At 44.5% G+C, this 143,360-nt stretch overlaps 8 protein-coding genes across 11 annotated transcripts; 2 read left to right on the top strand and 6 right to left on the bottom strand.

The window, feature by feature from the left end:
• Nucleotides 1–117: 117 nt before the first annotated feature.
• On the bottom strand, nt 118–10,350 carry LOC100195810 (branched chain aminotransferase 1, cytosolic). Of its 2 annotated transcripts, none has more exons than XM_045719460.2 (11): nt 10,244–10,350; nt 7,031–7,102; nt 6,341–6,541; nt 5,984–6,094; nt 5,779–5,898; nt 5,249–5,412; nt 4,591–4,733; nt 1,216–1,301; nt 897–1,037; nt 724–798; nt 118–557 (listed from the first exon to the last, which is right to left on the bottom strand). In XM_045719460.2, exons 1-11 carry the CDS (start codon nt 10,301–10,303, stop codon nt 516–518), a joined length of 1,215 nt encoding a protein of 404 aa, XP_045575416.2. In that variant the 5' UTR covers nt 10,304–10,350; the 3' UTR covers nt 118–515.
• Nucleotides 10,351–16,986: 6,636 nt separating this feature from the next.
• Nucleotides 16,987–25,193, bottom strand: LOC106606926 (L-fucose dehydrogenase). Its single transcript, XM_045720232.2, has 9 exons — nt 24,841–25,193; nt 24,701–24,739; nt 22,394–22,491; nt 19,686–19,752; nt 18,224–18,315; nt 17,960–18,064; nt 17,786–17,853; nt 17,523–17,619; nt 16,987–17,340 (listed from the first exon to the last, which is right to left on the bottom strand). The coding sequence occupies exons 1-9, from the start codon at nt 24,929–24,931 to the stop codon at nt 17,197–17,199; spliced, it is 801 nt and encodes a 266-aa protein (XP_045576188.1). The 5' UTR covers nt 24,932–25,193; the 3' UTR covers nt 16,987–17,196.
• A 2,454-nt stretch (nt 25,194–27,647) lies between these two features.
• LOC106593761 (potassium voltage-gated channel subfamily A member 1) lies at nt 27,648–35,000 on the top strand. Its single transcript, XM_045720231.2, has 3 exons — nt 27,648–28,015; nt 30,058–30,837; nt 33,787–35,000. Exons 2-3 carry the CDS (start codon nt 30,103–30,105, stop codon nt 34,693–34,695), a joined length of 1,644 nt encoding a protein of 547 aa, XP_045576187.1. The 5' UTR covers nt 27,648–28,015; nt 30,058–30,102; the 3' UTR covers nt 34,696–35,000.
• A 4,743-nt stretch (nt 35,001–39,743) lies between these two features.
• Nucleotides 39,744–66,449, bottom strand: LOC106593559 (excitatory amino acid transporter 2). 3 transcript variants are annotated; one of them, XM_045720226.2, is made up of 11 exons: nt 66,260–66,449; nt 57,967–58,146; nt 54,682–54,834; nt 53,905–54,161; nt 46,098–46,203; nt 45,749–45,875; nt 43,703–43,936; nt 42,659–42,853; nt 42,159–42,293; nt 41,401–41,839; nt 39,744–41,226 (listed from the first exon to the last, which is right to left on the bottom strand). In XM_045720226.2, exons 2-11 carry the CDS (start codon nt 58,139–58,141, stop codon nt 40,942–40,944), a joined length of 2,106 nt encoding a protein of 701 aa, XP_045576182.2. In that variant the 5' UTR covers nt 58,142–58,146; nt 66,260–66,449; the 3' UTR covers nt 39,744–40,941. The 3 variants fall into 3 exon arrangements, with proteins under 3 accessions (XP_045576182.2, XP_045576183.2, XP_045576179.2); XM_045720227.2 differs by lacking the exon at nt 66,260–66,449 and adding an exon at nt 59,190–59,562; XM_045720223.2 differs by lacking the exon at nt 66,260–66,449 and having other exon boundaries at nt 57,967–58,236.
• A 7,915-nt stretch (nt 66,450–74,364) lies between these two features.
• Nucleotides 74,365–86,833, top strand: LOC123723923 (uncharacterized). The gene is made up of 2 exons (XM_045720222.2): nt 74,365–74,938; nt 83,973–86,833. Exon 2 carries the CDS (start codon nt 83,992–83,994, stop codon nt 85,573–85,575), a length of 1,584 nt encoding a protein of 527 aa, XP_045576178.1. The 5' UTR covers nt 74,365–74,938; nt 83,973–83,991; the 3' UTR covers nt 85,576–86,833.
• Nucleotides 86,834–87,053: 220 nt separating this feature from the next.
• LOC106593156 (liprin-alpha-3) lies at nt 87,054–123,080 on the bottom strand. The gene is made up of 32 exons (XM_045720221.2): nt 122,864–123,080; nt 120,337–121,446; nt 111,907–112,008; nt 110,097–110,261; nt 109,687–109,761; nt 109,540–109,599; nt 109,248–109,382; nt 109,014–109,106; nt 108,337–108,389; nt 108,102–108,195; nt 107,764–107,898; nt 104,792–104,875; nt 104,261–104,392; nt 103,875–103,937; nt 103,707–103,789; nt 103,222–103,387; nt 102,800–102,996; nt 102,233–102,473; nt 101,407–101,540; nt 101,162–101,313; nt 100,917–101,013; nt 100,679–100,760; nt 100,363–100,563; nt 99,505–99,567; nt 95,464–95,490; nt 95,118–95,293; nt 94,542–94,639; nt 94,065–94,240; nt 90,620–90,688; nt 90,262–90,424; nt 89,120–89,183; nt 87,054–88,814 (listed from the first exon to the last, which is right to left on the bottom strand). The coding sequence occupies exons 2-31, from the start codon at nt 120,673–120,675 to the stop codon at nt 89,131–89,133; spliced, it is 3,708 nt and encodes a 1,235-aa protein (XP_045576177.1). The 5' UTR covers nt 120,676–121,446; nt 122,864–123,080; the 3' UTR covers nt 87,054–88,814; nt 89,120–89,130.
• A 4,664-nt stretch (nt 123,081–127,744) lies between these two features.
• Nucleotides 127,745–138,849, bottom strand: LOC100195382 (nucleobindin 1). The gene is made up of 13 exons (NM_001140411.1): nt 138,806–138,849; nt 138,165–138,297; nt 137,966–138,073; nt 136,691–136,823; nt 136,504–136,607; nt 131,022–131,207; nt 130,835–130,925; nt 130,696–130,754; nt 130,519–130,611; nt 129,813–129,902; nt 129,560–129,733; nt 129,316–129,430; nt 127,745–129,195 (listed from the first exon to the last, which is right to left on the bottom strand). The coding sequence occupies exons 2-13, from the start codon at nt 138,291–138,293 to the stop codon at nt 129,107–129,109; spliced, it is 1,371 nt and encodes a 456-aa protein (NP_001133883.1). The 5' UTR covers nt 138,294–138,297; nt 138,806–138,849; the 3' UTR covers nt 127,745–129,106.
• Nucleotides 138,850–139,795: 946 nt separating this feature from the next.
• Nucleotides 139,796–141,896, bottom strand: LOC106606904 (G1/S-specific cyclin-D2). The gene is made up of 4 exons (XM_014203366.3): nt 141,427–141,896; nt 141,096–141,311; nt 140,593–140,913; nt 139,796–140,332 (listed from the first exon to the last, which is right to left on the bottom strand). Exons 1-4 carry the CDS (start codon nt 141,661–141,663, stop codon nt 140,183–140,185), a joined length of 924 nt encoding a protein of 307 aa, XP_014058841.2. The 5' UTR covers nt 141,664–141,896; the 3' UTR covers nt 139,796–140,182.
• Nucleotides 141,897–143,360: the final 1,464 nt, after the last annotated feature.

The raw sequence follows: 143,360 nt of genomic DNA, 5'->3' as shown, positions 1-143,360 counted from the left end.
ATATTGCAAATGAGCAATATAACTTACCAGTAATCCCCTACAATAGTTGTGGGTATTACATATTTAAACTATTACAACAATACATCAGTTGTGCCTAATAGCATGGACAACCCTATAGACGATCTCATGTAGTGTTTATTAAAAAGCTTGGAGGACGATTTCTTCTGTCACCTGTGCTACAGCATGATAAAGGACTGAATAGGAAAAAGACTTTGTTCCTAATACAGACAAGACTAGGTTGGTTGAACCGAAGCTGCGGCCGTTTCGCAGCATTACTTATACAGTATTGTGTAACTGTCGGTATTCCATGCAAGTTGCAACATTTGAATGACAGACTAACCCTATCCCTTTACAAGTCCCCGCAGAATCACCAAGAGTAACAGACGTGACCTGTTCATCTCTGCCGGTCAGCCAGCCTATCAGAAGGAGTGCATTAAAGGTTGTGCTGAAGCTGCTGGTCTTGAAGATGGAGCGGGGGACTGGTCGCGATATGATTGGCATGTGCAAACTGCCAATTAAACGACCAGTGGTGCCCATTCACTCTGTTTCCGGCCATACTGAGGAGTGGATGGCGCCAGGAGAAGTGAAGAGTGGAAACAAAAAAAAGAGCATCATCTTTATTTTGTTGCTTAGAGCAGACAAAATGTATTTAGTTGAAATTAATATCGGAGGGAAGTACTCTGTTTAAAGGGTCAAAGCAAGCATTAGGGCAGACCTGCTTACCTGCATGTCTGTCAGCTCTTTGTGGAACCTCTTGGCCAGGTCTGGACCATTCTGCATTGTAGGAATTTGGTAGGTCTGAGGGAGGGGAGAGAGAATATAATCTGGAGCATTTTGTTTGAGGGCAAAACAAAAGGGTTTCAGAAAAATGTAAATACACCAAGACTTGTGGTTACCTTCCCTTTGTAGAGCAGGCTGCCGACGGGACAGACGACACAGGCCGTCCCAGCACCAAACACCTCCGTAATCTTGCCTGAGTCCAGAGCACCGAGCAGCTCCTTCATGCCCATTGTGCGCTCTGTCACTTTGAACTCTCCCTGAAGGAAACAAAACAAGTCCGTATGACTGTGCATCACTGTAATTCCAATAAAATAATTCTGCTAACCATCTCCTGTCTTCTATGTCAATGGATTACACTGGTCTTAAATTCTCTCTATCCGTTCTCAAATAACTGATCTTTTCCCATTATAGCCTCCCTCTTCCTCCCCTACTTACCCATTCTCTGGCCAGGTCCAGCAGAGACTGTCTGGTGACTCCTGGGAGAATGATGCCATCTAGAGGAGGAGTCAGCAACTCTCTCTCTGCATACAAACAGGTACTCTTACTCACATACATCATCTACAGTGGGGGGAAAAAGTATTTGATCCCCTGCTGATTTTGTACGTTTGCCCACTTACAAAGAAATGATCAGTCTATAATTTTAATGGTAGGTTTATTTGATCAGTGAGAGACAGAATAACAACCAAAAAATCCAGAAAAACGCATGTCAAAAATGTTATAAAATGATTTGCATTTTGATGAGGGAAATAAGTATTTGACCCCTCTGCAAACATGACTTTGTGATTGCCACCAAGTACTGAGGTCAGACGTTTCTTGTAGTTGGCCACCAGGTTTGCACACATCTCAGGAGGGATTTTGTCCCACTCCTCTTTACAGATCTTCTCCAAGTCATTAAGGTTTCGAGGCTGACGTTTGGCAACTCGAACCTTGAGCTCCCTCAACAGATTTTCTATGGGATTAAGGTCTGGAGACTGGCTAGGCCACTCCAGGACCTTAATGTGCTTCTTCTTGAGCCACTCCTTTGTTGCCTTGGCCGTGTGTTTTGGGTCATTGTCATGCTGGAATACCCATCCACGAGCCATTTTCAATGCCCTGGCTGAGGGAAGGAGGTTCTCACCCAAGATTTGACAGTACATGGCCCCGTCAAATGATGTGGTGAAGTTGTCCTGTCCCCTTAGCAGAAAAACACCCCCAAAGCATAATGTTTCCTCCTCCATGTTTGACGGTGGAGATGGTGTTCTTGGGGTCATAGGCAGCATTCCTCCTCCTCCAAACACGGCGAGTTGAGTTGATGCCAAAGAGCTCCATTTTGGTCTCATCTGACCACAACACTTTCTCCCAGTTGTCCTCTGAATCATTCAGATGTTCATTGGCAAACTTCAGACGGGCATGTATATGTATTCTTGAGCAGGGGGACCTTGCGGGCGCAGCAGGACTACAGTCCTTCACGGCGTAGTGTGTTACCAATTGTTTTCTTGGTGACTATGGTCCCAGCTGCCTTGAGATCATTGACAAGATCCTCCTGTGTAGTTCTGGGCTGATTCCTCACCGTTCTCATGATCATTGCAACCCCACGAGGTGAGATCTTGCATGGAGCCCCAGGCCGAGGGATATTGACAGTTCTTTTGTGTTTCTTCCATTTGCGAATAATCGCACCAACTGTTGTCACCTTCTCACCAAGCTGCTTGGCGATGGTCTTGTAGCCCATTCCAGCCTTGTGTAGGTCTACAGTCTTGTCCCTGACATCCTTGGAGAGCTCTTTGGTCTTGGCCATGGTGGAGAGTTTGGAATCTGATTGATTGATTGCTTCTGTGGACAGGTGTCTTTTTTATAGGTAACAAACTGAGATTAGGAGGACTCCCTTTAAGAGTGTGCTCCTAATCTCAGCTCGTTACCTGTATAAAAGACACCCGAGAGCCAGAAATCTTTCTGATTGAGAGGGGGTCAAATACTTATTTCCCTCATTAAAATGCAAATCAATTTATTACATTTTTGACATGCGTTTTTCTCTATTTTTGTTGTTATTCTGTCGCTCACTATTCAAATAAACCTACCATTAAAATTATAGACTGATCCATTCTTTATCAGTGGGCAAACGTACAAAATCAGCAGGGGATCAAATACTTTCCCCCCCCCCCACTGTATACACCGTTTGGGAGTTGAACAGAAACATTAACAACCAACAGGGGAAGCACTGACAGCCTATTTTGACAGTCCAGTCAGACACTAAGCAAACAAGCACAGACACACAGACTAGAGACAGTCAAACAGACATACGGTACCTTCAGAAAGTATTCCTACCCCTTGACCTAGTCTGCATTTTTTTGTGTTACAGCTTGAATTCAAAATTGATTAAATATTTTTGAAAAATCTCTCAATCTACACAATACCCCACAATGACAAAGTGAAAACCACATTTTTGCAAATTTATTGAAAATGAAATACAGAAATCTAATTTATGTGTACATACCCGAGTCATTACTTTGTCGAAGCACCTTTGGTAGTTATTACAGCTGTAAATGAGTCTTTCTGGGTCAGTCTCTATGAGCTTTCCCCACCTGGATTGTGCAACATTTGCCCATTATTCTTTTCAAAATTCTTCAAGCTCTGTCAAATTGGTTATTGATCATTGCTAGACAACCACTTTCAGGTCTTGCCATAGATTTTCAAGTAGATTTAAGTCAAAACTGTAACTCGGCTACTCAGAAACATTCACAGTCTTATTTTTAGGTAGAGTTGGCCTTGTGTTGTAGGTTATTGTCCTGCTAAAAGGTGAATTCATCTCCCAGTGTCTGGTGGAAAGCAGACAACCAGGTTTTCCTCTAGGATTTTGCCTGTGCTTAGCTCCATGTCTTTTTTATCCTGAAAACATCCCCAGTCCTTAACAATTACAAGCATACCCATAACATGATGCAGCCATCACTAAGCTTGAAAATATGGAGTGGTACTCAGTAATGTGTTGTATTTGCCCTAAACATAACTTTGTATTCACTTTTTAATTGCTTTGCCACATATTTTGCTGTATTACTTAAGTGCCTTGTTGCAAACAGGAATGTTTTAGAATATTTGTATTCGTACAGGCTTCCTTCTTTCCACTCTGTCATTTAGGTTAGTATTGTGGAGTAACTACATAGTTGTCGATTCATCCTCAGTTGTCTCCTAATTACAGACATTAAACTCTAACTGTTTTAAAGTCACCATTGGCCTCGTGTTGAAATCCCGGAGCGGTTTCCTTCCTCTCCGGCAACTGAGTTAGGAGGGGCGCCTGCATCTTTGTTTGACTGAGTGTATTGATACACCATCCAAAGTGTAATTACTAACTTCACCATGCGCAAAGGGATATTCAATGTCTGCTTTTTAAATTTTTACACATCTACCAATAGGTGCCCTTCTTTGCGAGGCATTGGAAAACCTCCCTTGTCTTTGTGGTTGAATCTGTGTTTGAAATTCACTGCTCAACTGAAGGACCTTACAGATAATTGTATGTGTGGGGTACAGAGATGAGGTAGTCATTAATAAATCATGTTGATTACTATTATTGCACACAGAGTGAGTCCATGCAACTTATGTGACTTGAACTTATGTAGGCTTGCCAGGGATTGAATACTTATTGACTCAAGACATTTCAGATTTTAATTTGTAATTCATTTTACTTTGACATTATCACTGGCCTATTGTGTGTAGGCCAGTGATAAAATCTCAATGTAATCCATTTTAAATTCAGGCTGTAACACAACAAAATATGGAAAAAGTGAAGGGCTGTGAATACTTTCTGAAGGCACTGTACAGACTATAGACAGTGAAACAGACCTCCTCCCTCATTCGTCCAGTAGATGAAGAGGTTCATAGTGCCGACCTCTGTGATCTCCTCCTGCTCTCCATACAGCCACAGGACCTGCTGACAGCCCTGCTTTATAGCCTCATTCTGCACTGATATAGTCGGCCCATAGTTACTGACAGACAGAGGGAGAGAGACAAAGTATAAGAGTGAAAGGGAGGAATAGACATGGGAGAGAGGAGGGATGGTGGAATATTTAATTTCAGCAGGCAGCTCCCTTGGAAACACACAACCCTCATAAACAGCTCCTCCTGCTGGGGGGGGGCTGACCTTGTGAGAGAGGTCAAAGCAACATGGCTACCAGAGGACATACAGGACATTAAGTTCATGTTCAGCTAACATGCAGCCAACATTTTGTAATCTAGAGGAATGTGCATGGTTAAAATAGCTAAACAATTACATTATAAGCCTCAAGCTGTCTCCATTCAGAAGTAAACTTGGGGCCCCAGAGTCAGACCATATCTTGATAATTCCATGACGTTAAACAAGAGTTGTTATATAGCTAATAAGCTATTAAGAAACCACCATCTCGTTTTTTTGAAATTCCAACGCAACAAAGCAACCCATTGTTGCTTTCGCAAATTGAGTCACTTCTACTTGGAAGTGTGTGTGTTAAAGTGTGATACTCACCCCCCCATCTTGTAGGCTCCGACCCCCCCTCTACAGGCCCTGACATAGCTTGGGTCTGCCAGCAGAGAGACTGGGCTGAAGGCCCCTGTGGTAAAGTAGGGCCCTACAGGACCCACGATGCAAAATAGTAGGGCTTGGCTGGCCCTCGACACACCCAGGGAAGGCTAAGGCCAGGAGGGGGAGAGGGGAGGAAGGAGAGGGGTGTTACTGGAGGAAACAGTGACAGCGCTATGTCACTACCTAGGGCTAAGTGTAGATGGTTAAAAAATAGATATGATCATTTTTTTATTTAACTAGGCAAGTCAGTTAAGAACCAGTTGTTATTTACAATGACTGCCGAGGAACAGTGGGTTAACTGCCTTGTTCAGGGGCAGAACAACAGATTTTTACCTTGTCAGCTCAGGGATTTGATCTAGCAACGTTTTGGTTACTGGCCCAAAGCTCTAACCACTAGGCTACCTGCCCCCCTCACCAAATGTGAAATCATGGAGACTGTCTCCTGTGTCTGTGAGAGGGGGAGCAGTGCTCACCTCAATCCCAATGTAGGTGGGTCTGATGTAGAGGCTGGCATCTAGGGAGTAGGGGACCCACTCCTGGTCCACCTCCACCAGCTTCCTGATGCACTCCAACAGCTCCACCTTATCAAACAACTACACAGAGACGGGAGGGACAGAGGACCTGTAACTACTTGGTTCAGTTGAGTGGGTTCTTCAGGACCAGGTCTGAGAGACTCACAGGGAGACAGCTGCGGTCAGCTGTGCGGTGCATCCTCTCCATGTTCAGGTTGGGTCTGAACAGACGGATGTGGTTGTCCACCCCTCTGAACGCCTTCATGCCCTCAAACAGCTGAGAGAGACAGACATACTGTTCATACATCTGGCAGAATGAACCATCTCTGAAAGAATAAGCTAGGTGACTTGTATCAAGGACAGACGTCTCAGTAAGACAGTGTTAGCCTCGTCAGACAAATTGACCGCTGCGCTCACATTTTGTTTTTGAAACAGAATGTGAACTATTGCGACGTCTGTCTGGTTTTACGAGGCTAACATAGCCAAATGTCTCCTATGTCTGCACTATGGCTCCTTCTCTCACCTCTATGGAGTAGTGCAGGGCAGAGGTGGCAGGGTGCAGCGACAGGTTCTGAAAGGGCTTGATCTGGGGAACCTTCCAGCCCTCTTTCTCTGACCAATAGATGGTCAGCATGTGGTCTGAAAACTGCTTGCCAAACACCAGGGAGGCGGGGTCTGGCTTGGGCTTCCCCGCAGTGTTGCGCTCGATAGTGAGGTCTGCGGCCTGAGAGAGGAAGACGGGCGGAGCAGAAGAGACAGACGGACAGACAGACAGACGAGGAGGGGAAAGGAACAGAGCGAGGGCCGAACACAATGATTTTCTTTATTGTAATGAAAGGGCATGCTTGGAGTGGAAATTAATGGTGGTCTTGGGAGCCAATTAAGCACTTCAATTAAACTGAATTAAATAATCAAAGCACAAGGAAGTGAGAGAAGGGAAGAAAGGGTACAGAGTCACGTGGTGGACTAAGAAAAAGTTAGATCAAAAGACCCCTGGGCTGACAGGTAGGCTACTGGACTGGTGCCAAATGACACTTCTGCCTGTAAACAAGCTTCAGCAGGCCTCTGTTAAACAGCCATGCCTTAGAGTCATGCCAAGCTCCTAAAAACCTCCTGTGTTGGGGGGTTGTGATGACTCAGACAAGAGAGAGTAATACAATGACTCAGGAAACTGGCTCAGGTGTCTGGTCATTACTTCTCCTTTTTATATTACCTTGAATGAGCTGGCAAACCGCAACGACCCCACAGAGTAGGGGATGGCTTGAATGAACCGTCCATGAAGTGCCTAATAAACAAGAGAAAATATTACATTTAATAATCCCGGTAAAGTTAAAAGAATATAGGCTACCAGAATTCACATTATGACAAATAACCTACTAAGAGCCTTGTAATACAATCTACTCCCACATTGGAAACTTGCCTTCTCAACCAAGGTGACAATGTTGTCCCTCTTCTAGATAGATGTAAAGCACCACACGTGTCTGGCGTGACGAGATATATATATAAGTGTATGCAGGTACTGAACAGTGTGTGTGTGTGTGTGTGTGTGTGTGTGTGTGTGTGTGTGTGTGTGTGTGTGTGTATATAAAATACACAAAAAAAGTATGTGGACATCCCTTCAAAACTAGTGGATTTGGCTATTTCAGCCACACCCGTTGCTGACAGGTGTATAAAATCGAGCACACAGCCATGCAACCTCCATACACAAACATTGGTAGTAGAATGGCCTTACAGAAGGGCTCAGTGACTTTCAACGTGGCTCCGTCATAGGACGCCACCTTTCCAACAAGTCAGTTCATCAAATTCCTGCCCTGCTAGAGCTTCCCCGGTCAACTGTAAGTGCTCTTATTGTAAAGTAGAAACATCTAGGAGCAACAACGGCTCAGCCGCGAAGTGGGAGACCTCACAAGCTCACAGAACGGGACCGCCGAGTGCTGAAGCGTGTAAAAATCGTCTGTCCTCGGTTGGAAAACTCACTACCGAGGTCCAACCTGCCACTGGAAGTAACGACAGCACAAGAACTGTTCGTCAGGAGCTTCATGAAATGGGTTTCCATGGCTGTGCAGCCACACACAAGCCTAAGATTACCATGCGCAATGCCAAGCGTCGGCTGGAGTGGTGTAAAGCTTGCCGCCATTGGACTCTGGATCAGTGGAAACGCGTTCTCTGGTGTGATGAATCACACTTCACCAGCAGTCCGACGGACAAATCTGTGTTTGGCCAATTCCAGGAGAACACTACCTGCCCCAATGCATAATGCCAACTTTAAAGTACAGCGGAGGAGGAATAATGGTCTGGGGCTGTTTTTCATGGTTCGGGCTAGGCCTCTTAGTTCCAGGGAAGGGAAATCTTAATGCTACAGCATACAATGACATTGTAGACGATTATGTGCTTCCAACTTTGTGGCAACAGTTTGGGGAAGGCCCTTTCCTGTTTCAGCATGACAAAGTGTGGTCCATACAGAACTGGTTTGTTGAGATCGGTGTGGAAGAACTTGACTGGCCTGCACAGAGCCCTGACCTCAACCCCATCGAACAACTTTGGGATGAATTGGAAGCCCTTACACAAGCTGGAGGTTTGTTTTGGGTTATTTCCTGTTGAAAAACAAATGATAGTGGGACTAAGCCCAAACCAGATGGGATGGCGTATCGCTGCAGAATGCTGTGGTAGCCATGCTGGTTAAGTGCGCCTTGAATTCTAAATAAATCACTGACAGTGTCACCAGCAAAGCACCCCCACACCATCACATCTCCTACATGCTTCACGGTGGGAACCACACATGCGGCAATCATCTGTTCACCTACTCTGCGTCTCACAAAGACACGGCGGTCGTAACCAAAAATCTCAAATTTGGTCTCATCAAGTCTCTTCTTATTATTGATGTCCTTTAGTAGTTGGTTCATTGCAGCAATTCCACCACGAAGGCCTGATTCATGCAGTCTCTGAACAGTTGATGTTGAGATGTGTCTGTTTCTTGAACTGTGAAGCATTTATTTGGGCTGCAATCGGAGGTGCAGTTAACTCTAATGAACTTATCCTCTGCAGCAGAGGTAACACTGGGTCTTCCTTTCCTGTGGCGGTCCTCATGAGTACCAGTTTCATAATAGCACTTGATGGTTTTTGCGACTGCACTTGAAGAAACTTTCAAAGTTCTTGAAATTTTCCAGATTGACTGACCTTCATGTCCTAAAGTAATGATGGACTGTTGTTTCTCTTTGCTTATTTGAGCTGTTCTTGCCATAATATGGATTTGGTCTTTTACCAAATATGGCTATCTTCTGTTTACCACCCCTACCTTATCACAACACAACTGATTGGCTTAAACGCCTTAAGAAGGAAAGAAATTACACAAATTCACTTTTAACAAGGCACACCTGTTAATTGAAATGTATTCCAGGTGACTACCTCATGAAACTGGTTGAGAGAATGCCAAGAATGTGCAAAGCTGTCATTATGGCAAAGAGAGGCTACTTTGAAGAATCTCAAATATATTTATCTGTTTAACACTTTTTAGGTTACTACATGATTCCATAATGTGTGTTATTTCATAGTTGATGTCTTCACTATTAATCTATAATGTAGAAAATCTACAATAGTAAAAATAAATGTAAACCTTTGAATGAGTAGGTGTCCAAACTTTTGACTGGTACTGTATGTTTTGGCCTGTCTGGTTATCGTAAAAAACACCCTTCACATTTTAAAGCTTACATCTGTAGTTTCTGACTGGCTAAAGATTCGGAATAATGTAATCCACCCTAAATATTCATTGCTGCATTGTTATTTTGCATAACAATGAAAATCTGTGAAAGATCGTATTTTTACGCCACACATTTATTTATCACCCCCGCTCCGAATACTGGCGCAAAGACACCCCTGAGCCTATTAATCTGTGACTGCAGGCTTTATGTCGACACTGCCAACATGAATAACGTCACCAAAAGCAGTAACTGCTAGCTAACATTACATTACTTGGCTAGCTGCGCCTGTGCAGCTGATAGACTTAAGGTAAAGCAGCGCGGGGCTAGTAGCACATCAGTTAAACAAGTAAATAGTGGAGGTCCATTAACTCGTACTTGTTCAACACATTAGCCCCGCATTGTTAACTATTTACAGAGACGATCGAGATAAACAGACAATAGCGATATAAGAGAGTGATCTTTGGACTCACCGTCCTCAGAGCTGCCATCGCCGCTACGTAGCTAATGAATGGTAAATGTGTCCGTGTGGGAGCAAATTCTATACGCAGTGGTCATTTGCGTTCCGTATTGGACCTTGGCATAATGACAACAATGTTCTTGAGATTAAAATAATAAAACACCAACCATGTCCAAATTCGTATCTGATATATATTTCTTATATATTTTATTTGTAAATTGTGCAAGAAGAGGTTTGCAAATTCCATTTAATTTCAAGTAGGCTATTTTACCTTTACACGAAATAATAAAGACGTCATCTGAAGACATGCTGGTATGAATACTGAATTCATTGTTAATAAAATATACAGCAAATTATAATGGAAGATGATAATAGTCGGCACAGCAGTGTGTTGTTGAAGATGACATAGGCGTGACGAATCTCTGCCATCTGGTTGGACAAAACAGACAGGGTTAGATGAGTTCGAATAAACAGGTTAATCAAGTTCAAACGACCAAGAGTGGAGATGGCCACGATTGGTCTAAGAACGGGGAGTTGTAGCAATCTTGTTATTTGATTGGACGTCGTGCTTTCGGTGGGATGGGCATTTAAATACTACAACGTAACCATCGTTTGGAAGTGTATTTGTTATATAATGCATCATTTCTCCTGTAATATTGTTTAAATCTTTGTAATAATAATATGTTGAACCCTATCGTTTTCTTTACATGCCAATGTTGTCCATCAGCATTCAGCACACTTGCATTGTCCAATACCGTGTCCACAAAGATTGTCTATTATATTGACAAGATAGTCAAGTGGCAGCTCTAAGAATAGAAATGCATGTTCTCAAAGATGGAAGATAGGCGGGAGGAGGCGAGATCAGGTGGGACCATTTTAGCCAATGAGGAAAAGGAGGGCCGAACAGGCCCCCACTAACATCGACAGGACTGAAGTGGAGCGGGTCAAGAGTTTCAAGTTCCTTGGTGTCCACAGCACTAGCAAACTATCATAGTTCAAACACACCAAAACAATTGTGATGAGGGCACGACAACACCTTTTCCCCCTCAGAAGAATGAAAAGATTTGTCATGGGTCCCCAGATCCTCAAAAAGTTCTACAGCTGCACCATTGAGAGCATCCTGACCGGTTGCATCCCCTCCTGGTATGGCAACTGCTCGACATCTGACCGTAAAGCGCTACAGAGGGTAATGCGTACGGCCCAGTACATCACTGGAGCCAAGCTTCCTTCCATCCAGGAACTATATACTCAGGGCTCCTGAGTGCCGCGAGGTCTAAAACACTGCATCCCTGTGCAAGAGGCATCACTGCAGTACCTGGTTCAAATCCAGGCTGCGTCACATCTGGCTGTGATTGGGAGTCTGATAGGGTGGTGCAAAATTGGCCCGGGGTAGGCCATCATTGTAAATAAGAATTTGTTCTAGTTAAATAAAAATACTAACTAGGTGTTGTCAGAGGAAGGCCCACCCCCCACTGCTGTTTATTATCTATGCATAGTCACATTACAAATTATTCCGACTAACCTGTATCCCCGCACATTGACTTGGTACGTACCCCCTGTTTATAGCCTCATTATTGTTATGTATATTTCTTGTGTACCTTTTAATAGATTTAATATTATTAGTATTTTTTTACTTTAGTTTATTTAGTCAATCTTTTATTAACTCTATTTCTTGAACTGCATTGTTAATTAAGGGCTTGTAAGTAAGCATGTGATAAATACAATTTTATTTCATTTGATTTAAAAGGGCAGATATGCATGTGAAAAACAGGCAATAGAGATAGATAGAGGACTCATCTTTGTATCTGTGCCATTATTGCGTCTGTGACAGCATGGGCAGCACAATTGAGGCTATCTCCATTTCAAAGTAGTCAATTTTGGCTGATTGCTCCCAACTCAAAGGAATCCCCACTCCTCAATGGCAATGCCCATGCCAAAACGAGTTAGATCCCTAATGAGTCCTCTATCCATCTCTATGACAACAGGCATACCTCAGATATTGAGGCAATTTTTTTCAAAGTTGCCGAAATGCCACCTGCGTCCAATTATATCAGTGCATTCATAACAACCTAACCATTACGAAACTTCTATTCCATAAAAAAAAGCCTCTTGTAGCAAATTAGCAATTACCTTTTTTATTGACCAAATTCTACACTCTCTCATTGACCTCCATACAAAAACTCCTCACTTCGTGGGTTTATTTTTGTTGACAGATTTTGGGTACTTCACATCTTGCTTCACATGTTCCTCTCTGGTGTGCATATAGAAAGCTGATGCAACTCTCGGGAAGCATTTCCCAGTTGCACACTTTTTATGATCTTTGGGATTCACAACTTCCTCTAGTGCAGCACTGAGATATACAGTATATTAAATACTAGGCACTCTGGCTATCACACTCACATAACTTATGTAGCCAAGAATACTGACTGAAAATAATGAATTTACCTTACATGCAAGTGGATGCTATCCTATTGGAGGGTTGCAAAATATTTTGTCTGATATATGTATAATTGTTACTAATCAAATGTATTTTACTGTATTCAAAATGTGTGTATTGTAAATAAAAAATATTGGCATAAGTGAGGTAGTGCAATCTATTCCAAGTAACCTTAGTTTAATCAATGTGGGCGTCTGTGTTTTGTGGAGCCTGAATCACCTGTCGGTCTAGTTTCATTTAATGTTGAATTAGGCCTACTCTGGGGATTTCTCCTGGGGATTTCTTCTACCCTGTAGCAAAACAAATGACAAATCCATGTCACTGAGATTTGTGCTCTGGAGTTTGGAGCATTGTGAAAAACATTGAAATCATTCAAAATACTTCACCAGAAAGCATGACTTAGCCACAGAGGATCATTAGCTTATTTAAAAAAATAGTGGTGGATTGTTTCAAATCACAAGCATGTAGGCCTATATGCCTAGTTGGGAAGCATCTCAATTTGGGCAGCGCATGTAGCAATAGGCCTAGCTAATTATTGAGATGCAGCTGTCAGTGAAAAGCAATGCATCTAAAATATGTGTGAAGATAATGTGTCTTGACTATCATTTGACAAGAAGAAGGGGAGGGGTATTTGGCGATATTGGTGCATCTCTCTCCAGAATGAGCTCAGCTCTCCAGAATGTGATGAGCTGTCTCCCGCCAATTCTTGCGCATTCCTTGTTTGTATTAATTGTTTGACTGTTGAGTGTTCTTTTCTATAAATTCACCATTACATATGTCACCAGTAGTACATTTACCATTAATCTGCATCATTTGGTTACATTCAATTCGGTTAATGCATGGATAAAAGGACAATTCCACCCAAAAACGATCTTTTGGTATTTGTTTAATTAGTCCATTGATTACATAATCCCAAAATGTTTTGCTTGTCAGCACTCAAGTTTTCAAGATATGTAATTTTCAAAATACAGAGATCATCCCCATATGAGGCATTTTATAGCAAAATGCATCGTGTGGGGATGATTTCTGTATTGTGAAAGTAACATATCTTCAAAACCTGAGTGCTGACAAGCAAAACATTTTTTTTTAATTTCACCTTTATTTAACCAGGTAGGCCAGTTGAGAACAAGTTCTCATTTACAACTGCGACCTGGCCAAGATAAAGCAAATCAGTGCGACACAAACAACACAGAGTTACACATGGGATAAACAAACGTACAGTCAATAACACTTCCAGAAACAGGAAAAAGAAACAGGAAAAAGCCACCAGTTTGAATGACGGACGGACTCATAAAGGGGCACTTATTTTGTGAAGAAAGACTGTATTGAATGAAAGCCCTATACTCAGCCGTTTTCTTACAGTATCTTTCATTCAGATCAAACTGCCTGCCCTATCTTCAGAAGTGTATGAATGCGTTTTCACTTGGTCTCAAACTATTAGTCGTGATGGATTGGCGGGGCTCCGTGTTGACAATAAAGGGTCCAGGCCAATTGGCAAAGAAGGTATTGTAGCCCTAGAATTAGCTGGTATATGGGCCTAGCTCGAGGCTAGCTCAAGGCTAGCTGGTGCTTTCTTCGGGACAGAGGTGTTAGCTAACAGTAGCCACTCGTTTGCAGCTAGCTAGCTGCGATGGTCGGTGTAATGATCCAGAGCGGCGGGAATCCGGTGATGTGGTAGAGAGAAGCAGTCCGATATGCTCTACGTTGATATCGTGCTGTGCAGACTGGCAGGTATTGTCCGAGCTAAGGCTGGCTGGTGGCCGAGAAAAAGGTGAAGACCGCTAGCCGTGGCTAACAAAGACTAGTAGCTAGTTAGCTGCCTAGTAGCTAGTTCCAGTTATCAGGAATAAAAATAGAAGATCCGTACCACAATGGGTGAGGCGGGTTGCAGGAAAGTATATTTAGTTTGTAGATAGAAAGTGAGATTAAGATATATACGAAAAAGACCGGCTATTTACACGGGATAAGACAAAGACAAACACACACGTCTTACTGCTACACCATCTTGGGTCAGACACTTTGGGACTATGTCATCAATGGACTAATGTGTCTGGTTGCCTATTTTGGGATGTCTGGTTTTTCTGATTGTCTTAACTCACCACATTTAATAAACTGAGTTTCTCAGCAATTTTTTCTTCAGCAAGTCAATTAATTATATATATATTTGTTTTACATCCATTGTGAATGATAATAGTTCCTCACAGTATTTGAAAAATCTTTCCAACACTCTCCCCCTAGATAATCACCAGGCCTTGGTGTGAACGAGCAAAATGTCATGCTCTGAGCATCCCATATACCCAGTGGAAACACCATAAAATACCTGAAGACCTTTCCCTTTGCCAAAAACAACTGTGTCTGTCCCGAGCTCACTGGAGCTGAAACTGTGAAGGCCCAGAAAAGGCTAGTTGATTCAATGTAGCCAGTGACAGCTTTGGGCCAGACCTTCATTGGGACAGACCCAGTTTATTGATTTGATGCAATATTGGCTTCGCTAGTGATAGCTCAAATCAAGACAGATAGAAAGGGAGGCAGACAGGCGGTGGGAAGATAGATGGAATTGAAAGAACCTGCATTTTCATCAGGACATTTTCAGTTTTTATTTGTCAGCTTTATGTATTTTTCTTAGTTGACAGTGTAAAATATAGTCCTACTGCTACATTGGCCTATAGGCTATCTCATAGTTCCATGTGCTCATTTATTTAGCCGCCAATGGCTCATGGTGAATCAGTGTGTTGTTCATATGGCAGAGGCTGGTGCTCTCCCATTAGTGGGATTTTAACTTTTGGGTTTTTTATAATTTTAATCCCGATTTGTATTATCAGCCACGTGACAATGATGTTGAGAAACAAAAACGTTATTGAAATTAAACTGTTCCACGAAAATGTGCATATGATAATCATAACTGGTATGAAGATCGGTAGAAATGGTAGGATAAATTGTAAGCTTCTCCAAACTTGAATTTCACAAACTTGAAACTCACGCGCCGCCTAAGAATAGACGGTTGTGAACAGCGCGCACATTGTTTGTAGCCTACTGCATAATTACGAGGGGTGTGTGTGTGTATGTGTGTGTTAAACCCTCCTGTTGTGTTCGTTTAGTGTTAATTAATTCTGTGTTCCCGGTACAAAATTACCACCCCATTATAGCTGATCATAAATCCATAATAATCCATATATTATCACCTAATGTTGTGTTAGATCTTTTTATCAACTGAAGTTATTGTGAACATTACACGTTTTGAACTTCTATTTGCTATTTATGGCCTGTAGGCCTCATTTACCTGAGCTCATACAACTCGTTTTTGAGAAGAAAAAAAAAAGCATAATGTATGGATTATTTTGACTATAACAAATACTCAGATGAAACATATTGTGCTATTTATCACAGACTATTTTGTGTCAAAGTTTAACAAGGACTCTCTCCTCACTAGTGTCATGATCAAATATATGATCAAGAGCCTCACATACAGTATATCGTTTGGTCATTGTGCTGCCACAGAATGAATTGTGAGCAAGGCCTCAAAAAAGCTTTATATACCAGAGCTGCGAGAAAAGTTATATATATTATTGAAACAATGTTGCGATTTTTTGTGAGACTGCCAACAGGTGTGGTTCCAGTGGAGGAAAGATTCTATTGGGGAAAGGTTCCCGTGGAAGCCAAGAAGGGGAGTGAGGTGTGTGTGTGTGTGTGTGTGTGTATGTGTGTTCATACACACATGCATGTGCAAGTTTAGAATTGTATACACTAATTGTAGTCTGACCCATTCATTTCTAATGACCGGTCATTTTTTACCGGAAACACTACAGGTGTACAACGGTTAAATAAAACACCCAAAATGTAAATAAAATCATCAAAATGTATTTTGTGTGTTCAGGTGCCCTGTGTGGACAAAGTCATGGAACCTTATGACAATCAGATTAAATGAACTACATTTTTCTGAAAAAACTTGTAAATCGGTCCAATTCGACCGGAATACAGGAGGGTTAAGAGAAATAGAACTAGAGGGCCGTTGTAACTAAGATTGTGCCAATTAAAACTGAGCACAAAAGGACAGCTATGCGATCCATCGCGGAGAAAATTGCTCACCACGATCCAGCACCAGCGGGTGGAAAGCGTCACTTCACTGTGTTGCTTGCTAGACTAGTTGACTAGTACGGCTACGTATTTGACATGGGCAGCAGCAGACCTGCGAGCCAAGTGCGAGAGAACGCAATTTGATTTTGTTCCCATTCCCTTTACGCCAAGTTTAGAATTGTAAACTAATAGAAAATGTATGTGGAAAACTATTGCGAAAACGTCTCCAGATCACTTGATATCCACCACAAGGGGAAAATAATAGAATATGGAGAGTGGATAGGGTCAGACCCGAATGAACTTAAACGGTCTATCGTACAGCAGAGCGTGTCCAACTCCAAACCAACCACACTGAATAGATAGGAGCATTTCATGAGCGCACAGCTTACAAAACAGAGCTGAGAGCTCTCCATGCAAAATAGGGCCCATATATACATATCCCATGTTTTCTCTCTCCCCTACCCCAATCCCATTATCATTTATATCAACAATGCGACGGAAAAAACTGTTTAATCGTTTTTATTGCAACACAAATTATTGCAGCTTTACCATCTCACCACCAGGGGGTGCTGTACCATCTCCAGCACCTCTACATCCCGTGCCTATGGGTAAGACAGGGTGTTTGGTTCAATAATCTCAAGCAGTATGGCAATAGAACATAACAGGTCCTGTTATTGATCAGGTAGGCACAAGGCCCGGCGTGACAGGCCTGCTCATGGGACCTGGCTCTTGTAGCCATAGTTGAGTTCTGCCCCTCCACTAAGCAGCAGGTCTATCCCAGTGCAGAACGTCGCATCAGCAGCCAGGTACAGAGCAGCCAACCCACTCTCAGCTTCTGTCCCCATTCGACCAAGCAGCTGTTGGAGATTAGGAAGAATGTTAAAGATAAGGTATCAGGTTTATCAAGATGAGAGATGCAGGTGAAATTAGGAAGTCTCTACCAACCCTCCCTTCTCAATTCATTCTGAAATATGTCATTGTAACAGATCTTATATTTCATTGTTTATCTTGTATTGGCTCCTGTCCAGTGAGCACTTGCCTGAGCGTTCTCTCCCTCTTTAATGGTAGCTAAGGTATCTGCAGTCTGTCCAGCCAGCTCCTCCCACAGAGGTGTCATCACATTACCAGGGGAGATGCTACAAGATAATGCACATTTAGACTGCAGCAAACAGAGCTAGAGATAAGAGAAAGTGGGAAAATACAAAAGTATTTTAAAAACAGGACAGACGGAGGGGCAAGAGAAAAAAAGAAGTAGAAAATCCTAAAAGTTTGTAAATGGAGACAGATGCCAGTTCTACTCACCAGTTGACTCTCACTTGGTACCGACTCTCATCCACAGCCATGGCTTTTGTCATGGCAATGATCGCCCCCTTGTGGAGGAAAAGAGACGCATCACCCCTGTTAGGCCTACTTCTCCAAGCCTCAAACACTGGGATAAAGTACTGATGCATACTGTTATCTAGACTTTTAGTTCACCTTAGTGGCTACATATGGTGCTGCATTTTTCTGACCAATGGAGCCCACCAGACTGGACAAGTTAATGATGTTCCCCTGGCGCTGTCGCAGGTGGGGCAGGGCATACTGAGGAGGGGAGAGAGGTGGGGAGATCCGTGATGAAGTAAAACATATTATAAGCTATATAATAACCCATTATTAAGGCTCATACATGCTTATAACAAGTAATAAAGCATTGTACCTGAAGGGTTTCAGTAAAGTAAATATAATGAGTGAATTATTTACTTTAGAGGCCAGGAAGTAACTGATGAGGTTAAGATTCAAAAGATCTCTGAACTCATCTGCAGTAGTGTCATCTGTGGGTTTATGAGGTGGGTCTGAAAGGGGATGAAAGTGAGGGAACTCAATGAATACAGCATAAACACAAACCAAATGGCTACGGAGTATGTGAATTGTAGAAGAGGGGAAAAAAACATGCATTTCATATCCACAAAAATAAGTGTTAAGTGGTACAAAAACGTATGCAGATCTTAAAAACCCCCAATGAAAACCAGTATAGCATTAAAAATACATCTGCGTTGCGACTTGCACCTTTGTCAGGGTGTGACGATCAGGAGGTGATCGGTTTGATGGTGTAAGCTGCAAAGCGTATACACTAAGTACAAAACATTAGGAACACCTGCTCTTTCCACATCAGACAGACTGGGTGAATACAGGTGAAAGCTATGATCCCTTATTGATGTCACTTGTTAAATCCACTTCAATCAGTGTAGATGAAGGGGAGGAGACAGGTTAAATAAGCATTTTTAAGCCTTGAGACAATTGAGACATGGATTGTGTATGTGGGCCGTTCAGAGGGTGAATGGGAAGACAAAATATTTAACTGCCTTTTAACAGGGTATGGTAGTAGGTGCCAGGCACACCGGTTTGTGTCAAGAACTTCAACACTGCTGGGTTTTTCACCATAAATAGTTTCCTGTGTGTATCAAGAATGGTCCACCACCCAAATGACATCCAGCCAACTTTGGGAAGCATTAGAGTCAACATGGGCCAGCATCCCTGTGGAACACTTTCGACACCTTGTAGAGTCCAGGCTGTTCTGGGGGCAAAAGGGGGGTTGCAACTCAATATTAGGAAGGTGTTCTTAATGTTTTGTACACTCAGTGTATGTGTTTTTAATGCTTGAATATGCCTGTTGAAATAATGGCTTGCCAGGGCCTCCCAAGTAGCGCAGCGGTCTAAGGCACTGCCTCACAGTGTTAGCTGTGTTACTACAGATCCTGGATATATACAAAGCTGTGTCGCAGCCGGTCGCGCCTGGGAGACCCATGAGGCGACGCACAATCGGCCCAGCATCGTCCGGGTTACGGGAGAGTTTGGCCGGCCGGGATGTCCTTGTCACATCTCGCTCTAGCGACTCCTGTGGCGGGCCGGGTGCATGCACACAGACAGTTCAGTGTTTCCTCCGACACATTGGTGCGGCTGGCTTCCGGGTTAAGCGTGCATTTTGTCAAGACGCAGAACGGCTTGGCGGGGTTGTGTTTCGGGACAAGACTGTAACCACCAAATTGGATATGACGAAATTGGGGAGAAAAAGGTGGTAAAAAAAGTATATATATAATAATAAAAATAAGTGCCTGGATGTGGATTGGTATACCAACTATCAGCTGATTTGTGGATATATCATGTCCTTTCTTTCTTTCCTTAACAACATCAATTCTCATAGAAAATGATAACAGATACTCACGCCACCCAGCATTGTTGACCAGACAGTCTATTTGACCATAATGCTCCACTGTCACTGAAATCAACCTCTGCAGAGAGAATATCACACGTTGAGTTGACTGCTCTCTGTCATTGACCACCACACTGTGTAAGACGTTTATAACTGCCATCTCCAGGTATGTGGCCCTATGATCCCATTACCTATGTACCTATCTAACTTGCTACATAGAGCCTAAGCTGAAAAAACAGCTAGACACACCACTAAAATAACATAGAAACATACACACATCCCTCAGTCAAACACACAAAACAGGTTATAGCAATGTCACTATTGTTCACAAGCACCAGGGTCTGGACACTGATTGATGATTGGATGTGTAGAAAAAAAGGAAGTCGCTCTGGATAAGAACATCTGCTAAATGACCTAAATGTAAATGTAAAACATGATGGAAAGCTTCCGTCTTGCAGTGTTAGTTTGATCACTAATACATTTTAATTGTCTGATGAGGCTTCATCTATCTGTCCACTCCAATATATACATACACTTAGGTTGGAGTCATTAAAACTCATTTTTCAAATGTCTTGTTCACAAACTATAGTTTGGGCAAGTCGGTTAGGACAACTACTTTGTGCATGACACAAGTAATTTTAACAACAATTGTTTACAGACAGATTATTTCACTTATAATTCACTGTATCACAATTCCAGTGTGTCAGAAGTTTACATACACCAAGTTGACTGTGTCTTTAAACAGCTTGGAAAATTTCAGAAAATGTCATGGCTTTAGAAGCTTCTGATAGGTCAATTGACATCATTTGAGTCAATTGGAGGTGTACCTGTGGATGTATTTCAAGGCCTACCTTCAAATTCAGTGCCTCTTTGCTTGACATCATGGGAAAATCAAAATAAATCAGCCAAGACCTCAGAAAAAAATTGTAGACCTCCACAATTCTTGTTCATGCTTGGGAGCAATTTCCAAACGCCTGAAGGTACCACGTTCATCTGTACAAACAATAGTACGCAAGTATAAACACCATGGGACCACGCAGCCGTCATACCACTTAGGAAGGAGACGCGTTCTGTCTCCTAGAGATGAACGTACTTTGGTGTGAAACGTGCAAATCAATCCCAGAACAGCAAAGGCACTTGTGAAGATGCTGGAGGAAACAGGTACAAAAGTATTTATATCCACAGTAAAACGAGTCCTATATCGACATAACCTAAAAGGCCGCTCAGCAAGGAAGATGCCACTACTCCAAAACCGCCATAAAAAAGCCAAAATACGGTTTGCAACTGCACATGGGGACAAAGATCGTACTTTTTGGAGAAATGTCCTCTGGTCTGATGAAACAGAAATAGAACTCTTTGGCCATAATGACCATCATTATGTTTGGAAGAAAAAGGAGGATGCTCGCAAGCCAAAGAACACCATCCCAACCGTGAAGCACGGGGGTTGGAGCATCATGTTGTGGGGGTGCTTTGCTGCAGGAGGGACTGGTGCACTTCACAAAATAGATGGAACCATGAGGGAGGAAAATTATCTGGATATATTGAAGCAACATCTCAAAACATCAGTCAGGAAGTTAAAGCTTGGTCGCAAATGGGTCTTCCAAATGGACAATGACCCCATGCAAACTTCCAAAGTTGTGGCAAAATGGCTTAAGGACAACAAAGTCAAGGTATTAGAATGGCCATCACAAAGCCCTGACCTCAATCCTATAGAACATTTGTGGGCAGAACTTAAAAAGCGTGTTTGAGTAAGGAGGCCTACAAACCTGACTCAGTTACACCAGCTCTGTCAGTTGGAATGGGCCAAAATTCACCCAACTTATTGTGGGAAGCTTGTGGAAGGCTACCCGACACATCTGACCCAAGTTAAACAATTTAAAGGCAATGCTACCAAACACTCATTTAGTATATGTAAACGTCTGACCCACTGGGAATGTGATGAAAGAAATAAAAGCTGAAATAAATAGTTCTCTCTACTATTATTCTGACATTTCACATTCTTAAAATAAAGTGGTGATCCTAAACTGACCTAAGACAGGGGATTTTTACTAGGATTAAATGTCAGGAATTGTGAAAAACGGAGTTTAAATGTATTTGGCTAAGGTGTATGTAAACTTCCGACTTCAACTGTGTGTGTGTGTATGTATGTATGTATGTATGTATGTATGTGTATATATATATACATATACACACAGTTGAAGTCGGAAGTTTACACACACACACCACACACACACACACACACACACACACACACACACACATATATATATAATTTTTTAAACGAATTAATAAATGTATGTCAGCACAGACCTCAATGCCTGAGTGAACTCTCAGTCTGGGAGGCAAGCACAAAAAACAGGGGAAGAAAACAGGAAACCAGGGCACAGGAAACACAGAGAGCTTCAAATAATGACCGACTACGCCTTTAATAGTGATTTCTAAGCAGTTTATAAGCAGACATTCAAATGAGGAGCAAGGGGCTTGCTAGACCTATGAGTAAACTCAGTGGAGAAGAGTCCTTTCACAGGCAGGGAAAATCCAACAAAGACTAAAGATAGGTGGAGTGTAGATTACAATACAAAACGTAATAGTAAGCATTCTGATAAACCACAGGTCATGTGATCCACTAAGGAATGAGGATATAAACTCTGTTGAAATGTTGTGCATATGAGTGATCATTTGACTGACCTATAAGATAAGTCATTGCCCAGAAGCCCTACCTTGATGTCCTCCTCTTTGGAGATGTCACAAGGTACAAATTTGCATGACCCTGGCCCTGCTCTGTTCAGCTCGGCCTCTAGAGCCTGTCCTGCTGCCACTGTAAAAAAACAACAATATTATAGGCAATTAGCAAGACACTCCCAATAAAGGAGTGGTTCTGCAGATGGGGACCACAGACCACTTCTCAGTTCCTATGCTTCCTGGCTGATGTTTTGGTCACTTTTGAATGCTGGCGGTGCTTTCACTCTAGTGGTAGCATGAGACGGAGTCTACAACCCACACAAGTGGCTCAGGTAGTGCAGCTCATCCAGGATGGCACATCAATGCGAGCTGTGGCAAGAAGGTTTGCTGTGTCTGTCAGTGTAGTGTCCAGAGCATGGAGGCGCTACCAGGAGACAGGCCAGTACATCAGGAGACGTGGAGGAGGCCGTAGGAGGGCAACAACCCAGCAGCAGGACCGCTACCTCCGCCTTTGTGCAAGGAGGAGCAGGAGAAGTACTGCCAGAGCCCTGCAAAATGACCTCCAGCAGGCCACAAATGTGCATGTGTCTGCTCAAACGGTCAGAACCAGACTCCATGAGGGTGGTATGATGGCCCGACGTCCACAGGTGGGGGTTGTGCTTACAGCCCAACACCGTGCAGGACGTTTGGCATTTGCCAGAGAACACCAAGATTGGCAAATTCGCCACTGGCGCCCTGTGCTCTTCACAGATGAAAGCAGGTTCACACTGAGCACGTGACAGACGTGACAGAGTCTGGAGACGCCGTGGAGAACGTTCTGCTGCCTGCAACATCCTCCAGCATGACCAGTTTGGCGGTGGGTCAGTCATGATGTGGGGTGGCATTTCTTTGGGAGGCCGCACAGCCCTCCATGTGCTCGCCAGAGGTAGCCTGATTGCCATTAGGTACCGAGATGAGATCCTCAGACCCCTTGTGAGACCATATGCTGGTGCGGTTGGCCCTGGGTTCCAAGACAATACTAGACCTCATGTGGCTGGAGTGTCAGCAGTTCCTGCAAGAGGAAGGCATTGATGCTATGGACTGGCCCACCCGTTCCCCAGACCTGAATCCAATTGAGCACATCTGGGACATCATGTCTCGCTCCATCCACCAACGCCACGTTGCACCACAGACTGTCCAGGAGTTGGCGGATGCTTTAGTCCAGGTCTCGGAGGAGATCCCTCAGGAGACCATCCACCACCTCATCAGGAGCATGCCCAGGCATTGTAGGGAGGTCATACAGGCACGTGGAGGCCACACACACTACTGAGCCTCATTTTGACTTGTTTTAAGGACATTACATCAAAGTTGGATCAGCCTGTAGTGTGGTTTTCCACTTTAATTTTGAGTGTGACTCCAAATCCAGACCTCCATGGGTTGATAAATTGGATTTCCATTGATTATTTTTGTGTGATTTTGTTGTCAGCACATTCAACTATGTAAAGAAAAAAGTATTTAATAAGATTATTTATTTCATTCAGATCTAGGATGTGTTGTTTAAGTGTTCCCTTTATTTTTTTGAGCAGTATATATATATATATATATATATATATATATATATATATATATATATATATATATATATATATATATATATAATAAGAATACAGTAAGCTTATGAATATGCAATGTAAAGATGATGTAGAGAGGGATTTTTTTAACAATTCATAAAGTCTTCAACAATGGATTACTGATGAATGAAGATTCTGAGACACATTATTGATACCTGTGTGGTGATTCTGTTGGTTTCTTGTAACTGATGGCTTCTACGGTTGTGGCTAGATGGATAGGATAACTAATGCAGCAGGTTGGGAGAATTAATGCAGCAGGTTAGGAGAATTAAAGTGGCAGGTTTGGATAATTAACGTAGCAGGTTAAGAGAATTAAAGTAGCAGGTTAGGAGAATTAAAGTAGCAGGTTAGGAGAATTAAAGTAGGAGGTTAGGAGAATTAAAGTGGCAGGTTTGGATAATTAACGTAGCAGGTTAGGAAAATTAAAGTGGCATGTTAGGAGAATTAATGTAGCAGGTTAGGAGAATTAAAGTAGCAGGTTAGGAGAATTAAAGTAGCAGGTTAGGAGAATTAAAGTAGCAGGTTAGGAGAATTAAAGTAGTAGGTTAGGAGAAAAATGTTAAGGTTAGGCTTAGCTACAATCCTACGGTTGTCACCGACGCAACTCGAACATGCAACTTTTGATACGTAGCTGTACTCCATCTAGCTACAACCGTAGAAGCCACCAGTTCCACCACACCTGCAATGGTATACTTTAATCTGAGCAAAAAATCTAATAAACGTGCAGACACTCACCCCCCCTTGCACAGAAGACAACTTTGGCTCCATTCTCCACTGGAAAAAAAACAACAGAATAGCACATTATTGTTTCCCCAGTACCTCACTCTGCTCAAATCTCAACAAACTAACTTCAAATCAGCAACTTTGATTCTTACCGAATACTTTGACAATCCCTCTACCAATCCCTTTGGACCCGCCGGTCACAATGACAACTTTGTCTCCGTAACGCAATGTACTGCCTGACATGTTCACTAGAGCCAACCCGTCACGGGTGATGATTTCACTGATGATACGTTCACAAAGAATCGTCACTACCTGGTTGACTGTGTTGGTCGAATGCCGCAAACAAAGTTACTTGCCCTCTTTCCAAGCTACACTTTTTATTCTATTTCTTTACATGAAGCAAAATATATAATTGCATTCCTCCCGTTGTCTTTTACATTTCTACGTAAAATTTCTCTTCCCTTCTCCAAGTTCCTCAAAAATCATGGGGTTTGTTGTCGTCTGTGAAGACAGGTGAGCGGCTTTGTGGGACTTGTAGTTTAAGCTCCATGCAAGTTCTAACGCACATCCTGGTGCTACAACCTGCTGTGTCAACATGCATACCGGTATCTCAATCTATGCATGAGGCATATTCTGAAATGGAAAAAATAAGCCATTACATTCATCAATTAACCAAGAAGCCAATGGGATGGTTTTTACAATTGTTTAATGCATAATAAAAAAAATACCTTAATAAATGCTTTAATTCTCACTTTCCTGTAAAATCCACCTCATATCAGTGTTATATCTGTTATACATTTTACATGTTTTTTACCCCTTCCAACTGGTACACGTCTCTAAATAGTTAACTCAACCATCAATTCTTATTTTACATTTACATTTGAGTCATTTAGCTTACAATCTTATCCATAGCGATTTACCGGAGCAATTAGGGTTAAGTGCCTTGCTCAAGGGGACATCAACAGATTTTTTTACGTACTCGGCTCGGGATTCAAACCAGCAAACTTTCGGTTACTGGCCCAACGTTCTTAACTGCTAGGCTACGTGCCACCCCATGTACTCTTTTTCTAGCCCAGAAATAATGCTGTTGACATCTTACAGTGGTCACTATATGTCACTTACATTTTCGTTGACACAACACCTGTGAGTCATTACCTGTCTGACACGTGTGCACCATAACCTATACTATACCATACACTATACTATACCATACCCTATACTATACCATACACTATACTATACCATACCCTATACTATACCATACCATACACTATACTATACCATACCCTATACTATACCATACACTATACTATACCATACACTATACTATACCATAACCTATACTATACAATAACCTATACTATACCATACACTATACTATACCATAACCTATACTATACCATACACTATACTATACCATTCCTTAACCTATACTATACCATACACTATACTATACCATAACCTATACTATACCATACACTATACTATACCATACCCTATACTATACCATACCCTATACTATACCCTATACTATACCATACCCTATACTATACCATACCCTATACTATACCATAACCTATACTATACCATACCCTATACTATAGCATACACTATACTATACCATACCCTATACCATACACTATACTATACCATAACCTATACTATACCATACACTATACTATACCATACCATAACCTATACTATACCATACCCTATACTATACCATACACTATACTATACCATACCCTATACTATACCATACACTATACTATACCATACCCTATACTATACCATACACTATACTATACCATACACTATACTATACCATAACCTATACTATACCATACACTATACCATACCATAACCTATACTATACCATACCCTATACTATACCATACACTATACTATACCATACCCTATACTATACCATACCCTATACTATACCATACACTATACTATACCATACACTATACTATACCATACCCTATACTATACCATACCCTATACTATACCATACCCTATACTATACCATACCCTATACTATACCATACACTATACTATACCATACCCTATACTATACTATACCATACCCTATACTATACCATACCCTATACTATACCATACACTATACTATACCATACCCTATACTATACTATACCATACCCTATACTATACCATACACTATACTATACCATACACTAAGCCAACTGAATAAAGGCTTACGAAAGGATAATCAGAAAAGGAGTGTCATGGCTTTTTGTTGTAGGCTTTCAGTTTTACTGTTTGGTCTCATAACATGTATTAACATGTTTGTAAATGTGACTAGGGCCCTACATTTTTCCTGACCACACCTCACCAGGAAATGCATTGGCTCTGCTACATAACTCGTTTAGGGTCCTGAGTGTTTCCTGGTAAGGTGACATGGTCAGAAAAACACAGGGCCCTAGTCAGGAGCAATATAAATACTGAAGCCAGAATGGAACTCCAAAATATATTTTCACTGGGATTTTATGGGTGTTCATTTGGGTCTCGTGAGGACATCAGTACATGTGTTGAGGATGGTGTGTGTCTGTTTTTGTGTGTTTGTTTATGACAGGGAGAGAGGGAAAATTGAAGACTTTAAGAGGGGGCAGAGGGCTGTCATTAGGGGGTGGGGGTCTGAAGAGGACACCGTGCTGAGGCTGTAGAGAGAAGGCAGTGGATTGAATTTCGACCTGACAGCATTCTCCAGAGAAATAGTAGGCATGAGAGAGAGCAAAGGGGAGAGACTGAAGGCTGTGACCTACAAACAAGCTTAACTATCTTCACTTCACCCAGGGTGGGGTATCAGGAGACAGATTAACACTACCCCTGAAGGAGCCATGGTGCCCCCACATCCCCCCCCCCCCCCCCCCCGACCTGACACAGCTAGGGAGGTGGGAGATAGAGACTTACGGAGCAATCAAACAGAGGATAGACAGACAGAGAGACGGCCAGAGGGAGGGCCGGACAGACAGACAGACAGACAGACAGACAGACAGACAGACAGACAGACAGACAGACAGACAGACAGACAGACAGACAGACAGACAGACAGACAGACAGACAGACAGACAGACAGATGGCCAGAGGGTGGGCCAGCCAGACAGACAGACAGACAGACAGACAGACAGACAGACAGACAGACAGACAGACAGACAGACAGACAGACAGACAGACAGACAGACAGACAGACAGACAGACAGACAGACAGCCAGACAGATACCCTGTGGTGGAGATACAGTAGTGGAGGCACCGTGATTCTCTTGAGTAATTAGTCTCTATCAACAGTAGCTGACTGACAGAGGGGTGAGTGGAACAGTGCAGGCTGCTTCTTGTAAATAACACCAATAATATGGTTCTTACTTCACAGCAGCATGCTTGGGCATGGCTTGTAACTAGGATGTTTATGAGTAGGACTCTGTGTTATTGTAATAATGGCTGTGTTTACTGTAAAGACTAACTTTCTGATTAAATAAATAGTAATTCTGACCGAACATAAAGGTTAAAGCTTATGATTGAAATAACACCTGTCTAGTTCATGCTTTTATTTGTTATTCTGTACTGTAGTTGTAAAATGCGTCTTACATACTACCGGTCAAGAATTTTAGAACATCTACTCATTCAAGGGTTTTTCTTTATTTTAACTATTTTCTACATTGTAGAATAATAGTGAAGACATCACAATGATGAAATAACACATATGGAATCATGTATTAACCAAAAGTGCTAAACAAATCAAAATATATTTTGTATTTGAGATTCTTCAAATAGCCACCCTTTGCCTTGATGACAGCTTTGCAAACTATTGGCATTCTCTCACCAGCTTCACAAGGTAGTCACCTGGAATGCATTTCACTTAACAGGTGTGCCTTCTTAAAAGTTCATTTGTGGAATTTCTTTCTTTCTTAATGTGTGTGAGCCAATCAGTTGTGTTGTGACAAGGTAGGCGGGGTATACAGAAGATAGCCCTGTTTGGTAAAAGACCAAGTCCAAATTATGGCAAGATCAGCTCAAATAAGCAATGGGAAATGACAGTCCATCATTACTATAAGACATGAAGGCCACTCAATACGTAACATTTCAAGAACTTTGAAAGTTTCTTTAAGTGCAGTCGCAAAAACCATCAAGCGCTATGATGAAACTGGCTCTCATGAGGACCACCACAGGAATGGATGACCCAGAGTTACCTCTGCTGCAGAGGATAAGTTCATTAGAGTTACCAGCCTCAGAAATTGCAGCCCAAATAAATGCTTCACAGAGTTCAAGTAACAGACACATCTCAACATCAACTGTTCAGAGGAGACTGCGTGAATCAGGCCTTCATGGTCGAATTACTGCAAAGAAACCACTACTAAAGGACACCAATAAGAATAAGAGGATTGCTTGGGCCAAGAAACATGAGCAATGGACATTAGACCGGTGGAAATTTGTCCTTTGGTCTTGAGTCCAAATTGGCGATTTTTGGTTCCAACCGCCGTGTCTTTGTGAGACGCTGTGTGGGTGAACGGATGATCTCCGCATGTGTATTTCCCACCATAAAGCATGGAGGAGGAGATGTTATGGTGTGGGGGTGCTTTACTGGTGACACTGTCTGTGATTTATTTAGAATTCAAGGCACACTTAACCAGCATGGCTACCACAGCATTCTGTAGTGATACACCATCCCATCTGGTTTGGGCTTAGTGGGACTATCATTTGGTTTTTCAACAGGACATTTTTATTTTATTTTGTAAATGTAACCTTCATTTAACCAGGCAAGTCAGTTACAATGACCCAACACATCTCCAGGCTGTGTAAGGGCTATTTGACCAAGAAGGAGAGTGATGGAGTGCTGCATCAGATGACCTGGCCTCCACAATCCCCCGACCTCAACCAAATTGAGATGGTTTGGGATGAGTCAGACCGCAGAGTGAAGGAAAAGCAGCCAACAAGTGCTCAGCATATGTGGGAACTCCTTCAAGACTGTTAGAAAAGTATTCCATGTGAAGCTGGTTGAGAGAATGCCAAGAGTGTGCAAAGCTGTTATTCTACAATATAGAAAATAATAAAAATAAAGAAAAACCCCTGAATGAGTAGGTGTTCTAAAATTCTTGATCGGTAGTGTATTTGCAGGTGAATTGGCGTAAATGACTTAAAGCTTACATTTCTGTTAAATAATTATGAGTATTAAAATTGCCAATAATGTAAGTTGTTTCTCCTCCCACTACTTTATCTGCCTTTACCTGATATGTCTCTTCTTCTGCAGTACCTAATATGTCTCTTCTTCTGCAGTACCTGATATGTCTCTTCTTCTGCAGTACCTGATATGTTTCTTGATAACTTCAGCAGCGTTGTGCATTTCTCTCTAGAGTGAGGGGACAAACTGTCCTCACAAAGAACTAAATAGAAGTTGAATGACAGACCAAGGAATGGAGAACCATGACAAGGGTGGAGGTGAAGGAGGAGGAGAAGGAGACAAGAAACATCTCCCAGAGGAGGTGAGCGAGAGCGACAAGGAGACCAAGGACCAGCGCAACAAGGCGGAGAAGGGAGAGAAGGAGACAGAGAACAACGGCAGTGAAAAGGAGAGGGTTGAGGGGAAAAGGGAAAGCTGTCGTCGCTCAGGCTCCCTGTGGAGGGGGGGCTGGGCCCTGACGGAGCGGCTAGCCATCAACGTGTCGGGGATGCGCTACGAGACACAGCTCCGCACTCTGGCCCAGTTCCCTGACTCCCTCCTGGGGGACCCTAACCGCAGAATTCGCTACTTTGACCCTCTGCGCAATGAGCTGTTCCTGGACCGGAACCGGAACTGCTTCGACGCCATCCTCTACTTCTACCAGTCTGGCGGGCGGCTGCGGCGGCCTGCCAACGTGCCCCTGGATGTGTTCTTGGATGAGCTGCGCTTCTATGAGCTTGGTGAGGAGATCATGGAACGCTTCAAGGAGGATGAGGGCTTCCCCAAGGAGGAGGTGCCTGCCCTGCCTGAGAACGAGATGCAGAGGAAGGTTTGGATGCTTTTTGAGCACCCAGAATCCTCATCGGGCGCACGCATCATCGCCATCATAAGCGTCATGGTCATTGTGGTGTCCATCGCCATCTTCTGCCTGGAGACGCTGCCTGACTTCAGGAACGAGAAGGAGCTCCGAGAGGTGAGAGGGGGCCGTTGTGGGGCCAGGGGCCTGAGGGCCAAACAGAAATGACACACAGCAGAGAGAGAATGAGAGAGAAACAGAGAATGGTAGAAAAGGAAACAAACAAAGGGACCAGGAGAAAAGGGAGGCTGAGGGAGATGTGCATAAAGCACAGATAGAGGAATGAAGAGAGGATGAAAGAGTAAGGAATGCATCTCGACAGGGTGCTAAGAGAACAGAGGTTAGCACATTGGGAGACTGATGAGGAGGTGATCGTCAACAGTCACTGAAGGATGACAATTAATGAAGGATGACAGTTAAGGATGACAGTTAGTGGATGACAGTTGGTGAAAGTCAATGACAGATGTCACCCTGTGGAACATAAATACTACATGTGTGACCACACAGGCCCCTTACAGTGTTAAACACAACATGCGACACACACACACACACAGGACAGAGACATTTCTGAGATTATTTTAGTCATGTCGTTAAAATTGAGGGAAAGGAATGGGAGGAGTGGGGGGTGAGGAGAGGGGGAACGAAAGTGTGGTGGGACAACAAGAGAAATAGGTTGGAGGAGAGAGAGAATCACAGTTAGGGAACTGGAGAAAGAGGGAGGTTCAGGGAAGAGCGGGAGAGAAAAAGGGGTGGGACAGAGAGAGATGAGGGGCAGGAAGGGAGGGGTAAATATGGACTGCACAAAGAACATTATGCTTTATCGATGGTATCTCCAGATCACTGTCCATCTGTGTCTCACATTGACTGGTGCTCTAGGATCACTACCAAGACGACTCCGTACGGGAATAGATGGAGTTGATAGGAACATATAAACTGAGAGAGAGAGAGAGAGAGAGAGAGAGAGAGAGAGAGAGAGAGAGAGAGAGAGAGGGTAAGTGAAAGTGGAGTGCAAAAGAGGAGAGTGGAGAGGAGGGTGTCTCACGTTACTCCTTAGAGATCTAAAGGAGCTATATATAGCGTAAGGACAACCCTAAGAGCACATCAACACGTAAACGTTGGTTCCCATTAATAAACACACTGACTCATACCCACTGAAAGAGGCATGGAAAGAGTAGTACAGAACACCTATTTGATGACTCGCACAAAATGAAATGAACCCCACACGCCAAGTGGCTTACCGACAAGGTTGGCTTAGCTGCCTTTGGATTTTGAGGGATCATGCAAAAGCACAGAACACAAGGTATACGGTGGGTCTTACCGAAGCGCATATGCACACACCCGACCTCTCACACTCACTCAGTCACTCACACACACTCACTCACATGATCAGAACATCTGACATAAGACACACAGTGCTCTTTACAGACTCAAAATGGCAGCATAGGTGGCAGCAACTGAAAATAAATCCTTGTCTTTTACAAGACGATCACCTCCCATTGCAAAGGTACCTCTAGACACTGCATACAGTATTGAAAGACATGCTGTATGGTTCTGTGACCATTTGGATGAGAGGCTAGTTGTTATACCTTTCTTATTGGGTGACAAAGAGTGAGAATGTCTGTCGGGGCAGTGTGATCATGGCTTTTGAACCTCATAAAGGTGAGGAGAAACGGAACTAAAGTGGGTGACAAATGTGAGGGCAAATGTCACTGTCATTTCAGTTGGTAAAAGCATTCCAGGCCTCTACATAAAGACTAACATATGCAGTATATGCACAAACAAACAACTGCTGTATATGTACCTCACACAGGCACACTCATACAGGCACACGGACACGCACTAACACACAGAGTATCATAGACTTTTGCTTCACTATAATTTTATCATAGGCAATAAAAATTCTGAGCCATTTGATTCCAATCCGTCTTATGGCTGGACCATAAAACCTAAATTTGACTGCCTCACTTTGAACCCCAAGTCTGCTTCTTAGAAAACATTGTCAGGATGAAATGAAGTGTCAGATTCCTCAGTCAGTCCTGACGCTGTGCTGTAACATTAGCCTTTGTCACATGCAGTCATGCACTATAATGTTTTTCTTCTGTTTAAATATAGAGACGAAACACATTCGTATCAAAGTCTGCAGAAAGAAAGAGAGTGTGATTGCACAAGTGAAGTTATGTTAACACAGTTTTACAGTTATCACAGTCTTAATCAGACCGTGATGACAGATACATTTTCCACATGTGCTGAGGAAAGACTTTGCCACCTTTAAAATAATCACTTCTCCTCCCTATCTCCTCCTTCTCATGTTTACTGTAGTCATCATGGTTCTCCCCGACCTCTGTTTAACCTTCCCTCCTTACTATTTCTTATTCATTTATGTCCTTCATTTCCCTTGTAATGAACACGAGGGGAGACAGAGAGCTGGATTCAAGCGCAGTGCGCAGCAGGTGTTTATTGCAAAGGACCACAGGAGGAGGCAGGTAGCTGGGTCCAGGGGCAGGCAGAAGGTCATACACAGGAGGAGGCAGGTAGCTGGGTCCAGGGGCAGGCAGAAGGTCATACACAGGGGGTCCAAAGGCAACAGTACAGGCAGGGAAAAGGCTAGTAATGTAGTCCGGGAGATCAGGCAATAGGTAGATAACAGGAAATCCGATAGGCTAAAGTACAGGCAGGGAATAGGCAAAAGGCGTTGATTGGGAGAAAAAAAAATCTATCATACACGGGAGGAGTAAATCACGGGAAACCCAGCGCTCTGAAAGACGTGTCACAAAACAAACAATACCTCACAGTGATGGGATGCAAAGAACTGAACTAAATAGTGTGTGATAATGACATACAGGTGTGCGAACAGGTGATTAGAATTCAGGTGATTGGGATCTGGAGAGTGAGCTGCGTTCAGGGGATCAAGGTGTTTGAGGGTGTGAGTTGGAAGCAGACGTTACAACCCTGTTTGTTATCTCTTGTCTAAACCACGGTCATCCCCCCTTCACTGTTCTACCTCCCCTCAATCTCTCCTGCTTAATTTCTACCACTCACTTTTCCTCTCTCCTTCTCTCCCTCTAGAAATTCACCTACCAGCCCCATCCTACCCTCCCCAACATCACCATCCTGGTCCCTCCAACTGGCAGTGCTTTCCATGACCCCTTCTTCCAGGTGGAGACCATATGTATCTTCTGGTTCTCCTTTGAGCTCATTATGCGCTTAGCCAGCTCCCCCAGTAAGCTCCACTTCTTCAAAGACGTGATGAACACTATCGACTTCCTCGCCATCATTCCCTTCTTCGTCACTCTGGGCACAGAGCTGGCCAGGGACAAAACCTCCAACAAGGACCCGGGCATGTCTTTGGCCATCATCAGGGTCATTAGGTTGGTAAGGGTGTTCAGGATCTTCAAGCTGTCGCGTCACTCCAAGGGCCTGCAGATCCTGGGCCAGACTCTGAAGGCCAGCCTGAGAGAGCTGGCCCTGCTCATCTTCTTCCTCTTCATCGGAGTCATCCTCTTCTCCAGCGCTGTCTACTTCGCCGAGGCGGACAGCCCCGACACGGTGTTCACCAGCATCCCCGAGGCCTTCTGGTGGGCCGTGGTCTCCATGACGACAGTGGGCTACGGGGACATGTACCCTACGACTCTGGGGGGCAAGCTGGTGGGCTCCATGTGTGCCATCGCTGGCGTGCTCACCATCTCCCTGCCAGTCCCCGTCATTGTGTCCAACTTCAGCTACTTCTATCACCGAGAGACGGAGTGTCTCGAGAAAATCAGTGAGTACACCCACATCAGCACCTCTCTCTGGGAGGGTGAGGATGAGGAGGGAGACGAGGGGGAGGGAGATTACACTCCCCTGTATGTGGGCGACTGCAAGGGAATCTGTAACCCCCTCAATGGGACACTGCTGTCAGGACTGTGTGCGGGGCAGGACGGGTGGGAGAACAAAGGCAATGTGTACCTCAGGGAACCCCTGGTCACTCAGGTATGAGACAGGATGGATGGATAGACAGAGGATCTGCTGAATACAACCCTGGTACTCTGTCTCTAAGTTAAATAGATAAATAGAGAGAAAGATAAAGGAGGATGGCAAAGTAAAGGTGAAGAGATACAAAAAAATACTATTTTACTCAAGGACTTACTTGCACGCTTGCACCGTCAGTGGCTTACACCATTTACTACAGACAGAACTGATGAGACCATGGCAGAGATATTGTGACAGCTTGCTTTTTGCTAATGTCACTGAGAATCGAGTATGATGCCATCATATTGACAATAAAAACAGCTGAAACAGAATGTATATTTATTTATTATATATTTACCAGATTGTAATAACAATCTATATAGTACATACAACTCTAGCAATTGTAAATGTTGGTGTTTTTAAGACATGAGTGAATTGCAGTGCCATTTTATTTGTTATTGTGCTAGCTAGCTAAATGCACAGGGCCGTTTTGAATGTGTGTAGAGGGTTGACTAAGGGCGATTTTAAAATTTTTGTGAACCCAGGGCAGTTTGCACATTTTTTTGTGCGGCGTGAACACTCCCAAAGGAAGTCAGACCCCCTCAGAAGAGCCCCCTAAGCGAACCCAACTGAGATCATCTCGAGAGCTGGTCTGAGTTCGGTTCTCTTGAATTCTGAGGTTCGATTCCTTTTTTAGGGTAATGTGAACACAAAGCTCCCCAGGTTCACTTGTCATTATTTCCGCGCGACACACTAGACTACTGCAGCATTGTTTTCCTGCCGTAACCACTCACATTGGTGCCACAAAAGAGAGAAGTGGATGTGCAGGTTCATGGAAAAAAACATGATGTTTTTTTTATATTGATTAGCGATTGTCAAGAATCCACCGAAATGTTTCGTTTTTAGTTCAGATTATTTGTTTGCCATATGTGATCTATAGGCTAAGAGAGGTTCATAAACTGTTTATTTGATTGTGGGGTTTGAATAGTGTGAGAAGACAACAACATATTTGGTGAGAATCACAACGTAGGGTCCAAAATCAATTCTAGTTCTTAAAAGGGCGGTAGCCTACATTTGGTGTGCAATATTCAATTACAGTATTATTTAATCTGCAGTTATTCTTCTGCTATTTATTCTGTTACCAATAATATTTATATGTTAATAGTGTCTTCTGATTAAAATGATTATTTCTCCCCTTTCTTCACTAAATGCAATCTATTAGCTTTCTAAATGTAAGCAGGTGTATATAGCTGTCCGATAACACGTTTTGATGGAATGGCTTGTCCTGCACTGCACTTTGTAAAAACCTGGAGTGCATTGAGTGAATTTTGGAAAAAGATCTTGGTTCCTTTCTAAACATGGCAATGCCAATACAAGGAGGACTTGGACCACAAAATAGGTGAAGTGAACTGACAAAAGAGTTGAGTCCTCATTCAAAGATCAGTTCTTTTAAAAAGGACTATGTGTAAAAACACTCTGAATGTCCTGATGGGACTGGGCACCCGTCTCTGAAAGCTATGGCAGAAATGTTCTGCAGTGATATTGTGTTGACGTGGAACACAAAGAGATCAGCCTGGGGGCTGTAGTGCAAACAAAGAGCAGCCCTAAGTGTTGGTCCTGGGCCAGTGGAGAGTTTTCAGTGTGTAAGGGAGACAGCTAGGATGGGCGGCAGGGAAATCTGATCCTGGACCTGATGAATCATGCTGCTGTCAGGCTTCCAGCTGACCCTTCCTCCCAATGGCTGTGCAGGGCTAACACTAGTAGATACCACTGGCCTAAATCCATACTCACCACACCGGGTAGAAGTACTTTACTGGTCATCCAAAGACACATCCCTGCCCCTGTCCATGTTACCATGGTGCCTCAATTACCTTGCCTACTTAGAATGTGTCTTAACAAAATGCTTTGCACAGTGTTCAGTGTTTATACTGTGCTTTATAAATATGTTCTTATGATCAGAGATTGTGAGCTGCACAGATTGTTTAAGAGAGTGGGTTGTGTGTGTGTGTGTGTGTGTGTGTGTGTGTGTGTGTGTGTGTGTGTGTGTGTGTGTGTGTGTGTGTGTGTGTGTGTGTGTGTGTGTGTGTGTGTGTGTGTGTGTGTGTGTGTGTGTGTGTATGTGTGTATGTGTATATGTGTGTGTGTGGTTACCAGTATGTGTTCTATGACTGTGTTTGTGTGTGAATGTGTATATGTGTGTGTGTGTGTGTGTGTGTGTGTGTGTGGTTACCAGTATGTGTTCTATGACTGTGTGTGTGTGTGTGTGTGTGTGTGTGTGTGTGTGTGTGTGTGTGTGTGTGTGTGTGTGTGTGTGTGTGCGCGCGCGCGCGCGTGTGTGTGTGTGTGGTGTGTGTGTGTGTGTGTGTGTGTGTGTGTGTGTGTGTGTGTGTGTGTGTGTGTGTGTGTGTGTGTGTGTGTGTGTGTGTGTGTGGTTACCAGTATGTGTTCTATGACTGTGTGTTTGTGTGTGTGTGTGTGTGTGTGTGTGTGAGTGTTTGTGTGTGTCTGCGTGTGGTTACCAGTTTGTGTTCTATGACTGTGTGTGTGTGTGTGTGCGTGTGGTTACCAGTTTGTGTTCTATGACTGTGTGTGTGTGTGTGTGTGTGTGTGTGTGTGTGTGTGTGTGTGTGTGTGGTTACCAGTATGTGTTCTATGACTGTGTGTGTGTGTGTGTGTGTGTGTGTGTGTGTGTGTGTGTGTGTGTGTGTGTGTGTGTGTGTGTGTGTGTTGTGTGTGTGAGTGTTTGTGTGTGTCTGCGTGTGGTTACCAGTTTGTGTTCTATGACTGTGTGTGTGTGTGTGTGTGTGGTGTGTGTGTGTGTGTGTGTGTGTGTGTGTGTGTGTGTGTGTGTGTGTGTGTGTGTGTGTGTGTGTGTGTGTGTGTATGTGTGTGTGTGTGTGAGTGAGTGGTTGTGTGTGTCAGCGTGTGGTTACCAGTTTGTGTTCTATGACTGTGTGTGTGTGTGTGTGTGTGTGTGTGTGTGTGTGTGTGTGTGTGTGCGTGCGTGCGTGCGTGCATGCGTGCGTGCGTGAGTGTGTGTGTGCGTGTGTGTGTGTGTGTGTGTGTGTGTATGCACGTGTGTGTGGTTACCAGTACGTGTTCAATGACTGTGAGCCCTGTTTATATGTGTGTGTGCGTGTGTGTGTGTGTGTGTGCGTGCGTGTGTGCGTGCATGCATGCGTGCGTGAGTGCGTGTGTGTGGTTACCAGTATGTGTTCTATGACTGTGAACCCTGTTTATATATGTTGTATTTAATAAAGATGGTATTTTATCAGTTATCTAAATGAGTCCCTGTTTTGTTAACGGAGGGGAGATGAGTCAGCAGATGCCCACTTCACCACAAAACAATTATCTAAAAAACAACAACAAGTCTTTCAAAATGTTGACATAATATGTTAAATATGTTATTTTTGGTAGATTTAGATACCATCTGTTTAATTTGGTAAGAGAGCAGATTGGATCATTTGAGTTCCCACTTCACACGCGCCCAAAGGATTGAGTTGATTTCCCTCCTTGTAACTATCTCTTTAGTCTCTAGAGGTCAAAGCACTCAGTGCAAATCCTCCCAGTCATCCCAGCTCCGGGACATCATACTGAGGACTCTGTGGTTGCTTCTCCTGATCCATGAAGCCAGAAGATGCACGTACTGTGTATTTTGCAGATTGAAATAATTATGTAAACAATAACGAATTATACAAACAACATACATTTTATGGGACAAACATACAAAGAATTCCCATAATTCATGTCTGTAATGCATTTCTTTCTGGAACATTCTTCACCCTCCGCCCTACTGAAAAAGCCTAGTCGGCAGAAATGGTGAATTGTACAGGTGGGATTAAATAAACAAGCGATAAGTGTGACACTAATGTAATGATATCAGTAACCATCCTCTACATAGAAATAACATCAACCAGTTCCATGGCCTCTACTCTGCCAGGGACGACTGAGGAAACTCAGTGACTGTTGCTAAAAGAGAGAAGTAAACGCTTCTAAATAAAACTGGAGAAAAGCCAGACTGAAGTGAAGTTGAAATGAGTTGATGGGTTTTCAGCAACACTGACGGTTTGAGCAGATGAGTCTCTTCATACCCTCACTGCTTGATGACTGTCCCAGTGATTACATCCCCTGACCCCCCGTCTCCCCCCGGGCTGGCTGACATTCCGATGTCGTGTTGTGGGTTAGAGGTTTCTAGTGTAATATATGGACAACTCATTTTGTGGTTTTGAGTGATTTATGCTTGTTTTGGTTGCTATTCATTGAATTGACAAAAAATACAAGTGGCAATCTTGTTGTGTAAGGAATTGCTGTATGTGAGCCGAAAAGACTCAGTTCACTACATAGAAATAGAGAAATTAATCACAGTCTGTCTGTTTTGTTGAATACCTTCACCCAGAGAGTCGAGGCATGTCTGTCCCTGTTCACTGGGTTCACTAGGTGGTGGTGGCCTGTTGTGGCCTGAAGCTTTCCCTTATTATCTACCTGTTTCTCTCATCCTCTCCTCCTCTCTCCGTGACATGCAGGGTCCCAACACTAACGTCAGTTCTGTTTGCAATTACCCACAGTGCCCTATGCTGTCTGGAAGAATGAGTTGGATTGACGTCTTTCTGGCCATCTGCCGTTCTTCTATTCCTGTCCTCTCCCATCCCTCGCTCTCTCCTTCCTTCCCTCCCTCCCTCCCCTCTCCCCAACTCTTCTTTGAGAGGATTAAGTGTGTTGATATCTCTGTGTGTCTTTGTCTCATCAATGTGTAAATGTGATGCTGTGTGTGTGTGTGTGTGTGTGTGTGTGTGTGTGTGTGTGTGTGTGTGGTGTGTGTGTGTGTGTGTGTGTGTGTGTGTGTGCGTGTGTGCGCGCGCGCGGCGCGTGCGTGCGTGCGTGCGTGTGTGTGTGTGAGAGAGTGTTCGAGGTTTGGTGTGTCAGTTGCAACTTGAAAGTCCAGTAATATCCTTGTCCACTGGATTTCATCACTGCCTTTAGTCACAAAATGTTGACGTGTGTCCCCTTTTTGTAGTACTAATCTGTACACAGTTTTTACACAAGGTACAGAAATAACCAAATCTTTGTCATTGTAATTTAAATAAATCTCTAAGATTTTATTACATACAATATACACACAACCTGGATCTGCAAACCTGCCTTAAGACTGAAGGATTTGGGTAGGCAGTAATGACCTTCAACAAAAGGCATTTCAGAGGGACAGAGGAAAACAAATCAACATGACAGAACCAATGAGAATATCTCTTAATTAACCAATAAATAATTAAAGTACAAGAGTAATGGAACAACAAGTAAATTAATACATTAACCAAAATGAAAACAGACTGCTGTGCAACACAGACTGAAGACTGTTGTGCTGGAAATGTTTTATAAAAATACTAACAACCATCATTTCAGACACCAGACAATGACAAAAAATGACTAACAGTACATTAATACTGAGAAATAACAATATTAACAACAATAACCGTATTATGATTGTCATTTCAGGACAAGTTGAGGTACAAGTTGAGGTAAAGTCAAGTGAAGTGTTGAGTTTGTAGAGGACAAGGAGAGGAAGAGAAGAGGGAGAGAGGAGGTAGAATAGTATAAAAATAGTTTGACTACAGTGTGTTTGTTACCTTTAATTACATATAGTTGCTACACGCAAGTTTATCTCACATTTTAACTTACACATAAGTAGAATTAGTATTTATTTGTTGAATCGTTCTATACAGTACAGCTGGAGATGGATGACGTTCTACACATGACCTTTTGGAAGTTGAGAAGAGAACATTTCTGATTGTGCGTTAACTGACACTGAACACCAAGATCTCAGTACAGCATCTCTCTCAGCCACGCTAGAGGGTAGAGGATAAGGTTGAGGAACTGGCTAGCTGAAATGATTAGAACAAGACAGTGATTATCAGAGAATAGAGCTGGGTTGACAGAGGACACAACACTAAGTTAAAGCTCCATTCTGCAGCACACTGGAGCGCAAAAGTTAGGGCATACTTTAAAAGATTATTAAAGGGTGTTGCCATAGCAACATACATATCGTCATCGCTCAAAGCAAGCTTATTGATCCCTGATCATGTCAAACAGGACTCAAATCACACAAGAACACTCAAATCAGACAACTGCTAAATAGTAACCATTTGTAGAGCACTGCATCCACCAACCCAGACCTCTATCTAAAACACCACAGTGGTACTAGGTGGTAGCGTGCAGTAAATTGGGGGAAGTGTAGTAAAACTGTGGTAAAACAGAAGTGTTTTCATAGAGGCGTCCCAATCAGGGCAGGTCGCAGGGCAGGATGGTGTTCCTGCGGTCGTAAGCAGTGTCGTCACTCTCTTCTCCTTCACTCCCCTCATCCAGCACCCTATCCCTCTCCTCCTCTTCCTCTGTCTCGCTCTGATATCGGTCGCTGTCTCGCCCCCGCAGTCTCTCCCTCTCTCTTCCTTTATCTCTCTCTCTGTCTCTTTCCCTGTCTCTTTCCCTGTCTCTTTCCCTGTCTCTTTCCCTTCTGTCTCTATCCCCTCTGTCTCTCTCTCTGTGGGAGCGAGGGAGTGTGGGGATCTGGGAAGACAAAGAGAAATAGAGTCAGAGACAGGCCATCAAAGGATCATCCAACTCAAACGTTCACACAAATATTCCATTGATATCAATACATGATTAACAAGAAGTTAGGATTGAGCCCTAGGACTAGTGGTATCTGTAACCCTGCAGTAAGTCAATGGGAAGCCAGCCTACCTGGTTGTCGTGGCTTGGCAGGGCGCAGTAGCCAGGCTCTGTTCTGCGGAGGATGCGTGGGGAGTGGGTACGGAAGGCAGAGGGCCGTGGGGAGTGGGAGTGGGAACAGTTGGAGTGCGGGGAGGGAGAGCGGACAGAACGGGGGGACGGAGAGCGGACGGAGCGGGGAGAGTTGGTGATGGAGTAGATCTGTGACAGGTTGGAGTGGCCATGGTGGTTGAGTTTGGGCGGGCGGGGGGAGCGTGGGGGTAACTCGGGGGGTCTCTTGGGGTCCACCAGGTCTATCTCGGTGAGGACAGGGGGCGGGGGGATGAACTCCTCATCCTCAGGGGAGAGGAGCTCCGCGTCAATCTCAGCTAGCTCTGCCCTGGACAGGTGGTCCACAATCCCAGCACCAAACGAGTCGCCCACCACGTTGATTGAGGTACGCATTCTGTCACTGACCCAACAGACAGACAATGCTGGAGTCAGCCATGACTGATCACTGTGTTACAGGTACACTACAAGCTCTCATGGATGAGCTCTCATGAACGAGTAGATGCCAACAATAGCAATGCCATCTACAGCTAAGTACCACTCTACCCTTTACAGTTGACAATATGCGTTGCATTTTGACAGAGCTTGACGTACCCTACTTTTCATTCAGAGAGATAATCAGCAACATTGAATCATTGTAGTCTAACGTCATCATGTTGTTGAAAACAAAGACCAGAGTATCTGAAGTGTAACATCACAGTGATTGTGTGTATGTGACTCACAGCAGCCAGTCGACAGCGATGAGCAGGCTGATGTCCTGGGTGGGCAGGCCCACAGCTGTAAGGATCAACAGCATGGTCACCAGGCCTGCGCTGGGAATACTGGCCGCTCCCACGCTGGCCAGGGTGGCTGTCATACTGAGAGGAGAGGAGGGGAAGGAGTGAGGGAGAGGAAGGAGAAGAGGGAATTGACGTTACACACACGTTTCTCATTCCAAGACATTGTCACCACAGAATGCATTAGCATGTGTCATCAGCAACCATAACTGGTACATACAGTAAACCTACAGGTAGATGACTATTACAAGGTACAAAAACCCATGGAGGAAGTGACACAGCTTTCTCTTACATACATACAGAGCATGACAACCTTAAAACCATCACTAGACTTTAGTACTATACCTAAAAGCATAATATATTACACCCAGGTAACACACCTCAACACAAAAGTATCCTGAGAAACCCCCTGAGCCAGGGTTGTTAGTGGTGAAGAAGAGGCCTACCTGACGGTAACGATCTGTCCTGCATCCAGGTTGATGTCATTCATCTGAGCGATGAAGATGGCTGCCACCGCCTCGTACAGGGCTGTCCCGTCCATGTTGATGGTGGCTCCGATGGGCAGCACGAAACGCGTCACGCGCTTATCGATCTTCAGATTCTCCTCCAGACAGCGAAATGTGACTGGTAACGTTCCCGCACTGAGAGAAGGAGAGAGTGGGTAAGAAAGGGATATAGACCGGTAGAGAGAGATAAAGGGAAGAAAATAAAAATGGGGAGAGAGGGTATAAAGATGTTATAGAGAGAGAGAAGTATTGAGAAAGAAAATAATGACAGAAATTGTGAGGGAGCGTGAGGGAGGGTGAGAGTACAAAGTGAGAGTTAAAAAAGAGGGGAGGGGGACAGAGAGGGGGAGAGAAGGGGTGAAATCTAACAGCATTATCATAACAGCAAGTGTATTTTACAATCCAACATGTGAATTGCAGGAATTGAGCCTAAGCTAAGCCCAGGTCATAATATAATTAGATAAAGTTGATAGGATTACTCTTATTCTGTAAAGCCTCCCTAATGCGTCAAAATGACAGTTGGTTTGAGCAGCACGACAGATTCAGAAGCAGCAGAAACATGGCCAGTTTGGCCCATACAACCTTATCCAGAGCCCCAGACATTTACAACCCAGGGTCTGTCTGTCTGTCTGTCTGTCTGTCTGTCTGTCTGTCTGTCTGTCTGTCTGTCTGTCTGTCTGTCTGTCTGTCTGTCTGTCTGTCTGTCTGTCTGTCTGTCTGTCTGTGGGATCACCCAGATTCATGCACAGTTGGCTCTGCAGCTCTGGTTTGTCAGCCCTCTTATTCTGGGTTAACCTAAATAGCCCAGCAACCAATACACAGTGACATAACACCCCTCCATCACATTTACTACAGTACCTGATGCTATACAGTACCATGCAGTGCTATTAAGGAAAATACACGCCAGCGCAAATGATCTAAACATAGTATATACACACCCCCCTCCACACACACCCAATCCCCCCTAGAGTGTTCCTCCCCTACCTGCTGGCGGTGCCCAGGGCAGTGATCCAGGCCTGGAAGATCCCGGAGTAGAAGGTGAAGGGGCTCTTCCTTGTGATGGAGAAGAAGATGAGTGGCAGGATAATGCCCCCGTGGATCATTAGGCCCACTATGACTGTCACCATGTACATGCCCAGCTGTCTAGCCACCACCTCCAGGTCCCCGATGGCTGCTATCTTCCCTGAGATCAGAGAGGCGATACCAACTGGAGAGTACCTGGAGACACAACATTGCTAATGAGGAGGCTTCTTCCAGAATTTTCCAGGTGCAGGAAAATATATGGGGAGAGGAAGCCACTTTAGACTATTGAGAGGCAGTGGGACTAGGTGATAAGGAACCACCGCTGGGCAGGTCATAGGTCATAGGTCATAGGTCATAGCAACACAAGCTTAGCATCTGAGGTGTAAGGGATGTACTGTGTGTTGATCTGTGAGGAAGATGTCATTTAGCCAGAATTGTTTGGTAGAGTAGTTAGTATACTGTGTATTACCAGTGTGTTTAGTGTACGGTGTATGACATGTTATTTGTATATACATGCCGGTTTGTTTGGCCAGCTCTGTAGGCCTAGTAGTGAGTCATGTGTTTAGTGTGTAAAATGGGTGATTTACGTTGGGTTTGTGGTATGGAGAACACAGTTCCCTTGGAAAATGTGCTGCACATCAAGATGTCCCCTGAGTATGTGCTTCTTTTTGGTGGAGAGGGAGAGAGAGAGAGAAAGAGAAAGAAAGAGAGGGGAGAAAGAGAGAGAGGAGAGGAGAGAGAGAGAGAGAGAGAGAGAGGATGTGTGTTTTTCTCTCTCTCAGTGGTATTGGCCAGTGTCGTGTGAAGTCTCTCTGTCTCTCCCCCTTTCTCTCTCTTTTCCCTCACTCTTTCAGTGCTACTGGACTGTCTGCTACTGTCCTGCAAAGCATCAAGGCTTTCATCGCTCTCCAAGGACATGGATCTCACCACGTCCCTCTGTCCCGCCCTGCATCAGTCTGTCTGCGCTCTGATTTGTGCTGGCCTGCTGAGCAGCTAGTGGCTCCTTTCCTGTCTGTGGATTCATTACGTTCTGGACCTGTTTCACCCTCTCCCCCCTGGGAACCAGAAAGGCTTCTGCTCTGCTCCCACTCCTGCTAGTCCTCAGCATTCCACACACTGTCATGTCTTAGGGAATTCTTCTCCCTATATTTCTCCCCTTTCCAATCCTCTCTCTGCCCCTGGTCCCAGTTCCCACCATTTTTGTCATGTACAAAGTCCTCCCCTTATTCATCACTGTCAGTGAATTCATCACTGTCTTTAGAATGTTTTTCAGCACTGCAGCCATTGTTCCACTGGAGGAAAACAGACCCATACAGAGAAACAGACAGGGACACAGACAGGGACACAGACAAGAGGACATAGCCTGGGACACAGACAGGAAGACACAGACAGGGACACAGACAGGGCGACACAGATATTAAGACACAGACAGGAAGACACAGACAGGAAGACACAGACAGGGACACAGACAGGGACACAGAGAGGGACACAGACAGGGACACAGACAGGAAGACACAGACAGGGACAAAGACAGGGACACAGACAGGTAGACACAGACAGGGACACAGACAGGAAGAAACAGACAGGGAGACAGACAGGGACACAGACAGAAAGACACAGACAGTGACACAGACAGGAAAACACAGACAGGAGGACACAGACAGGAGGACACAGACAGGAACACAGATAGGGACACAGACAGGGACACAGACAGGAAGACACATACAGTGACACAGGGAGGAAGACACAGACAGGGACACAGAGAGAAACACAGACAAGGACACAGACAGGGACACAGACAGGAAGACACAGACAGGGACACAGACATGGGACACAGACAGGAAGACACAGACAGGAAAACACAGACAGGGACACAAACAGGGACACAGACAGGAAGAAACAGACAGGGAGACACAGACAGGAACACAGATAGGGACACAGACAGGGACACAGACAGGAAGACACAGACAGGAAGACACAGACAGGAAGACACAGAGAGACACGTACCACATGATCATGCCCACCATCTTCATGATGATCTCGTTGAGGATGTTGAAGAACTCTGACATAAGCTTCCCCTTCTCTCCCATCTTCCCCATGCACATTCCAAATGTGATGAAGAACCCAATTAAACCTTCAGAAAACATCATTACAACATTAAATCATCTGTTCATAAAGAACCAATGTGCTCTCTCAACATGAATGATGAATATATGATGAATATAACTAAACCAATGAAACAAAAGGAAATAGACATAATAGTATTCCGTCCAATCAACAGAAAGAGAGTTGAACCGAACAGGATATTGTTGCCCGCTCAGTGAATAGAGAGGAAAGAACCATAGCATTCTCTCACCCAGAACATTCATGCCCCATTTGAACTCCAGTTTCTTCTTGCTGACTATGACAGGTTCTGTCTGGTTCGGGGGCATCACTGACACTTTCTTTGCTACTGTTTGAACCTGAAGAGAGAGAGAGTGAGAGGTGGGGTGGAGAGGGGGGTGGAGAATAGAGAGAGAGTGAGAGAGAGAGGTGGGGTGGAGAGGGGGGTGGAGAATAGCGAGAGAGAGAGAGAGAGAGGTGGGGTGGAGAGGGGGGTGGAGAATAGCGAGAGAGTGAGAGGTGGGGTGGAGAGGGGGGTGGAGAATAGCGAGAGAGTGAGAGGTGGGGTGGAGAGGGGGGTGGAGAATAGAGAGAGAGACAGAGAGGTGAGGTGGAGAGGGGGGTGGAGAATAGAGAGAGAGAGAGAGAGAGAGGTGGGGTGGAGAGGGGGGTGGAGAATAGCGAGAGAGTGAGAGGTGGGGTGGAGAGGGGGGTGGAGAATAGAGAGAGAGACAGAGAGGTGAGGTGGAGAGGGGGGTGGAGAATAGAGAGAGAGAGAGAGAGAGAGGTGGGGTGGAGAGGGGGGTGGAGAATAGCGAGAGAGTGAGAGGTGGGGTGGAGAGGGGGGTGGAGAATAGAGAGAGAGACAGAGAGGTGGGGTGGAGAGGGGGTGGAGAATAGAGAGAGAGAGAGAGAGGGTGGGGTGGGGAGGGGGTGGAGAATAGAGAGAAAGAGAGAGAGGTGGGGTGGAGAGGGGGGTGGAGAATAGAGAGAGAGCGAGAGAGAGAGAGAGAGAGTGAGAGAGAGAGAGAGAGAGAGAGAGGTGGGGTGGAGAGGGGGGTGGAGAATAGAGAGAGAGAGAGAGAGAGAGAGAGAGAGTGAGAGAGAGAGAGAGAGAGAGAGAGAGAGAGAGAGAGAGAGAGAGAGAGAGGGAGGTGGGGTGGAGAGGGGGTGGAGAATAGAGAGAGAGAGAGAGAGAGAGGTGGGATGGAGAGGGGGGTGGAGAATAGAGAGAGAGAGAGGTGCGGTGGAGAGGGGGGGTGGGGAATAGAGAGAGAGAGAGAGAGCAACCACCAGAAAGATGAGAGAGATGTTTATGCAGACAGAGAAAAAGAGAGGGGGAGGGAGAGAGAGAGAGAGAGAGAGAGGGAGAGAGAAGAGGAAATATGGAAAAGGGGGCTGGGGATTGCAATTTCTTGGCTGATCTGCAAAAGCAATTACAATATCAATTAATCTTTGACGAAGCAAACGCAGTGACAGCACACAACGAGAGAAAGGATCCTTATAAGCCCAGGGCTGAACAGCACACAAGCACACAAGCACACACACATCCACATACGCATACCACACACACACACACACACACACACACACACACACACACACACACACACACACACACATACACACACACACACACACACACACACACACACACACACACACACACCAGTCACACTAGGCAGATGCCTTACTGTAGTAAATGAAGACAACCCAACGGAGCTGTAAAGAGATTAGCACCAACAGAAGGTCTGACCCTCACCCAGTCTAACACAGAGTATTTCTAATCATTCAGACACACGCGCATGAAAGAGAGAGAGAACGAGAGCGATAAGGAGAGAGAGAGAAAAAACACAGGATTTGGACAAAAGAAGGCGACTGCTGCGACATGATTGAGGTCTGGATTATCGCTTAAAAATGATCCGACTGCTTGGATTAACAGCAATCATATCTGCCAGGCAGTGTTGCTTTATAAATCACAGTCTTGTCCTGCCTTGTCCTGTCCTGTAGTCTCCTGTCCTCTCCTGTTCTCTCCTGTCCTCTCCTGTTCTGTCCTGTGGTCAGCCACCTAGGTACAGGATCATGTCCCCTTGATGCTAGGACAGCAGAGTCCCTGCTCATCTTCCAAAAACGTCTGAAACCCTACCTCTTCAAAGAGTATCTTAAATAAGACATCTCCGTCGCATTCCCTCACCTCCTCGCCCCTAAAAATAAAAAATTCAAACCTGCTCTTGTCTTTTCCTACTAGCACTGACTTTGCTGATAACTTCTCCAGAGGACAACTGTTCTCACTACGACTACGATGTGTGGTTGTCTCACCTAGCTATCTTAAGATAAATACATTAACTGTAAGTCGCGCTGGATAACAGCCTCTGATAAATTCCTAAAATGTCATGTGAAAATGTTAACACGAGAACAGCTATTGGTCAATACAATGGGAAACTATGTTCAGAGGGAGACATCAAATGTCCAATGCAACAACAAAAGCTTGGAATAAAGAGAGGGGATTAGGATCTGCACAGCTAACACCACACACGTGTTGGTCTGCAAAGTCATCCTTTTCTGGGAAATGGAAGGATCATAATATGGAGCGCCTGGGACTTTAAGGTTCTAGCTGCATTTCTGTTCAATGTTCTCTACCTATATAGTACTGTAAATACCCCAATTCATGTCGTTCTGTTCAATGTTCTCTACCTATATAGTACTGTAAATACCCCAATTCATGTCGTTCTGTTCAATGTTCTCTACCTATATAGTACTGTAAATACCCCAATTCATGTCGTTCTGTTCAATGTTCTCTACCTATATAGTACTGTAAATACCCCAATTCATGTCGTTCTGTTCAATGTTCTCTACCTATATAGTACTGTAAATACCCCAATTCATGTCGTTCTGTTCAATGTTCTCTACCTATATAGTACTGTAAATACCCCAATTCATGTCGTTCTGTTCAATGTTCTCTACCTATATAGTACTGTAAATACCCCAATTCATGTCGTTCTGTTCAATGTTCTCTACCTATATAGTACTGTAAATACCCCAATTCATGTCGTTCTGTTCAATGTTCTCTACCTATATAGTACTGTAAATACCCCAATTCATTTCGTTCTGTTCAATGTTCTCTACCTATATAGTACTGTAAATACCCCAATTCATGTCGTTCTGTTCAATGTTCTCTACCTATATAGTACTGTAAATACCCCAATTCATGTCGTTCTGTTCAATGTTCTCTACCTATATAGTACTGTAAATACCCCAATTCATGTCGTTCTGTTCAATGTTCTCTACCTATATAGTACTGTAAATACCCCAATTCATGTCGTTCTGTTCAATGTTCTCTACCTATATAGTACTGTAAATACCCCAATTCATGTTGTTCTGTTCAATGTTCTCTACCTATATAGTACTGTAAATACCCCAATTCATGTCGTTCTGTTCAATGTTCTCTACCTATATAGTACTGTAAATACCCCAATTCATGTCGTTCTGTTCAATGTTCTCTACCTATATAGTACTGTAAATACCCCAATTCATGTCGTTCTGTTCAATGTTCTCTACCTATATAGTACTAATGTCTTCTCTACTCTAAAGCAAAACTCTACTTCCATAATAACGTAAGCCATTCCTTTTGATGAACTAGTTTGTGCATATACAGTCCCTTCAAAGTATTTGCTCCCCTTAACTTCTTCCACATTTTGTTGTGTTACAGCCTGAACTTAAAATTTATTAAATAGAGATTTTTGGTCACTGGCCTACAAACAATACCCCATAATGTCAAAGTGGAATTATGTTTTAGGAATTTTTACATATTATTACAAATGAAAAGCTGAAATGTTTTGAGTCAATAAGTATTCAACCCCTTCGTTATGGCAAGCCTAAATAAATTAAAAAGTCAAAGTTTGCTTAATAAGTCAACCACAAAGATCAGGTTTTCCAATGCCTCGCAAAGAGGGGCACCTATTTAAAACAGTTACAGAGTTTATGAGCTGTGATAGGAGAAAACTGAGGATGGATCAACAACATTGTAGTTACACCACAATACTAACCTAATCAACAGAGTGAAAAGAAGAAAGCTTGACAGAATACAAATATTCCAAAATATGCATCATGTTTGCAGTAAGGCACTAAAGTAAAACTACCAAAAAAATGTGGCAAAGAAATTACCTTTATGTCCTGAATACAAAGTTTTATGTTTGGGGCAAATCCAGCAGAACACGTCACTGAGTATCACTCTTCATATTTTCAAGCATGGCGGTGGCTGCATCATGTTATGGGCATGCTTGTGATCGGCAATGACTAAGGGAGTTTTTTTTAGGATAAAAAGAAACGGAATAGAGCTAAGCACAGGCAAAATTCTAGAGGAAAACCTGGTTCCGTCTGCCTTCCAACAGACACTGGGAGATTAATTCACATTTCAGCAGGACAATAACCTAAAACACAAGGCCAAATAAACACTGGAGTTGCTTACCAAGATGACGTTGAATGTTCCTGAGTGGCCTAGTTACAGTTTTGACAGAGCTTGAAGAATTTTTAAAAGAATAATGTGCAAATATTGTACAATCCAAAGCTCTTACAGACTTACCCAGAAAGACTCAGACCTGTAATCGCTGCCAAAGGTGACTAACATGTAATCGGGTTGAGTACTTTTCTAATGAAGATATATTACTGTTTTGTTTTTCACAAATATTTTACAAATGTTATAATTTTTCTTCCAATTTGACATTACTGTCACGTCCTGACCAGTAGAGGGTGTAGTTGGGTCAGGACGTGGCAGAAGGGAGTGAGTGTTTTATTGTTTCATTTAATTTGGCCATGTGACTTCCAATCAAGCACAGCTGTAGAGGGTTGTGGTTGATTGGGAGTCACACATAAGTTGCCTACGTTTCCGTTGTGTGGTGTGGGTAATTGTGCTTGTCACTGTTGTTGCACCTGACAGGACTGTGTTGGCTGTCAGTTTTGTTGTTTTGTTAATTGCATAGTGTTCGTAACATTAAAAATGACGAACCCTAACTCCGCCGCATTTTGGTCCACTTCTTCCGTAGACAGCCGTTACAGAATTACCCACCAAACCAGGACCAAGCGGCGGAAGAGGAAGGAGCAGCAGGACTACTGCGTTATGGACAAATGGACGTGGGAACAGATCCTGGACGGAGAGGGACCATGGACTCAGGCTGGGGATTATCGCCTCCCGCAGTGGGAGATTGAAGCGGCGAGAGCGGAGAGGCGATACTACGAGGAGAGAGAGCGCAACGAGCGCGAGAGGCAGCCCCAAGATTTTTTTTGGGGGGGGCACACGGGACAGTCGGTGGAGCTGAGGTCGGAACCAGAGCCAGTCGGGATGACATTGGAGGTGAGCGAGGGTTATGAGACAGAGACTGTGACGGGGTTAATGGGAAAATTAGGAGAGAGAGAGATGAGAGAGCTGCTAGTGTGGTGCATAAAGTACGGCATTCGCCCTAATGAGCGTGTCGTGGGTATGATGTCACCTGAGGCAGCTCTCCATACTCGTCCTGAGGTGCGTGCTGGTTGTCTGGTAAAGACTGTGCCTGCGCCCAGAAACAGGCCTCCTGCATGTCTTCCCAGCCCTGCACATCCTGTACCTACGCCCAGAACCAAGCCTCCTGCATGTCTTCCCATCCTGGTCAAGCCCGTGCCTCCTCCACGGACCAGTCCTCCAGTGGGTCTCCCTATCCTGGTCAAGCCCGTGTCTCCTCCACGGACCAGTCCTCCAGTGGGTCTCCCTATCCTGGTCAAGCCCGTGTCTCCTCCACGGACCGGTCCTCCAGTGGGTCTTTCCACCCTGGTCTCTCCTGTGCCACCTCCTCAAACCAGGCCTCCAGCGGGCCTTCCCAGACTGGTGAGTCCAGGGCCTGCGCCCAGAGCCAGGCCTCCGTTATGTCTCCCCAGCCTGGTGAATCCTGAGTCGGAGCTACCCGCCAGTCAACAGTGGCCGGACTGCCCTGAACTGCCAGAGTGGCCGGACTGCCCTGAACTGCCAGAGTGGCCGGACTGCCCTGAACTGCCAGAGTGGCCGGACTGCCCTGAACTGCCAGAGTGGCCGGACTGCCCTGAACTGCCAGAGTGGCCGGACTGCCCTGAACTGCCAGAGTGGCCGGACTGCCCCGTTCTGCCAGAGTGGCCGGACTGCCCCGTTCTGCCAGAGTGGCCGGACTGCCCCGTTCTGCCAGAGTGGCCGGACTGCCCCGTTCTGCCAGAGTGGCCGGACTGCCCCGTTCTGCCAGAGTGGCCGGACTGCCCCGTTCTGCCAGAGTGGCCGGACTGCCCCGTTCTGCCAGAGTGGCCGGACTGCCCCGTTCTGCCAGAGTGGCCGGACTGCCCCGTTCTGCCAGAGTGGCCGGACTGCCCCGTTCTGCCAGAGTGGCCGGACTGCCCCGTTCTGCCAGAGTGGCCGGACTGCCCCGTTCTGCCAGAGTGGCCGGACTGCCCCGTTCTGCCAGAGTGGCCGGACTGCCCCGTTCTGCCAGAGTGGCCGGACTGCCCCGTTCTGCCAGAGTGGCCGGACTGCCCCGTTCTGCCAGAGTGGCCGGACTGCCCCGTTCTGCCAGAGTGGCCGGACTGCCCCGTTCTGCCAGAGTGGCCGGACTGCCCCGTTCTGCCAGAGGTGCCCGGCCTGTCAGGATCAGCCCGAGTGGTCCTCCTGCCCTCCGGTCCAGCCCGAGTGGTCCTCCTGCCCTCCGGTCCAGCCCGAGTGGCCCGCGTGCCATCCGGCCCAGCCCGAGTGGCCCGCGTGCCATCCGGCCCAGCCCGAGTGGCCCGCGTGCCATCCGGCCCAGCCCGAGTGGCCCGCGTGCCTTCCGGCCCAGCCCGAGTGGCCCGCGTGTCTTCCGGCCCAGCCCGAGTGGCCCGCGTGTCTTCCGGCCCAGCCCGAGTGGCCCGCGTGTCTTCCGGCCCAGCCCGAGTGGCCCGCGTGTCTTCCGGCCCAGCCCGAGTGGCCCGCGTGTCTTCCGGCCCAGCCCGAGTGGCCCGCGTGTCTTCCGACCCAGCCCGAGTGGCCCGCGTGTCTTCCGACCCAGCCCGAGTGGCCCGCGTGTCTTCCGACCCAGCCCGAGTGGCCCGCGTGTCTTCCGACCCAGCCAGAGTGGCCCGCGTGTCTTCCGACCCAGCCAGAGTGGCCCGCGTGTCTTCCGACCCAGCCAGAGTGGTCCGTCTGCCAGGGTCAGCCCGAGTGGCCCGTCTGCCCGGCGCAGCGATCGGCGCCAACAGAGTGGGCGACGACGAAGGTGGAGCGAGGTCCACGTCCTGCACCTGAGCCACCTCCAGGATAGGTGGGTTGGGGAGGGAGGGTGTAGCACAGTGCCGTCGGTGACAGCAGCCACCCTCCCTTCCCTCCCTTATTGTTTAGGTGTTCCTTTTTGTTGGGGATTTTTTTTGTGTTTTCCTTTTTTTAGGTGCATCCCGGGGTCTGCACCTTGAGGGGGGGGTACTGTCACGTCCTGACCAGTAGAGGGTGTAGTTGGGTCAGGACGTGGCAGAAGGGAGTGAGTGTTTTATTGTTTCATTTAATTTGGCCGTGTGACTTCCAATCAAGCACAGCTGTAGAGGGTTGTGGTTGATTGGGAGTCACACATAAGTTGCCTACGTTTCCGTTGTGTGGTGTGGGTAATTGTGCTTGTCACTGTTGTTGCACCTGACAGGACTGTGTTGGCTGTCAGTTTTGTTGTTTTGTTAATTGCATAGTGTTCGTAACATTAAAAATGACGAACCCTAACTCCGCCGCATTTTGGTCCACTTCTTCCGTAGACAGCCGTTACAATTACAGAGTATTTAGTGTAGATCGTTGACAAAAAAAGACAATTAAATTAATTTTAATCCCACTTTTTAACACAACAAAATGTGGGAAAAAAAAGGGGTGTAATACTTTCTGAAGGTACTGTAACAATCAATTGCGAATTGGACACAATTGCCCCATAAGCCACGCATTCCCAATGCTGGTCATTAAAGTCCAAATCTCACAATAACAACTGAACATCCATTGTTTGATGGGGTCAGGGTTTAGTTCTGCGTCTGGGTCCAGTTCTAGTTCTGGGTCTGGGTCCTACCTGTTGGAAGCAGGCCTGCACCAGGTTTTCAGGGAACAGGTTCCTGATGAGGTCCAGGAAGGCGTCCAGACTGCTGACCTCCTGGTTCTTGGGGGCCGTGTCCTGCTCCTGACTGCTCCTGAGTTTGGGGTTTCCCGGGTGGATCCCCAGGACCAGGATGACCCCCAGGACGGCAGCTATGACCGTAGTGGACATGTAGTAGACCATGGCCCTGGACCCCATCCTCCCACTGGAACGAGCATCCAAACCAGCCAGACCTGGGAGGGAGAGAGACAGGCTGATGAGCAGGGCACATTCCACCAGCATGTGTGTGTGTGTGCGTGTGTGTGCGTGTGTGTGCGTGTGTGTGTGTGTGTGTGTGTGTGGACATGTTTAACTATTCTTGTGGGAACCAGAAGTCCCAACAGGAATAGTAAACAAACACAAAGTTGACCACCTGGGGACATTCTGTTAGTCCGCACGAGGTCAAATGCTATTTCTAGGGGGTTTAGGGTTAAGGTTAGAATTAGTGCTACGATTAGAATTACTTTAAGGGTTTGCGGCTAGGGTTAGTTTTAGAGTTAGAATTAGGAGTTAGGGTAAGGTTAAGGTTTTTGGGTTAGGGTTAAGGTTAGGGTTATGGTTAAGGTTAGGGTTATGGTTAGGGTAAGGGTAAGAGTATGGGTTAGGGTTAGGGTTATGGAAAATAGGATTTTCAATGGGATGGAATTGTGTGTCCCCACAAGGTTAGCTGTATAAGTGTGTGTGTGTGTGTGTGTGTGTGTTACAGCTGTGTACCTGTGATGAGGCTGGAGATGATGAGGGGCAAGATGAGCATCTTCAGCATCCTCATGAGGATGTCTCCAGGAAAGGACACCAGCATCAGGGTGTTGGGGTCTGTAATAGAAAAATACCGCAGCAGCATCCCAAACAGCGACCCCGCTATTACACCTGTTACAGTTCACAGAGGAGAGGAGTAAGCACAACAGCCACACAATGGTTGCCTCTGTCACCCTTACAGCTTCCGTGAGAGCACAGAGAGAAGAGATTCCAGTGAAACGCTTCAGAAGAGCACTTCGAGAGGGTTTATAATCACAGCGTCTGACTCATTGGATTTCATTTCCATTCCAGGGGGATTTACAGTAAGTGCACTAGCGCCAACAAGAAGTGATGTGTACAGTGCATTCGGAAAGTATTCAGACCCCTTTACCTTTTCCACACTTTCTTGTGTTACAGCCTTTTTCTAAAATGGATTAGAAATAAAAATCCTCATTAATCTACACACAATACCCCATAATGACAAAGTGAAAATGTAACTACAAGTATTCAGACCCTTTGCTATGAAACTCGAAATTGGGCTCAGGTCCATCCTGTTTCCATTGATCATCCTTGAGATGTTTCTACAACTAGATTGGAGTTCAGCTGTGGTAAATTCAATTGATTGGACATGATTTGGAAAGGCACACACCTGTCTATATAAGGTCCCACAGTTGACAGTGCATGTCAGAGCAAAAACCAAGCCATGAGGTTGAAGGAATTTTCCGTAGAGCTCCGAGACAGGATTGTGTCGAGGCACAATCCTCCAAAAAATGTTTTGCAGCATTGAATGTCCCCAGGACCACAGTGGCTTCCATCATTCTTAAATAGAAGAAGTTTGGAACCACTAAGACTCTTCCTAGAGCTGTCCGTCTGGCCAAACTGAGCAATCAGGGAAGAAGGGCCTTGGTCAGGGAGGTGACCAAGAACCCGATGGTCACTCTGACAGAGCTCCAGAGTTCCTCAGTGGAGATGGGAGAACCTTCCAGAAGGACAACCATCTCTGCAGCACTCCATCAATCAGGCCTTTATGGTAGAGTGGCCAGACGGAAGCCACTCCTCAGTAAAAGGCACATGACAGACTGCTTGGAGTTTGCCAAAAGGCACCTAAAGGACTCTCAGACCATAAGAAACAAGATTCTCTGGTCTGATTAAACCAAGATTGAACCCTTTGGCCTGAATGCCGCGTCTGGAGGAAACCAGGCACCATCCCTACAGTGAAGCAAGGTGGTGGCAGCATAATGCTGTGGGGATGTTTTTCAGCAGCAGGGACTGGGAGACTAGTCAGGAATGAGGGAAAGATGAACGGAGCAAAGTACAGAAAGATCCTTCATGAAAACCTGTTCCAGAGTGCTCAGGACCTCAGACTGGGGCGAAGGTTCACCTTCCAACAGGACAACAACCCTAAGCACACAGCCAAGACAACACACTAGAGGTTTTGGGACACGTTTCTGAATGTCCATGAGTGGCCCAGCCAGAGCCCGGACTCGAACCCGACTGAACATCTCTGGGGAGACCTGAAAATAGCTGTGCAGCGACGCTACCATCCAACCTGACAGGACTTGAGAGGATCTGCAGAAAAGAATGGGAGAAACTCCCCAAATACAGGTGTGCAAAGCTTAGCGTCATACCCAAGAAGACTCAAGGCTGTAATCGCTGCCAAAGGTGCTTCAACAAAGTACCGAGTAAAGTATCTGAATACTTATGTAAATGTGATATTTCTATTTTTTTTGTTTTTATACATTTGCAAAAATGTCTAAAAACGTGTTTTTGCTTTGTCATTATGGGGTTTTATGTGTAGATTGATGAGAAAAAAATGTAATACATTTTAGAATAAGGCTCTAACTTAACAAAATGTGGAAAAATGTAAGGGGTCTTAATACTTTCCGAATGCACTTGTAGTAGAGTTAAAATGGTTATTCCAGCAAATTTCAAATTATTAGAATAGTACACAACGCAGAACAGAACAATCAGGTTGAGGGTCAGTGGCCAAAGCCCGCGAACAGGAATATTCCAAGTTCAGACAGAAGGGGGGAGTCAGATCGCTATGATCGCCAGGAACTTTACTTTTGGTTTCTAATTTTAATTGTTGCGCTACTGTTGATGCCTGTTGATGTTAGGTAGGCAGCTACAGTAGCTGAATGATGTTAACATCTTCAGGTTTTGTTTCATTAAATTTATTTTATTTTATCTGGGTGCTTACGTCACCTACTAACACCCTGGTACTACCCATAGCTCCCGCTCTCCTCAGTCTGAGAAAACACTGAGAGAGAAAGGTAAGGGTTGCAGATTACTCCTTTGTAGAAGTCCGTAACGTGAAATAAATAAAACGTCCCAAGGTTACTGCTGTAGATATTGTTATAAGGGGATGTGAGACTATCGAAACACGTAACTTTCAGAGTTTTATTGTTTTTATTAATATAGTTACAGAGTGCTAAAAGTGTTGCTAGCTAGCATGCCTTTCTGTGATGCAGACGGCTAGCTGAGCTGCCAACTAGTGCTGGTGTTGCATTATGGGGGATGTAGTTTTTGCCCTCTAAGACGATTTTACGTTGTAACTTGTTTGTGTTGCAGTGGTTTTGTACATGAGTTGTTATATTTTGCTACTATCAACACTGAAAGCAGCTAGCAATGTATTGGGGATGTGAGACAGGATATGTGTTTTACCTTTCTTCATGCTCCTGTGTAGAACAACTTGTCAGGTGGTGCATTGGAGACTGATGTGTTCCTGTCCTGTCTTTTCACAATACTATTGCAGGTATGGTTCTATTGTCTAAGAATTAAGATTATACATTCTTTGTATTAAGGACTGGTTATTATTTTATACTATACATTATGGCTTTATGTATGTGTGATTGTGAGAGTCTGAGAAAACACTGAGAGAGAAAGAACAACTTGTCAGGTGGTGCATTGGAGACTGATGTGTCCCTGTCCTGTCTTTTCATAATACTATTGCAGATCAACATAAAAGCCTAAAAGACAGCCGTGGTGTCGCTCTTCATTTCTTGGTTCTCCTGTGGTGCATAAGGAACCCCGCTACACACTGTATGTACTAACTATATTCTTGATATGTAACTACGGTGAAGAAAACTTAGAGAGAAGTGCCATGTGTGTAAAATGTAATAAAATGTTTATTTATAAAAAATAGTGCACTAGCGCAGGGAATACAGAGAGCTGAAATGCAGCGTAACACTTTATAACCACTGAAGGCAATTAAATTATTGATTTCCTGACAGTTGACCACCATGAAGCGAGGTAGGCACCTACCCAGTATAGTGAGGACAAGCAGTGAGTTTCGGATGAGGAAGCCACAGTAGGTTCCCAAGAAACTATTGGGAAGTTTGGGTTCCAACAAGTCCAACACTCCAGTGCCAACAATGGGTGGCAGTGCCTCATCATAATGGGCCTTGTTAGACTGGTGGACTGGCTGCTGATTCGTCATCCTGTCTGTGGTAGAGAGGGAGACAGTGAGAGAGAGAGGTGTACTGTGAGAGCACACATCTGCCTGGTCAGAAAACAGCCCCATGCCTCTCCCTCTGGTGTAAGCATTACAGTGCCTCCCCTTAGCCTTTCTATTGGCTTGGGGAAACGTACACCATATTGTTGTTTTACACCTGGTTCCTTGAGATCTGCAAAGACAGTGGGGGAAGAGGCGAGGAGTTGTTTTCAGACCAGTTTAACACCATCACCATACCAAGGAAAGACCGAAACCGTTGGGTGCTGTTGACTAAGATGAGTAACGTAGATCTGACAGATCAGTCAGGTTAAGGTCTGATAAATGTCATTACATTGAGAAGGAATGTACCCACAACCTGAATAATACAGGATATGGTGGTGGAGAAAGATGGATGGAAAACAATTGGGAGAGAGACGGAGAGAGGCGGAGTAACAAAGCACTCTGACAATCATCTGAGAGTCATGTCATGGGAATGATCAACAATAATCTGACAATGTGAGTGATGGAGCACAATTCTATTCAAGTCAACCAGAGAATCACTGTAGTCACCCCCACATCACAACCTAAACCAAACCCCCCACTTCTGCCAGAGAAGGAACATCCAGCCTAACATCAGATATCAGACTAGACAGGTTCAAACATAGTCAAAACAATAGGTGGACGTGCAATCCAAACAAGACCTTTACATAAAAACACCAATATTATGTAAGCAATGTAAATCTGATCAGGTTTGATACATTATAATAATATTCAACTAATAACTACTCAGTCTGCCTAGTCTGTCTGTTCCAGTATTCCAATGCAGTGACCAGCAGCACCAGCTCCAACAGAGTGTAGAGAGGGATGATGAATCCCCCTCCCACCAGAGATAAACACATCTGGAGAGCAACATGGCGGTGTGTGAAGTCAGCGTCAGGAACCTGAGTGGCACATTTACAAACAGACCGCCGCCGCTGGACAATCGCACATGATTATAATTCATCAGCCATGCAGATGACATTTCTACATAAGGAAGAATAGAGAAAACACTCACCAAAATGCACGTAGACCAGTCTAGTCTAACCTCCTTCTATTCCCTCTCTCCTTCCTTTACCTCCTCCACTCTCTATGGACCTCACCCTTTGACCTCGCTTCTCTCCATCGTGCTCTCTTTCCCTGCTCTGTTCATCAGCTTGTCTTCATCTGTCGTTTAAAGTCCAACAACAGTTGCTGTCCGTGCATAAAGAGGGATTGCCAGCAAATGCAACAACAAAAAATTGGGGGGAGGGGAATCTCTTGCCAAGTTTCGATAGCAGACCGATATAATCCCTTTTGAACTGTGCGGTGGGGGGAAGGGGAGGGGCGAAGGGGGCTCCCTGTTTCTGTACCAATCCTCTTTGCAAAATTAATTTCATTCTTAACATTAAGAACAATGTTTACAAACATCCAGGAGACAATGTACTGTACTCCAATTACCCAGCAGTCCTATTGTTGGAGTGTGAGTCAGAAACCCCACCATGATCTGATGAACTGTAGAATCACTGTACTATCAGAAAACACAGAGTAGACCAATGAACACACAGAGTGTTTATGGGCATCCCAAATAGCAATCTTTTCTCTATATTGTGTACAATTGACCCACGCCCATAGGGCTCTGGCTAAAAGTAGTGCACTATAAAGGGAAAGGGTGCTATTTGGGACACAGATCTCATTGCCAATAATTTGTTCAGTAGGATGGCAGTGCCAAAGACAGCCCAGGTCTACAGCTCTTAGGATGGGTATTAAGACCTTGGAGGAGGTCAGACAGAGGACCCGACCTCATAGAATGACATATACAGTAGGATTTTAATAAGATCTCTATGCCCGACCCACTGTCCTACCAAACGTCAGGATGCATCCTGCATCATGTAATGAGGATATATCCTGAAGATTGAACAGTACATAAATTGCAGTGACATGCTCAACGAACTGTAGCCTGCTGTAGCCGTGTTGCAAATCCATTTTCTTCCCTAGACTAAGGGATTATTTTCCGTCTCTAGGAAATGTAGGAATGGCCTAACAGTGGGATTGGGAGCTAGCCTCCAAGGCTCCAACAGACCAACACAGAAGATAGTCCACATGTAACTCTGGTTCCAATAGAACAACAGGGAAGACAGTCCACATGTAGCCCTGGACCAGAGCTAGTCTCCAACATACCGACACGGAAGATAGTCCACATGTAACCCTGGACCAGAGCTAGCCTCCAATAGACCGACAGAGAAGATAGTCCACATGTAGCCCTGGACCAGAGCTAGTCTCCAACAGACTGACAGAGAAGATAGTCCACATGTAGCCCTGGACCAGAGCTAGCCATAGGGACTTGTCATATTCGTTTTTGTTACATCATATCACATCATATCACAGATGAGTAATGTGCTTAATAATGTAATGTTCATCATAATCTCAGCACCCAGAACAGTATATTGAATGCAGGCTTGCTAGCTATATGATTGTCAGTCTTTTACAAGATACTATAAAGCAGACAGTCAATGGGTTTACACTGTTAAGTCAGAGCCCTTACGGTAAATCCAGGATTTGGTCAAACATGACAGAAATATTACAACCTTGGCAGGTAGGTTCAAAGGCCATGATCTCTCTGAGAAGAAAGCTACAGTATTCCTCAGGAAAAGGCTTTAGGGAAGCACTCAGAACAGAAACATGTGTTAGAAATGAGCATAAAGCACCAGGGATGAAGGAGGATACTTCAAAGACAGCAAGTCTCAACGGGAGGAGAAAGCTGTAATCCTTACTGGCAGGGCTGTTACTGGCAGTGGTGTTTTTCTTTACGTGTCGTGCCATGTTGAGCTCTCCTGGATCAGCAAGAAGACCAGAGTGAAACTAGTTCCATGCATCTAGATTCCAGAGATACTCACATCCCCTGAATGGCCATGCCAGTCAAATCAGGAGGGCTAATCTCTCTCTCTTTGATTAAGAGGAGGGACTTACATCACCATAGTATGTAATCCAATATTGCTGAGCTATCAATGCACATATTAACATTGGATCTGAAAACGAACTACCTATGTTATGATCTCTCTCAGAATCACTATCAGTATCACTATCAGCATCACTATCAATATGACTATCACGGTCACTATGACGATCAGTATCTATCACTGTCACTATGACGATCAGTATCTATCACTGTCACTATGACGATCAGTATCTACAGTGTCTTCAGAAATCTACACACAATACCCCATAGTGACAAAGTGAAACAATGTTCGGAAATTTTAGCAAAAATATTGAAAATTAAATACAGAAATATCGAATTTACATAAGTATTCACACACCTGGGTCAGTACTTTCTAGATGCAACCTTGGCAGCAATTAAAGCTGTGAGTCTTTTTGGGTAAGTCTCTAGATTGTGCCACATTTGCCCATTATTATTTCAAAATTCTTTAAGCTCTGTCAAATTGGTTATTGATCATTGCTAGACAACCATTTTCAGGTCTTGCCATAGATTTTCAAGTAGATTTAAGTCAAAACTGTAACTCGGCCACTCAGAAACATTCACTGTCTTCTTGGTAAGCAACTCCAGTGTAGATATGTCCTTGTGTTTTAGATCATTGTCCTGCTGAAAGGTGAATTCATCTCCCAGTGTCTGAAGGAAAGCAGACTGAACCAGGTTTTCCTGTAGGATTTTGCCTTATCATACAAAACTCCCTAGTCCTTGTCGATCACAAGTATACCCATAACATGATGCAGTTTCCAAATATCTGTAATTGTTTTAAAGTCATTATTGGCCTCAAAGTGAAATCCCTGAGCGGTTTCCTTCCTCTCTAGCAGCTGAGTTAGGAAGGACACCTGTATCTTTGTAGTGACTGTGTGTATTGATACTAATTAATGACTTCACCATGCTCAAAGGGATATTCAATGTCTGTTTTTTATTTTTACCCATCTACCAATAGGTGCCCTTCTTTGCGAGGCATTGGAAAACCCTGGTCTTTGTGGTTGAATCTGAGTTTGAAGTTCACTGCTTGACTGAGGGACTGTACAGATAATTGTATGTATGGGGTACAGAGATGAGGTAGTCATTCAAAATCATGTTAAACACTATCATTGCACACAGAGTGAATCCATGCAAATTATTATGTTACTGGTTAAGCTAATTTGTACTGCTGAATTTATTTAGGCTTGCCATAACAAAGGGGTGGAATACTTATTGACTCAAGACATTTCAGCTTTTCATTTTTAATAAAAATAATAATTAAAACATAATTCTACTTTGACATTGTGTGTAGGCCAGGGACACAAAATCTCAGTTTAATCAATTTTAAATTAAGTCTGTAACACAACAAAACGTGGACAAAGTCAAGGGGTGTGAATACTTTCCAAAGGCACTGTGTCAGTGGTGAATGATGGTCTTTAATGACAGTTTTTTCAAAAACTTTATTTAACTTGGCAAGTCAGTTAAGAAGAAATTCTTATTTACAATGACAGCCTACCGGGGACAGTGGGTTAACTGCCTTGTTCAGGGGCAGAATGACAGATTTTTACCTTGTTAGCTCAGGGATTCAATCCAGCAACCTTTCGGTTACTGGCCCAACGCTCAAACCACTAGGCCACCTGCCGCCCCAAAAGTATTAACCAATGACTGGGGTATTAATTGAACTCCACCATGGAGAGACCCATGCATGCTCTCATCCAATCAGTGACCCTCCCTGCCCCTGACCAATCAGTGATGTGGGTTTAAGAGACTAAACAGCTGTGCGATGGCTAGCCCACTGCTATAGCCCCACCCCGTGTCTACAGCCCTATTAACTAACAGGACATGGGAGTTTATATGCATTTACATTGAGCTCTGTGTATGAGATTGTGTATCCATTTGTCTTTATCACGTGAGCATGTTGTGTGTGTGTGGTGTGTGTGTGTGGGGGGGATTATTTCCATTTGTTGACTGTTTGGTGTGATCTTTGCAGGGAAAGAGATATAATCCCATATCCCCGTCCCTTCTTCCAGAGAGAACAAGGGAGGGGGTCATGAAACTTTCGACTGGACACTACTACAACACTGCACTGACATGTATAGGTTAACAAGTACATATAGAAACATAAAACCAAAGTTTATTGGTCGCGTACACAGATTTGCAGATGTTATCGCAAGGATCAATACAGGATTAAGATTGAATCCTACTACACTGGCTCTGATGCTGGTCGGATGTGGCAGGGCTTGAAAACTATTACGAACTAGAAAGGGAAACCCAGACGTGTGTCACGGCTGTTTGAAGGATCGGACCAAAAAGCAGCGTGTTCGTAGTTCCATATACTTTCTTTATTGTGAAACTAAATGCAATACACGAAAAATACTTGAATACACAAAAAAACAAACCGTGACGCAGAGAGGAAAACACACTACTCAAAAGATAATAACCCACAAAACCAGAAGAGAAAAACCCCTACTGTCACGTCCTGACCAGTAAAGGGCCTATTTGTTATTGTAGTTTGGTCAGGACGTGGCAGAGGGTATTTGTTGTAGGTTATGTGTTTATATAGAGGGTTATTTTGTGTAGAATGTTTCTGGGTTTAGTGGTGTATCTATGTAGAAAGGGTATTTGATTTAAGTGGTTCGGGGTTTATTAGATATGTATTTATGTAAGATGGGGTGTTTGATTTAGGTGTTCCGGGTTGTTGGGTATGTTCTTGTATTGTATTTCTAGGGGGCTGGTCTAGTGTTGTATTTCTGTGTTGGCCTGGTGTGGCTCTCAATCAGGAACAGCTGTACATCGTTGTTGCTGATTGAGAGTCATACTTAGGTCGCCTGTTTTCACCTGTTAGTTTGTGGGAGATTGTGCTTGTTTAGCTGTGTGCCTGACAAGACTGTCCAGTTCGTTTGTGTTTTGTATACGTTTATTGTGTTTCCCTTCTTCACCAAATAAAAAGAACATGAGTATATATTTTCCCGCTGCGTCGTGGTCTTTACCCTACGACAACCGTGACACCTACTTAAATATGATCTCTAATCAGAGGCAACGAGGATCAGCTGCCTCCAATTAGAGATCAACCCAAACAATACCAACATAGAAACATTATCTGGCAACCCCCTAAGGAGAATGAAAAGATTTAGCATGGGTCCCCAAATCCTCAGAAAGTTCTACAGCTGCACCATCGAGAGCATCCTGACTGGTTGCATCACCGCCTGGTATGGCAACTGCTCGGCATCTGATTGTAAGGCGCTACAGAGGGTAGTGCGTACGGCTCAGTACATCGCTGGGACCAAGCTTCCTGCAATCTAGGACCTATATAATTGCCGGAGTCACCGGAAAGACCATAAAATTGTCAGAGACTCCAGTCACCCTAGTCATAGACTGTTTTCTCTACTCCCTCACGGCAAGCGGTACTGGAGCTCCAAGTCTAGAACCAAAAGGCTCCTTAACAGCTTCTACCCCCCTTCTAACCCTACCTACATGTACAAATTACCTCGACTAACCTGTACCCCCGCAAACTGACTCGGTACCAGTACCCCCTGTATATAGCCTCGTTATTGTTATGTTATTGTGTTACTTTTTATTATTTTTAACTTTAGTTTATTTGGGAAATATTTTCTTAACTCCTCTTGAACTGCACTGTTGGTTAAGGGCTTGTAAGTAAGCATTTCACAGTAAGGTCTACACTTGTTGTATTCGGCGCATGTGACAAATAAAGTTTGCTTGTGTTTCTAGCTCTACAGTGCAGTAATACCAAGCAATAAAAAATACACACATACACTGAATAGTGTGTGCAGCACACCAACATGCGCACACAGGCATGCAGGCAGGCATCACACATAATCTCACCTCAGAAATGTTAATTCTAGGTTCAAGGAGTTTACTCATACAGCATATGCACTTACACCCACACACACGTGCTAAGGGCATATTCAGACCATATAGAGAAAATGGATGTAGTGGGTTTGTATGTAGTGTATTAACCCTCTGTCTCAGGCTCAACGTTAGTCAGATTTGGTTGTCGATCAGTAGAAAAACTCCACTTTAACCTCAGTGACAAACTCTGGAATCAATAGACCATGACAGAGAGAAACAATAGGGAGCTTGTGTATTTTTCATTGACTGTTCATCAGTGTGTGTGCATCTGTGTGTGTGTCTGTGTGTGCGCGCATCTCTCTCTGTGTGTGTGTGTGTGTGTGCGTGCGTGCGTGCGTGCGTGCGTGTGTGTGTGTGTGGCAGCCCCTCCATTCCTCTCTCTCGGACTGTAATCTGAGTGTATTAATCTGTTGTTTGAACTCCTTAAGCACAGACTGTCTATCACATCTGCTCTCTTCACCCTTCTAAAGCTCTGCTATTTATAAATCCTCCCTCATACTCTCTCTTTCCTCTTTCCTTTCGATCTGTCATTGGAATGCAATTCCTCCAGCAGAAGCTAGTTTTATTCTTCCCAATCCTCCAGGACAGTATATCCATCCTCTCCTTTTGACAAAAATATCCTTTGAATATTCTATTTTTTTTCTTCTCCAAACGCAAACTCTGTCTTGGTTCTCTCTTCTTCTCACTCTGACTCTAAACACAACTACTTGAAACGCAACAGCTGGGAAAGCACTTCATTGGAATGTAAATAGTCATATAGTCAGCTAATTCTGAGGTTCCATAGCACTGTTAATATCCATTACCACTGACTACACTCCAGTGAAAGAAAAATGATGATACAGAACATTCCATAAAATCGAATGAAGATGAACGATGTACACACACACACCTACACCTATATACACACACCTACACCTATACACACACACCTACACCTATATACGCACACCTACACCTATATACACACATCACCACAGACAATCTGGTAGCAGTACCAGGATATAAAGACAGTCAATGTGCAGCACATTCTGACTGAGAGAAACAGAGCGAAAGTGACATGAGCACATGGACTCCAAATTCATAGCAATTCAGTGAATGAAAAATAGCACTGACAATGGTAGTACAACTACATTTCTGGTAAATCCTATGCACATGGGTGGGGGAGGATTTGAGACGAACATGAAAGAAATGTCCAGACATCACTCAGAAGATGAGAAAGATCAGAGGGAGGATAGGTGAAGGGATAGAAGGAACGAAGAGAAGGGAGGTAAAGTCAGTCCTACCTGCTGTGTGTCGTCTCCCATCCAACCAGAGCAAGGCATCGGGAGAGACACAATGAAGGGAGGAAAGGATGGAGCGATAGAGAGAGAAAGAATAGGCAAAATCCCAGTCCTTGCGTCATCTGAGAAAATTGGCAGATTAATAAAACAGCTTGGATCTCTGAGTCCCCTCGCTTGCTCCTTACTCTCTCTCCCTCACTCTCTCTATTTCTAGTTCTCTTTATGTTTCTTTTCTACTCCCTCTGAATTCCTAAGTTGAGTTGTACCTCAAGGTCAGTGTCTAGTGATAGACTACTAGCTCCTGATCAGCTGTATTGCAGCCACTAGCTTTCCCTTGTTTTGGTTCTTTTAAGTGCTCATTTGGAAAGAACTTTGGGCTGATAATACACAAATATATGTTTATTGTCACTATAATCATTACCATAGAGAGTGAGAGCAGGCTGTGGAGGGAGAGAGGGAGACAAAGTGAGAGAGAGATTTAGAGAGAGAAATTAGTTAGCTGTAAGAGACAGTTGAAAGAGAGTGGGAGTGAGGTTTCGTCCCAATATTCTCTCCTTCCACCTGAAGTGTGCACTTGATCACTACTCCCAACAAATTTAAAAGCAATGTATTGGAGTAGGCATGCTAGAGTGAGTTTCCATATACCAGTAATTTCCTTATAAATCCATGAAGGGACGTGAACAAGTGCACACTTCTGGAGGAAGGAGAGACTATTAAGATGCAGAGTTACCTCATACTCATTAGTCATGTCAATCAATGGCTAACGCTTGACTTCTGATGCATCCAGGTGTACCTCCACCCTTCCACTTGGGGGCAATAAAGGGCAGGGAAACATTGATTTTACCTTCGCTAGTAGGTACGTAGAAGATAGAAGTTGCCCTTAACCACAGATCAGGATCAGTTACCCCATACTCCAATCATGAATAAAAGTGAGGTTTGCATTTGAGCATCAAATGTACAATAATATCTATAATAACGCTGAAATGAATTATACAGCAACAGTTATGGAATTGCATACAAGTGTTTTATTACACAAATGGAATAAGGAACAGTCCCTATTGTGTTATTTAAAAAAACACTCAAAGTCATTACTATGCAATTAAAGTGAAATAGCCATGATGTCAGTAGTGTTACTGAACAGACCAAGCACTATGTCAACCAAGCACTATGTCAACCAAGCACTATGTCAACCAAGCACTATGTCATCCAAGCACTATGTCAACCAAGCACTATGTCAACCAAGCACTATGTCAACCAAGCACTATGTCAACCAAGCACTATGTCATCCAAACACTATGTCAACCAAGCACTATGTCAACCAAGCACTATGTCATCCAAACACTATGTCAACCAAGCACTATGTAAACCAAGCACTATGTCATCCAAGCACTATGTCATCCAAGCACTATGTCAACCAAGCACTATGTCATCCAAGCACTATGTCAACCAAGCACTATGTCAAACAAGCACTATGTCAACCAAGCACTATGTCAACCAAGCACTATGTCATCCAAACACTATGTCAACCAAGCACTAAGTCATCCAAGCACTATGTCAACCAAGCACTATGTCAACCAAGCACTATGTCATCCAAGCACTATGTCAACCAAGCACTATGTCAACCAAGCACTATGTCAACCAAGCACTATGTCATCCAAACACTATGTCAACCAAGCACTATGTCAACCAAGCACTATGTCAACCAAGCACTATGTCAACCAAGCACTATGTCATCCAAACACTATGTCAACCAAGCACTATGTCAACCAAGCACTATGTCAGCGTTATTAAAGCAGTGTGTGCTACATTTTGTCTTGTGTGACGTAATAACAAGTCCGTGACAATGACAGTGTAACAAGGTACAAGGGATAAGGATAATGACAGGGTGATGTAAGTAAGCGCATCACAGAAACCCCTGCCCTCTGCTCTGTATGCATACACACGTACATGCAATGTCACATGGCTGACACACCTTCTGACACAGAGACACACAAATCCTCTGCCACATGCAAAGATACACACACAAACCTCCTACAACACACACAAACACACGCACACATGAACCGTCTACACAGACACACACGCACACACACACACACACACATTCATACATACATACACACATACACACACACACACACACACCCTGCCCTGTGGGACTGACAGATGGAAAGGGGCAGAGGAACAGAACAGGGACAGAGGCTTGTGGAATTGGGCCTGTCCTTCCTTTGTGCAGTCGGTACGCTGTAAGTCTATCCTCTACTAATTGGCAGAGCGGTTCACATACAAAGTCTGCCTGTGAAACCCTATACTGCCGGGTGTCGTTCAGTGAGTAAAGTTTACAATGTGTAACAATGTTCCTCTGGCAGAAAGAGAGAGGGAGAAAAGACCGATGGATAAGGGGATGGAGAGAAAAGGCCGGAGATGTACACATAACGGAGAAGTGGAGATGCATAAGGGAGAGATAGAATCGAGGTACAAACATGAAGAGACATCATATTTTGCATTGATACCGTTATGAGGGAGAATCAACTGTCAACTACAGTATATACAGATCTAGGATCTTAATTTGATCACCTTGTTGCAGGAGAACTTGTAGTGTATTTGAGGTTTAAAAAGGCTTCTGAAGTTCGTAATTTCCACTTAGAAATGTCATACTTGATATTGACTTACGAAAAATATATTAACCCCTACAAAATGTACATTAACAATAATCCACATAATATTTCCCATTTCCTGTTGCTGCAGGATTATTTTCCTGCTGTCACAAACTGTCTCAAATTAAGATCCTACATCTGTAGCGTGAGTTGCCAGATAATGTAATGCAGAGCCCGCTCTCTCCTCAGCTCTAGTTTCTCTCCCATTCAAACCTGTTTCTCATTAAGGATTAAACTGAAGTTAGTCCTCTGTTCCCATAATTAAGACATTCCTTACGTCCAACTCCTCAGATTTTTTTTAATTCCCCTAGCTCTCTCGCTCTCCCACACTTTCTCCCAAAGGTGAATATTACATACAGGATATAGACTTGAGGCTTTCTGTGTGTTCGTGTAGCTGTGTTAAATGTTTTTATGAGTGAGTATGTGTATAAATGTATTTATGAGTTTGTGTGTGTGTGTGTGTGTGTGTGTGTGTGTGTGTGTGTGTGTGTGTGTGTGCGTGCGTGCGTGCGTGCGTGCGTGTGTTTCAGTGGCGGCTCCTCGGAGGAGAAAGAGGAGGACTCTGTGAATTTCATAAAAATGAAAATAGTGAAACATTAAGAAAGTTATTTTTAGATAAAACTATACTAAATATATTCACATGTTACCAAATAACTGATTAAAACACACTGTTTTGCATTGAAGGTCTGCGGTAGCCTTCTCACCTCGTTCCATAGACCTACACAGTAATTAAGACTACTTCCGGAGGATGTCATCCAACCTATCAGAGCTCTTGCAGCATGAACTGACATGTTGTCCATCCAAACAAAGGATCAGAGAAAGATCGCATAAGATACAGTTAGCTATAGCACTGCAGTGCATAAAATGTGATGAGTAGTTGATGCAAAGAGAGAAAAAGACAATAGTTGAACAGTTTTGAACAAATTAATTTATTCAAAAATGAAGGAGAAAGAGCAGAGAGAAAGAGAGGGAGAGAGATTTTGTTGTATTTCGTTCTATACATAGAGGAATTATATTAATGTAGCTAGCTGGCTAAGGCTATCCAACACTTCCAATTCAAGGTAAGCCACCGGTGTAACTGCTAAACTGATTGCTGTACACTACTGCATGATTGTACACATGGGTTGGATTGATAGTAGCTATGTTGACTATGACATTAGCTAATATGGTGACAACTTTGTATGCTGTGTGTAGTGGTTATGGTATGAAGGTTTGACTTGGAGAGGTTTGTCCACAAGTGAAGGGAAAATGTGTGTCACAATTGTCTTCGTCTTCAGAAGAAATAGAGAAGTCCTCATCTGACAAAGTAGACCAATACGCAGCGGAGGTCGCGTTCATCTTTGAATTTAATTAATCAATAACGTGAACACTATACAAAACAAGAAACAACGACAGTGCAACAGTTTTGCAGGCTATACAAACGCAGTGCAAAAACAATTACCCACAAACACACAGAAAAACACACCCTACTAATATAGGACTCCCAATCAAAGGCAACTCAACACACCTGCCTTCAATTGGGAGTCCAATCCCAATTCACTCTACATAGAAAACAAACCTAGAACCTATACCCACAACTAACTAACTAAACCTAGAAATACATAAACACAGAGCAGTGCCCAAAACCCCCGGAATACATAAATAAAACAACCTACTACCTACACCACCACCCCGAACCATATAAAACAAATACCCTCTGCCACATCCTGACCAAACTACAACAACACATAACCCTTAACTGGTCAGGACGTGACAATGTGAGATGAGGAGAGCACATAAATGTGATGATGCTGTTTGTATGACTGCTATGAAAGTGTGTGATCAGGGGTGTATTAATTCCGCCAATTCTGTTGCAAAACGTTTCTTAAACGGAAGCAAATGCAACAAAACGGGGATGGACCTACCTGAATTTGTCCAATAGAAACTCTCGTTTTAGTTGCAAAACGTAACGTTTTGAAAACCGTTTGGACTAATGACTACACCCTAGATCAGCTAAAGTGTGCACATTTTAAAGGGAGAGCGGGGGGAGCATCTCATACATGTACACACATACATGTACACGAGATGAATGAAAGACCAATGGATCACGAGAGTCATTTATTTATTTATTTATTTGACATTGAATGTGTCACTGTCTGTCACCTTGATTACTCCAATTTGTCTCTTGACCTGTGCACCTATGTTATAAACATTCATTTGTAGGCTAGGTTGTAGCAACCTCATGATGGGTATAGGGCAAATTTCAGTATCATGCAGTAGCCTAAACCTATCACTGTTACACGGAACTGGGTGAATGGAATATGAATGACAGACAGTCATTCAATATTCTGTAATAGAAATAAGGCCATGCTCATAAAAAAAAAAGAAATCGTCCTCCCTAATGTTAAACGGCACTGACCACCACTGGTGTGTTAGTGTGTAGGCTATGTCTGGTCTGCTTTGGAACCCCATCACATAGCCTCTCTGACCCTCCCTTTCCCGTGAAATTCAATTTCAGGCTTGAGTGATTATTCCTCAGATATGTCTGCATTATGGTCGGACGTCTGTGAAGCAGAGCTCACTTACTGCTGGGGGGCGAGGTGAGATGCTCCCCCCTCTCTCCCTCCCTCCCTCCTCCCTACCTCCACCCAGACAGAGCAAGTCACACATTCACCATGAGATAGTATCCCGCCATCCCCTCAGTGACCCGACCCTTTACCTCCGTGCCACCGAGGCAGGGTAGTAGCGTGGCCGGTGAGGGTGACTGGGGCGTTTCCAGGAGTCGCAGGCTAATTGGGTCAGATTGCGGTGAGTGGAGCATTACGCCTGAAATTGGAAACACATGTGGCCGCTCTTTGTACCCAAGTCTGAAAAAGAGGAGGAACGGGGGATGGTGAGGTTCATGAGGAGAGAGTTTAGATGTAGTAAGAGAGTGAGGGTTGAGGAGAGAATGTGAATGAAGGAGAAAGGGGGAATAGTGAGATGTGAGGAGATAAAGTGGACAAAGTGAGAGGGGAGAGAGACATGATATGAAGGGAGAGAGACATGGAAAGAGAGAGGCAGAGAGACATGAACATATAGTGGGAGGGTTAGAGAGAGTAGGGGGAGAAGGAATGAGAGTTAATGAAAGATTGGCACAGCCTGGGGGAAAGGGTGAGTTCAATAATTGAAGTTAAGTCTGACGCGTCTGCCTTCATGCCCCTGGTCTCTGGTGGGGACAATCAGACTGTATAACCTCCACCCTGACAGCTCGGCTATTTGCAGTAATTGCCACAATTACACTGATATTTGGCTGAGGTACAATTGACGGGATATTCATTGCTATAGTAATAAATCCATGTTTGATGACATTTTGTGTGAGGAAGAGAAAGGTAGACTGATTGGTTGAATGTGAAACGTTAGGGTTTATTTGGAATTAGATAGACACAGCCTAGGGGTGTGTGAAAGTGTATCACATGATGTTGGTGCATTTCCAGTTTAAAATGTTTCTGTGTTTTTTGAGGTTATTGGATTGGTGCAAATTGCAATAACATGATTGTATTGTTATGTTTGTTTGTTAGTTATTGATGCCAATTAGCTACATGTACACGAGATGAATGAAAGACCAATGGATCGCGAGAGTCATTTATTTATTTATTTATGACATTTCATGTGTCTCTGTGTGTGCATTTTAAAATGTGGCATGCATTGAAGCAGCACGGTCTCTAAATCTATTAGCAGAGAATGTTTGGATAATGTGATATGTGTTTCATGTGACAGAAAAATGCTCCAGGTGAAAGGGTGTAAAACAAAAAGAAGATATATCTGTACTTACTGATGTGGTTCTGGGAGAGAGAGAGAGAGAGAGAGAGAGAGAGAGAGAGAGAGAGGGAGAGAGAGAGAGGGAGAGGGAGAGAGAGAGGGGGAGAGGGAGAGAGAGAGGGAGAGAGGGAGAGAGAGAGAGAGTGAAATAACTTTTGTCCCTACATTTGTGTGTGTTGACCTTACTCTCACCGTCTTTGTTTGACTGTCATATCTGTCAATACCTTGCTAACTCTCTCTCGCTCTCCCTTTCTCACTGATGTAACCTCGGGCAGAAATATCTAAGTGTGCACAGAACAAGTTCAGACAAAAAAACAGAGAGAGAATGGTGGGAGGGTTCCAAGGATTGCCAATGACTGACACTAAATGCTGAGAGGGAGGAATGCCATGAGGGAGACACCGGGGAAGAACAGCAAAGAGGGTGAGGATATGAAGAGGTAATAACATCCAAATCTTATTTTAGGGCTGCTCCTGTATGTGTGAGAGAGATTGAGTGTATTTCATGGAGTGTGTGCGGCTGTGCGTGTGTGTGTGTTGGGGGAAAACAGTAGCAGTCAGTCACAGAGTGATATCTATCAACATCCCTTTAGGTCTGACTGTAATGACAGTGGTAAGTACCCCCATCTTTGAGTGAGTTCTGCATTTTAGCTAGTTCCACTATACACAACTGACCCGTTTAGCAGTTGGAGTTTGAAAAGTTCTTTTCATTCTCCCCCTCTTTCTCTGTCTCCTTTTCTGTCCCCATCTCTCCCATCCCAAAAGTCTTTCATGAGCAGTCTCACAGGGTTGTAACACAAGCCTCCTCTCTTTTGTCTCCATTCTTTTCCTTATCCTTTCATCTTTTTAAACATTCATGGAATAAAGGTTTTAGTGCGATGGAAACCACTAGTTGGTAAAGAAAGAGTGTGTCTGAGAGACGCAGACACAGGGAAAAGGTAAAGCCTTCCTCTGCTCATCTACCAATTTATGGTTTCCTTTTCAACAAGAAACTTCAAGGTGGACTGACTCAGTGGATGCGCTGTTCTCCAAGGTCAAAAGAAGTGCACATCAGCTACATACTCAGCTGGTGCGAAGAGCCATCTAGATGAACTGTCTTTCATAACTCCATTGTCTTCACAGTAGCCTAGGTCTCAGCTCTCAGCCCTGGTGTCATCTTCACCAGTTTGTTGTCGAGTCGGTCAAACCTCAAACGTTGGCCGAAAGAACTACACAGTAGCCTAGTATACTAGACATGTGGTCTGGTATATGTCAGCTATCTTCAAACAATCAGAAGATAGCTGTCCAAAGTCATCCAAATACCTCAAATTCTGATTAGGTACAGTATTTATGGGTATGTTATGATGTGTTATAGACAGTAGGCCTAGCTGACTGACGAGTCATGAACCTTAACCCAGTTTAGCCTCATGATTTCCCAGGGAAAGGAACGGTGAGGTAAAGGTAAATCATAGCTTAAATGATTATATTAGATCTATAATAATGTTTTTCTTCATCCATAATAAACAACAGTTAGGCTGTTTGGGGCTATACATTTTGTATTGAGAAAACTTGACATTCGATATTCCTCTCACAGATGTTCCTCGTCCTGTTGTTTCTTCTGTGCTTTCTTTCCCCCTCTGTCCTTTACCCCTTTCAAAAAACTCGCTCGCCCCGTCTTGTCCTCCCTCTCTTCCGCTCTAAAAGCAACCAGAAGCTATTCGCGTTCAGGCTACAGGCGGAGTTTTTGAGAACTGGGAAGAATTTGACAAACTTTGTTGATCCCAACGTAGCCTAAACGGACCGCAGCGCTTCGCTGCCAGTCGTTATAGAGACGTCGATTAGTTTACTGTGTATGTCGACTTCAATATAAATAAATTACAGTTCCTCTTTCATGGAATATGAAGAACAACGTCAGGAGGATGAGATCTTGACCGAATCATGCATATATCTTTATTTTTTCTTTTAGCAAACTTCGCGTTATCTGTCTTGTTTAAGCGCTGTTAGGACGGAGCTGTTTTTGAATATTTATTTTTTCTTCCCATCGTTTTTTAAAATTATTGTTGTTTAATTCAAACGGACATGGCTAACTGATAGAATAAACTTTTTTTTTGTGACGTGGGAAGTTAATTTGAATTGAATATGAAAACGTTACTTTTTCATTTAAACCAATATTGAGAGTTTTACCACTTCGCCAACTCTCTCGGACCATTAGTCTATAACCAATGTGGTGTCAACTGGAAGGACGCGTGGTCCGGATCTCACCTAAACGGTACACATTTACTTGTCATGTCCTTTTTACAAACTGCAGTTCATGTATATGTTAATTTATTTGCATATGTATTAACACGAGCTATGGACACTTTCGGTTGCCACAGCGCATTGTTGGATAGCCTAATTGAATTTTCCATCACTGTTTTTTTTTCTTTCACAAGTATTCAGATAAAATAATAGGCTACGGATATAACCTATTCCTAATCTGCAGGTGTATGCTAGAGATCACAGAAATTGACAGGTTATCACGCCAATTGATCCATAATCTACTGAAATCTTGCCTATAGTCTACTTTGTGGGAGTTTTGGAGATTTAGGCTGTTGCTTACCTCTTGTGTTAAAAGTAATTAATGGCATTAAGTGCATAATATCCCTGAAATATTAGACTACTATGATTATGTTCCTTTACCAGTAGCGGAGTGCATTAAAGCCACAATCCTGAGTATGTGTTTCAACCCAACAGCAGACCCTCACTTGGTTTGGTAGGAAGCTGAGCGATGGGGTTTAGGAAATGTAACCACTCTCGAATTCATAGTGGGGCTTTGAATGCAAGTACTGACAATCTATTGCATGCATGATAGTTTAAAGCATTTTGCAGCAATACATTGTTTGTTTACTGAAATAAATAAGGCCTACAACCTTATATGTTGTGTTGTAATGGAGTAAGAAGACAGTTATATTAAACTCATGAGGAATAATGCATTATATACTTGAAGAATCAATGGTTATATCAGTCATTGAAATAAAAATAACCAAAGAACAGCAGGAAATCTTCCAGATTATGCTTAATTTGCCGTGCAAACGTGGCCCTTTGCATGTAAATAATGACATGTGCACCACCTTCAGTTGGTTAAATGCTTAAGGAAAACGTTCTGGGTTTTTCAACGACGATTAGGTAACAACATGGTACCATATGGAATGTTTCCTTCATGGAGGCTTCCTTCTGGTAGACAGCTTCATTCACACTGCACTGCTGCTCTCCTTTCTTCCTATGATCAGATTGACTGTCATTTATCCTTTGGGTTAGTGCCTGATTAGATTTGACAGGTTCTTGTATGTTCATGTTTATGCTGTGTGTGTGTGTGTGTGTATGCTTTTTTGTGTGTGGGGTGTGTGTGTGTGTCCTAACGAAAAATGTATCAACCCCTACCAAAAAAATTCCATTATTTATAATCCACCTAATAATTCACATTTTGTGTTTCTACAGGATTATTTTCCTGCTATAGTAAACTGGCTCAAATTAAGATGCTGTGTGTGTGTGTGTGTGTGTGTGTGTGTGTGTGTGTGTGTGTGTGTGTGTGTGTGTGTGTGTGCGTGCGTGCGTGCGTGCGTGCGTGCGTGCGTGCGTGCGTGCGTGCGTGCGTGCGTGCGTGTGTGTGTGTGGGGAAATGTGAACTGAAAGAGCTGTACACCGAGCCAAGGCCAGAGAGAGGCCAGGGTAGATACCCAGTTAGACTAAAGCGTGGAATGACACAATCATAGAATAATAATTAATGGGATGTTTGCGCAGAAGGACTGCTAAGCACTGTTACGTGCTCAAAACTCATGAGCACAATGCTTTTACTCAGTCTCAGGCCATACAGAGACAGAGAAAAACAAAGACAAACATTAACCTGCTGTAGTGTTTCCTCTGCTCTAGGCACAGCAGGTGTCACAGGCGTGAAGTTGATCTCTGTCACAGTTTGGCTATGAAGAACACACACACGTCCATAAGGTTATGTGTTGACTCCAAAGAGATATGATTATCCCGACTGGTCTGGGCCTTGACATAATGAATCATCTCAGACGGACAAATGGACATCCGGCCCATTACCCACACATGAAGGGGATTAGTTGTTAACAGGATAATTGCACAGTAGCCACTGCCAGGTGTGGAGCCAGCTTAATGGATTTCTCTTCTCACTGTTTCCTAACAGAGCTTCCCAGACTAATTCTAGCTTCCCAGTCTCATTCCTCTCCATCCTCTCTCTCACTCCTCCTTCTCTGTCATTTCAGACCCACAATATACTTCTCAGGTAACCATCTAAAAGATTAGTCAAACCAACAACCATAAGGCACCTATCCCTAATCACCAGGTTTATTTGTGAGATTTAGGCCTAGCTGTAAGTTGTACGTATGACTTTGTTGTAGCAGTGTTATGTTGTGTCTGTTTATTTGAAGATCATTTAAAAAATGAGTGTGTTTTTGAACTGTTGGGCAGTTTGGTTTTCTGTAGGAACTTGGGGGAGTGTTTTGGTTTGGGGTTAGAAGGTTTGTTTTGACAGGGTTTGGGGTTTGGATTGTTCGTTTGGATAATGTTTGGAGGTTTTGTAAATTAGTTGGGAAAGTCTAATGTTTTCTTATAGTTTTGAATCTGTGGTTTTGGGATGTTTTTTCTATAGACCGAGTGTCAGGGGCGGAAATCCCGGGGGGAACGGGGGGGACACGACCCCCCCATCCTGGGAAAAATATGATTTGTCCCCCCCAATATATCACTGAAACATAACTATGTAATTTAAATAATATTAATAATACGCAATGAAAGCAATTGTGCTGATTATAGACACTTAATAGCGCGTTTTTAAGTTTCAAAAGATTGCGACCCCCCCACCCTTTGCCTCACAATGGTTTGATCCACTGCCAGTTCCTTAGCTTGCTAGGTAACGTAGAGGTCGTATCTACTGTCTGAAAGGCACTCAATGCACGTAACTGATGTGAGGTTAATCCAGTCAATCGCGCACACACACTAGCTGAATATGCAGAGCTAGCGCGCAAATATTAACTATTAAGCTAGCTAGTACCTATTCCATTTATGTGGCGTCGTCAAAGATGGAATCTTTGCTATCGTCAATTTATTCCAAGATCAGCATGCATGTAAGTTAGTGCTTCAAAGTCCCTGTGATAAGGTTAGCGATAAACTGAACAGAACTACACTTTCTTCTACCATTGTTTTAAATATATTTAATGGTCTCGTTGCAAAAGCTAAATTGTCGCAAATTTATATATTTTATTTCACCTTTATTTAACCCGGGTAGCAAAGATTATAGCAAACACCACTGAATTGGTGCTCGCTAGCTTTGCAAATTCAGCTATTGTTAGAAGCCAGCCAATATGAAACAAACGATTAAAATTACAAAAGGTTGCAGCATATGTTGTGTAAATGGTGAACTCATACAGCTGTCAACTCTTGTCACTGCAATCCGTTTCACATTTGCTAGCTACCTTTTAGATCGAAGCCCATATAGAATGATAGAAGATAAGATGATAGAAGCCCATCTCCTACTGTAAATAACCTACATACTGTGTGTGTGTGTAGCCAGCCAGGTAGAAAAATGGCAGAAAAAAGACGGACATCAGAGTATTTTTCAGTACACCAAAACGCAAAGTAAGAACCCTAGTAGCCTAATATCTCAGACTAGTTGATAAAATGTTCATAAGAAAGAAGTGAAATGCTAATGGAATGTTTCAAAATGATGTCATTAGGCAGAGCAGGCAACAGATGGCACACAAACAGCAGAGTTGGGGACAGATATGCAGGGACAGACTGGCAGAGACAGGGAGTCTCAGGTAAGTTTGTTGAGTCTTTGTTTGGCAACATTATGAAAGGTTCTCAATTTTTAATGTAATTGTCCCCTCCAAAGTTGATATCAGATTTTCGCCCCTGCCGAGTGTGTTCGTATGGGGGATTGGGTTGTCTATTCATTTGTGAGATTGTTTGAGATTTGCTGGTTGGGACAGTGTTTGGGTCTTATCCAGCTGAGGAGTGAGGAGGTCCTTGTCTGGCCAGGCAGGGAGTGTAAATGGCGCGTGTCATTGTAGCAAATGGAGCATGATGATGAAAAGCTCCTGTGCAACAGAGTACACATCGCTCGCTGATATGGTCTCCAGCGCGTGTGTCTGCCTGCCTGTCTGGTGTGTTTTCTCAGAAAACCTTACAACCAGCTCTTCCACTAAACACACACACAGCCTTAAAATGTTTTTTACTTTATATACATAATCCCCATGTATAAAAATACATGGGGATCATAATGCCACTGATTGAATAATTGACTGTCTCTGTCTCTCTCTGTCTATGTCTCTCTCTCTGTCTTTGTCTCTGTCTCTGTCTCAGTCTGTCTCTATCTCTGTCTCTGTCTCTATCTCTGTCTGTGTTGTCTGTTGCCACATGGCACAGTGCATGTTCATCTATAATTGACAGTGCTCTTCTGCAGCTCACCATCTGTCTGGGCTGGAACTAACCAGAACCCAGAATGGCACTTCAGGACAATTTATTTGCATACAGCACACAGCACACTTGTGTTTACGAACTTACGGACGGCCCTGTGCCAATAAGAGAAAACAGGAAACGAGTCCTTTGATGTGATGTACGTATCACCAGGGAACGAGGCCCACAGAATGCAAGCATAAATGCATGGCTGATGTGTCATCTAATGTTCTGGTTCTTTCACTAATCACTATTGTGTCCCAGGTGTGGTCAGGTGTAGTGAATTTCCTGTCATTTCTCTTTCTCTCACTGTATCTTTCTTTCTCCCTCTCTGTCTTTCTCTCTCACCTCCTATCTACCCCCCTCTATTTATCTCTCTCTCCCTGCCCCTCACTCAGTCTCCCCCTTCCCCTTTCTCAGTCTGTTGTCTGGTCTGGGGACACCTGAAGGTAGCAGTAAACCCACATCACAGACATTCTGAGCATTCTACCTTTTTTAACTCTTTCTAAATGTCCCCCTCCCCTTTTTCACATAACAACAGATAAATAGAAGTGACACATGACTCAGTGTTGGAAGTGGGTTCATATTTTTCTGGGTGGAGGCCCTATGCTCTCCCAGAGGAATCCTCATAATCATGGTTGACTAGTCCTACATGATGTGTGACACCATCATGATATGCCACATATGTAGCAGGCCTCTTCAGACAAAACGCGAACCAGAGGAAGGCATGTGTTGTTGCTGTACTGATCAGTGTTTCCCTTATATTCCTTTAACAGTGGCGCATAGCCGCTGCTAAATTGTTGGCGCCAAGTTCAGAGTGACAAGTTCAGAGCGACAAGTTATAACAAGTTACATATCTTCCTCAGATTCTCATCAGACCATCCAAGAAACCTCCCAGGTAACTAGCTAGCTAGTTTGGAATCCTGGAAGTGCAGCCAACCATAGAGATAGAGGACTCTAGTGCCCAAAATCCAGTTTGAGCATGGGCAGCGCCATTGAGGACTTTTACCATTTTGAAGTAGTCAACTGGGTGGGACTTCCTATGGGTTAAGGAAGGATCACATAATTCCATCCAGATCATGGGGGGGGGGGGGGAAAATCAGCCATAACTGCAGGTGACAGTAAATCACCAACCGTGGCTTTATACCTGTTCAAACAACACACTCCAGGTGTCAGTATGCACTTTTTCAGTTTGTTTACCAACTCAGAAGTAGTAGAAGAAGAAAATTAACTATTTCAAAATGGAGATGGCCTCAATGGCGCTGTCCATGCTCTCACAGACGCCATAATGGGACAGATACAATGTTGAGTCCTCTAACTATCTCTATGAGCCAACCCTATTAATACAGATGTAGGATCTTAATTTGATCACCCTGTTGCAGGATAACTTTCCTGCAATGCAGGATATTTTAAAACTTGTTGTGTATTTGAGGTTTAAAAAGGCTTCTGAAGTTTGTAATTTCCGCTTTGAAATTTCAGACTGATTTTTCGTAAAGGGAAAATCATCAACCCATACAAAAATGTCCATTAATTATAATCCACATAATAATTTACATTTCCTGTTGCTGCAGGACAATTATAATAAACATAATAATTTACATTTCCTGTTGCTGCAGGATTCTTTTCCTGCTGTAGCAAACTGGCTCAAATTAAGATCCTACATATGTAGATGTATGTAATAAGTATTATACAGTAACTTTACACTAGCTAAATTATTTTTAGGGTTCATATATAATTGGCTGGGGATGTCATTGAGGTCATGAGATAAAAGGAAACTGTCCTCGATTTTCAGAAGAGTTTTAAAGGAAGAGAACATAATTACAATTTGGAGTAGAATGTCCTTTCAAAAAATCCTTAATGTTACACTTTTACATGAAACTGCCAATCCAATGCCATAGTTGACATACTAATATGACACTGAAGCTCAGTCAATAGATTATTATTGTAGTACCATATTATCTTGAAAACGTATCAAGTTGAATATGATGGTGTGCTTTGCCCTCTGGTGGCAGGTGTGAGTGAGAGGACAGAGGATCAGGGAATTGGTTAAAATCAAATTTTATTGGTCTCATACACGTGTTTAGCAGATGTTATTGTGGGTGTAGCGTAATGCTTGTGTATCTAGCTCCAACAGTGCAGTAATATCTAACAAGTAATATCTAACAATTTCACAACAATACAAACAATACACACAAATCCAAAGTAAAGGAATGGAATTAAGAATATATAAATATTTGGATAAGCAATGTCAGAGCGGCATAGACTAAGATACAGCAGAATAGAATATAATACAGTATATACATATGAGATGAGTAATGCAATATGTAAACATTATTAAAATGACCAGTGTTCCCTTATTAAAGTGGCCAGGGATTTCAAGTCTATGTATATAGGGCAGCAGCCTCTAAGGTGCTACTGATGGCTACAGTATTTAACAGTCTGATGGCCTTGAGATAGAAGCTGTTTTTCAGTCTCTCGGTCCCAGCTTTGATGCACCTGTACTGAGCTCGCCTTCTGGATGATAGCGGGGTGAACAGGCAGTGGCTCGGGTGGTTGTTGTCTTTGATTATCATTTTTGGCCTTCCTGTGACATCTGGTGCTGTAGGGCAGGTAATTTGCCCCTGGTGATGCGTTGGGCAGACCGCACCACCCTCTGAAGAGCCCTGCAGTTGCCGTACCAGGTGGTGATACAGCCCGACAGGATGCATCTGTAAAAGTTTGTGAGGGTTTTAGGTATCAAGCCAAATATCTTCAGTCTCCTGAGGTTGAAGAGGCACTGTTGCGCCTTCTTCACTACTATGTCTGTGTGGGTGGACCATTTCAGTTTGTCAGTGACGGGTACGCCGAGGAACTTGAAGCTTTCCACCTTCTCCACTGCGGTCCCGTCAATGTAGATAGGGGGCTGCTCCCGCTGCTGTTTCCTAAAGTCCACAATCAGCTTTGTTTTGTTGACGTTACGTGAGAGGTTATTTTCCTGGCACCACACTCCCAGGGCCCTCACCTCCTCCCTTTAGGCTGTCTCGTCATTGTTGGTAATCGGTCCTACTACTGTTGTGTCGTCTGCAAACTTTATGATTGAGTTGGAGGCGTGCGTGGCCACGCAGTTATGTGTGAACATGGAGTATAGGAGGGGGCTGAGCACACACCCTTGTGGGGCCCCTGTGTTGAGGATCAGCGAAGTGGAGGTGTTGTTTCCTACCTTCAAACCTGGGGGGCCCAAGCTTAATGATGAGCTTGGAGGGTACTATGGTGTTGAATGCTGAGCTATAGTCAATGAACAGCATTCTTACATAGGTATTCCTCTTGTTCTTGATGGGATAGGGCAGTGCGATGGCGATTGCATCATCTGTGGATCTATTGGGGCAGTAAGCAAATTTAAGTGGGTCTAGGGTGTCAGGTAAGGTAGAGGTGATATGATCCTTGACTAGTCTCTCAAAGCACTTCATGATGATAGAAGTGAGTGCTAAGGGGCGATAGTCATTTAGTTCAGTTACCTTTGCTTTCTTGGGTACAGGAACAATGGTGGACATCTTGAAAGTAGTGGGGACAGCAGACTGGGATAGGGAGAGTTTGAATATGTCCGTAAACACTCCAGCCAGCTGGTCTGCACATGCTCTGAGGACGCGGCTTGGGATGCGGTCTGGTCCGGCAGCCTTGCAAGGGTTAACACGTTTAAATGTCTTACTCAAGTTGGCCACGGAGAAGGAGAACCCACAGTCCTTGGTAGCGGGCCACGTCGGTGGCACTGTGTTATCCTCAAAGCGTGTGAAGAAGGTGTTTAGCTTCTCTGGAAGTACTAGTGAAGCGGTTAATTAAAGGTTCCTCTGGTATCACTCATCATTCAACATTGTGTTCAAAGGAGGTTGTGATGTAAACTTTCAGAGAATTGGCCAAGGGCCAGGATTTTCTGGAGCTTTTTAGAAGGAAAACTGTTCTTCAAGTATTTCTGGTTTCACTTTTTTAATGTTTCCAAATCTAAGTTCAGCATCTGTCACAACAACAATTAAGTGATTAGTTCAGTTATTACTGTAAAATTCCTTATTTTCTGCCACAAGGCAAAACATTTATTGGATCAAAGCTTGGGTATTTACTTGTATGCTCATGTATGTTTTTGCAAACTGATATGCACCAAACCAAATCTGTTTATAGAATTGACCAAAGGGACTACTTCGCACACAACCATAGATTGTGCACAGAGGACCAACTGCAACTACAAACATTTGATGTTTTATGCCATTAAAAGTTGAAAAAAGCCTTTCGAAACCCTAAGGCCTCATTATGACTGCTTGAGTTGTAATTCATTTCCTTTGGCTGTGAGATGTATGACCCACAGTCTACACACATACCAGGATTATAGAGGCTCCATTTGAAGGCCAACAACCGGGCAGCCAACCGGGCAGCCAACCGGGCAGCCAACCGGGCAGCCAACCGGGCAGCCAACAGGGCAGCCAACCGGGCAGCCAACCGGGCAGCCAGCCGGGCAGCCAGCCGGGCAGCCAACCGGGCAGCCAACAGGGCAGCCAACCGGGCAGCCAACCGGGCAGCTAACCGGGCAGCCAACTGGGCAGCCAACCGGGCAGGCAGGGGATCTGTTCTGCTGCATGTCCATTGTTCCACAGTCTCCTCACATGGATAAACTGAGCCCATTTTCCATGAGTTCTGCTAAGATTATAAAGCTACCTCTACACTTCTAGAGTTAACAGTAAAGCTACAGGTTAGCACCAGTAAAATGCTTGTTTTACCTTTTCATGAGAGTTCCACATTTACTGTATTGAACACTGTTTTAACCCCATTTCTCTTTCTCTCCTCTTTCTCTCGCTCTCCCCCCATACCTGTCTCTCCATCCTCAGTTGATACGTGTTGGGAGTGATGCACTGGCTTCCCCTGGTTGCCATGGTGATTGCCTCGGCCCTGCCCTTCCCTCACAACCCTGTGACCAGTACTGTTGCTGAGATGACGGAGCCTGGCAGTAGCCTGGACAACCACACAGAGGACATCGATGACTCTTCCAGTCGCTCCCCCGGATCTTACTCCACACTTCCAGCTCCTCAGGCCTCTGTGGACTACAACTCCCACAGTAATGCCTCACTCAAGGACTACAATGTGACAGCTGATTCTGGAAGAACAGACAGTACAAAACACCTCAGCGTGATGGGTGTCAAGAAAGACTACAATAACCTCTCCATAACTAAAGAGGAGGTGCAAACTTTGAAAGGGAAGCGAAAACAACAAAGTTATCTGTCAAAAAGCAATTTACATACAGAAAACACAAACAGCGTTGGTTTAAATAAATATTCTAACACTGATGGAGGAAAACTCAGGAGCACCAATGGCAACAGTTATCAGGACTACCCCTCCCAGGAGAACTATGTACAAGAAGACTATAAACCAGACAGCAGCAGAGCTGGTGATGACAGCAGCTTTAGAGACATGGCTCAGAAGGAAAACCATCATCACTCTCTAGACCCCAGGACCGATGAACAGGATCTCAGCCCTCCCAACATGTATGTGGTGGAAACGTACAAACCTTCCACTAATGCTGGACACCACAGTAAAACTGGGCCAGATCCCTCCAGTCAGAGGACCCCGCAGAGAGCAGAGGCTAGGAAAGAGAGCAGTGATAACAGGGGAGAGGAGGGGAGGGAGGGTGGGCCTGGGGCAGGGGCTGGGAAAGGTCCGGATCTGTCAGAGGAAGGAATGGAAGTAGGACTAGGGTTAGGGCTGGGTCAGGGGCTGGGAGGTGTAAAGGAGAAGCAAGAGCTGTTGTTTTTAGATGCACACCCGCGGGTCCTTTTCTCTGCCTTTACTCCAGAGCACCCGCCCCTCCTCCTCATGCTGGAGTCAGGCATGTTGCCCATAGAAGGAGAGGACAAGGAGGAGGAGGAGGAAGTGTCGGACGCAGACGGACACATGGAGGGTCATGGGGACAGAGAGACGGACAGGAGTGTGCCGCTGAGCTGGGTGGACACTCTCAGTGGAGCCAGGGAGCCCCCTCGCCCCGCCCCCAGGCACAAGCGCTCGCACTTGTCCCACACCAGGCGGGGTGAGATGCCGGTGTGCGAGTCGGAGAGCGTGTGGGTAACGAACAAGACGACGGTCATCGACGAAAAGGGTAAGACAGTCAACATCGTGCCAGAGATCAAGACATTCAAGGGGACGCTTAAGCAGTACTTCTATGAGACTCGCTGCCGTCAGGAGGGGCAGCAGTGGGGCGGTGGGCCGCAGCGGGAGGCAGGGGGGGCAGTGACAGAGGCCGTAGGTGTGTCCGGGGCCAGCTGCCGGGGCGTGGACATCAGGCAGTGGGTGAGTCAGTGTAAGGCCAAGGACACATATGTCCGAGCCCTCACTGTTGACAACAGCGGTCTGCAGGGCTGGAGGTGGGTCCGCATCAACTCGTCCTGCGTGTGTGTCCTACTGTCCAGAGTAACCAGGAAAAACAGAAGAAGGGAGTGAGGGCAGGAGATGGAGGAAAGGTGGAGAGGATAATGTGGAAGAAATGTTAACACAGATAATGCTTGGGACATTGGATGTAATGTCAATGAGACAGTAGGTGTTACTTTATAGGCCAGGGTGCCTCTTATCCAGAGCGACTTACATTAGTGCATTCTTCTTATGATAGCTGCACTCTTACAAAAAAAGAGTTCCAAAAGGGTTCTTCGGCTGTCCCCATAGGAGAACCCTTTTTGGTTCTAGGTAGAACCCTTTTTGAAGTTCTATGTAGAACCCTCTGTGGAAAGGGTTCTACATGGAACTCAAAAGGGTTCTACCTGGAACTAAAATGGGTTCTTCAAAGGGTTCTCCTATGGGGACCGCCAAAGAACCCTTAGGTTCTAGATAGCACTTCTTTTAAAGAGTGTAGGCGAGACAACCCCTCCACCCATCACGGGCTCAGTGAGTGTGACTACACAAAAACAATAAAACCTCAACACTACAACTTAGGGAAAACTATCATATCAAAATAGTGATTTAAAAAAAGTACTGTTTGTTTCATAATTGTTTTCATATCATATATGTTATTGCTGAGTAATACTGTATGTAAGCATGAGTTTTAAATTAATATATTTCTTTATATATGTGTACAATATGTGAACAGTATGCTTTTATGTATGAAAGTATGTATATTTATAGAGAAAGGTATGTGGAATGATAGGTTTGTTGTTGTTACATGATTCCAGCCTCTGGTGTCTGGCCTCTGCTCTGAATGGGAGAGGAAGGGACTGGCAGCACCTAGTGATTTATCCTGATACTGCTCAACACTCCATACTGAGCACTGACCATCCCCAGTCCTCCTTTGTGAAGTCTCGCAGAGAACATTATCACTGAGTGCTTTAATAGTAAGATAGAGAGGAGAATTGAGCCATGTATACTGTGAGCACAATGCTGGGTGTCATCATGATGCCCATACTGTTGTCATGAGAGCAACAGTCCATTTACAGTGTAGCCAATCATATGTGATCAGAACATTTGCGTGACCAATAGAAACCATGCAGCAGTGTGACAACCACAGAAGCATTTTATCTCTATCTCTCCCTCTAGTTAGATCATTAGATGATTGAAGAATTCCATTCGCCTCAGTTTGCAGTTTGAACTCTGCACTCTATAGTATATGCAGTACAACATATTTATACATCTGGCTTTTTGTAATACATGTATGTATATTGTAAAGGCCTGTTTCTTATTCCATAAGTAAAAGATAAACTATTATAACTTATTTTATCATTATTTTTATGCATAATGGTCTTCCGGCATGTGTCAATGTTGTGATCTATCGGTGTGTGTTGCCTCTCTTTCTGTCATATACACATACAGTATATACATGCTGAACATGCTTCTCACAAATACACAAAGCACTGCCTCTCCTCCCCTTACACACTCTCCTGTTGTCTACACACGTGCCAACTCCAGGTACACAAAGTGAGAACACACATTGGGATGTGTAGTACCACTTTATTTTGTCTTCTTATCACCATCATCTTCATTACTGTTTATTTTCCAGGTGTTATTTTCAATTTGTATTATCATCTTCGTCATTCATATTTGTTTTTCAATCATAACACAATTTGTTTTCAAAATGTACACATACGGTAGCATATTTTAATGACCATTTTTAATGTTTCATATTTACTTTTCAAATTAGGTCAAATTAAATTAGTAAGAATTAAGTATTAAATGAACATGTACATACAATTATTCAATACATACATACATAACGAAAATAAATATAGTTATCATAAAAACATAAAAAATTAAAATAAAAATACATACATTTTACAAATTGTTCCCCAGGCTTTCATCCTCATAGGTTAGATTTCTACAGATATATGTGTATCATCTTCACCCCCCAAAGTTGACTTCATTGTCATCTTGGTTGTTTGACATGCATCGTAACACAGAAGCTAAAGGTTTTTCTTGACTTCCAACGGTCTCTTCTCTCTTCCTGGATCTGCTTATCATCCTTCCTCTCTTGGTTTCTGTTATGGCTTGCGTGCAGTAAATTAATCGTCTCCATCCTCTTTTCTTCTGGTCACTTTGACTGTTTTATCTCGCCTTCGTCACACCTCCATCTTTCCCCTCATCTTTCAGGGGCACCCAATGAACCTGAGCTGATGATGAGAGCTGTAAAGTCCACCACATCTAGAACGCCATTACCCTGGGCTTTGTACTAGACCTGCAGTATGTAACCTGGCCTCAACAACATGTCCCCCCACTCTAATTTAACTGGCTTTAGTGGATACCTACAAATGACTAAATTACATCACAGCGATTTAACACAATGACTGTGTGGCCCCCCATCCCATCGTATCCTTGCAGCTGTGGCCCCCCATCCCATCGTATCCTTGCTGCTGTGGCCCCCCATCCCATCGTATCCCCGCTGCTGTGGCCCCCCATCCCATCCTTGCTGCTGTGGCCCCCCATCCCATCGTATCCTTGCTGCTGTGGCCCCCCATCCCATCGTATCCCCGCTGCTGTGGCCCCCCATCCCATCGTATCCTTGCTGCTGTGGCCCCCCATCCCATCGTATCCTTGCTGCTGTGGCCCCCCATCCCATCGTATCCTTGCTGCTGTGGCCCCCCCATCCCATCGTATCCTTGCTGCTGTGGCCCGGCCTTTGATCTCCACAATAGATTCCATTCAAAAGAGATTACTCTAGAGCCTAGAGCCTCTCAGCTTTCAAGGTGCCAATGGATAAACCATGAGTAGAGGAGCGGATTGCTGCCCCTCTGATGTGGCTGGAGCCAAGATGGCGGCCTGAATGGGGACATGGTTTTACTGCAGCACTCTAACCAACTTAGGAGAACCCCTGACAGCACCATAGAACCTAACAGATAGAGAGCCACAATGGGTGACACTGGACACCAGTCTCCTCCTCCTCAGCACACAACTCCACATCGAACAATCACATATTGAGACAGAACAAAGAGAGAGATAAAACAGTCGTCCTGCCTCATCCTACCCTTCTAGTCATGTACGTACAGTATATATCCTGTCAATATTTCATACATTCTTCATGTCCTTTTCCCTTTGTTGTTTCTCCATCTTCGTCATTTCTTCTTTATCTCTGTTATTGCAGAATGGTCAGACCAATAGATTTATATTTAATAAATGTATATATTCATTGCTTTTCTGCTGCTTTCCCCTCCTGTGAATGAATGAGAGGAGGGCAGTCCAGTCGTAATCCAGTCACCATGGCCCTGAGGAGAAACACAGGATTACTCTCACACACACACCACTGTCCTCCTGACTTCACTCAAACCAAATCCCCACCAACCAATGAACCAAGCCCACCGCTAAAGACCTCACCCACAAACAATGATATAACCAAAGCTCAGAACACAGCACCACAACAAACAATGTAGCTTGAAAACAAGTCAAACCACTTCAATATGCACACATGCACGCTATCTGGCATGCCTGAAGGTTTTGTTGCAAATCAAACCATGCGAGAACTCCAACTAGCTACTGCATGTGTTTAATGTGTTGGTTGAGGGCTTCTCACCTCCGTGTCTTTCAGCAAGAGTATGTCCTGACTGAGGCTGCCTCACCGCGAGGCCCAGAGTTCACTAAGAGAGAAGAAGGAGAGAGACACAAGATCAAAATAACGACAAAATAGCATTGAACTTTTCCATGATGTACTATTATAAAGTTGTGGGAGGAGGAAATTGTGGTAGCCCTGCCCTCTGAACCTGCTGTGTCCTGTAGGAGCGAGCCACTGGAGGTTTTGCATATGAATATCCAAGCTAATGCCATCAGTGTTGGAACTAGCCCAATAATGGACTAAAGGAGCATAATGTTACTCCTTATAGTCCAAGGACCTTACATGTTCTGTTTAGAGACAAAATACTTCATCTAAACGTGATTCGACTCTCAATTGTGATAAGGTTTTAGAAACACAACGCTCTCTACTTTCATGTCACATCGAAATAATTTCACAAATGCAGAATATACACTTACTGTAGACTGTTTTAATTGGTTTTAAAACAGTTGAGCCGACAGTATCTTTCAGTGACAACCCGTTTGTGGCGTCCGTCTTCCTTTTACACACAGTTGTCCTGAGACGCCGAATGCTAATTAGCACAGGTAGTCTACTCAGTCTCCTCTGTCAAGCGCTGTAACATTGGAAATATGGCCGTATGGGAAGCCTATAAATGTGTGTAGTAATTTCACCTTTTGTTTTTCGAAAATTATTTCTCGCTGATATGAAAGACAAGTTCCTTATGTTTCCAAAACTGTACCACAGGCGATGCGTGTTAACATTTAGAGCAAGCGTCAAGGCTTTTAACAAAACTTCCCCAGACAGAAAATACTATTATCAATCGGCGCAAAAGTTAGTAAGCTTCTATGAATGGGGTACATCGGAACATACTCGCATGTGACACTGGTCTTACATTTTTTCTCTTACGTAACACGCAAACCGCTTCAAGACAAATATAGTTGTTTTTCTCATTAATAAATCAGTATGACTAGCCCATAGTAAATATGTGTTATCCAGGGTTGTAAGGGGTCATAAATTGTCCAAAGCGTGACCTGAGTGATAATAGAAGAATAGCCCTGGAGGTGTAATAAGCGGAACAAATAGGAATCTGAGAGCGTGGCCAAAGGGAGGGGTCAGAGGTTAGGGGGAGAGGTCATCCTTCTCACCGTCACTCTGAACCTTTCTCAGGGTCACGGAGGGCGTGGAGATGGCGGAGGCACGGAAGTTAGCAGGCAGGTTCTCCGATGAGTCTGAGGTCACCCCCCTAAGGTCCTTCTCCCTGAACATCTTCCTCCAGGAAGGGGAGCGGGTGAACGTCTTAGTCCCATCCTAATGGAGGGGGGTACAGAGAAGGGGGAAAATTAGGAGAGAAAAGAGGGGGGAGGGGAGAGAGAAAAAGAGAGAGAAATAAAGAAAAAAGGTTATGTCTGTCAACATTGTCAAGTTAGAAAGAATGACTTGTATGAGGTGGAAAATGCGGTCTTCACATAGTTTCTGAACTAAGCGTACTGTGTTCTTTAATACCTCATCTGGTCTTCTCTCTGTTCCCATAGAGATGAGGGAGTTGTATTCCTTCTCTAGGAGTTGTCTAGCCTAGAGGAGAGATGATAAGAATCAGGCTAGTCACTTCATTTGATATACACTACGATCAGTTTCACCTGCATGCCTGAGATACAACTGTCATCTACCAGCCAGCAGTTAGCCTGGGGACGCTGTTACTGAGATACAACTGTCATCCACCAGCCAGCAGTTAGCCTGGGGACGCTGTTACTGAGATACAACTGTCATCCACCAGCCAGCAGTTAGCCTGGGGACGCTGTTACTGAGATACAACTGTCATCCACCAGCCAGCAGTTAGCCTGGGGACTCTGTTACTGACATACAACTGTCATCCACCAGCCAGCAGTTAGCCTGGGGACGCTGTTACTGAGATACAACTGTCATCCACCAGCCAGCAGTTAGCCTGGGGACTCTGTTACTGACATACAACTGTCATCCACCAGCCAGCAGTTAGCCTGGGGACTCTGTTACTGAGATACAACTGTCATCCACCAGCCAGCAGTTAGCCTGGGGACTCTGTTACTGAGATACAACTGTCATCCACCAGCCAGCAGTTAGCCTGGGGACTCTGTTACTGACATACAACTGTCATCCACCAGCCAGCAGTTAGCCTGGGGACTCTGTTACTGAGATACAACTGTCATCCACCAGCCAGCAGTTAGCCTGGGGACTCTGTTACTGACATACAACTGTCATCCACCAGCCAACAGTTAGCCTGGGGACTCTGTTACTGAGATACAACTGTCATCCACCAGCCAGCAGTTAGCCTGGGGACTCTGTTACTGACATACAACTGTCATCTACCAGCCAGCAGTTAGCCTGGGGACGCTGTTACTGAGATACAACTGTCATCCACCAGCCAGCAGTTAGCCTGGGGACGCTGTTACTGAGATACAACTGTCATCCACCAGCCAGCAGTTAGCCTGGGGACTCTGTTACTGACATACAACTGTCATCCACCAGCCAGCAGTTAGCCTGGGGACTCTGTTACTGAGATACAACTGTCATCCACCAGCCAGCAGTTAGCCTGGGGACTCTGTTACTGACATACAACTGTCATCCACCAGCCAGCAGTTAGCCTGGGGACTCTGTTACTGAGATACAACTGTCATCCACCAGCCAGCAGTTAGCCTGGGGACGCTGTTACTGAGATACAACTGTCATCCACCAGCCAGCAGTTAGCCTGGGGACTCTGTTACTGAGATACAACTGTCATCCACCAGCCAGCAGTTAGCCTGGGGACGCTGTTACTGACATACAACTGTCATCCACCAGCCAGCAGTTAGCCTGGGGACTCTGTTACTGAGATACAACTGTCATCCACCAGCCAGCAGTTAGCCTGGGGACTCTGTTACTGAGATACAACTGTCATCCACCAGCCAGCAGTTAGCCTGGGGACGCTGTTACTGAGATACAACTGTCATCCACCAGCTAGCAGTTAGCCTGGGGACTCTGTTACTGAGATACAACTGTCATCCACCAGCCAGCAGTTAGCCTGGGGACTCTGTTACTGAGATACAACTGTCATCCACCAGCCAGCAGTTAGCCTGGGGACGCTGTTACTGAGATACAACTGTCATCCACCAGCCAGCAGTCAGCCTGGGGACTCTGTTACTGAGATACAACTGTCATCCACCAGCTAGCAGTTAGCCTGGGGACTCTGTTACTAAGATACAACTGTCATCCACCAGCCAGCAGTTAGCCTGGGGACTCTGTTACTGAGATACAACTGTCATCCACCAGCCAGCAGTTAGCCTGGGGACTCTGTTACTGACATACAACTGTCATCCACCAGCCAGCAGTTAGCCTGGGGACTCTGTTACTGACATACAACTGTCATCCACCAGCCAGCAGTTAGCCTGGGGACTCTGTTACTGAGATACAACTGTCATCCACCAGCCAGCAGTTAGCCTGGGGACTCTGTTACTGAGATACAACTGTCATCTACCAGCCAGCAGTTAGCCTGGGGACTCTGTTACTGACATACAACTTTCATCTACCAGCCAGCAGTTAGCCTGGGGACGCTGTTACTGAGATACAACTGTCATCCACCAGCCAGCAGTTAGCCTGGGGACGCTGTTACTGAGATACAACTGTCATCCACCAGCCAGCAGTTAGCCTGGGGACGCTGTTACTGAGATACAACTGTCATCCACCAGCCAGCAGTTAGCCTGGGGACGCTGTTACTTGTGATACAACTGTCATCCACCAGCTAGCAGTTAGCCTGGGGACTCTGTTACTGAGATACAACTGCCATCCACCAGCCAGCAGTTAGCCTGGGGACTCTGTTACTGACATACAACTGTCATCCACCAGCCAGCAGTTAGCCTGGGGACTCTGTTATTGAGATACAACTGTCATCCACCAGCCAGCAGTTAGCCTGGGGACTCTGTTACTGACATACAACTGTCATCCACCAGCTAGCAGTTAGCCTGGGGACTCTGTTACTGACATACAACTGTCATCCACCAGCCAGCAGTTAGCCTGGGGACTCTGTTACTGACATACAACTGTCATCCACCAGCCAGCAGTTAGCCTGGGGACTCTGTTACTGACATACAACTGTCATCCACCAGCCAGCAGTTAGCCTGGGGACTCTGTTACTAACATACAACTGTCATCCACCAGCCAGCAGTTAGCCTGGGGACTCTGTTACTGACATACAACTGTCATCTACCAGCCAGCAGTTAGCCTGGGGACTCTGTTACTGACATACAACTGTCATCCACCAGCCAGCAGTTAGCCTGGGGACTCTGTTACTGACATACAACTGTCATCTACCAGCCAGCAGTTAGCCTGGGGACGCTGTTACTGAGATACAACTGTCATCCACCAGCTAGCAGTTAGCCTGGGGACGCTGTTATGGAGATACAACTGTCATCCACCAGCTAGCAGTTAGCCTGGGGACGCTGTTACTGAGATACAACTGTCATCCACCAGCTAGCAGTTAGCCTGGGGACTCTGTTACTGAGATACAACTGTCATCCACCAGCTAGCAGTTAGCCTGGAGACGCTGTTATGGAGATACAGAATCCAGTTTATGGGCGCGTTTCTCTGTCCAAGCGTTGCTGACGCATGACACATATTTCAATGCCTGGATAGGTATGTTAAGTGTGAAAAGCATTTCGCTGCACCTGCAATAACATCTGGAAATCTGTGTACGTGACCAATAAACTTTATTTTATTTTGAAGTATCTGCTAACCACATCATATGTTATAGCAATCTGGTCCCGACAACACAGTCGATGACATGGCACACAACCATTGGTTGTTGCATGTTACATCTGAGCAGGGGAAGGCATTTAATCACTTCTGATTAGTGGGTGGGGTGAGGCTTGTGCATGCCTGTGTATTCTGATTGGTTAGATGGGTGAGTACCTGTGTGTTCTGATTGGTTAGATGGGTGTACCTGTGTGTTCTGATTGGGTATCTGCAGCAGCAGGGCCAAGTCGGTGTAGTCGAAGGTGTCGTCCAGAGCCAGGAGGGCCCCATGGACCCCGCTCTCTGTCAGGTTGTCAGCGTACTCCTTCAGCCCGATGTTCTGCACCCAGCACATCACACGCTCGTTGGACCACACCATCACATCTACACAGAGGGGTAGTGGGACGAAGGCATCTTTCAGAAAATATCAGAACACCTGATTCTCACTCAAAGAAACCCACAGGGTGACTGGATTTTACACTGACAGGGCCAATGTGTGTGCAGACTTTTGCTCAAGCCAAGCAGTGAAACACCTGATTCTACTAATCATCAATCAAGGTTTTGATTGTTACTGAATGGAGGATTGGTTGGATGGATGGTTGGATGGATGGTTGGATGGATGGATGGATGGATGAGAAGCACTAAATTGGAACAAAGGATATAATGTCAGTGAGGAGGAACTCACCTTTGTTCTGGTGTTGGCTATCTTCTCTCCTCCTCTCTAGCTCTTTGCGGTCGTAGTTCAAGCGCTTCAGGCACATTATGCCATAATGCAAACTAACCCTGACAAAGGTCAAGAGAGGTCAAAAGGTCAGGCGGTTAATAGAGGGCATGGCGACTGACTCACCTGTACTCAGATAAAGCATTAGAGCGCTCCGGTGTCTTTGACCCTGAGAAGGCCTGGAGACACACCTGCAGAGTGAGAGTGTCACAACAGCAGGAAATCTTTCAACATATCCTTTAACACCTGCACGTTTCCCATGCCACGAACACACACACACCAGAGAGAGAGCTAGTGTGTCAACAGAGGAAGGGAGAGAAAGAATGACAGACAGAAAAGGAAAGGCAGTGAGTGAAGTGGGAGTGGGAAACAGTTGCAGAAGAAGAATTCATTGTTCATTTGCAGGGACTGGAATTTGTCTATTTGCTTTTCACCACCCCCTCGAGGCAGAAAAACGCCTACTCACCCAGGTGCCGAGGTTAATAACAGCAACAGAAAGAGAGAGCGAGAGACAGACAGACGAGAGCAGGCCATACGTACCTATGGAAGCTGTCCACCATTTTGAGCTGTCCCCTCAGCTCCTTCTTGGTCAGGTGGTCCAGCATGCGGGCGTCCACCAGGGACTCCATGAAGTAGGAGCGGTACTGGGGCAGACCCAGGCTGGGCAGCCAGTCATTACCCACCCACTCATGGTTCATATCCCCATAGGCCAGGATCTGAGATGCAGAAGAGGACTCCACTAGTGTCTCATTTGTTTCAGTTGTAGTTCGATTATTACTTATAGTACTTTTCTGTTTTAATCATTTGTTTTTCAATGGTCACATACAATAGTGTAATTAGTGTGTTATATGTTGATGCCATTTAATACAGTGCTTCCATTCCTTACCTGATCCCAGCTAATCTCTTTCAGCTCCTTAGATGCAGATAGACAGGAGAGAGAGAGACATGGGCAGAAAGAGCGAGAGAACAGAGGCAGAGCAGGATAGGGGGAGCAGGCAAGACAGATGGATGGAGGAAAAGCAGAGGGAGGAAGGGAGAAGAGAGTAAACAGGAAGGACAAGACAAAGGGAGGAACAGTGTGTTAGTGAACGGGTCATTAGTGTGAAACAGTTTAGTGAACGGTTCATTAGTGTGAAACAGTTTACACAGAAACAGAAACTAGAGGGAGAGAAGAAGATGCTCAACACCAAGGTCTAGTAGTCCCACAAACTCAGAGAGAGAGAGAGATAGAGAGAGAAAGAGAGAATGAGAGAGGGAGGGTCAGAGGGAGAGAGATAAAGAGTTTGACTCCTAATTGAGCAGTATAAGTTATAACTGTAGAGCAATATATATGTACAGTGCATTCGGAAAGTAGTCAGACCCCTTGACTTTTTCCACATTTTGTTACGTTACAGAGTTATTCTAAAATTGATTAAATTGTAGAGGTCGACCGATTAATCGGAATGGCCGATTATTTAGGGCCAATTTCAAGTTTTCATAACAATTGGTAATCGGTATTTTTGGCCACCGATTTGCGGATTTTTTAATTTTTATTTTGTATTATTTTTTTTACACCTTTATTTAACTAGGCAAGTCAGATTAAGAACACATTCTTATTTTCAATGATGGCCTAGGAACAGGGGTTAACTGCCTTGTTCAGGGGGGATTTGGGGATTCGTTTTTGCAACCTGGTTACTAGTCCAACACTCTAACCACCTGCCTTACATTGCACTCCACGAGGAGCCTGCGAGTGCAGCAAGAAGCCAAGGTAAGTTGCTAGCTAGCTTTAAACTTATCTTATAAAAAACTATCAATCTTAACATAATCACTAGTTAACTACACATGGTTGATGATATTACTAGTTTATCTAACGTGTCCTGCGTTGCATTTAATCGATGCGGTGCCTGTTCATTTCTCATCGAATCACAGCCTACTTCGACAAACGGGTGATGATTTAACAAGCGCATTTGCGAAAAAAGCACTGTCGTTGCACCAATGTACCTAACCATAAACATCAATGCCTTTCTTTAAAATCAATACACAAGTATATATTTTTAAACCTGCATATTTAGTTACTATTGCCTGCTAACATGAAATTGTGTCACTGCTCTTGCGTTCATTGCCTGGCTCGTTGCAAACTAATTTGCCAGAATTTTACGTAATTATGACATACCATTGAAGGTTGTGCAATTTAACAGGAATATTTAGACTTAGGGATGCCACCCATTAGATAAAATACGGACCGGTTTCGTATTTCACTGAAAGAAAAAAACGTTTTGTTTTCGAGATGATAGTTTCCGGATTCGACCATATTAATGACCTAAGGCTCGTATTTCTGTGCGTTTATTATATTAGAATTAAGTCTATGATTTGATAGAGCAGTCTGACTGAGCGGTGGTAGGCACCAGCAGGCTCGTAAGCATTCATTCAAACAGCACTTTCGTGCGTTTTGCCAGCAGCTTTCGCAATGCATTGAGCTGTTTATGACTTCAAGCCTGTCAACTCCCAAGATTAGGCTGGTATAACCGATGTGAAATGGCTAGCTAGTTAGCGGGTGCGCGCTAATAGCGTTTCAAACGTCACTCGCTCTGAGACTTGGGAGTGGTTGTTCCCCTTGCTCTGCATGGGTAACGCTGCTTCGAGGGTGGCTGTTGTCGATGTGTTCCTGGTTCGAGCCCAGGTAGGAGCGAGGAGAGGGACGGAAGCTATACTGTTACGCTGGCAATACTAAAGTGCCTATAAGAACATCCAATAGTCAAAAGTATATGAAATACAAATCATATAGAGAGAAATAGTCCTATAATTCCTATAATAACTACAACCTAAAACTTCTTACCTGGGAATATTGAAGACTTGTTAAAAGGAACCACCAGCTTTCATATGTTCCCATGTTCTGAGCAAGGCACTTAAACGTTAGCTTTCTTACATGGCACATATTGCACTTTTACTTTCTTCTCCAACACTTTGTTTTTGCATTATTTCAACATGTTTCATTATTTAGTTAAGGCTAAATTGATTTTATTGATGTATTATATTAAGTTAAAATAAGTGTTCATTCAGTATTGTTGTAATTGTCATTATTACAAATAAATGGGAAAAGAAATCGGCCGATTAATTGGTATCGGCTTTTTTTGGTCATCCAATAATCGGTATCGGCGTTGAAAGATCATAATCGGCCGACCTCTATTAAATTGTTTTTTTTACTCATCAATCTACACACAGTACATTTTACATTTACATTTTAGTCATTTAGCAGACGCTCTTATCCAGAGCGACTTACAGTAGTGAATGCATACATTTCATTAAAAAAAAATTCCGTGCTGGCCCCCCGTGGGAATCGAACCCACAACCCTGGTGTTGCAAACACCATGCTCTACCAACTGAGCTACAGGGAAGGCTGTACCCCATAATGACAAATCAAAACAGGTTTTTAGAAATGTTTGCAAATTTATTACAAATAAAAAACTGAAATATCACATTTACATAAGTATTCAGACACTTTTGGCAGCGATTACAGCCTCAAGTTGTCATGGGTATGACGCTACAAGCTTGGCACACCTGTATTTGGGGAGTTTCTCACATTCTTCTCTGGCTGGGCCACTCAAAGACATTCAGAGACTTATCTCAAAGCCACTCCTGCATTGTCTTGGCTGTGTGCTTAGGGTTGTTATCCTGTCGGAAGGTGTACCTTCACCCCAGTGTGAGGTCTTGAGTGCTCTGGTGCAAGTCTTCATCAAGGATCTCTCTGTACTTTGCTCTGTTCATCTTTCCCTCGATCCTGACTAGTCTCCCAGTCCCTGCTGCTGAAAAACATCCCCACAGCATGATGCTGCCACCACCATGCTTCACAGTAGGGATGGTGCCAGGTTTCCTCCAGACGTGACGCATGGCATTCAGGCCAAAGAGTTCAATCTTAGTTTCATCAGACCAGATAATCTTGTTTCTCATGGTCTGAAAGTCCTTTAGGTGCCTTTTGGCAAACTCCAAGCGGGCTGTCATGTGCCTTTTACTGAGGAGTGGCTCCCGTCTGGCCACTCTACCATAAAGGCCTGATTGGTGGAGTGCTGCAGAGATGGTTGTCCTTCTGGAAGGTTCTCCCATCTCCATAGAGGAACTCTGGAGCTCTGTCAGAGTGACCATTGCTCAGTTTGGCCGGGCAGCCAACTCTAGGAAGAGAGTCTTGGTAGTTCTAAACTTCTTCCATTTAATAATGATGGAGGCCACTGTGTTCTTGGGGACCTTCAATGCCTCGACACAATCCTGTCTCGGAGCTCTAGAGACAATTCCTTCAAACCGTATATCTTGGTTTTTGCTCTGACATGCACTGTCAACTGTGGGACCTTATATAGACAGGTGTGTGCCCTTCCAAATCATGTCCAATCAATTGAATTTACCACAGGTGGACTCCAATCAAGTTGTAGAAACATCTCAAGGATGATCAATGGAAACAGGATGCACCTGAGCTCAATTTCGAGTCTCATAGCAAAGGGTCTGAATACTTATGTAAATAAGGTATTTCAGTTTTTAATTTTTAATATATTTGCAAACATTTCTAATAGCTTGTTTTTTTCGCTTTGTCATTATGGGGTATTGTGTTTAGATTGATGAGAAAAAATATATAATTTAATATGTTTTAGAATAAGGTTGTAATTTAACAAAATGTGGAAAAAGTGAAGGGGTCTGAATAGTTTCCGAATGCACTGTAGATCACAGGAGGCTGCTGAGGGGAGGATGGCTCATAATAATGTGACGAATGGAGTACATGGAATGGTATCATACACGTGTTCGATACCATTCCATAAATTCCGTTCCAGCCATTACTATGAGCCCGTCCTTCTCATTTAAGGTGCCACCAACCTCCTGTGATATATGTCAATGTTAGATGAATGTCAATGTTAAATGTCTAGAAAATGTTGAGACATTAACATAACAGGACAAACATACTTACCGGTTTGGTGGCTGCGTTTAACGACTCCATCTCAGCATGGGTCATCCACACGTTACTGGTCGACTGTGGTCACAAGACAGGAAAGAAAGAAAACATGATTGTCAGAAAAACTAAATTGTTTGTGTGTTGATGAGTCTGCAGTGAATGCATGTAACATTTTATGTTAATCTCTGCACATAATGTAAATGTGCATATAACTGCCAAAATAATGGAACCACTTCAGTAAATGAGGGATACAAAGTATATTGAAAGCAGGTGCTACCACAAAGGTGTGGTTCCTGAGTTAATTAAGTTGAGTTACATTAAGCAATCACCATTCCATCATGCTTAGGGTCATGTATAAAAATGCTGGGCAGGCCATTATTTTGGCTACCATGGCTATGCCCCCATAAGATAACAATGCACTCATCCACAGGGCACAGTGGTCACTGAATAGTTTGATGAGCATGAAAACGATGTAAAACATATGCCATGGCCGTCTCAGTCACCAGATCTCAACCCAATTGAACACATATGGGAGATTCTGGAGTGGCGCCTGAAACAGCGTTTTCCACCACCATCAACCAAACACCAAATGATGGGATTTCTCATAGAAGAATGGGGTCGCATCTCTCCAACAGAGATCTAGAAGTTCGTAGAATCTATGCCAAGGTGCATTGAAGCTGTTCAGGCTCGTGGTGGCCCAACACCCTATTAAGACTTAAATGTAAATGTAAAGACACTTTATGTTGGTGTTTCCTTTATTTTGACAGTTACCTGTACGTATATGTGTGTATATCAATATAGTATCATGTGTACCTCTATAATTGTGTCTACACGGTTTGTGTTCTGTGAGTGTGTACTAGTGAGACTACTAACAGAGCGATTGCTGGCCGGGGCAGATGGGCTGGTGAGGGACACCATCTCCTGGATGGCCAGTCTCAGTTTGAGGCGGTGCAGGGGGTTACTGATGCCAATCTCTCTCTGGATCTCTGTGTCAGACAGGTTGGCCATGATGGCACCACTCTTCACGTTGGCACGACAGGCTGCCACGTACCACGCTGGCATTCCCACCCACAGCTGGAGTAGAGAGGGAAAGAGGTGAGCTAGAAACGGATTGGCTAGAATGTAGTGATCGTGAGGGTTTATATGACTATAAAGGTTTCCCATCTATCTATCAAACATCTATGAGTACCTCTAACCAGGAGACCACAGTGGGTCCATCCCAGGATGCAAAGGGAAGACCCTGACGACACGCCTCCTCCAGCAGCTCATGTCTGGGAGAGAGAGACCGGGGGAAACAAAGGTTGAATAAGCATAAAACGAAAAGTGATTTCTGAAAGAGAGGAAGAAAAGCAGTGGAACAGAGACTGGAAAAGAGAAATGACGTCAGGAGAGAAATGAATCGGAGGGTGATATTCCCTGAGACTCACTTCTTTTTGCTGCGGCGGTTGTCAACAGTTCCTGTCATGCTCCCCTTGGTCAGTCCCATAGAATCCCCAGTACTGAGGTCCTCAGAAGGCGTAGAGGCTGAGAGACACAGGGGGTCAGGGGTTACAAAGACTACAAATATGGGTGTCAACACCAGGTGGACTTTGACCTGTTGCAGTTCAAACACATTTAAAGCAAAGTCATGGGATATGTAGTTTTTCCGAGTATAATTTCAATTCTCTCTCACCCAGAGAGGCAGACTCTCGCCCAGCCGGGCCCATCCTTCCCTTTTCCTTCTTCCCAAAAAGGCGGCCGATGGAAGACTTGATGCTTTTCTTTTTACTGGCTTTGTGGAGAGAGTCCTGACTGCTGTTGGAACTGCTGCCGTCTGCTGACAGACTGAGAGACAGAAGAGACAGAAGGAATAAGAGAAACAGGGAAGGAACGAACCATACGAGCACTACATCATCGATGATGATTGGCTGTCAATACCTGCGGAATTCCCTGGGGTCATCCATCATGGCCCCTGGGTGGGTGAGGGTCATCCTGTCTAGTCGCAGCGCTCGGGGGGTGGGTGGAGGGGTGGAGTCAAGAAGGGCAAGGGACCTATCATCCTCTTTGTTATTCTGGAGGGTAAAGTAGGAACACATTTAGGGGCCTTATACAGTATGTATACTGTACGCACGCATGTACACACACCACAGGAGGTTGGTGACCCCTTAATTGGGGAGGATGAGCTTGTGGTAATGGCTGGAGCGGAATGAGTGGAATGGTATCAAATACTTCCAAGCATGGTTTCCATGTAGAAAAAGGAGGAAGGGTACAGGTACACAATAGTAGATTTTGGTAGACAGAAGGTGCTCTTTGTTAAAAGGGGTAAATGGGTCATCAAAAAGGCAGGAGGACCAAGACACTCTTCATATAATTAATTAAAATGCCTTTATTTGTATGGCATGTTCAATGGAAACAAAGTTTAAAAACTCTGACGTGTTTCGGCGCAATGCCCTTCGTCAGGGAGTACAAAGAAATGATAATACAATGTCCTCTTTTGAACAGCTTTTTCCAATAAACCCTGATTTAAAGAGGGAGTGGTTACAGTATTCATTAGACCACACCTAGTAAGCAATACTATACCCATTAAAAAGTGAAATACTGTAAATAAGTTATCAAAAATGTGTTTGTTAAATGCCATTTCATTCACTCTGTTCCAGACATTATTATGAGACGTCCTCACCTCAGCAGCATCCCACTGACACACGCGCACAAAGACTCACACATTCACAACACACCCACACACAGACACACAGAGCAGCTGTACCTGTCTATCTGTCTCGCGGTGAGGGGAGTGGGGCAGGCGAGGGGTGGAGACCCCAGAACTGGGAGGAGAAGGGGAGGCCAGGGTGGAGGAGGTGAGGGATTGAGGGATGAAGCCGCGTCCCATACTGTCCCTCTCCAGCGAGGAGGGTGGGATGGGGGAACAGTCCAGAGCCACACTGCTAACCCTGCTCTCGATCTCCTCCGCCCGCAACTCTGTACTCTCCTTCTCTTCCTGGATCAGCCTGACAGAGAGAGGGGGAGGAAGGGAAAGAGGGAGGGAGAGTGAGAGAGATAGATAGACAAGCGGGTCGGAGAGAGAGAGGGTAAACAGAGGAAAGTGAAAAGGGGAGAAGAGGGAAAGACGGGAAATTGAGGAGCATGTCAGACGGAAGACCAATGAATGTTGGTCTTGAATGAGAAAATGAAAAGAAACCTCAGATGAATCTTCTCCACCTGCATTTGACCTAAACTGCTTGTACACAATCACAGCACCCCTCTACCTGCAATCCCTCCCTCCACCTCCCTCCATCTCCCTCCACCTCCCTCCACCTCCCTCCACCTCCCTTACTTGATCTCCTTGTTGATTGCCTCTAGTTGTTCCTGCAGCATGATGGCCAGTGTCTGGACGTCAGTCTGTCCGCTGGGAGACAGCAGCTCCGAGCCAAACAGTGTCTCTCTGTCGTCCTCATCGTCAGAGCAACCGTGGTCCACACCCCCCTCAAACCCGGTCCTCAGCAGCGCTGACCCACTGTCCCAGTCCCCGTACTGCACACATACACACACGCACAAACACACATGCAAGCATGCACACACACATACACACAGAGAAGGCTCAGTTTGTTGGGTTGTGATGCTTGCAACATAACAATTATTGGTTTAATTCCCAAATGGACAGACAACATCCACTGAATAGATGTGTTAAGTGTAAGTCAATGTGACTATATCATTAGCAATATTAGACACGTCAAAGGTGATCATGTGATCTCTGACCTTGCTGGTGTCCTCCCGGGCTGTGCTCCAGCGCCCACGGTGAGTCCGCCTGACCACGGCCACGGTGTTGGCGTTACCGTAGTGATCCAGGTGAGCGGTGGAGCCCGTGGGGAGGGAGCCGCCCCCGTGGGAATACCTCAGCTCCAGAGCACTGCCTGGGAGAGACCTGAGAGACGTAGGGAGGGAGAGTGGAAGAGGGCGAGAGAGAGAGGGCGAGAAGAGAAAGATAGACTGATATAGACAGTGAGTGGGAGAGATAACTGGAATGTACATTCATCCAGCCTCTCTGCTCCATGTGTATAGGCCACACCTGAACCTATACTGAGAGTAGGAGAGAGAGGTTATTGGAAGCACATAACGCTGCAAACCACTTATACTACTTGGTTACAATACTGCCAGCCACATTCATAAGCAGCAGCTGTATGAGGTGTGTTGGTGTGGTGGAGGTTGATGTGTAGGAGGTGTGTTGAGGAAACGAGGGAGACCTGGAATAGCAGGACCCGCCGGGTCTCAGTCTGAGCTGGTCCAACTCCAGCTGAATCCTCTCCAGCTCGGCTATCAGCTGGTCCTGAAACAGGGAAAGAAAGAGCGAATAAGTTAATACAATTGAAATATTTAATCAAATTATTAAATGGAATTCTCTCTTGATATACCTTGTTTGCTAGAAGGTCGTCCTGGATCTTCTTCATGTTAGAAAGTTCCTCAGAGAGAGCATTCTGAAAAGATCACCATTAAAAAAAACTTTATTAGGTCTACTGCATAACAACAACATATCTGTAATCACACATTATCAATGCCATGAGGTCCGAACTGTATTCCATAGTAGCTGTTTAGAGCCAGAGTGGGTTTAATGTTGAAGTGACAACAGTCTTGAATAGAAACTGGATGAAGAGGATTGTGTTGACTGTTTTGAGTGGGAACTCAGGTGTGTGTGAAATGAAGGAGTATGGGTTTTGGTTGAAGTGTTGACTGTTTTGAGTGGGAACTATGCTAAGTGTGAAGAGGTGTGAGAGGGTGTGAGTGGGCCGGTAAGTAGTACCTTGTCCTCCAGGGCAGCCATCCTCTCCTTGAGATGGAGCTGAAGCCTTTCGTTAGACTCAGACAACAGCTTGTCCACTGTGTCAGACAGACGCTTGTTGTGTTCATCATTCATCCGCTCTCTCTGCCTCGCCTAGGGAAAGGAGAGAGAAAGAGAGAGAGAGAGAGAGAAAGAGAAAGAGAGCGATTAGGGAGCTAAATAGTGAGGTATTTTCATGTCTGTTATTGTTTCTACTGTTGATCCTGCTGCCATCTTGGACAAGGCCTCTCCAGTTGAGAAACTCTGTGTGCCTCCTTTGCCCTGAGGCAGGGAGAGAGTAAAATAGAAAAATGGAAGGACAGAGGGTGGGTGGAGAGTTAACAGCGACCTTTCTGCTTGACTGAGTGAGAGAGAAGGAGATTGGGATCTGAATACAGACTGACAAATAGAGGGTTTAGAAAATTAGTATGCCATTGTAGAGTAAAGAGTGATAAAGGAATGGTATGAAAGAGGGGGTGGAAGGGAGAAAAAGGGAGAGCGAGCATGACTCACCCTCTGTAACTCCTGATTCTTCTCCTCTAGTTGCGCCTCCATCTGTCGCAGTCGCTCCTCAAAGTTACCATGACGCTCCTCAGCCTGTGATGCAAGAGGAGGAGGGTGGGGAGTCAAAACAGGCAGCATGTCAGAATGTTGATAGAACATAATTATGGGTTGGGTCAACCTTTTGATTTAAATGATCTGTGCAGATCATAGTCAAACACAGTAGGATGTTTTCTAGCATACACATTCACTTCTGATCTGTTTGCAGATGTCAGTCAGTGGCGGTCAGTGCTGTTTAAGATGTAGTTTTTCATGAGCATGGCCTTATTTCTATTGCAGCACATTGGATGACTGTCTTCATATTCCATTCACCCAGTTCAATGTAACAGCGATAGGTTTAGGCTACTACAGGATACTCAAATTTTACCTATACCCTCATGAGGTTGCTACAACTTAGCCTATGAATGAAAGTTTACAACGTAGGTGCACACAGGTCGAGAGAACATTTTGAGGTGACAGACAGTGACACATGGACAGACAGTGACACACTCAATACCACCTTGCACACTCTGGCCTGCATCTAGCTGATATAGGGTGTAATCATTAGTCCAACAGTTGCAAACAAGAGTTTCTATTGGGCAAATTCAGGTATGTTCATCCCCGTTTTGTTCTATTTGCTTCCGTTTAAGAAACATTTTTCAACAGAATCGGCGGAATGAATACACCCCTGATCACACGTAAGCACAGTTCACTTTCATAGCAGCCACTTTGTATTTCTTCTTGCATCCATGCGCTCTCCTCCTCTCACCTTGTCCACCTATGTGACCAGGCGAAAAAACCTTTCCAAGCCAAACCATATCATAACCGCTACTCATAGCCTACATGTTGTCACCATATTAGCTAAAGTAACGTCATAGTCAACATAGCTAATACAACTAACACAATAGTAAACCCGCTACAATCATCCAGTAACGTTACACCGGCAGGCCCCGGTGGCAATAAATTAGTAAAAGTTTTCCTTGACTTGGAAGAGTTCCAGTGTTATGTTGGATAGTCATAGCCAGCTAGCTAACATAGCATCCCTCTGTTTGAGCAGGGTGTTTGAGTAGGCTAAACTAGCTAGCTGCATTTGCTAGCTAAGTAAGTGAAACTGAAAGTGGAATAAATTAATTTGTTCAAAACTGTTCAACTATTGTCTTTCTCTCTCTTTGAGTCAGCTATCATGCAGTATTTTTCTGTTACCCAAAATAAATTCAACTACTCACCACATGTATGCACTGCAGTGCTAGCTAGATGTACCTTATGCTTTCAGTACTAGGTTAATTCTCTGATCCTTTGATTGGGTGGACAACATGTCAGTTCATGCTGCAAGAGCTCTGATAGGTTGGAGGACGTCCTCCGGAAGTTGTCATAATTACTGTGTAAGTCTATGGAAGGGGGTGAGAACCATTTTGGGGGTTTTGTATTGAAGTCAATGTACCCAGAAGAGAATAGAAGCTAGCTGTCCCCCAGCTACACCATGGTTCTACACTACAGAGTGATGTTATTGCGAAATAGTGTGTTTTAATCAATTATTTGGTGACATGTGATTATATTTAGTATAGTTTTATCTAAAAAGGATAACTTAAATGTTTTACAATTAAAAAATTTTATGAAATTCACTGAGGAGGATGGTCCTCCCCTTCCTCCTCTGAGGAGCCACCACTGATGTCAGTGTACATGAATCTTATTTGGAGTGACATTTCAGCCATCTTGCCTCAACAAGTACTACATAATTGGTTCTTTAGGGTTACGCTGATGATTGAGACATTTACATCTCCTTGACAATCATGTTTGTTATAAATTACAGTTTTATGATACAAGCAATTATTATCATACAGCTCTTGACATGTTCTGCAGTTGAGGCTGAACTACAATGTGAACAGTGTGATGAACAGTGTGATGAACAGTATGATGAACAGTGTGATGAACAGTGTGATGAACAGTGTGATGAACAGTGTGATGAACAGTGTGATGGACAGTGTGATGAACAGTATGATGAACAGTGTGATGAACAGTGTGATGGACAGTGTGATGAACAGTGTGATGAACAGTGTGATGGACAGTGTGATGAACAGTATGATGAACAGTGTGATGAACAGTGTGATGAACAGTGTGATGAACAGTGTGATGAACAGTGTGATGAACAGTGTGATGGACAGTGTGATGAACAGTATGATGAACAGTGTGATGAACAGTGTGATGGACAGTGTGATGAACAGTATGATGAACAGTATGATGAACAGTATGATGAATAGTGTGATGGACAGTATGATGAACAGTGTGATGAACAGTGTGATGAACAGTATGATGAACAGTATGATGAACAGTATGATGAACAGTATGATGAATAGTGTGATGAACAGTGTGATGAACAGTGTGATGAACAGTGTGATGAACAGTGTGATGAACAGTATGATGAACAGTATGATGAACAGTGTGATGAACAGTGTGATGAACAGTATGATGAATAGTGTGATGAACAGTGTGATGAACAGTGTGATGAACAGTGTGATGAACAGTGTGATGAACAGTGTGATGAACAGTGTGATGAACAGTATGATGAACAGTGTGATGAACAGTGTGATGAACAGTGTGATGAACAGTGTGATGAACAGTGTGATGAACAGTATGATGAACAGTGTGATGAACAGTGTGATGAACAGTATGATGAACAGTGTGATGAACAGTATGATGAACAGTGTGATGGACAGTGTGATGGACAGTGTGATGGACAGTGTGATGAACAGTATGATGAATAGTGTGATGAAGCCACATCTATTATCATGCAGGGCTCGTAGCAGATATTTATTTATTTCAGATTTTGATTTGATATTTATTTCATTTGAGCGTGCTGTCAATTTTACACACGAATGCACGCTTGGATATACTCACGCACACAAACACACACTCACACACACACACACGTAGCGGAGGTGGTGTACCTTGTTGAGTGCAGCCACTCTCTGGGCGAGCTGGGCCTCTATCTCAGGCAGCGTCTCGGCCCTCTGCAGGGTCTGCTGCAGCTTCTGCTTGGCATCGTCTAGACGCTCCTGGAGCTGCCTGTTCTTCTCCTCACTCTGCAGGAGTGGAGGAGGACGAGGAGGAAGAGGGAGAGGTAAGATGAGGAGGAAGAGAAGGAGGAGAAGGAATTGACCATCACAGTCAGTAACAAAAATAATTCTTAACCCTGAACGCAAAATGCAGTGCTTTTATCATTGCTAAATTACCAATCCTCTCCACTAGCAGAAACAACCAGGAGAAAGCAGGTCGTTTCACCCACCTGCCTGTAGAGGGAGTCTTTACTGGCCAGGTCATTCTCCAGCCTGTCTTTAATGTCATGGAGAGACGTCGCCTCCCTCTGGGCACTCAGGTACCTGCAGGCACACAGCACAATGACATACAGCAGACACATCTTGAAGGCAATGTCGTACAACTGAACACAACAGACACAATTGCCTATGGCAGAAGACATTCCCTGGTGTTTTCAGGGGTGGTGGATAGACAGTTATATTTACCTGCGTTCTAAAGTAGTTATTCTCTCCTCCATGTCCTCTCTCTGACAAAGAGCCTGATAGAGAGGAGAAAGGGGGAGGGACAGACAGACAGAGGAAAAGAGAGAGATAGAAAGAGGGAGAAAATAACATAAAAGTCGGGCATGATCAAAGGGACTTGGCGCTGCTGGCTAAACCACTATAACTGTAGCTGAAGTATGATAATGGTTAGTTGAAGGAAGATGTTGACAGAGGAAACACGTCTCTGCCAAGTGACAGATGTTATTGCACAAGTCCTGGAGGGTGAAGGGGCGGAGGGAGAGGAGGGGGAGGAGGAGGAATGGGGGGGAGAGGAGGAGGGAGGAGGAGGTAGGGGGTGTGGTGACTGGGTGGCTCTGGGACCACTAGCCCCAAAATTTCTCCCAGTCCCAAGCCACCAATCAGCTGTGTGAGTGACAGTGCCAGCTTCTATCCCCGCGCTTGCCTGTTTACTAGTGATACTGTCGCCATGGCTACAGGGAAAGTCTCACACATACAGTACAGTAGCAGTTATTGCTGCCAAGTAGGAAAATGGCTCTGTTGCCACAGGAAACTGTTACATTTCTCTAATAGAGTAGGGAAAACAGACACAAATTTCTCTCTAGCGCAATGAGATGCTGACACACACGTGTATTTTCAACCAATTGGGAAGTAGAGCTCACCTCCTTCACATCCCTCTGCAGTTTCTGATTGGCTTCCTCTGACTTGGTCACCTCCCTCCTAGCTGCAGTCAGCTGTTCCTCGATCTCCCCAACCTGGAGGGTGACATAATAGTTACACACAAGAAGCCACCATCTGGGTCAGTATCACATCTATGAAAGTGATATTCCTGTAAACACATGTATGTCTGGTGTATGTATGACTCAAACTGTTAGTTATCTCTATTTGTCACTCACCTGTCTGCACATGAGGGCCAGTCTTTCTTTCAGCTGGGCCAGCTCTGCTCTCTGCCGCTCGATCTCTGTTTCTCTCTGTCTCTCTCTGTCAATCTCTCCATCCTCCAGGATGGAGGAGGGTCCATTGGGCAGCCGCTGTGAAAGGAAGAAGGAGAGGAAAACGACAAGGAAAAGACAAGATCATGTAAAGATGGAAATGTGATGCGACTCCTTAAACTCCAAGCAAACTACGCAGCACATGAGACACTAATACTTCAACATTTACTTCAGCCAATACAGCCAATCCCCTCACCTCTTTCCCATTTTCTAAGCCTTGTTGGCGTCTTTTGATTTGGTCTCGTAGAGAATGGCACTAGGTAGAGATGGAGAACAGAAAGGTTTAGAAAAGATGCTTTATCTGTGGAGAGAGGAAAAGGAGAACGAGCAGAGGATAACTCACCTCATTTGAGGAGGACTCCAGCTCTTCCTCTAAAACAGTCACTCGCTCCAGAGCCACACGTAACCTCTCTCGCACCTAAGGAAGTCCCAGACAGACAAAGGGGGAGAGAAAGACGAGATAGCGGAAAAAGAGAAAAAGAGTGGGAGTGAAGGGGAGAGAGAGAGGTGGATGTTAGTACAGAAGGTTAAGAATAAATCCTGTGGAGCCAGCCCACTCACTCCTCCATTTAGTACCCAGACTGACCTTCTTGTCCAGCCCTTTACCACACACACACACACACACACACACACACACACACACACACACACACACACACACACACACACACACACACACACACACACACACACACACACACACACACACACACACACACACACACACACACACACACACACACACACACACACCTTCTCGTCCAGGGCTTTGTGGTGTTCGAACAGGGACTTGAGGGCCTTGAGGACCTCCACCTCGCTGGAGACCCCGGCAGGAGACTGGGCCTGCCTCTTCACCACTGTCATCCTCAGACTGCGCTCATGACGAGACACCAGGCACTCCAGATGCTCCAGCAGCAGCTAGACACACAGAGAGCAGGGGCCACTTGGAATAAGGATCTGATCTACATGACAACAGAATTTCAGCGTGCTTATAGGGAAGGACACTCAACAAGCACAGCACTTACACAAATGACTGATGATTGGATGAGAGAAATTGATGATAAAATGATTGTGGGGGCTGTCTTGTTAGACTCAGTGCAGCTTTTGACATTATCGATCATAGTCTGCTGCTGGAAAAACGTATGTGTTATGGCTTTACACCCACTACTATAATGTGGATAAAGAGTTACTTGTCTAACAGAACCCAGAGGGTGTTCTTTAATGGAAGCCTCTCAAATATAATCCAGTTAGAACCAGGTAGCTGTTTTAAATTTTTATTAATGACATGCCACTGACTTTGAGTAAAACCAGAGTGTCTATGTATGCAGATGACTCAACACTATACACGTCAGCTACTACAGCGACTGAAATGACTGCAACATTCAACAAAGAGCTGCAGTTAGTTTCAGAGTGGGTGGCAAGGAATAAGTTATCCCTACATATTTCTAAAACTAAAAGGATTGTATTTGGAACAAAACTCTCACTAAACCCTAAACCTCAACTAAATCTTGTAATAAATAATGGGGAAATTGAGCAAGTTGAGATGACTAAACTGCTTGGAGTAACCCTAGATTGTAAACTGTCATTAGTAGCTAAGATGGGGAGAAGTCTGTCTATAATAAAGCGATGCTCTGTCTTCTTAACAACACTATCAACAAGGCAGGTCCTACAGGCCCTGGTTTTGTCGCACCTTGACTACTGTTCAGTCGTGTGGTCAGGTGCCAGAAAAAAGGACTTAGGGAAAATTGCAATTGGCTCAGAACAGGGCAGCACGGCTGGCCCTTGGATATACACAGAGAGCTAATATTAATAATATCCATGTCAATCTCTCCTGGCTGAAAGTGGAGGAGAGATTGACTTCATCACTACTTTTATTTATGAGAGGTATTGACATGTTCAATGCAAACTACTGGCACACAGCTCGGACACCCATGCATACCCCACAAGACATGCCACAAGAGGTCTCTTCACAGTCACCAAGTCCAGAACAGACTATGGAGGCACACAGTACTACATAGAGCCATGACTACATGGAACTCTATTCCACATAAAGTAACTCATGCCACAGTACAATTAGATTTAAAAAACAGATTAAAAAACACCTTATGGAACAGAGGGGACAGTGAAGCAACACAAACATTGGCACAGACACTTACACACACGATAACATACGCACTATACATACACATGGATTTAGTACTGTAGATATGTGGTAGTGGTGGAGTAGGGGCCTGAGGGCACACAGTGTGTTGTGAAATCTGTGAATGAATTGTAATGTTTGTAAAATGGTATAAACTGCCTTAATTTTGCTGGACCCCAGGAAGAGTAGCTGCTGCTTTGGCAGCAGCTAATGGGGATCCATAATAAATACAAATACAAATACAAACTGAACTGTATAACATATAAGGTATACAGACATACTCAAGCGTAAACATATGCGTGCATGAATAGACATGCACACATCAATAGACACAAAGACGTACACTCAAGCCCACAATTCTACACACACGCGCACACACACAAACACACACACACACACGCACACACACAGAAACAGACTAACCCGTGTGTTGTTCCTCTCTGCTTTGAGTTCTGCTATCTCCTCCTCTCTCTCCAGCAGCTGCTCCCGGCAGACATTCAGCTCTTTGGTCAGCACTGCAAACTCCTGCAGAGACACAAGGGGGCGGCGTTACTCACAATACACTGTATGTAGCCATAATCATATACAGTACATTAGCACACATACATACAGCACAATTACAAACAGTTCAACAAGACACAACTAAGCACAAAAACATTTCAACAAGAAAAAACAAACATTTCATTATAGACCTGTGACACACTGGTGTGACACACACACACACACACACACACACACACACACACACACACACACACACACACACACACACACACACACACACACACACACACACGTGGAGGCTGGTGGGAGGAGCTATAGGAGGATGAGCTCATTGTAATGGCTAGAATGGGATAAATAGAAGTGGATCACACACAAAGATATGGAAACCACGTTTGACTCCATTACATGCATTCCATTCAAGCTTTTACAATGAGACTGTCCTCCTATAGCTCCTTCCACCAGCCTCCACTGACCCCCCGCATCACTGAGTCGACTATAGTATGATGTTGAGTTTCCAACTACGTATATCTGGGAGCAGATAATGTCTATGTTCCTGGCCTGGGTTGCTGATAACCCTCCAGTGAACACCTCATGGCCATTCTGTTGTGGCGTGGCCATGGCGGGGCCAGCCATGTTGTGTAGGCTAGGCTGACATATGGCCACATATGACACTGTACCATCCTCTGTCCTGTCGGCCATCTTGGCTCAGATGGACTTTACCCGTGCGTGACCAAGCCGTGACACACATTCACTATCAGTGTCACAGTAAGGAAAGGCATGCAACCGCCCGTGTCCTGGAGCATGTGAAGACTGAATCATGGGCGTTCCCACAAGCCACTGAGAGGCATTGGTGCTCAGTCCAGCTCTTACAGTATATGGTGTAATTCTACATGCCCTGGAGCATTATAACATAACACTGTTGATTATTGTGTTCAGTGGACTGGTAGGAATATTAGGGACTGGGCTGTCAGTGTGCACATCAGTGGTAACTACTGATAGAGGAGAAAAGGGAAAAAGAAGACAGGAGGAAAAGGGAAAAGGATGACAGGGGAAAAGAGAAAAAGAAGACAGGAGGAAAAGAGAAAAGGAAGACGGAAAAAGAGAAAAAGAAGACAGGAGGAAAAGAGAAAAAGAAGACAGGAGGAAAAGGGAAAAGGAAGACGGAAAAAGAGAAAAAGAAGACAGGAGGAAAAGAGAAAAAGAACACAGGAGGAAAAGGGAAAAGGAAGACGGAAAAAGAGAAAAAGAAGACAGGAGGAAAAGAGAAAAAGAAGACAGGAGGAAAAGGGAAAAGGAAGACGGAAAAAGAGAAAAAGAAGACAGGAGGAAAAGAGAAAAAGAACACAGGAGGAAAAGGGAAAAGGAAGACGGAAAAAGAGAAAAAGAAGACAGGAGGAAAAGAGAAAAAGAAGACAGGAGGAAAAGAGAAAAAGAAGACAGGAGGAAAAGGGAAAAGGAAGACAGGAGGAAAAGAGAAAAAGAAGACAGGAGGAAAAGGAAAAAGGAAGACGGAAAAAGAGAAAAAGATGACAGGGGAAAAGAGAAAAAGACCACAGGAGGAAAAGAGAAAAACACCACAGGGGAAAAGGGAAAAGGAAGACAGGAAAAGGGAAAAGGAAGACAGGGGGAAAGGGAGAGTCATGTACAGATGGTACACAGCAGACCCATAGGAATTTGGAATTCTGGGATTGATTCTAGCTGAAAAGACAGCTTTTGGCACCAATATCCCACAATTATATGCTTTCTCTCTCTAGTTCTCTCTTTCTATTCTTGTCTCACTCCCCCTCCACAATCCAAAACATAATGTGATCATAAACTACCTCAAGGTGTCTCTCGACTGTACCGAGCCTCCATCTCTCCCTCTCATCCTCTCACTCGGCCTACTCCGCTCTCATCCTTACAATCCTTCATCCATCTCTATCTCTCCATGTGATAACCCAGAACACCTAAGAATAGACGCCAGAAGCTCCATCATTAGTATGCAGCAATATGCAAATTGGCCTGATTCGTTAGTCTGTGTGTGTGTTTCATACCACCAGTTCTCTCTCTGTACCATGCTCTTATTCTCACTCTGCAGCCCTCTCTCTCTATCAATCTGTCTCTCCAAGCCCTCTCTCTCTCGGCAGTGGCGGCACACTCTGAGCAGACGCACTCAATGAACCCTGCTAGTGTTGAATCTTTCACAGCGCTCTGTGCTGCAAGCCTAGTGTTGAATCTATCACAGCGCTCTGTGCTGCTAGCCCTAGTGTTGAATCTATCACAGCACTCTGTGCTGTTAGCTCTAGTGTTGAATCTATCACAGCGCTCTGTGCTGCTAGCCCTAGTGTTGAATCTATCACAGCGCTCTGTGCTGCTAGCTCTAGTGTTGAATCTATCACAGCGCTCTGTGCTGCTAGCTCTAGTGTTGAATCTATCACAGCGCTCTGTGCTGCTAGCTCTAGTGTTGAATCTATCACAGCACTCTGTGCTGCTAGCTCTAGTGTTGAATCTATCACAGCGCTCTGTGCTGCTAGCTCTAGTGTTGAATCTATCACAGCACTCTGTGCTGCTAGCTCTAGTGTTGAATCTATCACAGCGCTCTGTGCTGCTAGCCCTAGTGTTGAATCTAACACAGCACTCTGTGCTGCTAGCTCTAGTGTTGAACACAGCGCTCTGTGCTGCTAGCTCTAGTGTTGAATCTATCACAGCACTCTGTGCTGCTAGCTCTAGTGTTGAATCTATCACAGCGCTCTGTGCTGCTAGCCCTAGTGTTGAATCTAACACAGCACTCTGTGCTGCTAGCTCTAGTGTTGAACACAGCGCTCTGTGCTGCTAGCTCTAGTGTTGAATCTATCACAGCGCTCTGTGCTGCTAGCTCTAGTGTTGAATCTATCACAGTGCTCTGTGTTGCTAGCTCTAGTGTTGAATCTATCACATTGCTCTGTGCTGCTAGCTCTAGTGTTGAATCTATCACAGCGCTCTGTGCTGCTAGCTCTAGTGTTGAATCTATCACAGCGCTCTCTGCTGCTAGCTCTAGTGTTGAATCTATCCCAGCGCTCTGTGCTGCTAGCCCTAGTGTTGAATCTAACACAGCGCTCTGTGCTGCTAGCTCTAGTGTTGAATCTATCACAGCGCTCTGTGCTGCTAGCTCTAGTGTTGAATCTATCACAGCGCTCTGTGCTGCTAGCCCTAGTGTTGAATCTATCACAGCGCTCTGTGCCGCTAGCTCTAGTGTTGAACACATTGCTCTGTGCTGCTAGCTCTAGTGTTGAATCTATCACAGCGCTCTGTGCTGCTAGCTCTAGTGTTGAATCTATCACAGCGCTCTGTGCTGCTAGCTCTAGTGTTGAATCTATCCCAGTGCTCTGTGCTGCTAGCCCTAGTGTTGAATCTAACACAGCGCTCTGTGCTGCTAGCTCTAGTGTTGAATCTATCACAGCGCTCTGTGCTGCTAGCTCAAGTGTTGAATCTATCACAGCACTCTGTGCTGCTAGCCCTAGTGTTGAATCTATCACAGCGCTCTGTGCTGCTAGCCCTAGTGTTGAATCTAACACAGCACTCTGTGCTGCTAGCTCTAGTGTTGAACACAGCGCTCTGTGCTGCTAGCTCTAGTGTTGAATCTATCACAGCGCTCTGTGCTGCTAGCTCTAGTGTTGAATCTATCACAGCGCTCTGTGCTGCTAGCTCTAGTGTTGAATCTATCACAGCGCTCTGTGCTGCTAGCCCTAGTGTTGAATCTAACACAGCGCTCTGTGCTGCTAGCTCTAGTGTTGAATCTATCACAGCGCTCTGTGCTGCTAGCCCTAGTGTTGAATCTAACACAGCGCTCTGTGCTGCTAGCTCTAGTGTTGAATCTATCACAGCGCTCTGTGCTGCTAGCCCTAGTGTTGAATCTAACACAGCACTCTGTGCTGCTAGCTCTAGTGTTGAACACAGCGCTCTGTGCTGCTAGCTCTAGTGTTGAATCTATCACAGCGCTCTGTGCTGCTAGCTCTAGTGTTGAATCTATCACAGTGCTCTGTGTTGCTAGCTCTAGTGTTGAATCTATCACATTGCTCTGTGCTGCTAGCTCTAGTGTTGAATCTATCACAGCGCTCTGTGCTGCTAGCTCTAGTGTTGAATCTATCACAGCGCTCTCTGCTGCTAGCTCTAGTGTTGAATCTATCCCAGCGCTCTGTGCTGCTAGCCCTAGTGTTGAATCTAACACAGCGCTCTGTGCTGCTAGCTCTAGTGTTGAATCTATCACAGCGCTCTGTGCTGCTAGCTCTAGTGTTGAATCTATCACAGCGCTCTGTGCTGCTAGCCCTAGTGTTGAATCTATCACAGCGCTCTGTGCTGCTAGTCCTAGTGTTGAATCTAACACAGCACTCTGTGCCGCTAGCTCTAGTGTTGAACACATTGCTCTGTGCTGCTAGCTCTAGTGTTGAATCTATCACAGCGCTCTGTGCTGCTAGCTCTAGTGTTGAATCTATCACAGCGCTCTGTGCTGCTAGCTCTAGTGTTGAATCTATCCCAGTGCTCTGTGCTGCTAGCCCTAGTGTTGAATCTAACACAGCGCTCTGTGCTGCTAGCTCTAGTGTTGAATCTATCACAGCGCTCTGTGCTGCTAGCTCTAGTGTTGAATCTATCACAGCGCTCTGTGCTGCTAGCCCTAGTGTTGAATCTATCACAGCGCTCTGTGCTGCTAGCCCTAGTGTTGAATCTAACACAGCACTCTGTGCTGCTAGCTCTAGTGTTGAACACAGCGCTCTGTGCTGCTAGCTCTAGTGTTGAATCTATCACAGCGCTCTGTGCTGCTAGCTCTAGTGTTGAATCTATCACAGCGCTCTGTGCTGCTAGCCCTAGTGTTGAATCTAACACAGCGCTCTGTGCTGCTAGCCCTAGTGTTGAATCTATCACAGCGCTCTGTGCTGCTAGCTCTAGTGTTGAATCTATCACAGCGCTCTGTGCTGCTAGCTCTAGTGTTGAATCTATCACAGCGCTCTGTGCTGCTAGCTCTAGTGTTGAATCTATCACAGCGCTCTGTGCTGCTAGCTCTAGTGTTGAATCTATCACAGCGCTCTGTGCTGCTAGCCCTAGTGTTGAATCTAACACAGCGCTCTGTGCTACTAGCTCTAGTGTTGAATCTATCACAGCGCTCTGTGCTGCTAGCTCTAGTGTTGAATCTATCACAGCGCTCTGTGCTGCTAGCTCTAGTGTTGAATCTATCACAGCGCTCTGTGCTGCTAGCTCTAGTGTTGAATCTATCACAGCGCTCTGTGCTGCTAGCCCTAGTGTTGAATCTAACACAGCGCTCTGTGCTGCTAGCTCTAGTGTTGAATCTATCACAGCGCTCTGTGCTGCTAGCTCTAGTGTTGAATCTATCACAGCGCTCTGTGCTGCTAGCTCTAGTGTTGAATCTATCACAGCGCTCTGTGCTGCTAGCTCTAGTGTTGAATCTATCACAGCGCTCTGTGCTGCTAGCTCTAGTGTTGAATCTATCACAGCGCTCTGTGCTGCTAGCTCTAGTGTTGAATCTATCACAGCGCTCTGTGCTGCTAGCCCTAGTGTTGAATCTAACACAGCGCTCTGTGCTGCTAGCCCTAGTGTTGAATCTATCACAGCGCTCTGTGCTGCTAGCTCTAGTGTTGAATCTATCACAGCGCTCTGTGCTGCTAGCTCTAGTGTTGAATCTATCACAGCGCTCTGTGCTGCTAGCTCTAGTGTTGAATCTATCACAGCGCTCTGTGCTGCTAGCTCTAGTGTTGAATCTATCACAGCGCTCTGTGCTGCTAGCCCTATTGTTGAATCTAACACAGCGCTCTGTGCTACTAGCTCTAGTGTTGAATCTATCACAGCGCTCTGTGCTGCTAGCTCTAGTGTTGAATCTATCACAGCGCTCTGTGCTGCTAGCTCTAGTGTTGAATCTATCACAGCGCTCTGTGCTGCTAGCTCTAGTGTTGAATCTATCACAGCGCTCTGTGCTGCTAGCCCTAGTGTTGAATCTAACACAGCGCTCTGTGCTGCTAGCTCTAGTGTTGAATCTATCACAGCGCTCTGTGCTGCTAGCTCTAGTGTTGAATCTAACACAGCGCTCTGTGCTGCTAGCTCTAGTGTTGAATCTATCACAGCGCTCTGTGCTGCTAGCTCTAGTGTTGAATCTAACACAGCGCTCTGTGCTGCTAGCTCTAGTGTTGAATCTATCACAGCGCTCTGTGCTGCTAGCTCTAGTGTTGAATCTATCACAGCGCTCTGTGCTGCTCGCATCATGTGTGTATGTGTGTGTCCATAGATGTGTGCACCATATTGATCCCCCTCTCAGTGAGGTAATATGGCCCTTTAATGTCCAGTCATTCTCAGTAAGAACACATTGTCCTATCACATGTGTTATCGCTTTCAATAGTTCAGAGAACATATGGGTTCTAACAAAATAAACCCCATCACTCCACTTAGGCATCCAGGGAGACTGCCTGTCTGAAATTCAAGATGGAGTCCTTTTTGCATGTTCAGTGGCGTCAGTCACACTAGAATGATTACTCCACAGGCATAAGGATGTGGGCTAATATTGGCCTGGGTATTATAGAGGTCTTTACTCAATCGAATGGAACCGCCAATAATATGTAACAGTCTGTCATCATGTCTAAGTCATGATTCAGCCACAGCCTTGCTCAGTATGCACCAGAGGTGGTCCGTAGGAGCAGGAACAACCACATACCAACAAGAACAGACGGAACAGCTAAGTACAGATGGAACAACTCAATAAAAAACTGAACAGCTCATTGGTAAGTCCAGTAGATAGCAGGATAGCTCAGTATGGATAAGAGAAGCAACATAAAGCCAGAACCATGTTAAAGTCTGAGCATAAAAAATAGAAATATAACATTTACATAAGTATTCAGACCCTTTACTCAGTACTTTGTTGAAGCACCTTTGGCAGCGATTACAGCCTCGAGTCTTCTTGGGTATGACACTACAAGCTTGGCACACCTGTATTTGGGGAGTTTCTCCCATTCTTCTCTGCAGATCCTCTCAAGTTTTGTCAGGTTGGATGGGGAGCGTCGCTGCACAGCATTTTCAGGTCTCTCCAGAGATGTTCAATCAGGTTCAAGTTCGGGCTCTGGCTGGGCCACTCAAGGACATTCAGAGAGTTGTCCCGAAGCCACTCCTGCGTAGTCTTGGCTGTGTGCTTAGGGTCGTTGTCCTGTTGGAAGGTGAACCTATTCCCCAGTCTGAGGTCCTGAGCGCTCTGGAGCAGGTTTTCTGTACTTTGCTCTGTTCATTCCCTCGATCCTGACTAGTCTCCCAATCCATGTCACTGAAAAACATCCCCACAGCATGATGCTGCAACCACCATGCTTTGCCGTAGGGATGGTGCCAGGTTTCCTCCAGACGTGACACTTGGCATTCAGGCCGAAGAGTTCAATCTTGGTTTCATCAGACCAGAGAATCTTGTTTCTAGTGGTCTGAGAGTCCTTTAGGTGCCTTTTGGCAAATTCCAAGCGGGCTGTCATGTCCCTTTTACTGAGGAGTGGCTTCCGTCTGGCCACTCTACCATAAAGGTCTGATTGGTGGTGCTGCAGAGATGGTTGTCCTTCTGGAAGGTCCTTCCTTCTCCACAGAGGAACTCTTGAGCTCTGTCAGAGTGACCATCGGGTTCTTGGTCACCTCCCTGACCAAGGCCCTTCTCCCACGATTGCTCAGTTTGGCCAGGGAGCCAGCTCTAGGAAGAGTCTTGATGGTTCCAAACTTCTTCCATTTAATAATGATGGAGGCCACTGTCAACTGTGGGACCTTATATAGACAGGTGTGTGCGTTTCCAAATCATGTCCAATCAATTAAATTTACCACAGGTGGACTCCAATCAAGTTGTAGAAACACCTCAAGGATGATCAATGGAAACAGGATGCACCTGAGCCCAAACAAACAGGATGGAGTCTCATAGCAAAGGGTCTGAAGACTTATGTAAATAAGGTATTTCATTTAATTGATTTATTTTTTCTAAAAACCTGTTTTCACTTTGTCATTATGGGATATTGTGTGTAGATTGATGAGGGAAATATTTAATTTAATCAATTTTAGAATAAGGCTGTAACGTAACATAATGTGAAAAAAGTCAAGGGGTCTGAATACTTTCCGAATGCACAGTATACACTCACTCTCTCTTTTTCACACTCACAATGTGTTAGCAGCGAGGCAAGAGGAAGGTCTCTATAGATTCTTTGTCCAGATCTCACACTTAGTATGTAAACACACATATGACACACACTCATGCACACAGAAACACACACACACAGGCAGCCACATACGCAAGTGCACACGCAAACACAGACGCACGAATGTACACACACACACACACACACACACAGACACATCCCCCCTCCCCATGTGTACCTGTGGTAGGGCGATGGACAGCTGTCTCGAGAGGGAGTCCTTCTCATGGCCCAGGTCTCGGAGTCGAAGCTGGGCTGTCCCCAGACTGTCCTGGGTCTCCCTCAGGCTGTCCAGCAGCCTCTCCCTCTCCGTCAGCATGTTCACCATCAGAGACTCCAGATTCCCTGTGCTGCCCCCCTCGTCACCTCCGCCCCGGGACTCCCCTCTGCCCCCGTACCCACCCCCCATTCCCCCCATACCGCCTCCCATTCCCCCGCCACTCCCTCCCGGAGAGGAAGGCCCTCCCCCACTCCCGCCACGCCCATCCTCAGAGATGGTGGGCATCACCTCGCACATCATCTTGAGGCCGGAGAGTGTGTGGGGTGTTAGCTGAAAGTTGGTGAGTGTCGGTGGAGAGTGTGGGATTGTTCTGGGAGAATTTGCTTCAAGGAGCCCACAGAATTTCTTTTCAAGTGTGTATGCTTGTATGAGGTAAGGTGTGAAGGGCACTCTATTCTCTTTTGTCTCTCTCTCTCTATTTCTCTCTGCCTAGCTTTGGCCCTTGGTCTCTCTCTTTTGTTTGTGTCCTTGTCCTTTTCTCCTGTTACTATGTGAGAGAGGTTGGTAGACAGGCAAGCAGAATGGTGGCACTCTGTTACCCTTCTCTCTCCTCTGTACCTCACCTCTCTATGAATAAGACGTCACAGTCATCACTAACAAGCCTGTGTTTGGTTGGTTAACGGCTTGTCTGTACCTTGCTACTTCCTCATCTCTACTTCCTGGCTTCACCGAATTAGCTCCTTTGGATGTATTGCTACAATAGGAATAGCTCTGATGTGTCTGGCAAACACCTGATTGGCTCTCTGCTTGTGGTGATAACAACTGATTGGTTGTCTCAGTGAGTCTGGCTGAGTGACAGGGCCCAGGTAATTGTGAGGTACCTTGGGGTGCGGTGTGTGTCTTTGGGTGGGGTGCAGTTAGGTTTCCAAAGGCAGGGTCTAGAGTGGTAGGGCGAGTTAGGAGGAGGCCATGGGGGTGTCTAAGAGTTTAGGGAAGGGGCAAGAGGGAGGGCAGGTGTAGTGGAGGGCCTCGGACACCCCAGGGTGGTCTTCAGACAGATGAGAGAAGCAGCTGGAAAATAGAGAACAAGATGATCGGAAACCGGGGAAAGGTAGAGAGAAACAGGGGAAAGGAAGAGAGAAATAATAGTGTTTTTCCATTAAACTCTCAATCAACTTATATAATTGTAATTGACAAGTTGAAAGAGCCTCATCCTTGGATCTAATAATGCAACAGATTTTAGAGAACAGTTTGTTAGTAACCAACATCATGAAGACAATCCAGGCTGGAAGAGGAGGAAGTGGAGAACCCCTTTTCTGAGATGTGGGTGGACCAGGTGAGATGATGGGGTGGCCAGTACAGACACAAAACCAGATGATAATGACCAAATCAAATCTGTCATAGCCAGTTGGAAGCAGCTGTTTACAGAGCGGGCCAAACAATTAAGACACCTACTGTAGCTTATGTACTGCACAATGAAAGCATTTGACTTGATGGGGAAAAATTCTGTCTAATCAACCTCCACACACATGCAGGCCTGCACACAAACACATGCTCTCTCTCTCTCTCTTCTATCTCTCTCTCACACACACACTTCACACACTCATTGGACATCAAACACACACACACCTATCTCTGTTCCACCACAATGACTAATCAGGAGAATACATAGTTGGAGCCTATTGCATAAATTCTGTCCAGCATCCACGGCAACCTACTCCGTTGCACACGTCTGTCTGAAGCTATGTATCCATCGGTCTCTGCTCTTATCTGTCCATACAGCCGATTAGTCATAATGCTAATCGTGGATGCGCGTTATACACGGAAATGAGAGTCATGGAGGGTTACGCTGTAGCCTTAGCCTGGCCATCTCGTTCAGTAGGGGGATCATGGGTAAAATAAGCGAGCCGGATGTATCCCTTAATAGACTACAGAGATAGACAGACCGATGTATTTATGCGGGGCAGTCTCATAACGTATTTGAATTTAAATTGTCATCATTGTAATTATGGACTATGTGTAGTCTGTAGAAGGGAATATATCTCTGTCTCATAATAACCTCTGTCTTCACACTGTCATGTATGTTACAATCTGAAAATATATTTAGCGAGAAGGGTCTATGTTAGGCCTAATAAATTAAAACCACAGTCACAACAGAAAAGCGACGTGAATAAAATAAAACAGAAGATGTCATGTATTTAGGCTATGTAGCCTAGAGCCTCTTCCCATCCGATTTCCTTCCAATGGTCTCTATGCAAATTATTCTGCAAACGAAATAAAGGCTATACGCACAAATGAAAGATTATGCATTCTTCTATTCTTAAATGTCCCAATTATATTGTAGGTAATGAAGCATCCCGTTACACCCCACCGCCTCACCCCCTCTCCATCCCCCTCCTCAAAAACAGCTGGCCGATCATGCACAGCTCCATCTCACAACGTTAATTAAATGTCAGATACCAATGTTGTATTCAGAATCTTATCTCACCCTTGTCATCGTCGAAAGCAAAAAATACATAATTCCCATTTACCCCATCCGGGCATCTCGCCGTTAAAAGTCGTATCGCCGTGAAAACCCAGTTGCCAGCAAGCAACCCCCTCCCCTCTCCCTTCTCACACATGTAAACGATGGCACTGGGCGCGAGCGACGTTACACCTCACCATAGACAACCTCCGTCTTTCTCCCTCTCCTCATTCTCTCCTCATTCTCTCCATCCATCCCTCCCTCCCTCCCTCGGATAAAAAGGTGCTGGGTCTTAAAGAAACAAACTCGCAGCTCTCACGCGCCCACTCACGCACGCGGGGCTATACAATTAATTGATCATGCATGGGAGCGCGCACGCACACACTCATGAGGGCACTGTCGTGATTTCATTTTACATTGACACACATTAAAATTACACTCACATTCAACGTTAGACCCGACATGTATGGAAATCAGAGAAGGACTAATAACTTCTACAGCCTCATAATGTCGGCAACAGTGAAACATTCTCCCCCTCTGGTGTCTAGTATGAGAACTGCGTCATTCACGGCTCAAAACTCACCTATTGCTCACACTGGCTTTTTGACCGTGACTCCCCATAATAAACTATGTATATCACAAATATTCCTTTTTGTCTTCAACATATTTCACCATTGAATGTTTTGTTGTGCAGAGTGGGTCGTTAAATGTTTAGGCCTGAATATGGTTTATGATAAAAGACGGTGTTATTTTCAGATCTTTCTAAATTCAACTGTGTATATATCATGGATTTTGAACGTATTTCTACAGAAATGCAAATGGTCTATAAATGTTAAAACCAAACTACCCGCTAGTCATCTCCACCTCTGTATTCTTCTCATGGTCGGACGCACAGACAGATGTGCAGTTGACACCAATCACCACAGGGCATCAGTTACACTTCAACCAACCAAAGGCAAGGGAAGGCGTTTTCTGGAACTGGCAGGGCCAATAGAAAAAAATTACATTTGTTTCAGCTCAATTGGTTGGGGCGGTGAGAAGGGTCCCGGAAGGGATGACGTAATTTTCTCTTAGAGGATGATGTCATTGTAATGCACAGAGAGAGCATTCAAATAGGCAATAATCTTTCCTTTGGAGAAGAGACAGAAAGCTATTGCATCATCGAGACACTTAGTAGAATAAATGTGTCAATAGTCTGAGTAAGTCTGTGGGTCCCCACTTCAGATAAGTACAGATGTGATGTCAAGAAGAATAATTGTCAGACAGAAAAGTGTGTCCATTGCATAGTTTATCATATAAAACACACACACCCCTCTCTCTCCCTCTCTCCTTCCAGGTCAGACTAAGGTCAGGGTCAGACCAGAGGTGGCAGCAGTCTGACCTCATAGAGAGCCAAACAGATCCTCAGTCCCTGTCTCCCATGATGCCCTTTCTAATCCACCACTCTTTGGCCAATGACCGTATTAAGAAGACACTTGATCTTCCCATTATCAACATTTAAATCCCTCGTCCAACTCATGCCAAATCACAAATACTGTTATTATTCCAAAGACTTGCTCTCTGAGATTCCACAGTGTGCAGATAGTGACAATGGATAGGACACATATGACATAACAGGTTTCAGCAACTCTCTGTCCTATACCTTGCTGTTGCAGGGAGAGGACTGGCTGACACTGATGCCTCCCCTCAGAAGACACCAGACCAGATGAGAAGTTCACCCACACACTGTGAATTGGAAAATGTATGTGCTTTTTAATCTACCTTTATCTGAATAAGGACTATTAGTGAAAGCTCAGCACAATGTCTAACAGAAAGACCATTGCAGGATTAAAGTGAAGAACTGGACAGAATTAAATTGTATTGATCTGAAGGCATATTGGTTTGGTAAACAGCCCAAAGGTATGGGTGTTTTTCTACAAAGCTAGGAGAGTGAGGCTAACGACAGAAAGTAGTGTCCATATCTTTCCACATTTGTGCTGTTTCTGCACTGACTCGATGTCTCCCTCTGCAGGCAAATATGGATACTGCACCATGGCCTAATTACAAATAAAATAAAATAAATAAAAAAACATGCGCCAAATACAACAGGTGTAGACTTTACAGTGAAATGCTTACTTACAAGCCCTTAACCAACTATGCAGTTTTAAGAAAATACCTTAAAAAAAAGTAAACGATAAGAATAACAAATAATTGAAGAGCAGCTGTAAAATAACAATAGCGGGGCTATATACAGGGGGTACCAGTACAGAGTCAATGTGCGGGGGCACCGGTGTCGAGGTAATTGAGGTAATATGTACATGTAGGTAGAGTTATTAAAGTGACTATGCATAAATAATAACAGAGAGTAGCAGCAGTGTATAAGGGTGGGGGGGAATGCAAATAGTCTGGGTAGCCATTTGATTAGATGTTCAGGAGTCTTATGGCTTGGGAGTAGAACTGTTTAGAAGCCTTGTGGACCTAGTACCGGCGCTCTGGTACCACTTGTCGTGCGGTAGCAGAGAGAACAGTCTATGACTAGGGTGGCTGGAGTCTTTGACCATTTTTATGGTCTTCCTCTGACACCGCTTGGTATAGAGGTCCTGGATGGCAGGAAGCTTGGCCCCGGTGAGGTACTGGGCTGTACGCACTACCCACTGTAGTGCCTTGCGGTCGGAGGCCGAGCAGTTGCCATACCAGGCAGTGATGCAACCCTTCAGGATGCTCTCGATTGTGCAGCTGTAGAACCTTTTGAAGATCTGAGGACCCATGCCAAATCTTTTCAGTCTCTTGAGGGGGAATAGGTTTTGTCGTGCCCTCTTCACGACTGTCTTGGTGTGCTTGGACCATGTTAGTTTGTTGGTGATGTGGACGCCAAGGAACTTGAAGCTCTCAACCTGCTCCACGACAGCCCCATCGATGAGAATGGGGGACTGCTCGGTCCTCCTTTTCCTGTAGTCCACAATCATCTCCTTTGTCTTGATCATGTTGAGGGAGAGGTTGTTGTCCTGGCACCACATGGCCAGGTCTCTGACCTCCTCCCTATAGGCTGTCTCATCGTTGTCTGTGATCACTCCTACCACTGTTGTGTCATCAGCAAACTTAATGACAGTGTTGGAGTCGTGCCTGGCCGTGCAGTCATGAGTGAACAGGGAGTACAGGAGGGGACTGAGCACGCACCCCTGAGGGGCCCCAGTGTTGAGGATCAGTGTGGCGGATGTGTCGTTACCTACCCTTACTACCTGGGGGCGGTCATCAGGAAGTCCAGGATCCAGTTGCAGAGGAAGGTGTTTAGTCCCAGGGTCCTTAGCTTATTGATGAGCTTTGCGGGCACTATGGTGTTGAACGCTGAGCTGTAGTCAATGAATAGCATTCTCACATATGTGTTCCTTTTGTCCAGGTGGGAAAGGGCAGTGTGGAGCGCAATAGAGATTGCGTCATCTGTGGATCTGTTGGGGAGGTATGCAAATTGGAGTGGGTCTAGGGTTTCTGGGATAATGGTGTTGATGTGAGCCATGACCAGCCTTTTAAAGCATTTCATGACTACAGACGTGAGTGCTACGGGTCGGTAGTCATTTAGGCAGGTTACCTTAGAGTTCTTGGGCACAGGGACTATGGTGGTCTGCTTGAAACATGTTGGTATCACAGACTCAGACAGGGAGAGGTTGAAAATGTGACCGTCTCTGATCTGGAGATGATGGTGAAGAAGACATGTGTCAGCAGCATCAGCACTATATCTAATACTAGGATCATTCCATAATGCTATCATTTCCTATTATTATCTGGTGATTCCTTCAGGTTCCAAAGGTCACAAGCAGAGAGACAGGCAGTTGTTCCATCCAGAGAACTAACACATGAGAACAGAGGCTGTGCTGTGCCTCAGGCAATAGACATTGGACACATAATAACAAGGTAACACAGGTCACTTCCATAACCAACTCATGAAGTAACCCCCCCCCAAACTCCAAGATGGAGGCGAGGAGCTGTAAATATCAAAGCTGAAAGATGATTCCTTTATAGATAAAAAAGGAATGACAGTTACATAAATCTGTGTGAGGGACACTCAGTTTGATCAGTGTCTACCATAATCTGCTGTGTTGCTCTGGTACTGCATGTTGTCCAACCATATAGATGTTCAAAATGGTCACATATAGAACTTATGTTGCTCATAACTTGAGATTACATCCAGCTGTCTCTCCTTGATGTTGTCACATACATGTCCCACCTACTACCAGACTGAGAATAAAAAATATAACATTTTGAAGAAAAATGACAGTGCAGATGTTGCTAAACACACAGATGTGTCCATCCCTGAGCAGTGACATCACCAGCAGTGGAGTGATTGACAGCTGTATTGCCACCCAGAAAGAAGGGGCAGTGAGGTCATCATTGAGGTCACCGGGGGTCAGAGAAATGGAATGCAGGGTAGGAATGCACTGTGTGCCAGGGGACCCATTCTATGGGAGACAACAACAATGAGCACATACTCCCCAGGGAACCATACCACTGGACAACAGCAGAGGAAAAGAGAGCACAGTACAGAGACACCAAAGGGATTCATTACTACAACAGAATGTTTCAAATACATTTCAAATAAGAAGGGTGATGACAGAAGGGACAAGGCTGGAATAACAACAATGTACAGAAGCATGCAAGATCCTAGTGACCAATAGACAAATGAGTCATTGGCATGAGAGGTCAAAGGTCAACTAGAGGAGTGTGAAAGCAGAAGGGATTGGGAATTAAATATTCAAACAATGTACCTCATCTGGAAAAGGGTCAGGGGTCACAAATCCATAATTTGACATTTGGGGGTGCAACAGTGGAAATAGTATGCTAGGTATACAACACAGACAAGATAAGGGCAGAATATCTATAGACAGTCATTTCACAGGCATGACAGAGAATTTAAAAATGAAGAAGGCTAGGTCCATTGAGTTGAATAATTTATTGAGATCAAATGTAAACCACAGAGATAGGTAAACACCAGGACTGTGCCAGGGGACGGTACGATGTGCTTGACTGACTGGGGTTGTGCGCTTGTGCTGTATGATGTCATCTGCTGTACCCATCTGGACATGTGTGTCAGTGAAAGAGATGTGTTCCTGCGAGAGCGTGTGTGTATCTAGGGTTGCACAGCTACCACTATTTTACCAAAGTTACTGGAATCCTCCGTAATTTTGGTAAATAACAGGTAATCTATGGTAACTTTGGTGATTTATACTTGAACTAAAAAAAATGTTATTCATATATAGTATAACATTTTTTATATCTGTGACCATAATTTCCATGAGTTTCTAGTGGATAGACTATATGGTTCAAGAGAAAAATAGCCTAAATAATTTTGGAAAAGCATCTAATCAACAATTGCATTGTTTTCAATTCACTCCACAAACTTTTCAAACTATTGTATTTTTTCACAACTGCCACCAGTTTGACCCCAAAATATTTACAAAAAGATATATTGACATAGTAAAATAAAAGTGTGTGTAAAAGAAATAAAGGATATTTTATTCTGAAACCCTGATATTAAACACCAATGACATTCACTACGTTGATGGTTTATATTTAGGATGTTTTACAGCTTTGTCATCTGATTTAGTTATTGTATATATTTGACATCTGATAAGGCCACACAGAGGGCCAGAGATAATTCATGAGTATGTTTACATGCACACTAATAATTCAATATTAAACTGATTAAGGCAGTAGGCCAAGTGTGGAAATAGTCATGTGAACACCTTACTCTGCTTATCTTGAATTGGCGTACGGTCAAAATCTATGTAAGCATACGCCGATTAAAACATCTGGTTTTCTAGGAAATCTTTGAAATGATTGCATTCTAGCCGTGTATTTGATTTGCAGCCAGCACCGGTAGCGCAAGACTCCCTCTTATGCGTGAATTTGGAAAAACAAGTATGGATATTAGAAATTGTTTTGACATACAAACTTTATATGTTCCAACTGTGGTCTAACATTTTTTTAGATTGCTGATTTTCGGGAATTTATCTGAAGTCCCATCAGTAGCCTGATTTCAGATGTAAACAGGATGGGAAATCGTTCTTCTTGCAAAGCATGTAAATGTTTTAAACAAAATCAAATTATGTTGCGCATGTAACCACGCTCACAAACACCTGTGATAATCTGAAGTACCAAAAAAAGAGATGTCATCTGATAAAATTCCATATATTTCTTGAAAGTTACAAAAATTCTGGTGGTTTACTGGTAAACTTAGAAAGTTTCCAGTAATATACCCTCCCATTGCAACCCTATGTGTACCAGAGTGCTGCATTAGGTGTGTATGGGCAGGTTCTGTGGTGGTTCTGCAGGCAGGTTATTCTGGGCCTCTTGGACTTCTTGTTCAACAGGAGCTTTAGCACCTGAATGAGAGCGCCAGAGAGAACATTCCATTACTGAAAGAACCCTTCAGATGAAACAAAAGCAAAAATGTCCCCAACTCACTCCATCCCTGCCCTTTTTATCTCGTCTATCCCGTTCACCTTGATCTTCCAGTTTCTGCATCTCTTGGTGGAACTGTAATTCTCCGTTAGGACCCGTAGGAGGCTGCCCCTCCACTGCCTGTTTCTCCTTCCTCTGAGACATCTCTAGTACTGCCTGACAGAATTAGACAAACATTTCATCATATGGCTACTCATAGTTTCATATTTCATTGAAGATATAATCGCTATAGTGACAGTATGGCTTATTCTACAGTATTTGGCTGTTCATAGTATGGCTATCCACCTGTTGGTACTCTCGTCTCTGGGCCTCCAGGGCCTTGCCCCTCTCCTTCAGCAGATCCTGCTCCTGACGAAGAGACTCCGCCCTCCTACCCAGCTCCTCCTCCTTAGTCCGCAGCTCCGCCTCAAACCGCTGGAGCTCAGCCTCTGTGAACACCGGCTTGGTGTCATCTAAAGTCTGGAGGGATGGGGAAGACGAGTCTGACATGACTCAACACACAAACTAGAAAACGACCCAATGTCCCTCACTCACTTACATCCCATTCTTTAGGGTTGTTGAACTCTTTCTTGTCTGTTGATTTAAGGAACTCTTCCAGGCTGACGAGTCGATCTTGATTGATGTCCACCTGTCAAAACAGAAAACAGCTGAAAAAAGTAATAGATAACAGACAGAGTGAACCGACAGAGAGTGAACGGATGAGAGGTGAACCGACAGAGAGTGAACGGATGAGAGGTGAACCGACAGAGAGTGAACGGATGAGAGGTGAACCGACAGAGAGTGAACGGATGAGAGGTGAACCGACAGAGAGTGAACGGATGAGAGGTGAACTGACAGACAGTGAACGGATGAGAGGTGAACTGACAGACAGTGAACGGATGAGAGGTGAACTGACAGACAGTGAACGGATGAGAGGTGAACAGACAGAGTGAACGGATGAGAGGTGAACAGACAGAGAGTGAACAGACAGAGTGTGAACAGACAGAGAGTGAACAGACAGAGAGTGAACAGACAGAGAGTGAACAGACAGAGAGTGAACAGACAGAGAGTGAACAGACAGAGTGAAAGGATGAGAGGTGAACAGACAGAGTGAACAGACAGAGAGTGAACAGACAGAGAGTGAACAGACAGAGTGAAAGGATGAGAGGTGAACAGACAGAGGAGAGGGATAAAGACACAGAAACAAGGAAAAACATGAACAGTGGGTTAAAACAGAGAAAGACAGAAATCCAAACAATACTAACGTTCTTCATGACATGCTCCCTCATCCTCAGCCTCTCTTCCTCCATCTCCATCATATCATCCTCCTCATTCTTTGGGTCGTAGACCTTCTCCAGCTGGTGGTAGAGGGCAGGAGAGGGCTGTTACTATACCGCACGGTCACACACCACACACACATACGTGAGGGGAATGTGCGTTACCTCTTTGGCAAAGAGGGCCTCTAGTTCCTGCTCATCTAAAACACCATCTCCATTTGCATCTACAGGGAGGAAAATAAACATTATTTGAACACATACAAAATGTCATTATCATGTAATAGTAGAGTGCAGCTTAACTGACCATGCAGTTTGAAGAAGGTCTTTGGGTTAAACTCTGTTGGGTCCAGCCCATCAGTCTCCTCCCATACCTCACGCAGTTGAGCTACACTGCCCTGATGGAGAGATAGAAAAGAGATTCCATTCTACTGGTCTCGCATACAAAAAGCATTCCCTCCATTTTACTCGCTCTCCCCGTCTTTCTCTCTCACCGGAGCGTTGACCTTGGGGTGCTTGCGGTGTTTATCCTTCAGCTCCTCCATCCTCTTCTCCTCCTCATCTCTCTTCTCCTGGTCTAGACCCTTGAGGTACTCCCGTCTCTCGTGCTCCTTCAGCATCTCATAGCGTTTGAACTCATCGTGTCTCTCTGCATCGTAGTTCTCTAGGTCTTTAGTGGCCTAGCAGGGAGGCAGGGGACAAGGATGAGGGGGATACTGATGTACATTGGCCTAGCAGGGAGGCAGGGGACAAGCATGAGGGAGATACTGATGTACATTGGCCTAGCAGGGAGACAGAGGACAAGGATGAGGGGGATACTGATGTACATTGGCCTAGCAGGGAGACAGAGGACAAGGATGAGGGAGAGACTGATGTACATTGACCTAGCAGGGAGACAAGAGGACAAGGATGAGGGGGATACTGATGTACATTGGCCTAGCAGGGAGACAGAGGACAAGGATGAGGGAGAGACTGATGTACATTGGCCTAGCAGGGAGACAAGAGGACAAGGATGAGGGGGATACTGATGTACATTGGCCTAGCAGGGAGACAGAGGACAAGGATGAGGGGGATACTGATGTACATTGGCCTAGCAGGGAGACAGAGGACAAGGATGAGGGAGATACTGATGTACATTGGCCTAGCAGGGAGACAGAGGACAAGGATGAGGGGGATACTGATGTACATTGGCCTAGCAGGGAGACAGAGGACAAGGATGAGGGGGATACTGAAATACATTGACCTAGCAGGGAGACAAGAGGACAAGGATGAGGGGGATACTGATGTGCATTGGCCTAGCAGGGAGACAGAGGACAAGGATGAGGGAGATACTGATGTACATTGGCCTAGCAGGGAGACAGAGGACAAGGATGAGGGAGATACTGATGTACATTGGCCTAGCAGGGAGACAAGAGGACAAGGATGAGGGAGATACTGATGTACATTGGCCTAGCAGGGAGACAAGAGGACAAGGATGAGGGAGATACTGATGTACATTGGCCTAGCAGGGAGACAGAGGACAAGGGGGATACTGATGTACAGAACTAATCAAAATTTTGGACACACATACTCCTTAATTTGTTTCTACGATGTACAATAATAGTGAAGACAAACTATGAAATAACACATATGGAATCATGTAGTAACCACAAAGTGATAAACAAATCAAAATGTATTTGAGATATTTCAAAGTAGCCACCCTTTGCCTTGATGACAGCTTTGCACACTCTTGGCATTCTCTCAACCAGCTTCATGAGGTAGTCACCTGGAATGCATTTCAATTAACTGGTGTGCCTTGTTAAAAGTTAATTTGTGGAATTTCTTTCCTTCTTAATGCATTTGAGCAAAGAGAAAACAACAGTCCATCATTACCTTAAGACATTAAGGTCAGTCAATCCGGAACATTTCAAGAACATTGAACGTTTCTTCAAGTGCAGTTGGAAAAACCATCAAGTACTATGATGAAACTGGCTCTCATGAGGACCGCCACAGGAAAGGAAGATCCAGAGTTCCCTCTGCTGCAGAGGATAAATTAATTAGCGTTAACTACACCTCAGATTGCAGCACAAATAAATGCTTCACAGAGTTCAAGTAACAGACACATCAACAGTTCAGAGGAGACTGCGTGAATTAGGTCTAAATGGTCAAATTGCTGCAAAGAAACCACTACCAAAGGACACCAAAAAGAAGAGACTTGCTTGGGCCAAGAAACATGAGCAATGGACATTAGATCGGTGGAAATATGTCCTTTGGTCTGATGAGTCCAAATTTGAGATATTTGGTTCCAACCGCCGTGTCTTTGTGAGACGCAGAGTAGGTGAACAGATGATCTCCGCATGTGTGGTTCCCACCGTGAAGCATGGAGGAGGTGTGATGGTGCACTGCTGGTGACACTGTCTGTGATTTATTCAGAATTCAAGACACACTTAACCAGCATGGGTACCATAGCATTCTGCAGTGATACGCCCTCCCATTTGGTCTGCGCTTAGTGGGACTACTATTTGTTTTTCAACAGGACAATGACCCGAAACATCCCTCCAGGCTGTGTAATGGCTATTTGACCAAGAAGGAGAGATGGAGTGCTGCATCAGATGACCTGGCCTCCACAATCACCTGACCTCTACCCAATTGAGATGGTTTGGGATGAGTTGGACCACAGAGTGAAGGGAAAGCAGCCAACAAATGCTCAGCATATGTGGGAACTCCTTCAAGACTGTTGGAAAACCATTCCTCATGAAGCTGGTTGAGAGAATGCCAAGCATGTGCAAAGCTGTCATCAAGGAAAAGGGTGGCTACTTTGAAGAATCTAAAATCTATTTTGATTTGTTTAACACTTTTTTGGTTACTACATGATTACATATGTGCTATTTCATAGTTTGATGTCTTCACTATTATTCTACAATGTAGAAAATAGTAAAAAATAAAGAAAAACCCTTGAATTAGGAAGTGTGTCCAAACTTTTGACTGGTACTGTACATTGGCCTAGCAGGGAGACAGAGGACAAGGATGAGGGGATAATGAAGTACATCAACACCAGGGTCATGATACAAGTAGATAATTATCAGGGTCTGTATTCATAACGCATTCCAGAGTAGGAATGCTGATCTAGGATTAGCACCCAATATAATCGCATTAATTATGATAAAAGATGGCAAGATGGTGCCGACAGACAGACATGGCAGCTCTGCTTCTAGCGCTTGAGCAACTTTGCAGTATTTTGTTTTTTTGTGTGTTAGTTCTTACTTTATTAGCCCAGAACGTTTTTTGTGTTATTACATACAGCTGGAAATAACTTTTGGAAATCAGAGTGGCAGTAACTCACCAGCATTACGACCAGGAATACGACTTTCCCCGAATACTCAGGAGGCTTGCACACCCTCCACCGCTTCCAAGTATATTACTCGCTAATGTTCAGTCTCTGGACAATAAAGTAGATGAGCTCAGGGCAAGGACCCCCCTCCAGAGAGTCATCAGGGACTGTGACTCTGTTTCACGGAATCATGGCTCTCTCATGTCCCCGTCCATACAGCCAGCTGGGTTCTCAGTACATTGCACAGACAGGAATAAAGAACTCCCAGGGAAGAAGGGCGGTGGTGTATGTTTCATGATTAACTACTCATGGTGTGATTGTGATAACATACAGAAACTCAAGTCCTTTGTTCACCCGACCTAGAATACCTCAAATTCAAATGCTGACCGTATTACCGCCCAAGTGAATTCATTCTCTTCGGTTATAGTCACAGCCGTGTATATTCCCCCTCAAGCCAATACCACGACAGCCCTCAAGGAACTACACTGGACTTTATGCAAACTGGAAACCACATATCCCGAGGCTGCATTTATTGTAGCTGGAGATTTTAACAAAGCAAATGAGGGAAACGCTACTGAAGTTCTATCAAAACATTGGCTGTAGTACTCGCTCTGGTAAAACACTCGACCACTGCTACTCTTTCGAAATGCCTACAAGGCCCTCCCTTCGCAAATGAGACCACGACTCCATTTTGCTCCTCCCTTCCTATAGGCAGAAACTCAAACAGGAAGTACCCATGCTACGGTCTAGTCAACGCTGGTCTGACCAATCGGAATCCATGCTTCAAGATTGTTTTGATCAAGCGGACTGGGATATGTTCTGGGTAACCTCAGAATAACATTGACGTATACAAAGACACGGTGACTGAGTTCATCAGGAAGTGTATAGAGGATGTTATTCCCAATTACTATTAAAACCCAAACCAGAAACCGTGGATAGATGGCAGCAGTTGCAAAAAACTGAAAGCGCAAACGACTGCATTTAACCATGGCAAGGTGACTGGGAATATAGTCGAATACAAACAGTGTAGTAATTTTCTCCGTTAGGAAATCAAACAGGCAAAACGTCAGTATAGTGACAAAGTGGAGTCGCAATTCAACGGCTCAGACACGAGACGTATGTGGCCGGGTCTACAGACAATCACAGATTACAAAGGGAAAACCAGCCATGTCGCGGACACCGACGTCTTACTCCCGGACAAACTAAACACCATCTTCGCCCGCTTTGAGGATAACAGTGCCACCAACGTGGCCTGCTTCAAAGGACTGTAGGCTCTCATTCTCCGTGGCTGACGTGAGTAAGACATTTAAGCGTGGTAACCCTCGCAAGAATGCCAGCCCAGATGTCATCCCTAGAAGCGTCCTCAGAGCATGTGCAGACCAGCTGTCTGGAGTGTTTCAGACATATTCCATGTCTCACTATCCCAGTCTGCTGTCCCCACTTCCTTCAAGATGTCCACCATTGTTCCTGTACCCAAGATGTGACTATTGCCCCGTAGCACTCACTTCTGTCATCATGAAGTGCTTTGAGAGGCTAGTTAAGGATCATATCACCGCTACCTTACACCCTAGACCCACTTCAATTTGCTTACCATCTCAATAGATCCACAGACGATGCAAACGCCATCGCACTGCACACTGCCCTATCCCATCTGGACAAGAGGAATACCTACGTAAGAATGCTGTTCATTGACTATAGCTCAGCTTTCAACACCATAGTACCCTCAAGTTCCTCGGTGTACACATCACTGACAATCTGAAATGGTTCACCCACACAGTGTGGTGAAGAAGGCACAACAACTACTCTTCAACCTCAGGAGGCTGAAGAAATTCGGCTTGGCCCCTAAGACACTCAAACTTTTACAGACTGACAATTGAGAGAATCCCGTCGGGCTGTTTCACCCCCTGGTATGGTAACTTCTCTGACCGCAACCGCAGGGCTCTTCAGAGGGTGGTGCGGTCTGCACAACACATCACCGGGGGCACACTGCCTGCCCTCCAGGACACCTGCAGCACCCGATGTCACAGGAAAGCCAAAAAGGACATCAACCACCCGAGCCACAGCCTGTTCACCCCGCTATCATCCAGAAGGCGAGGTCAGTACAGGTGCATCAAAGCTGGGACTGAGAGACTGAAAAACAGCTTCTATCTCAAGGCCATCAGACTGTTAAATAGCCATCACTAGCCAGCTACCACCCGGTCACTCAACCCTGCATCTTAGAGGCTGCTGCCCTATATACTTCGACATGGAATCACTGGTCACTTTAATAATGGATCACTAGTCACTTTAATAATGTTTACATACTGCTTTACTCATCTCATATGTACAGTATATACTGTATTCTCTTCTACTGTATTTTAGTCAATGCCACTCCGACATTGCTGGTCCTAACATTTATATATTTCTTCATTCCCTTCTTTTACTTTTAGATGTGTGTGTATTGTTGTGAATTGTTAGATACTACTGCACTGTTGGAGCTAGAAACACAAGAATTTCGCTAAACCCACAATAACATCTGATAAATATGTGTGTGTGTACACAATAAATGTGTATGTGTACCAATAAAATTTGATTTGAAAAGGCTAAACTGATCCTAGATCTGCACCTACTCTTAGATGTTCTATGAATACAAATACAGGCCCTGGACTCTATGCTCACTGCATTACCGTTGAGATGAGCAGCTCAAGGTCTTTGGCCTCAAAGGTGTTCTGATTGTGTGGATCCAGGTGCTCAAACTGCTTCAACAGAGAGGCATGGTCCATCTGTAAACCTTGGGGATAAACAGAGGGGTTTTAACAAGTGACTGAGAAAACATATATAAGCTTGGTCTTCCAGGCCTTTAGAAACCCTCACTCTGTGTGTTGGTGCTGTCCAGTTTGGCTTTGAGCAGCATCCTGAGGCGAGACACCTCCTGTCTCTTCAGCTCATCCAGACGAGTTCTAACATGGTGCCCCACAAGGTCCAGCTCCTTGCTGAGACGACCATTCTGAAGAAGATGGACAGTCAGTCAGACACATATCAGATTCACCAAGGACATTTACTGTACATGTACCAGCAACTTGACCCAGTGACTTGATGCTGCCACAACAAACAGAACATAGACAGAATACAGACAGAATGTATAGGCAAAGAATTTATACATACTCGACATACAGTATGTACATTATAGATTAGGGATGGGCATTTGAAATTATTTCACTATTCAAATAATATGATATTTTTTCGGATATCTGGATTGTCAAAATACATGTTTTAAAGAAAACAGTACCCTACGCGTTTCAGCAGAAGGGTAAGTGAGGTGCGAGAGAGGAGCAGGGGCCGGTGTGTGACAGTCTGTGTGTGGCACAGAGGGAGAGAGAAAAAGTAGACAAACCGACTCGTGCTAGTTATAAAACCTATGGCAGCAACAAGTTATCTATCATACCATCTGGTAGTACCGGTCTTGACTGAACCAAACCGTTGTAAAGAAGCTAGCTGGCCACAGTAGCTGGCTACAGCTGCACTCCCCGTAATTGTCTACGACAACTCCATTCATATGAAACAACAGCCTACCTGTTGGTTGATCATTGTAGCCTACTCCTTCTCATTTAGCCAACTTAATTCCGTAATTGTTATTCTATTTTGCATTGATTAGAAATCTCCCACTTCCTTTGCTACACATTGAGCCTCCGACTGTAACGCCACTTTGACTGACCAACAATAACAACAAGCTACACGTGTGAAGTCTACCAGAGCATCTTCTTTATGGGCCGCACTCATAAACACTGTCATAAAACTGTTGTGTTATTAAAATGTTTCATGTAATGGTCTATCCTTGTTGGCTATGTAGCAATGTCACATAGATACTTTTATGACATTTTCGACCAAGCCTTTTCATTGTTAAAATAGACCATTAAGTAATCGAATACTGACGTCCATTCAGATATTCGAATAACCGGGGGCACGTCCCTAGTATAGATGACTAGTGTAACATTATAGGTACTACACATGGAGGTGAGGGGGTACTTAATGAGTTAATACTTTGAAAAACGAATAAAAGGTCAGAAAATATAAGACCAGGGGAGACAGAGAGAGAGAGAGAGAGAGAGAGCGACAGAGAGAGAGATAGAGAGCGAGAGAGAGACAGACCTTGATGTCCTCTGTGTTGGCAGTCTGGAGTTTCTCTCTGAAGTGGGGATCTGTCTCCAGCACCTCAATCACCTCTCTCAGATACCGGTCATAATATAGGCCTGTGTCCTGCAACGGACAGGCAACCACACACACACACATCATCACACATGGATACACACACAGACAACACACACACAGACAGAGAACAAAGGCGTACCACATTATCCTCCTGTTTGTCCTCCTGGGGAGGCTGTGCTTCCTGGGGGGTTGCATTGCGGTCGAGGGGCACTGACCAAACCTCCAGAGAGATGGATAGGAGCAGCAGCCAGCCAGGATCCAGGTTCATCCTGCTGCAAGAGAAGTATGAACATATAAGATCTGTCTATGTCAATTATATATTCAGACATTATTCAGCTATCTGTCATTTGGTACTGAACATCAACTGAATGATTTTTGACGGCTGACATCTGACAGACAGAAGCACATCACAGGAGGAGTATCCTGTTGCATGGACATTATATGGGGACTGGCAGACTGACCATCAGATACTGTGGGCTAGTGACGCACTGTGGGCTAATGCGAAACTTCGCTGAAAGAAAGGTCTACGCTCTGATTTCGAGTGACAATATACAGCTTTTCAGTAGAAAGCTCAACAACACGCAACAGCAAAGACACTACCGCCCTCTTGAACAACAGCAAGCTAGCTAGCTAACGTTAGCTAGCTACGGATGAGAGAGGCTTCCATCCATCGTGCATCCCCCATTCATATTAAATGCGCGAATCCCTCTGTCTGGCAATGCCAACAGGCCAAATGTAGTATTATGTACACTCGGTGTGACATGAGGGATTCTCGCTTACCGTTACTTGTTGATCGGTGGCTAATTCTTGCCCGTTGTATTAGCCAGCTAACGTTACTTCCTGTACCGAAAGCTTTCCGAAATAAAAAAAAATGATTTTTGCGTCGCAGCCGAAAATGACGTCAAAAAGAAGCGACAGTGTGTGACCGATTGCATGGGTCCTGTCCGTTGTTATAACGCGTTCAACTACTATTCGGAACTAGGAAATTTGTACATTTCCTAGTTTCGAGTTTCCTAGTTCCGACTATCTCATGAACGTAGCATTATTATACCTCAGCGTCCCCATCCGGTCCGTTCTTAATAACTGTTGCTCCGTCAGAGAGGAAGAGGCGAAGCCTTTATTAATATCTGCGTTCTGTTTTGATGTAATGTTTTGATGTAAGAATGTAAATTGTTGATCAGTATTTTGAATTAAAAAAATGAAAAATATATTTTTTAAATATATACTGCGCCCAAAATATGTCCGCGTGAGATAAGCCCTTTTTTGTATGGAGGGCTATGAGAGGATGTCGAAATCAAATCACTTGATCGAATAGAAGTTTCGTAATGTTTAGGCTGTTACAAATGTACTTATATAAGTGGATTCACGTGGCATTCCGGCAACTTTGAGAAAAACAACTTAGTTGTGCCTGTTGGTCACACGCGTATCTGCCCTCTCATTGGCTAAAATGGTCTCACCTGATTTCTCCTGCCTTCCATCGTTGATGACATATGTTTCCGTTGTTAGAATGGTCAGTCTTGTCAATATAACAGATAATCTTTGGTCTCGTTCAAATACAAAAAACGTACCTTTCCTTTACATCTTCCTTATCTTATGAAAAACACCCACATATGCGAAGTACAGTTATTGTTTTGAAGTTAAGGTAATAAATAAATGTGAAATTGTATTTTATTTACATTGTAAGGATGTCTTATTTCCATAAGGGTGTTTGCCCATCACACACATCACATATAAATAGAAAATAAATAAAATATCAAATTCCATCAGGTAAAAAGTATGTATTTATTTATTTAATTAAAATAGATAGCTATGTATATTATTCATCAATTACCTTGTCACTTCACATACAAACACAAACAATGGTGAATTGAAATAAATTAACATGATGTAATTGCACATAATAAATAAATTGATAAATAATAGATTAAGGACATACTATCAACAACATAATGACAAAGAATCACAGTCATGAAATAGATAATAAATATGGCACAAGAAACACACATGAATAAATAAACAATATTCAATTAAAATAATTTCAAAATATGATAATAAATTGTAGAGCATTTGAGGTCATAAAGAGTTTATATCAGTTTCACTGATGAGCTACATGCAGGACTTTGATTGATTCGCACTTTGCCTCACACAATTTAGTGTTTAGAAATCAATCTCTCTCATATCAGTAGGAGTGCCTGCTCTTTCATCCTCTATTTCTCCATCCTTCTCCATGGCACTGTCTTGGAGTCCACCTCTGAGCCGTTGTTTGAGGGCAGCTTCTATCAATTCACTGTAACACTGCAACACCATCTGTGATCAAAGAAGAAAGATAAACACAGATTAGGATTAAAACCAGTACCCTTCCAGTCACACTAACCATATCACAACCAATCTGTAACTCAAACACTTAGTTCTGTGGTCCTTTCTTTCCAGTCCCATTTTCACCTCTAAATCAGTCTTTCATTCAGCATTGCTATTGAATAGAGTTGAAGTGCAGCTCCTGGCTGTAATACAAGCGATATGTTGAGATATTTTATGTAGAGATATTAGAGATACTGCTAGGCACTCACCAGGTCAGTCTGACACAGTTCTGCCAGTGTAGCACTCATATGACCCAGATGACCTGGACCCTTGTTGCCCAACCCCCGGAGGGCAGAGTTCAGCGCTGCCGCAGCAACCAGGGATGGAGGGGCTCCCAGGAAACGGTAGTCGCAGACACACATGGCAACCAGGGTGTCACTATGCCGACGCAGTGTGGAGAAGAACTCCTCTGTGTCTGTCTTTCCATCCTTCCTCTCCCCTACAGGGGGAAGGAAATGTGGAATGAAGTCCTGAGGGGTTACCGCAGCAACGTCCCATCGAAGAGTCGCAAGGATGACACGTTCCATCTCCTTATGATGAAAGGGCAATAACATCAATATTTATGTGTAAAAACATTTTCATTTAGTGTATATATAGCCCACTGAATACAATGCATAATAATACAGAGATGGTTTGCATTCACAAGGTCCACCATATTGTCACATACAGAGTTTTGAAAGTGTCTCTCCTCTATATCAAAATGGTGACCTACCCGTATGTTGGAGGGCAGGAAGCTGTACTCAGCTGCAGCACAAAGAGAGTCAGCAGAGATTGTGTCACACTCTGTTAGTTTGGAGGCGATGAGGATGCAGGCTGCAGCCAGGCAGTAGGGTGAGACAGGGAGAGACAGGGAGGCAGACAGGAAGCGGTCCAACATAGAGACAGACAGGGGAAACACTGTTTCGTCACAGCCACACTCACAGCATACCTAGTAGAGAGACCAACAGGAGAGAATCAATTAGTGCCTCATCACAGTATACCAAAGACATTAATGTGGGGAAAAAAAGAGATGAAAATGGAATCCAGAGAATGAAAGTTCATACTTCCATAGCCCACTTGGCGAGCTCCTCTCTGCGCTCCGGCTCTCTCTGGATGAGGGCGACGTAGAGGGCGGAGGGCAGATATCTCTCCTCCACCTGTAGCAGCCTCTGGATGATCCGCTGCCCAGACACACTGGGGTCCCAGGGGGCCCGGAGCTGTGACTGGCCCCTGGCCTGGCCCTGCTGGGCTCCCTGGCCTTGGACTTCCTCCTCACACCACAGAGACACAGAAACAGACATCCCTAAGCTCAGCCCACACACACAAATACCTAGGTGGGTTTGTGTTCCTCTCGGTCCAGAAAGTGGGATACAACAAGTCAATGTTACTCTGTCAGTGTAAGGAGAGAGAATGTAGGACCAATATGTGTGCTGAAGATCTGCAACTAATCCAACTCAATTGAACTCTCTTCTTGTCACTGCTATGTTGGATGTCCTTTTATTTCCTCGCCCCTCTGTACGTGTGTGTTCCTGTGTGGCGCTGGTGTGAATCTTAGCCCAAACCTCCTCTGGCTGGGTTTTATACCCCTCGGAGAAAGAGAGTGACAGAGAGGGTGTGGTGAAGAGGGAATGAAAGAGAAAGAGGGTGGTAACATAGTGACTGACATAAAATAATAAAAAGACAACAATGCTGTCTGTACAACAATGGCATCAACAGGTGGAGAGAGGGAGAAAATAGAGAAGGAGAGAGAGGGAGGGGAGGAGAGAGGGTGCAGACAAGAGAGGGAGGGGCCCGCAGGGACAGGGCAACAGCTTGCCCCCAACAGTGAAAAAGAGAATGGGAGAAAGGGAGAGAAGGGAGGAGAGAAAAGGTCATCTCCAAACTCTGACAATGGGAATGAATAACACGAGGAATAGGTTGTTTGTTGACAATATTAGAGGAGGAAAGAGAAAAGATGGAAATATATCTTCTCAAACTGAAAGTTCCAAATTCTTTCCCATTAAATTATATAAACTGTATAGAGAAATGAGAGATTATAATTGCGGTTAATTGGAAAAGCAATGTGAGGGTTTTGCTGTGTTGAATGGTTGCATTTTTACAAAATCCTTTTGTAAATCTTTTTGCCCTGTCCTGTTTGTAGCTATACAGCATTTATTGTGCTACGAACTAGTATACATGTATAAAGATTTCCTGCCTCTAAATAACTTTTGGCATGAAACTCTCTCTCTCTAGTGCCCAGAACTCTCTGAGGAATCTCATTGTCAAAGCAACCTGTGTCCCGTCACTCTACTCCCCATTACCCCCCCTCCCCCCTCCCCCCTCCGGCCTGTGGCAATCTGCTCCCCCTGTTTAAAGAGCAGTGAATCCACTGGGGAGGACAGGGTGAGGTATGAGCAACAGACAGTAGAGCAGGCAGGTCAATGAGCCGTATTGTCTCCTTTACAAATCAGTGTCAGACACCAGCCCCTGGCCTTCTGCTGGGTCCTCTCGCTCTCTGACACACACACACACCCTTCACACATTCATTGGACAGCAGACACACTCTCGCATGCTCCTCGGGGACTCCCCTGACGGTCACAATGGGGTCACACTGACGAGTAGTGAATTCAGATTCTATTTGACACAGTGAGTCATTACAGGTGGTTTAAGGGACACATGAGGGCTTATGTTTTACAGAGACATTTGGGAAGCACTGAAAATGAAACAATTACACACCTCTTGAATCAGCCTTAAAATATCATAAGACAAAAGCATAAAGTAAGGTTAGCTTGTATTTTTACTTGATTAAAGGGGAAATCTGCACATCAGAACCCAAAATATTTGCTTGTTTTATCCCAATGGTTGTAAACAAAGTAAATGGAAACAAACATGGTTAAAACTATCATATTGATATCATGGATGGTCAGTCATTGCATCCACAGCTCTGTCTTTGAATTTGAGAGTTGTTACATTTCTACAGCCCCATCCCTTAGCTTTTTACCAAAACAGGGGCGGGGAG

Source organism: Salmo salar, chromosome 06 (genome assembly GCF_965601325.2).
Source record: "Salmo salar chromosome 06, fSalSal1, whole genome shotgun sequence".
NCBI classification, from domain to species: domain Eukaryota; kingdom Metazoa; phylum Chordata; class Actinopteri; order Salmoniformes; family Salmonidae; genus Salmo; species Salmo salar.
Note: the sequence above shows the minus strand (reverse complement) of the source record. Positions and strands in the feature narration are given on the sequence as shown.

Bases quoted from the DNA above. Each gene is read 5' to 3' on its own strand.
- LOC100195810 (XM_045719460.2), bottom strand. From the start codon at position 10,303: ATGAATTCAGTATTCATACCAGCATGTCTTCAGATGACGTCTTTATTA. The intron at 1,302-4,590 runs GTCTGTTTCACT...GTTTGTATGCAG, and splicing joins CTGGACGAATGAGGGAGGAG to AGAGAGAGTTGCTGACTCCT. The intron at 558-723 runs GTAAGCAGGTCT...TCCACTCCTCAG, and splicing joins AAGAGCTGACAGACATGCAG to TATGGCCGGAAACAGAGTGA.
- LOC106606926 (XM_045720232.2), bottom strand. From the start codon at position 24,931: ATGTCAGGCAGTACATTGCGTTACGGAGACAAAGTTGTCATTGTGACC. The intron at 24,740-24,840 runs GTAAGAATCAAA...TTTTTTTTCCAG, and splicing joins AGGGATTGTCAAAGTATTCG to TGGAGAATGGAGCCAAAGTT. The intron at 17,341-17,522 runs GCAAGTGCTCAC...AATCTCCAACAG, and splicing joins AAGAGGGAGAGAACGCTCAG to CTGCTTGGTCGAATGGGGAC.
- LOC106593761 (XM_045720231.2), top strand. From the start codon at position 30,103: ATGACAGACCAAGGAATGGAGAACCATGACAAGGGTGGAGGTGAAGGA. The intron at 30,838-33,786 runs GTGAGAGGGGGC...CTCTCCCTCTAG, and splicing joins ACGAGAAGGAGCTCCGAGAG to AAATTCACCTACCAGCCCCA.
- LOC106593559 (XM_045720223.2), bottom strand. From the start codon at position 58,225: ATGGGGCTGTTTTCTGACCAGGCAGATGTGTGCTCTCACAGTACACCT. The intron at 43,937-45,748 runs GTACGTGTCTCT...TTGTGTCTCCAG, and splicing joins ATGGTGGGCATGATCATGTG to GTACTCTCCAGTTGGTATCG. The intron at 41,227-41,400 runs GTAGGCTGGCTT...TTGTCTTCCCAG, and splicing joins TGCCAAGCCACGACAACCAG to ATCCCCACACTCCCTCGCTC.
- LOC123723923 (XM_045720222.2), top strand. From the start codon at position 83,992: ATGCACTGGCTTCCCCTGGTTGCCATGGTGATTGCCTCGGCCCTGCCC.
- LOC106593156 (XM_045720221.2), bottom strand. From the start codon at position 120,675: ATGATGTGCGAGGTGATGCCCACCATCTCTGAGGATGGGCGTGGCGGG. The intron at 109,600-109,686 runs GTGAGTTATCCT...ATCTCTACCTAG, and splicing joins TGGAGTCCTCCTCAAATGAG to TGCCATTCTCTACGAGACCA. The intron at 90,425-90,619 runs GTATTAAAGAAC...CCCCTCCATTAG, and splicing joins CAGAGAGAAGACCAGATGAG to GATGGGACTAAGACGTTCAC.
- LOC100195382 (NM_001140411.1), bottom strand. From the start codon at position 138,293: ATGAACCTGGATCCTGGCTGGCTGCTGCTCCTATCCATCTCTCTGGAG. The intron at 130,755-130,834 runs GTCAGTTAAGCT...TCCTCCCTGTAG, and splicing joins GACCTTCTTCAAACTGCATG to ATGCAAATGGAGATGGTGTT. The intron at 129,196-129,315 runs GTGAACGGGATA...GCTCTCATTCAG, and splicing joins GCAGAAACTGGAAGATCAAG to GTGCTAAAGCTCCTGTTGAA.
- LOC106606904 (XM_014203366.3), bottom strand. From the start codon at position 141,663: ATGTCTGTTTCTGTGTCTCTGTGGTGTGAGGAGGAAGTCCAAGGCCAG. The intron at 141,312-141,426 runs GTATGAACTTTC...TCTCTCTACTAG, and splicing joins TCGCCAAGTGGGCTATGGAA to GTATGCTGTGAGTGTGGCTG. The intron at 140,914-141,095 runs GTAGGTCACCAT...TTTCATCATAAG, and splicing joins TCCTGCCCTCCAACATACGG to GAGATGGAACGTGTCATCCT.